The sequence below is a fragment of the Homo sapiens genome, chromosome 20, assembly GCF_000001405.40.
Source record: "Homo sapiens chromosome 20, GRCh38.p14 Primary Assembly".
Taxonomy (NCBI): Eukaryota; Metazoa; Chordata; class Mammalia; order Primates; family Hominidae; genus Homo; species Homo sapiens.
The window spans coordinates 48,455,090-48,594,886 of record NC_000020.11 but is presented as its reverse complement, the minus strand read 5'-3'; the positions used below and the strand labels follow the sequence as shown (position 1 = coordinate 48,594,886).

Sequence of the window (139,797 nt, the reverse complement as noted above, 5' to 3'; positions counted from 1 at the left end):
CTGCTCTGATTGGCCTGGCTTAGGCGACATGCCCACCCTGAAGTAGACTGTAGGAGTCATTCCCCTACAAAACACATGCACTGTGTGTGGGGGGGAGCTATCCAGTCGGGTTCTTTGGTTTCCAGCAACAGAAACTGGATCTGGCTCACTGAGGCCGATGGGGTTTACTGGATGCAGAAAGGAGGCTCAGATGATCAGCTAAGCCTGAGAAGCAGACTTGGGACAGGTGGGAACCAGGAGAGCTCCAGATGGCCCTGTGGCAGAGACTGCATAAGTGGTGACCTTGTGACCAACATACAATGAAATGATCCCAGTAACTATTTGTTTTGTGGGTTTTTTTTTGTCTGTTTTGGAGACTGGGTCTCACTCTGTCGCCCAGGCTGGAGTGCAGTGGTGCTATCTCAGCTCACGGCAACCTCCACGTCGAAGGCTCAAGTAATCCTCCCACCTTGGCCTCCCAAATAGCTGTGACTACAGGCACATACCACCATGCCCAGCTAATTTTTGTAGAGACAAGATTTCGCCATGTTCAACAGGATTCAAGTGATTCTGCTGTCTCAGCCTCCCAAGTAGCTAGGACTACAGGCACCCGCCACCACGCCCGGCTAATTTTTGTATTTTTAGTAGAGATGGGGCTTCACCATGTTGGCCAGGCTGGTCTTGAACTGCTGGACTCAAGTGATACACCCACCTTGGCCTCCCAAAGTGTTGGGATTACAGGCATGAACCACCACTCCAGGCCCAGTAAATATTTGCTGGCTGAAAGAATGCATAGATGAATGAACAAGTGAATGAATGAAAAGGATGGGGCTTAGAAACTGCTCAGACAAAAGCACAGATATCGATTTTATCTTTCTTTCCCCCAGAACCTTTCTCCACCACTCAGACCCTGGTAATAACCTCCAGCTTCCTGATGCCCATCATTCCCTTTGCTTTCAAGATCCTGAGGCCAGGATACACCTCCTTTCTTACCACCTGTGCTAACTGTCTCCCTCCTAGGGTCCTCAGTGGCTCATGTCCTGGGACCTCTGCCTCCTTGTCTCTCCTCAACTGCTTTCTTGCACAATCCCTCTTTGCTCACAGCTTCAGGTCATCTCATTTCTGGTCCTAATCTCTTTATCAAATTCTCTTCTGAGGTCTCCCAAATCTAATACCCAGACTCCATTTGTTAGACACCGTCTATATGCTGAACCCTTTGCTAAGCACATGTGATGCTTCGTGTAATCCCCATGACAATCCAGAAAAGATGCCAGTTATTCTGTCCATTGTATGGATGGGGAACAAGAGGTTCAGGGAGGTAAAGGGCCTTGCCCAAGGTCACTCTGGTGCTCACAGATCTAGGATCCAAACCCCAAAGGCTATAATCCTATCCTCGCCTTAGCACCTGCAACTAAGTTGGCTGAGACTCAGTTCTTCACCCATCCCCCTTCAGATGACCAAACCATCCTTTTAGGTGCCAGGATCCAAATTTGGGAAACTTCCTAATTGCCTCTCTCTGTCCACCATATCCAAGCAAATACCTAGGGCTACTGTGTCCATCTTCCTGGGCCCCTTCTTCCTAAAAAGAAATAAATTAAACTTATATTTTATGACTATGTTGGCATAAAAGCAAATATAATCCAGGCTAAAGTATAGTCACTTTTTCTTCTGATTTTCTTTTCCTTTTTTTAGGTGGAAGCTCGCTCTGTCACCCAGGCTGGAGTGCAGTGGTGCCACCTCGGCTCACTACAACCTCCGCCTCCAGGATTCAAGTGATTCTCTTGTCTCAGCCTCCCAAATAGCTGGGACTACAGGCACCCGCCACCATGCCCGGCTAATTTTTGTATTTTTAGTAGAGATGGGGCTTCACCATGTTGGTCAGGCTGGTCTCAAACTCCTGATCCGCTCGCCTTGGCCTCTCAAACTGCTGGGATTATTGGCATGAGCCACCGCACCTGGCCCTGATTTTCAAAGAAATGAAAATATTTGTGTGGGCTCCTACAAGTGCCATGAGCCCTAAGCACTGCTCCCTCTGGGCCTAACGGACAATTGCCCCCACCTTGTTCATTTCTTGACTGGCCAGTGACAATAGCTGACCTCTCACCTGCAGCCTGTCCTGAACACACTGGCAGAGTCCTTCCGGATCTGGGGTTGGTGCCCATTAAGCATCTGTCTCTCCTCTGTCTTCTGGTGACGGTAGCCCAGTTTCACTTGGAGAATCTTTTGTCCCCCACTTTCAGGCTGATCCTAATTCTGGTTCCATGGGAGGACACATGACCCAGGCCTAGTCAGTCAGAGCAGGGGTCCCCAGCCCCTGGGCCACGGGCCAGTACTGATCCGTGGTCTGCTGGGAACTGGGCCGCCCAGCAGGAGGTGAGTGGCCATCAGATCAGCAGCGGCATTAGATTCTTATAGGAGCGGGAACCCTATTGTGAACTCCACATGTGAGAGCTCCAGGTTTCATGCTCTTTATTAGAATCTAAGTAATGCCTGTTGATCTGAGGTTGAACAGTTCATCCCCAAACCATCCCTACCCCTGCCCCCTGGTCTGTGGAAAAATTGTCTTCTACCAAACCAGTGCCTGGTACCAAAAAGGTTAGGGAACTGCTGTTGGGGGAAGCTGGGCAAAGGGGATTCTACATGGGATTCTTTGTAATATGTTTTTTTTTTTATTTTGATGGTAATATTTTATTTTTTCAGAATATATTTTCCTGAGTAATATTAACACAGGTCTCAAAACCACATGGGGTTTTTAATGTTCTTAATCTCTGAATATGTGCTGTCAATTTTAATTAAAATTATTATGTTAAGCTCCTGTAAACCACAGAAATAACCAAATGTCTTTGTCTATTATGTTTCTAACCACCCTAGATATTTTGTGATTTACAGAGGTTTAAACTTCCTCAAGAAAAACAGCATATAACTAGCTGTAGAGCTTTACCAGGTGTTCTCAACTCTTACATTTTTTATAACAGAAAAAATTTTTTATAACAGAAAAAATGAACAGAACTTAGGAATAGCTAAAATGTTTATAAATATCAAGCAGGACAAATGTTAAAATAGACTAAACTAACAAAAGAAGGAAGCAATCTATTTATCTTTATTTTAGAATATTTATAATTCTTGTTTTGTTTTTTAAAGTCAGGTACACTTTATTTTAAACTAGCTACAGCTTTTAACACTGTCGATCAGTATACTCCTCTTAACAAAACTTGGAACATGTTTTTTTCCTCTGTGCCTGGTTCCTCTAAAATTCGGACACTATGTGTAATTATTCTTTTTTTTGTTTTGTTTTGTTTTGTTTTTTGTTTTTTAATTTTATTATTATTATACTTTAAGTTTTAGGGTAGATGCGTACAGTGTGCACGTTTGTTACATATGTATACATGTGCCATGTTGGTGTGCTGCACCCATTAACTCGTCATTTAGCATTAGGTATATCTCCTAATGCTATCCCTCCCCCCTCCCCCCACCCCACAACAGTCCCTGGAGTGTGATGTTCCGCTTCCTGTGTCCATATGTTCTCATTGTTCAATTCCCACCTATGAATGAGAACATGCGGTGTTTGTTTTTTTGTCCTTGTGATAGTTTGCTGAGAATGATGGTTTCCAGTTTCATCCACGTCCCTACAAAGGACGTGAACTCATCATTTTTTATGGCTGCATAGTATTCTATGGTGTATATGTGCCACATTTTCTTAATCCAGTCTATTGTTGTTGGACATTTGGGTTGGTTCCAAGTCTTGCTATTGTGAATAGTGCCGCAATAAACATACGTGTGCATGTGTCTTTATAGCAGCATAATTTATAATCCTTTGGGTATATACCCAGTAATGGGATGGCTGGGTCAAATGGTATTTCTAGTTCTAGATCCCTGAGGAATCACCACACTGACTTCCACAATGGTTGAACTAGTTTACAGTCCCACCAACAGTGTAAAAGTGTTCCTATTTCTCCACATCCTCTCCAGCACCTGTTGTTTCCTGACTTTTTAATGATCGCCATTCTAACTGGTGTGAGATGGTATCTCATTGTGGTTTTGATTTGCATTTCTCTGATGGCCAGTGATGATGAGCATTTTTTCATGTGTTTTTTGGCTGCATAAATGTCTTCTTTTGAGAAGTGTCTGTTCATATCCTTCCCCCACTTTTTGATGGGGTTGTTTGTTTTTTTCTTGTAAATTTGAGTTCATTGTAGACTCTGGATATTAGCCCTTTGTCAGATGAGTAGGTTGCGAAAATTTTCTCCCATTTTGTAGGTTGCCTGTTCACTCTGATGGTAGTTTCTTTTGCTGTGAAGAAGCTCTTTAGTTTAATTAGATCCCATTTGTCAACTTTGGCTTTTGTTGCCATTGCTTTTGGTGTTTTAGACATGAAGTCCTTGCCCATGCCTATGTCCTGAATGGTATTGCCTAGGTTTTCTTTTAGGGTTTTTATGGTTTTAGGTCTAACTTGTAAGTCTTTAATCCATCTTGAATTAATTTTTGTATAAGGTGTAAGGAAGGGATCCAGTTTCAGCTTTCTACATATGGCTAGCCAGTTTTCCCAGCACCATTTATTAAATAGGGAATCCTTTCCCCATTTCTTGTTTTTGTCACGTTTGTCAAAGATCAGATGGTTGTAGATATGTGGCATTATTTCTGAGGGCTCTGTTCTGTTCCATTGATCTATATCTCTGTTTTGGTATCAGTACCATGCTGTTTTGGTTACTGTAGCCTTGTAGTATAGTTTGAAGTCAGGTAGCATGATGCCTCCGGCTTTGTTCTTTTGGCTTAGGATTGACTTGGCGATGCGGGCTCTTTTTTGGTTCCATATGAACTTTAAAGTAGTTTTTTCCAATTCTGTGAAGAAAGTCATTGGTAGCTTGATGGGGATGGCATTGAATCTATAAATTACCTTGGGCAGTATGGCCATTTTCACGATATTGATTCTTCCTACCCGTGAGCATGGAATGTTCTTCCATTTGTTTGTATCCTCTTTTATTTCATTGAGCAGTGGTTTGTAGTTCTCCTTGAAGAGGTCCTTCACATCCCTTGTAAGTTGGATTCCTAGGTATTTTCTTCTCTTTGAAGCAATTGTGAATGGGAGTTCACTCATGATTTGGCTCTCTGTTTGTCTGTTATTGGTGTATAAGAATGCTTGTGATTTTTGTACATTGATTTTGTATTCTGAGACTTTGCTGAAGTTGCTTATCAGCTTAAGGAGATTTTGGACTGAGACGATGGGGTTTTCTAGATATACAATCATGTCATTTGCAAACAAGGACAATTTGACTTCCTCTTTTCCTAATTGAATACTCTTTATTTCTTTCTCCTGCCTGATTGCCCTGGCCAGAACTTCCAACACTATGTTGAATAGGAGTGGTGAGAGAGGGCATCACTGTCTTGTGCCAGTTTTCAAAGGGAATGCTTCCAGTTTTTGCCCATTCAGTATGATATTGGCTGTGGGTTTGTAATAAATAGTTCTTATTATTTTTAGATACGTCCCATCAATACCTAATTTATTGAAAGTTTTTAGCATGAAGGGCTGTTGAATTTTGTCAAAGGCCTTTTCTGCATCTATTGAGATAATCATGTGGTTTTTGTCTTTGGTTCTGTTTATATGCTGGATTACATTTATTGATTTGCATATGTTGAACCAGCCTTGCATCCCAGGGATGAAGCCCACTTGATCATGGTGGATAAGCTTTTTCATGTGCTGCTGAATTCGGTTTGCCAGTATTTTATTGAGGATTTTTGCATCAATGTTTATCAAGGATATTGGTCTAAAATTCTTTTTTGGTTGTGTCTCTGCCAGGCTTTGGTATCAGGATGATGCTGGCCTCATAAAATGAGTTATGGAGGATTCCCTCTTTTTCTATTGATTGGAATAGTTTCAGAAGGAATGGTACCAGCTCCTCCTTGTACCTCTGGTAGAATTCGGCTGTGAATCCATCTGGTCCTCGACTTTTTTTGGTTGGTAAGCTATTGATTACTGCCACAATTTCAGAGCCTGTTATTGGTCTATTCAGAGATTCAACTTCTTCCTGGTTTAGTCTTGGGAGGGTGTATGTGTCGAGGAATTTATCCATTTCTTCTAGATTTTCCAGTTTATTTGCGTAGAGGTGTTTGCTCTTCTCTAGGAGTATCTTTGTGGCGTTCTCTGTATTTCCTGAATCTGAATGTTGGCCTGCCTTGCTAGATTGGGGAAGTTCTCCTGGATAATATCCTGCGAGTGTTTTCCAACTTGGTTCCATTCTCCCCATCACTTTCAGGTACACCAATCAGACGTAGATTTGGTCTTTTCACATAGTCCCATATTTCTTGGAGGCTTTGTTCATTTCTTTTTATTCTTTTTTCTCTAAACTTCCCTTCTCGCTTCATTTCATTCATTTCGTCTTCCATCACTGATACCCTTTCTTCCAGTTGATCGCATCGGCTCCTGAGGCTTTTGCATTCTTCACATAGTTCTTGAGCCTTGGCTTTCAGCTCTGTCAGCTCCTTTAAGGACTTCTCTGCTTTGGTTATTCTAGTTATCCATTCGTCTAATTTTTTTTTCACAGTTTTTAACTTCTTTGCCATTGGTTTGAATTTCCTCCTGTAGCTCAGAGTAGTTTGATCATCTGAAGTCTTCTTCTCTCAACTTGTCAAAGTCATTCTCTGTCCAGCTTTGTTCTGTTGCTGGTGAGGAGCTGCGTTCCTTTGGAGGAGGAGAGGCGCTCTGCTTTTTAGAGTTTCCAGTTTTTCTGCTCTGTTTTTTCCCCATCTTTGTGGTTTTATCTACTTTTGGTCTTTGATGATGGTGATGTACAGAAGGGTTTTTGGTGTGGATGTCCTTTCTGTTTGTTAGTTTTCCTTCTAACAGACAGGACCCTCAGCTGCAGGTCTGTTGGAGCTTGCTAGAGGTCCACTCCAGACCCTGTTTGCCTGGGTATCAGCAGCAGTGGCTGCAGAACAGCGGTGGCTGTAGGACAGCGGATCTTGGTGAACCGCAAATGCTGCTGCCTGATCGTTCCTCTGGAAGTTTTGTCTCAGAGGAGTACCCGGCCCTGTGAGGTGTCAGTCTGCCCCTACTGGTGGGTGCCTCCCAGTTAGGCTGCTCGGGGGTCAGGGGTCAGGGACCCACTTGAGGAGGCAGTCTGCCCATTCTCAGATCTCCAGCTGCATGCTGGGAGAACCACTACTCTCTTCAAAGCTGTCAGACAGGGACATTTAAGTCTGCAGAGGTTACTGCTGTCTTTTTGTTTGTCTGTGCCCTGCCCCCAGAGGTGGAGCCTACAGAGGCAGGCAGGCCTCCTTGAGCTGTGGTGGGCTCCACCCAGTTCGAGCTTCCCGGCTGCTTTGTTTACCTAATCAAGCCTGGGCAATGGCAGGCACCTCTCCCTGAGCCTTGCTGCCGCCTTGCAGTTTGATCTCAGACTGCTATGCTAGCAATCAGCAAGACTCTGGGGGCGTAGGACCCTCCAAGCCATGTGCAGGATATAATCTCCTGGTGTTCCGTTTTTTAAGCCCATTGGAAAAGCGCAGTATTAGGGTGGGAGTGACCTGATTTTCCAGGTGCCGTCTGTCACCCCTTTCTTTGACTAGGAAAGGGAACTCCCTGACCCCTTGCGCTTCCCAAATGAGGCAATGCTTTGCCCTGCTTCGGCTCGCGCACGGTGCGCTGCACCCACTGTCCTGCACCCACTGTCTGGCACTCCCTAGTGAGATGAACCCGGTACCTCAGATGGAAATGCAGAAATCACCCATCTTCTGTGTCGCTCACGCTGGGAGCTATAGACTGGAGCTGTTCCTATTCGGCCATCTTGGCTCCACCCCTCTGTAATATGTTTTGTAGTTTCCTATGAGTCTATACTTGCTTTAAAATGGAAAGTTAAAAAATTCCAATGAAATATGGCCACTTCTCTAATTGGCTGAAGTCCAGCTGCTCCCTGTTCAGAGGCAGAAAATGCGAGAAGCGGTAGCGAGGTGTGGTGGAAGGAAGGCACTTTTATTGATCCAGTACAAGCAGCTGGAAGACGGCCAGGCTTCTGCTTCAAAGAAGTCATCTCTGCCTTTTGGGCTGAATGAGGAGTTTAAGAAGGAAAACTTGGGCCCGTCACGGTGGCTCATATCTGTAATCCCAACACTTTGGGAGGCCGAGGTGGGTGGATCACCTGAGGTCAGGAGTTTGAGACCAGCCTGGCCAACACGGTGAACCCCCTTCTCTACTAAAAATACAAAAATTAGCTGGGCATAGTGGCATGTGCCTGTAATCTCAGCTACTCAGGAGGCTGAAGCAGGAGAATTGCTTGAACCTGGGAGGCAGATGTTGCAGTGAGCTGAGATTGCGCCATTGCACTCCAGCCTGGGCAACAGAGCGAGACTCTGTCTCCAAAAAAAAAAAAAAAAAAAAAAGGAAAACTTAGTGCAGGAAGCCTGCAGGGGTGGAGCAGGAGTGGAGCAGGGGTGGAGCATGAGTGGAGCAGGAGGGTGCGGGGCTGTGGGTTTTGTTCTGATGGTCATCTCGAACAATCGCCCATCTCGAGGTCTGATTTGTGTCGTCCTGGCTCCTGCCTGGTAGTGGTGGGCTAACGGTTCATAACTCCGCCTAAGCGGGATGATTCTACAGCTTGGTCTCTCTGCCCAGTTTGTTTCAAAATGAGCCTCTGGAATTTCTTAGCAAGCACACAGTTAGATAAGCGAGCCCTGTGCCCGGGAGCGCCTGGTGGGAAAGGGATACCAGAGCATTTCAAAGAATGTTTCAAGGCTGAAAACAAGAAAGGAAAAAAGTTTCCAAATGCATTTTGAGGCTGGGATACTCAGTTACAGCCCCACTCCTCAAGCATACCCTTTCCTTTCCCAGGTTCTTGTCCCTCTGTGTGAGTTTACACCGCCTGGGAAAACCTCACCACTGCCTTCTATGCTTTCCCACCAAAGGGTAACTGTGTGGTTCAAAGCATGGATCTTACATAGGGTCAACAACAGTTCCTCTTAGCCTGGGATCTTCGCAGGTTTCCAGGTTGTGGGACTGTACGTTTTCAAACAGAGACGGTCCTAGACAAACCAGGGGGGGTTGGGCACCCTAGCTTTTGATCAGTCAGGGTGGACCTGGGTTTAAGTCTTTTTTTTTTTTTTGATACAGAGTTTCGCTTTTGTTGCCCAGGCTGGAGTGCAATGGCGCGATCTCAGTTCACTGCAACCTCCACCTCCAGGTTCATGTGATTCTCCTGCCTCAGCCTCCCGAGTAGCTGGAATTACAGGCATGTGCCACCACATGCCTAGCTAATTTTGTATTTTTAGTAGAGACGGGGTTTTTCCATGTTGATCAGGCTAGTGTCGAACTCCCAACCTCAGTTGATCCACCCGCCTTGGCCTCCCAAAGTGCTGGGATTACGGGCGTGAGCCACTGCACCCAGCTGGATTTAAGTCTTTACTCTGCAACTTGAGAACTGTGTGACCTTGGGAAAAACACTAGACCCCTCTGTTCTGCAGTGCTGTCATCTGTAAAATGGAATTAGTCCAGGACCGTCCCTCAAGCGCTGTCTGAGGATTCAATGAAACCACACACGTGAACGGCTGACACATGGCCTGGAAACTGCACATTAAATCAGAAGCCTTCATTGTCACTCTGCTACACGGCTGTCCCTCTCCCCCGCAGGGAGTCCCCTTGAGGCCCCAGGCTCTGCTGATCTCCTGGCACAGAGTCTCCGAGCTACACCTCCATCATAGTTAAGACAATGAACATACGCCCTGAGACTGAATAGCGCATATTGATTACACAAGTGGCCCCAGTGCGATAACACGTGTACACACAGCACTTTGCAATACGACTCTCTCTGGCCCATAAATTTGACCTACAGCTTACACATGAGCTGCAGGCAGACATCAAACATTTCATGAACGCACGTTTGTTTGCCCTCTTGGAATTTAGAACAAGGCCTGGGACGCATGTCACTTTCTGCTGGGTGATTCAGTTCCTGGCAGACACATCTGTTGTCCCCACTTGGATCTGTGTTTCTGGAATTTGGCATTTACTCCAGTCTCCAACCAACCCTGACCCTGACAAGGTGTTTTCCATCTGCTCAGGACTCGCGGGGATTCACCCATTTGATGGATATTTATGGAGCACCCACTCTGTGCCAAGCAAGGTCTTGGGCCCTGGAAATAGGGCAATAAGCAACGTAGATCCAAGTCACAGTCCTCATAGAAGTTAACAGTTTAATGACAAAAAAAGGAAGGCAGGAAAGTAGGAAGGAAGGAAGGAGGAAGGAAGGAAGGAGGAAGGAAGGAGGAAGGAGGGAAGGAAGAAGGAAGGAAGGAAAGAGTAAGGAAAGAATGAGGAAGAAGGAAGAAGAAGAAGGAAGGAAGGAGGAAAGAAAGGAGGAAGGAAGGGGACGTAGAAGAAGGAAGGGGAAGCAGAAGAAGGAAGCAGGAAAAAAGGAAGAAGGAAGTGGTACCGTTTGACCCCCATTGTTCATCTGAGACAACCTAAGCCCAGAGAAGTTAAGGTCTTTGGTCAAAGTCACCCAGCTAGGAAGTGGTGGAGCTGGCCATTGAACCCAACTTTATCTGTCTCCAAAACCTCTGCTAGGTCTGAAGTGAATGAATGAAAAAATGCAAGCAGAGAGCCCAAGAAAGCCCTTTGGAGCCCCCAGGGAAGAGTTAAAACCTCTCCTCTCCTCTGTTTCTCCGCTGTGCGATCCTTGAGAGTCATTCAGAATCAAAGATAAGAAACATGGCCCTCCTTCGGCAAACCTACTCCATAGTCATCACTGCTCCCGAACCAGTGCTTGTCTGGGCCCTGATGGTTGATATCCTCACAGAGGGGTTCTGTTTAGACCTCTTCTGCTCCAGACCTTCCCTCAGCTCCCACCTCACCCAGAGCAAAAGCCAGAGTCCAGCCGTAGCCTCCAGCCCCTGGCCTCCACCTCATCTCCCCTCCCCTACTCACTCTGCCCCGGCCACGGTGGCCTCCTCCACGCTCCTCAAACACAACAGGCATGGGCTGGCCCCAGGGCCTTTGCGCCTGCTTTTCCCTCTGCCCGGAGCACTCTTCCCCCAGACATCTGCACGGAGTCCCTCCTCCCGCTAAGGTCTTCACCTGTGTGTCACCTCTTCTGCGAAGCCCACCCTGACCACCCGGCTTCTAAGTACAGCCTTGCCTCCCTTCCCGTCTTCGTTTTCCTCATAGCGCTTTTCATTATTTGGCATCTTTTTTTGTCTTCTTTACCCAGCTGGCAGTTTTTGTACACTTCTCCCACCATCTGGACCAGGATATAACTCCATGAAACAGGGTTTTTGTCCATCTTATTTGTTGCCATATCCCCAGGGCCTTGAATGTGGCTGGAACACGAAAGGTGTTTACCAGGTGTCTGTGGATTGAAGGGATGTGAAGGGGATACATAGCAACCAAGGACAGTGACATTCGCCTGGGTGGGGGAGTCACGTTTGAATCAAGGCGAGAAAGATAAAACTGAGCAGCCAGGAAAAGATGTGGCAAACAGCACGTGCAAAGGGCCCAGGGCAGGAATGAGCAAGGCAACGTGAAGGAATAGCAAGGAGGCCCGCGTGGCTGCAATGGAGGGAGCCAGGGGAGAGGCTGGGAGGTCGGCAGAAGCCAGGCCACGTGGGTCCCTGAGTGCCGTGATGAGGAGTTTAGATTTTATTCTAACAGCAATGGTTTCAGCACTGGAGGGTGACATGATTTGATTTGTATTTTAAAAGCTCAGTCTGGCTGGGCGTGGTGGCTGGTATCTATAATCCCAGCACTTTGGGAGGCTGAGGTGGGAGGATCACTTGAGGTCAGGAGTTTGAGACCAGCCTGGCCAACATAGCAAAACCCCATCTCTACTAAAAATAACAAACATTAGTCAGGTGTGGTGGCAGGCATCTGTAGTCCCAGCTACTTGGGAGGCTGAGGCAGGAGAATTGCATGAACCCAGGAGGCAGAGGTTGCAGTGAAATGAGATTGCACCACTATATTCCAGCCTGGGCAACAGAGCAAGACTCTGTCTCAAAAATACATACATACATCATACATACATACATGAATGAAGATTTTAAAAAAATAAAAGCTCAATCTGACTGCAGTGTACATTGCATGAATGTGGGTGTGGGTTGAAGGCGGCCAGAGTGGAAGCCTGGAGAGAGAGAGGTGCTGTTATCATTACCCAGGGGGGCCATGATGGATGATGGGGCTCCGCTCAGGGAGGCAGTGGCGGTAGAGAAACGTGGGCTGACTCAGGACACACGTTGACAAGAAAGACTTTGCATTGGAGCTTGCTGTGGGGAGTCTTGTTGAAATTTGAGAACAGTGAAGCATGGCTTTACCTGTTAAGTCTCTTGATTCCAGGGACCTTGTGGGAGGGAGAGGGGACAAAATGCAATCCTGATACTGCGCCCAAAGCCTCGCTTCCTTCAGGAGGCTCCGGGGGTCCCTCCCAGGCTTCCCTCCTGGGCTTCCTGTCTCTGAGATCATTCTTCATTGCGAGTTTGCACAAAGCTCATTTTTGCTAATTGATATAAATGATTTGCTTTTCGCTTCCGCACATCAGCGCTGTGCACTTTCATATTAATTGGGTTGGAGGGGGAAAATTAAGTGCTCCAATTTGCCATCTTTCAAGATGACAAAATAGGAAGGGAGAAAATCACTCAGCTGAGAGAGAGGAGCTGTGAGTGCTGAAACTTTCTTTGAGGAGGGGGCAGAGGCTGCACTGGGGAGGGGAACAGACTCCTGTGGGGAGCAGCCCTGGGCAGAGGAAGGAGGTGATGAAGTCGGAGGCTGCCAGCATCCCCAGCAGCCCTTCATATGCCTCAAGTGTTTAAAAAGGACACGGTGCTTTTCAAGGGCAGGGTCTAATTTAGCTACATGGCTGTCCTGCAGGGTGTTGTTATCTCACTTCCTGGGTCAGACAAGGATCCTGTGGTTGTTAATGACAGAAACTCAACCCCAGCCAGTTTAGGCAAAAACAGAATGGATGGGCTCATAGCACTGAAAGTCCCGGGCCAGCCTGGTGGCTCATGCCTGTAATCCCAGCACTTTGGGAGGCTGAGGCAGGCAGATTATGAGGTTAGGAGTTCAAGACCAGCCTGACCAATATGGTGAAACCCTGTCTCTACTAAAAATACAAAATTTAGCCAGGTGTGATGGTGGGCACCTGTAATCCCAGCTACTCGGGAGGCTGAAGCAGGATAATTGCTTGAGCCCAGGAGGCGGAGGTTGCAGTGAGCCAAGATTGTGCCACTATACTCCAGCCTGGGTGATAGAGCAAGACTCTGTCTCAAAAAAAAAAAAAAAAAAAAAAAAAAAAAATCCCAGGAATGGTTCCAGCCTGGGGTAGGGCTGGATCCAGGGAGCCAGTTAGTTTCTCCCAGCCACGCAGTGGTGCTCCCGCCTCTTCCCTCGCTGGTGGGGGGATGCTACCTACAAGCACAGCAACCCTAGAAGAAAGACCTTCTCTTCCTGGTGGCCCCTGAGGACTTCACAGGATTCACCTGATTTAACATCCCTGCATGTGCCAACCTGGCCCCATGTCCGTCCCTGATTCAAACACTGCAGTCAAGGTGATGGGATTTGCTCGTGGTCAGGGCTATCCCTGGGTGCCTTGGTGTGAGTTAGAAAAAGGGTGCCCCTTCCTCTCAGGAGAAACAGCTCTGTGCCAGGACACAAGGCTTGGTGGGAAGGGTTTCAGTTCCTTGTGTGGGGGGACAGCTGCCCAGCTGTACCCAGTGGCCTCAAATATGCCAATTGCCAGGGCTAGATCTTGTCCTTGCGTGGAGCTGGGTGTGGGGTTCACCCATCCGCAGCACATGAACTGAGAGTAAAGGACGGAGGCTTCCCAAGGGGCAATCAGGGCACTGGGCCCAGAAGACAGAGCTCGTTCATTCATTTCCCATTTAGAAAATGCTCGTTATGAACAGAGGAGAAAGTGGACCAAGGTCCCTGCCCTCATGGCACTGAGAGCCTAATTTGGGGACATAAACAAAAAAATCAATGAGTGTATTACTTATATAATAATAGTGACTGACAGAGCCATGGAGAAAAAGAGAGCAGGAGGGGAGGATGGGGTGTGCAGTGTGGATGGGGTGGCTGGGGACAGCCTCACTAACAAGGTGACATTTGAGTAAAAATGGGAGGAAATGAGTAACGTGCATGTCTTAGGGTAGAGAATTCCTGTAAGATGGAAGGAAGTGCAAAGGCCCTGAGGTGAAAGCTGACAGGGCAGTGGGGTGAGACCAGTGGATTAAGGCCTCATGTGCCATTGCGAGGACTTTGGCTTTTTTTTTTTTTTTTTGAGACGGAGTTTCACTCTTGTCGCCCAGGCTGGAGTGCAATGGCATAATCTTGGCCCACTGAAACCTCTGCCTCCCGGGTTCAAGCGACTCTCCTGCCTCAGCCTCCTGAGTAGCTTGGATTACAGGCCTGCACCATGATGCCTGGCTAATATTTTGTATTATTAGTAGAGATGGGATTAGTATGTTGGCCAGGCTGGTCTCGAACTCCTGACCTCAGGTGATCCACCCACCTCAGCCTCCCAAAGTGCTGGGATTACAGGCGTGAGCCACTGTGCCTGGTCCCCGACTTTGGCTTTTGTTCTGAGTGAGTTGGGAGCCACTGCAGGGCTTGAGCAGAGGAGGGATAGGATCTGAGTTGGATTCTGGGAGGCCACGACCCTAGAAGGGGTGAACTGCAGGTGCACCAGCCCTACCTTTAGGAGCATCCAGGCCCGGGGAGGGGAGGGGGATGGACATTGGACAAATGACTCATATTCGACTTTTTTTTTTTTTTTTTTTTGAGACAGGGTCTCTCTCTGTTGTCCAGGCTGGAGTGCAGTGGCGCAATCATGGCTCACTGAAGCCTTGGCCTCCCAGGCTCAAGTGATCCTCCCACCTCAGCCTCCCATGTAGCTGGGACTGCAGGTCTGCACCACCACACCCTCATATTCCATTTTTTCAAGCATGGTATGTGCTCTGTATACCTCTCCCTTCCTTCATCTGGCTCAAGTCCTGCCCTCTCCAGGGAGCCACTGCCAATTGCAGACACATCTGACTGGGATCAGCTGAGTTCATTGGTCAGACCCTGCATGATCCTTGGGAAGAGGGGCTGAGAGCTCGGCACCGTGGCTCCCCATTGTGACCTGAGCCTGAGGCCATCCTGAAGGTGGGAGAGGGGACTCTGCACAGCCCTGCCCCTCCTGGAGAAACTGCTCAGCAGCCTCTGGTCCCCAGATAGACAGGACACGGCCTTTGTGAAGCAACAGTTTCTTCCATAGGTCTGCCTGGTCCCATCATTTAGGTGACCCCAAGAATAACCCCGAGCTCTGTTGGTCAAGATTCCTGTGGTTGGCCGGGAGCGGTGGCTCAGGCCTGTAATCCCAGCACTTTGGGAGGCCGAGGCGGGCGGATCACGAGGTCAGGAGATCGAGACCATCCTGGCTAACATGGTGAAACACCGTCTCTACTAAAAATACAAAAAATTAGCCAGGTGTGGTGGCGGGTGCCTGTAATCCCAGCTACTCGGGAGGCTGAGGCAGGAGAATGGCGTGAACCCTGGGGGGTGGAGCCTGCAGTGAGCTGAGATCGCGCCACTGCACTCCAGCCTGGGCGGCAGCGAGACTCCGTCTCAAAAAATAAATAAATAAATAAATAAATAAATAAATAAATAAATAAATAAATAAATAAGATTCCTCTGGTTGTAAGGGACAGAAGCTCAGTTCAAACAGAAATAAGTGAAACAAGAAAACCTCCCAGCCCATGTAATGAAGTCAGGCGTATTGGGCTTCTGACCCAGCTGGCTCCAGGGCTCCAACAATCTGGCCACGACGCAGTCCGTCTCCATCTCTGTGCTCTGCTGTCCTCTGTGTTGGCTTCACTCCCAAGTAGGTAGTTTCCATGGGGGACCATGACGACCACTGGCAGCTCCTGGCTTCCACCCCTCAGCTCAGCAGCCTCGGGGCACAGAGAACGTCTCTTTCCCGCAAAACCTGCAGAAGCCCCAGGGCAGGCTCCCATTGGCCTATTGTGGTCACATGTCTGTGAAAACCCACAGAACAGCCCCCAGGAAAGATGTCCACATCAAATACCTGGAACCTGCGGTGCCCACGTATTTGGAAAAGAGGTCTTTGCAGATGTGACTAAGGTAAGGATCCTGGGATGAGGAAATGATTCTGGATTATTTTGAGTGGACCCTAAATACTGTCACGGGTCCTTATGAGAGGGAAGAGAAGACAGAGGAGGAGGCAATGTGGCCATGGTGGCAGAGACTGGAGCGATGTGGCCACAGCCAAGGAATGCCGGCAGCCATCTGAAGCTGGAAAAGGCCAAGAACGAATTCTCCCCCCATGCCCTGAGCCTCCAGAGGGAGCCACAGCCACCCTGACTTCAGGCTTCCAGCCTTAGGGCCATGAGATGTGAATGTCTTTGTTGTGAGCCACCTTGTTTGTGGTGACTTGTTACAGTGGCCACAGGAAACAATGTCCCTCCCACTTCCAATCAGAGTCCAGGAGGATGGAGCATTCTGCATGGTCGCCCTGGGGTCACACATCCCCCCAGGCCAGTGCTGGGTCAGCCCCACCTGGTCCATACCATGGCTCAGCGTGAGGCGGACCAAGTCCACAAGGGAAGGTCAAAGGTGGGCAGGACGGACACATCCAGACAGAAATCACGGATGCCGCTGTGGCTTCTTCTCCCAGAGCAGGAAACCGAGTCTGAGAGGTGGGAGGCACCTCTCCAGGGTCACGGAGCTCAAACTGGCCAGGAAAACTTTCAGCCCAGGGCTTCGCGCCCAGCTCCAGGGCAGGGTGTCTCCAATCTTCCACCTGTAACACCCTGAGAAGTTCCCGGGAGGCGCTAGGTCATGAGTGAGGCCTGTCTTGGGGCCATACCCCTTGTCTCAGTAAGACCAGCCTCATATGTGTCCCCTAAAAGCAATCTGTGCAATAAGGAGCAGCCCAGGAGGCCCTTCTCTCCACATCCCTCATTCTCCAAGGGCGGCTGACACCCGTTAGTGCTCCATCCCCCGGTTTGGAAAACACAAATGTGCAGCGTGGAATGCAACTCACAGAGCAGGCTGCTCTCCTCCCAGAGAGCTTGGCTTCCCTCTGTTCTCTGCCAGGGCCCCGAGGTTCCCCTCTATCATGCTGGGGTGCAAATTCACACGTCCCCACCAATGTGCCTGTGCACATGCCCAAGCACCCACCCATGGGGACACTGGTAGATGCACACGTGTGAGCACAAACCTGCATGTGTGTGCAAAGCCTGTCTACAACACATGCCTGTACCTACACACACGTACACTCCACCATGTATGCACACACGCAGAACCTTTCCCGCCATCTCACACACAGGTGCACACCCCCTGAAACAGTTGAATGCAAACGCCCCGCTGTCTACACAGACCCCACAGACATGGGCCACATCACTCATTCTGAGACCAGACAGCCTGGGTCCAACCCCCAGCTTCACCACTTCTGAACCTGTCATTTGGGTCACATGGTTTAACCCTTGTGAGCCTCAGTTTCCTCAAACCTGAGAAACAATCTCAGATAAAGCCATCATGGGGGTTGCGTGAGTTAATGCATGGAAAGTGCTTAGAAGAATGGCTGGCAAGCAACAGGCATGAGATAAATGTGAGCCCCAAGCACACAGCCCCAGTGCACGTCCACACGCTCCCACATATGCACATGTGTGCACCCACATGCATGCACCTGCATGGATACCTGGCCCAGGCACCACACATGGAGATGAACATTCACATGTGTACAAACAGGTCAAGCCCCCACAGATCATGCTGTGCTGCGCCACACCTGTGTATAGTACTCAAGCATCAGCATCCCCACCCAATCACAGAATGTATATACAGCTGTGCACACACAAATGTGCATCCATGTGTATATGCCCCCCACCCCGCACACACATCCCTCCTCTTCTCAGCAGGGCCAACTGTTCTGTCCCCACTATCTCAGCCCCAACATGGTGCCCTACAGACCTGGGCCTCATCCGGAGCTCCAGGCAGAGGGAGATGGCTGCCCCTGGTTAAGCTCCATGGAACTTTCTTGGATTCTCTTTGTGGAATCACAGAATTATGGAACATTTGTGCTGGAAGGGCCTTAACCTGATCAGGTCTCAAATTGTAAAGATGGGGAGACTGAGGCCCAGGAAGGGGCACCCCCTTGTCCATAGTCACCCATGGAGCAAGGGCCCAGACCAGGAGCTAGTGCACAGAACCCACCTGGCAGCCACTGGACCAGGTCCACAGCAGGGAGAGGGGCATGGGTGATGCTGGGAGGGTGGCAGGGTGGGAAGCCGGGGCATTATGCTGAGATGCCCACACCACAGGGCCAGGGTGAGAGCCCCAAGGGGGCCTCAAACCCAGACCCAGGAGCCTGGATGAGAGCAGGGCTTCCCCAGGGCTGGGGTAGGGTGAAGGCGTCTGTATATATTCAACCAATGTTCACCAGGGGCACAAGGTAATTCAATGGGGAAAAGAAAGTCTTTTCAACAAATGGTTTAGAAGTAAATGAATACTCAAAAAGGGTAAAAATGAACTTCAACCTCTAACTCATACCATACAAAAATTAACGTTAAATAGATTGCAGACTTAAACATAGAAGCTGAAACTCTAAAACTTCTAGAAGGGAACACAGGCATTCCTTAGATAGGATGTAAATAGCACCAGCCATCAAAAAAGATGAATTGGGTTGCATCAAAATTAAAAACTGCTGCTTTTTCTTTTATTTATTTAAACATATGTTCGACAAAAGGCTTGCAGTGCAGAGGCTGGCAGAGCTGAGTTTCTCTTCCCAAGGCCGTGCTCATGCCGGGCAGTGGATCCTCTCCTGCACATGCAGCGCTTGCTGGCTTCCGCATCATCTTCTTCCTTGGCGGCTTCAGGCCTGGGGTCCTAACAGCTTCCCTTCCCTCTGATGCTAGTCCTGGGGGCCGTCACCATCTCTTTGGGGTCCTTTAACCTGCTATCTCCTTGTAAACACTCCCTCCATTGTACACTCCTCAGTTTCCCTCTGCAGATCTGCTATCTGCCTCCTGCTGGGATCCTGCCTGGGACAGAACTGTCGCAGTTGCAGATATGAAGTTTGTCTGGAAGCTCAAACACAGATATGTCAGCAGAATAAAGTTCAACTTCCTACACTGTGGGGGCAAGAGCAAGGGTCAAGGGGAAAGGGTTACCCTTGGAAGCACTGGCTTTCAGACCTTGGGCCTCCCTCCCTCCCTCCCCTCCTCCCCTCTGCTCCCTCCCTCCCTCCTTCACTCCCTCCCTCCCTTCCTTCCTTCTTTCCTTCCTTCCTTCCTTCTTTCCTCCTTCCCTCCCTCCCTCCTTCCTTCCCTTCCTCTATTTCTCTTTCTTTCTTTCTTCTAGGGTTTTGCTCTGTCACCCCGGCTGAAGTGCAGTGGCAAGATCATAGCTCACTACAGCCTTGAACTCCTGGGCTCAAGTGATCCTCTCACTTCAACCTCCTGAGTAGCTGGAACTATAGGTACGTGACAACATGCCTGGCTAATTTATTTTTAATTTTTTTTTTGTAGAGAGGGGGATCTCACCATGTTGCCCAGGCTGGTTTTGAACTCCTGGGCTCAAGTGATCTTCCCACCTTGGCCTCCCAAAGTGCTGGGATTACACGCATAAGCCACCATACCCAGCCCTCCTCTGCCTTTTTGTTCTATTCAGGTCCTCAAGGGATTGGAGGATGCCTACCAGTACTGCGGAGGCCCATCCATTTTTCTCAGTGTGCAGATTCAAATGCTCATCCTTCTGAGAAGCACCCTCACAGACACCCCCAGAAATCATGTTAGACATCTGGGCATCCCTTGGTCCAGTCAAGTTGACACATAAAGTCAACCATCACAGTCAGTGTCACACTAAAGCTTGCAACCCAGCTTAGTCGCATTAAATAAAGCAATATAGACAGTGAATGGCAAGTACTAGATGATTAACGTTGGCTCCTCCCCTTTTCCTGTCTTCTGCTTGGAGCCTTAGTTGTATCACCTGTCAAATGGGGCACTAGTCTTTGCCCTACAGTAGCTAGAGGTTACTTGTAACTACAAGTGGTGGGAGGCCCAACTTGCTGAAAGGGAACTTATTGGCTCATATAAAGCTCAGCTCAATCCTGATGCTGACACTGTTTTCTGGACTCTCATATTATCTCCATGGTGGCTATACTCTAAGGCAGATTTTCCCCTAGGAGCAACAGGGACAATCCCTCAGCAGCTCTGGATTAATATCCCAGCTCAGCCACCCCAGCAGATGGCAGGCACCTCTTTCCCAACAGAGATGAAAAGTCCTTGGTCCAGCTGCTTTTGGAGTGACTTGGTTCACATGCACAACCCTGAGAGCCAATCACCACAGCTGGGGAAATGGGATGCTCTGATTGGTCAGATCTTGATCCCATGATAACCTGGGTCCACTATTGACCCCTCCCCACTCCCAGGAGTCACCACTGCCAACCAGTAGGTTGCTTAGCAACCAGCCCCTGCCTCGTTTCTGTCATCTAGGACTGGAAACACCCTGCCAAGTTCCAAATATTGAATTTTAGGGCTGATTATCTGACTTCAGCCATGGCAGCTCCCTGGAGGAGGGGATGGCAGAGTGATTAAAACAGAGACTGTGAAGTTCAACAAACTATGGTTCAAATTCTGGCTGTTTCATTTATGCACTGGGTTGAATTTCTTAACTCTACGTGACTCAGTTTCCTTGTCAATGAAATGGGGTTAGTAATACTATGCACCACATGGAGTTGTAAAGATTAAATAACATGCTTTAAACAGATGGCTTAGGGCCGGGCATGGTGGCTCATGCCTGTAATCCCAGCACTTTGGGAGACTGAGGTGGGTGGATCACCTGAGGTTAGAAGTTCGAGACCAGCCTGACCAACATGGTGAAACCCCATCTCTACTAAAAATACAAAAATTAGCCAGGTGTGATGGCAAATGCCTGTAATCCCAGGTACTGGGGAGGCTGAGGCAAGAGAATCACTTGAACCCGGGAGGCAGTGGTTGCACGGAGCCAAGATCATGCCCTGGACTCCAGCCTAGGTGACAAAGTGAGTGAGACTCAGTCTTAAAAAAAAAAAAAAAAAAAGGGAAGAAAATATGGCTTAGAACCACACTTCACCCTCTGGGGGTGCCATGTGAGCTCACTAAAAGTGAGCTAAAAATCAGAAACTGGCTGGAGGAGGCAGCAGTCACACCAACTAGCCAGAGCCACCTCACCATCTCCACCCTACCCCTCCATCTCCCAGGGAGCAGCCTGCAGCCACGGGGTATTGTAGTTCATGTTATTTCTACGCCAAAAGCCCTTTGGTGTCTTGATGAAGTACAGTGCCTGGCACGTAGAAGGTGCAAATATTTGTTGAATGCGTGAATCCAGACCAGTCCAAGCAGAATCAATCCTTTGCCCGCTCTTCTCAAACCAGGATGAGGCAGTTGGTGATGAGAACCTGTCTTCAAACCAGGATGAGGCAGTTGGTGATGAGAACTTGTCTTCTCTGGGTCTGCAGATTCTGCCTTAGAAGCAAAAGGAGCAAAGCCTGGCAGTTTACCCGACCTGCCAGACTCTTCTCCGAGAATGCAGGGGAAGCTGTCACCTTGTGCATAATTCACCTGCTGTAGTCAGCAGCCCTGAATGCTGTGTTGGCAAAAAGCAAGCAGACTGTGGAATGGTGCCTTTTTTTTTTTTTTTTTTTTTTTGAGATGGAGTCTCACTCTGTTGCCAGGCTAGAGTGCAGTGGCACGATCTCGGCTCACTGTAACCTCTGTCTCCTGAGTTCAGGCAATTCTCCTGCCTCAGCCTCCCAAGTAGCTGGGACTACAGGCACCTGCCACCATGCCCAGCTAATTTTTGTATTTTTAGTAGGGACAGGGTTTCACCATGTTGGCCAGGCTGGTCTCCATCTCCTGACCTCATGATCTGCCTGCCTCGGCCTCCCAAAGTGCTGGGATTACACATGTGAGCCACTGTGCCTGGCCGGAATGGTGTCTTATTTTTACCGGGGATAAAACCACTGTCTTGAGTGCTTGTGTTTCCATGGCACTAACTTCAGAGGCGATTCGCTGGTGGGAGCTCGTGTCTGTAGCTCCCTTACACATCTACTTGTTGGGTGCATTCACCCCTGTCCAAATAAGCCATTGAAGATTTATATCAACTCACTATTAAAGTACAATTTTAACAATTCTTTTCAATGACAGCAGCATCTATGCATTAGCGGCATTACAAGTTAAGTCTCCCCTTGGGGACAGTAACCTGCTTCATTAAAACAGCCATAATAAAGAGGTTCTATAAATCAGCATCTTTTACACAAAAACAGGATCTATGCTCCTTCGGCAACTCAGCCCTAATGCAGACAGACAGCTCAGATGGGAGGTAAGAACCTGGGAGATATTGCTGTGAAGGGCAAAAGAAGCCAGTTTTAAATATTTTAAGCGAAGCTGGGCCAGCCAACCAAAACTTGTTTTCTCCAGATTAACCCCGGGGACATGTGGAGAAAAACAGATCCAATTTCTTTCCATGACTAAACCTTCCCACCCGCTCTGGGCCGGGGGTAAGGTCACCCTGACACCTCTTTCTGTGACTCTGATGGGCTGGAAGATCCTCTGCTCGCCTTGACCAAAGGAAATTAAATACCCGGGCCCAAACCACCCAGCTTGGCAGGAACTCCCCGTTTCTCAATGTCTTCCATTTGCACACCCCCTCATGAGTGCTGCTCAGGCCATCTCAGGGCACGCCCTGTACGACTATGGATTATTTCTCTTGAAATGGACTCGCTTTTCTAAATTCAACCTCAGCCCATGGAATTATGGCTGAGTCATCATGGATCTCATATCCTTGTTTTCTATTTTTTTTTAAAATAAGGTTGGTGCTAAAGTCATTGCGGTTTTTGTCGTTACCTTCAGTGGCAAAAACCATAATTACTTTTGCACCAACCTAGTAATATATATTGAAATAAATACAGAATGTAAAAGAGGGCCTTTGTCACATAAAAGAGGGCCTTTATCACATGGCATGTAATATTATCTCACCTGCTCTAGCGTCACTGCTCGCGGCCACTCATTTTTGGAAATGATGAGTTCACTCAGCATTGTAAAGGACCAGGTCCAAACCACCACTGTTTTGGGGGGACTTGGCATTTCCCAGATACTTTGAAGGTTTAGACCTAATTTGCCAGTCTGGAGACTTCTACCCAAGAGAAGTCTGAGTAGCAGATGCCCACAGCACCCTCTCCAGACCTGTTCCTGGGACACCTGACTTGGGTGACACAGGAGCACAGGGTGTGACAGATGACTAACATGGCTATGTTTTTAAATGATAGATATAGCCAGAGTACGTGAGGTCGGGAACTCTTTGGGAAGGTAGAGGGAGGGAGGGTGAGACAGGGAGAAGAATGAAGCTGGAGTCAGTCAAGCCAGGATCTTGACTTGTCTGTATCTCACCATTGTCATCTCTTGCCTGGACTAGTGTCCAAGTCTCCTAGTTGGGTTCCTGGCTCCGCCTCCGGCCACTGCCTTGTGTTCTCCATTCAGCAGCCAGGGTGGGCCTTTCATCCTATTAGGTCAGCTCATCAGATTCCATCACTCAGAGTCCTCTAGGGACCCACCCTCTCATGCAGAATAAAAGCCAAAATATTCCTCATGGCCTGCAAGGCCCTCCATGGCCTGACCCCTCATCCTCTCTTCAACCTCCGCCCCTGCCACTCCCCACCTCACTCCCCTGCTGCAGCCACATGGGCCTCTGTGCTGCTCCCCAACCCCCTTGAGAACCCTCCTGCCTCAGGGCCTTTGCACTTGCAGGTCCCTCTGCCAAGGCTGCTCTTCCCCAGATATCTGCCTGGCTTGTCCTCTCACTCCAGGCTCTGCAGATGTCACCTCGTCCGAGAGGCCCTCTCTGGAGTCACCCTCTAGAGAGCACCCTGTTGCTCTTTGCCTTGGCCCCAAAACCCATGTGTGTTTGTGTGTGTGTGTTTGTGTATTCTTAGAGGACACACATCACGTTGAATAGGATACTGGCCTGGGGTGATGAGTGTGAAAACTGGGAAATGAGGAACTACTTTTGCTTCGTGTTCTTTGAGTTTTAAAAATGACAGTTTATTATTTATGTAATAAAGATCACTTGGGGGGTTGTAGAAAGAAGAAAAGCACCTGGAAACCCCAGGCCAAGGTGTGCCCTTTGCAATTCCTTGGTCCACATTCCTAACTATATGGAAATTGGATCCAAGAGGGAACATGTCTGTCTTGTCTCAGGTTTGAAAATTGTCCAGAAGCAGAGTCAAGCGGGGAACTGAGCTGGGAGCCTCATATGGTCTTTGTCCTGTTCTCCTGAGGGACTCCTGCTTCCCCTGGGGGCTCTGGGAGTTGTAGACACACTCTTGCCTGTGGCTGAGTTAGTTGGCACCCTCAGGAATGGGCTCACAGCGCAGCCCTGTGCTTCAGCAATCACTCTTCTTCCCAGATGTCACAGAGATGTTGCAAAATCATGAGACTGTAGGCAGACGGCTGTTTTTCGGGGACCTGAGCTAGACAATTTGCTCCCCAAGTCAGAGACCACACTCATCAGGGTGCCCCAGTGCCTGGCTGAGCCCTGGCACCTAAAGAGGCTCATCAAAGGTCGTCTGAATTGAATTAAGCCAGTAACACCCTGGCAGGACCCACAACTGCCATGGCCTCCTTGACCAAAGGAAACCACACAAACAAGGTCTCAGCTTCTAAACTTTTCTCTTCTTTCTTAGCCTCCTGGTGACAAAAGCCTAAAGGTCTTTGAACATCACCCAAACAGATTTTCCTAATGGATTTGAAACTTTGATGACACTTTCGAGCACTTTCTGATCAGTAAGCTCACAAAACCAGTTCCGCTGAGCTTTCGATACTTCCAAGAGGCAGCTCAGGGAGGAGTGACCACTTCACGTAGGGAAAGGAAAAGCCATTCTCAGTAAAAACCTGCACACTCAACCCCCAAAATAGGAAACAGAATGAGCCCCTCATCTTGCGTGTCCGGCTTCATCCTCCTAACCGGACCCTAATGAGGATGGACGGCTGTTCTCTGCCCCGGAACTGGATGGAATGCTGGGATTATCTCAGTGGAGAAGTCTCTGGCCCTGAGGACTGTCAGAACTCCTGCATGGATGAGCAGAAAATAGCAAATGATAAATTTTTCAGGAGGCCGCCTGCTTGCTGGCTGAAGCCGGCCATGAGATAATGTGTTGGACTTTAGGGGATGAGCCTTGTTGACCTGGGTCTATTTAGAGGTTCAGAAGACGCATTCTCCCCCCACCCCTCACCTCCTGGAAGGAGCTTGGCCACCTTCCAAGGCCAGTTCAACAGTTGGGCAGGGGGCCCTGGCTCATTCGTAGAAAGGAGGACTTTCGGGCAAAGATGTGAGAGTGGAGGGCTGCCAGGTGGAAGCTGACAGACTCCACAGAACATGAGGGACCCTAAGACCGCTGTCTCCACTCCCTAGAGAGTTTATCTTCAGAAATACTTGCTCAAGGAGGCAAAGATGAATATATAAAGACATTCCCAGTCACACTGTGTATTACAATTAAAAATAAACTTTCAAATTGGAACAATTCAATATCCTCTACCTGAAGACTGGTTCAATAGTGCAGTGATTAAAAAACGTGGCTCTATGGCTGGGCATGGTGGCTCACACCTGTAATCCCAGAACTTTGGGAGGCCAAGATGGGAGGATCACTTGAGCCCAGGAGTTCAAGATCAGCCTGGGCAACTTAGGGAGACCCTCGTCTCTACAAAAAATACAAAAATTGAACAATGAGAACACTTGGACACAGGGCGGGGGACATCACACACCCAGGGCCTGTTGTGGGGTTGGGGGAGGGATAACATTAAGAGAAACACCTAATGTAAATGACCAGTTAATGGGTGCAGCACACCAACATGGTACATGTATACCTATGTAACAAACCTGCATGTTGTGCACATGTACCCTAGAACTTAAAGTATAATAATAAAAAAAAAAATTAGCTGGGTGTGGTGGCACTCTCCTGTAGTCCCAGCTACTTGGGAAGCTGAGGTGGGAGGATTGCTCGAGCTCAGGAGGTTGAGGCTCAAGAGGTTGAGGCTGCAGTGAGCTGTGATCACGCTACTGCACTCAAGCTTGGGTGACCAAGTGAGACCTTGTCTTAAAAAAAAAATTAAAAATAAGTAAATAAAAACATGGCACTAGGTTTAAATATTGGCTTTACTGCTTTCTGGCTGTGTGACCTGGAGCAAGTTTCTTAACCTTTCTGTGCCCTAGTTGCTCCACCTTTATAATGGCGAGAAAAAATAATACGTCTATGTTGAGGCTTCCATGGTTTCCTTTGTGCTGCTCTCCTGTGTCCCCATCAGACTTTCTTATGCCAGGATATTTTCTTGGTTTTCATCAAGAGTCGCTGACACAAAGTTATAATCTGAGCTTAATATTAAGCTTATTTGAATCACAGATCTTATAGCAAATGTTTATCGCTCCCAGGAGAGAAGAGCTGGGGCTCAATCATCAACCTAGTGGCTCAGCTTAAAATGCAGGTGTTGTTTTTCCTCTTCTCTTTGCCTCAACCCCACCTCCAGTCCCCCAGATACGTACAGGGTCTGACGGCGTTTCACTATCTGCACTATGCACTCCAGTCCAAGCATCACCAGCTCCTGCCTGACAATTACAGTGGCTTCGCTTCCACCCAGAGAGGATGGTCTCTCTGCTTCCACCCTCACCCTTGACAATCTGTTCTCCACACTCAGCCAGAAGGATGGTGTTAGAATACATGTCTGGTCATGTCCCTTCCCCATCTAAGCCCCCTAACCCATTTTCATTTTATGGGAATGTAATCCAAGCTCCTCACCATGGCCTTGGACAGTCTCCCCAGTTTGTCCATCTAAAGTAGCCCCACTACCACCCTTGCTGTCTGGCCCATTGCCTCCCTTTGTTCTCTTCTTATAATTTATTTCTCTTTGAAATGACTGCATGTATTCATTTGCTAACATCATCACCTCCACTTCCTGAGGGAAGGAATTGTGTCTGTCTTCATTACTGTAGCCCTAGGCTGTAGAATAGTGCCCGACATAGGGAGTACTCAAAAGATACTGGGTGGAAACATGATTTGGTCTGACCCTTTCTTCGTCTTTAGGCTTTGGGGGAAACCCTTTTCCTTGTGAATCCAACTCGAATCCCATTCTGTGTCTATGTGTGTCGTCTTGCACCAGGAACCCGAGGCTAGGCATGGCGACTCTGGGCAGACGCAGCTTGTGATGTGAGTGGAAGAAGCTGGATTCTCTGAGTCTTGTGCCTCTGTTTCCTCATTTGTCAAAAACAAATACAAAAATGGGTCTAAAAGAAGGCCTTTCCTTCAAAGGCCTTTCTGGCTCTGGGGTCTCTGATGTGAAGTTAAGGGGGTCTGGGAGCTGCAGCCTGTGTCTGGGGCCCTGAAGCAGGTGGGCTTTCCAGGAAGAGGGGTGCTGTGGACTCTGTCCTCGGTGGCCTGGCGCTCGTGCTGGTCCCTTGAGAGTGCTCCCAGGCGGTAATGATCCCTCTGCAGGTTTCTCTGGGGTCAGCTGGGTTTCTGCTCTGTGGGCAGCAGCTGGTACAGCAAGTGCAAAGGCCCTGGGGTCAGGTGGGATTTTAACTGGCTTCCCCAGAGTGTTGGGTGGAGAAATGTGATTGGCACAGACAATCATCAGCCCTTATCCACCAGGGGATACATTCCAGGACTCCCAGTGGACCCTGAAACCACAGCTAATACAGAACCTGACTGAACACGTTTCTGTTCATGTCTCCCATCCACAAATTTAATGGTTTTTTCCATCTTAACTAAGCACTTGTGCACTGTGGCCATATCTTTTGCAGTTTGAGGTGCAGCAGCAAAACTAGCATGAGTTTCTTTTTCCTTCTCAATTTCAAGGATAGAAGATTTATTCTTACTGAAGATCTTAGCAACCTCAGCATACAATTTTTATTTCTTAATTTAAAAACTTTCATCTCTTAAGGCTTAAAGGAAGCCCTTTATGGCTTCCCTTTGGCATATCCAAATGGTTGGCATCACTACTGTTGTGTTTGTTTTGCCAAGGTCTGTGAGAAGACACAGGACAAAAAGAAGGAGCCCATTGGTGTGACCATGAAATGTGCAAATGAGGACTGAAGGGTTTCCATGCCGTAAACAGGGTCAGGTCAACTAGGATATCAGAGACACTCTCAGCTCGCCCACTGTCAACCTTTTACTTAAAAGGAATTAAAAAAACAAAAGGACTGTGTGTCACTTACCCCAATATTTTATTTTAAACGTTTTTAAACAAAAAATTTTACAGTGAACACCTTATACTCACCACCTAGACTCCACCATTAACATTTTACTATTCTTGCTTTATAATATATCTATTTGTTTCATGTCCTTTCAATGATTTCTTCAGCATCTGGGGAGAACCGTAGCCCCAGCACAGAAGAAGACAGCGTTATCTTCAGACACTGGTCCATCCATGACTCCATTTGATGGACTGATTCACTCCTGTTTCCCTCCAGCTGCTGTCCACAGAGCAGAAACCCCAGCTGACCCCGGAGAAACCCACAGAGGGATCATTACTGCCTGGGAGTGCTCTCAAGGCACCAGCACGAGTGCCAGGGCAACGAGCACAGAGTCCACAGCGCCCCTCTTTCTGGCTTTATCCCACCTGCTTCAGCCCCCCGTGGATAAGGGCTGATGACTGTCTGTGCCAATCACGTTTCTCCACCCAACATCCAGGGGAAGCCAGTTAAAATCCCTCCTGACCTCAGGGCCTTTGCACTTGCTGTGCTCTGTGCCTGGATGGCTCTTTCACCAGATGTCTTTGTGGCTTCCTCCCTCAGCTACCTCAGCTCTCTCTTCAAATGTCACCTTCTCAGTAAGGCCCTCCTTGCCTGCTCCATTTGAAATTGCAGCCTCTTACGATTCCTGCCCGTTCTCTGTCCTCCTTGCCAACACCCACCACTATCTGACATGACACATATTTTGCATGTGCTTATTTATCTTACTTCACTAGAATGTCTGTTTCAGGAGCATTGTATGGGCTTCGTTCATGGCTGTATCCCATCACTGAAGCAATGTCTGGCGTACTAGTAGATGCTTGAATACATTTATTTGAAAAAATGCTTTCCCTCTGTTTTAAAGTACACTGGATTGATGGAAAATTCGAGGTATAATAAGTCAGGAAAGGACTGCCACTCAAAAGAGGGTTTGTTACAGGTCCCGACAGGAGGGGACACACCATACCATGGGGACCACCCAGGGAAGCGCTGGGGTTGGCAGAGGAAGAAGGAGAGGGAGTGAATGTGGGAAAGAGCCTTGATTGTGGCTTTGGAGGGACGAAATGAGGAAGGCGAGGTAAGCAGGTTTTGGGATTGGCTAGTTAGTTTCAATAATTTCAGGGGGCCCTGGGGCATAGGGACTGCCCCTAGCTGTCTGGCACCTGGCCCTGGCGTGACTAGGGAATGGAATAGGAGGGTCCAATAAAGGAGGGGGTTGGAGCATTGGCTCTGGGTTGGTTGGTTTGTATTTGAAAAGCATGCTTTATCAAGAATTGGCTAACCCTCAGAAAGGCAGGTCAGGGTCAGCATGGTCCCAGATACCAAAGTGTCGGAATACAGAAAATAAAACACGTGGTTAGTGCACCCTCCTCCTAGTTACAGCCTTTCGCCTCGATAAGGGAGGTAACGCCTTCTCCCTTATCCACCTTACATGTTTGGCTGTAGGATGGAGCATGTGACCCAGGCTAAGCCAGTCAGCACATCCCATTTCTCTAGCCAGCGATTGGCTCAGAGACAAACATGTGACCCAGGTCTGGCCAATAAGAGAGAGGAACTCAGGCTCAGCTAAGGATAAAGGGACGGGTTAATTAGAGGGTGGGCTGGAGGCTAAACCAAGTGTAATCATCCTAGTTCCCTTTGTCAATTATTGGTATATGGGTGGATGTATTAAATATTACTAGGGCCAGAGGAAGCACAGGATGCCTAGTTACATTCACCTTCCAGAAAAACAATGAATAATTGTTTAGCATAAACTTGTCCCAATTTAAATTTAGTACGTTTATTTGCTGAATATGGCAACCACATATATAACCCACACCTGGCAAAAAGACAAAGTGATGTCTGTTGTGTGGGTGGAGGGGCTGAGTTCCATGAAAGTTCCTGCTGAAGAGAGAGACAGCAAAGTGTCCTGCCATTTCTTCCTACCCTGTGGGTGGATATGATGTCTGGAACTCTGCAGCCATCTTGAGACCGTGAGGCATTAAGGTTGAAGACATGATAAGGATGGTGGAACACAAGGATGGAAAGATTCTGGCTCCTAATTCCACCATAGTGAGAGGTGACAGCATGTTGGCAGCCCTGCAGCCCTTGCTTGCTCTCGGTGCCTCCTGGGCCTTGGCGCCCACTCTGGCCGCGCTTGAGGAGCCCTTCAGCCCACCTCTGCACCGTGGGAGCCCCTTTCTGGGCTGGCCAAGGCCGGAGCCGGCTCCCTCAGCTTGCAGGGAGGTGTGGAGGGAGAGGCGCAGGCGGGAACCGGGGCTGCACACGGCGCTTGCCGGCCAGCGTGAGTTCCGGGTGGGCGTGGGCTCAGGGGGCCCGCACTCGGAGCGGCTGGCCGGCCTGCAAGCCCCAGGCAGTGAGGGGCTTACCACCTGGGCCAGCAGCTGCTGTGCTCGACTTCTTGCCGGGCCTTAGCTGCCTCCCTGCGGGGCAGGGCTCGGGACCCACAGCCCGCCATACCTGAGCCTACCCTCCGCGGTGGGTTCCTGCGCGGCCCCAGCCTCCCAGACGAGTGCTGCCCCCTGCTCCACGGCACCCAGTGCCATCAACCACCCAAGGGCTGAGGAGTGCAGGTGCATAGCACGGGACTGGCAGGCAGCTCCACCTGCGGCCCCAGTATGGGATCCACTGGGTGAAGCCAACTGGGCTCCTGAGTTTGGTGGGGACTTGGAGAACCTTTATGTCTAGCTAAGGGATTGTAAATACACCAATCAGCACTCTGTATCTAGCTCAAGGTTTGTAAACACACCAATCAGCACCCTGTGTCTAGCTCAGGGTTTGTGAATGCACCAATTGACGCTCTGTTTCTAGCTACTCTGCTGGGGACTTGGAGAACCTCTGTGTGGACACTCTGTATCTAGCTAATCTAGGGGGGAGGTGGAGAACTTTTACGTCTAGCTCAGGGATTGTAAATGGCACCAATCAGCACCCTGTCAAAATGGACCAATCAGCTCTCTGTAAAACAGACCAATCGGCTCTCTGTAAAATGGACCAATCAGCAGCATGTGGGCGGGGCCAGATAAGAGAATAAAAGCAGGCTGCCAGACCTAGCAGTGGCAATTCATTTGGGTCCCCTTGCCGTTCTGTGGGAGGTTTGTTCTTTTGCTCTTTGCAATAACTTGCTGCTGCTTACTTTTTGGGTCCACACTGCTTTTATGGGCTGTAACACTCACGACGAAGGTCTGCAGCTTCACTTCTGAAGCCAGCGAGACCACGAACCCACCGGGAGAGAACGAACAACTCCAGACGCACCGCCTTAAAAGCTGTAACACTCCCCGAGAGGGTCCGCGGCTTCATTCTTGAAGTCAGTGAGACCAAGAACCCACCAATTCCGGACACGATAGTGCTGCCAAACCAGCCTGGAAAACGCGGCCTTCTGGACTTCTTGTACCGTGCGGTAAGGAAAAGTCTCTATTGCTTAAGTCAGTGGTTCTTGTCTTAGCTGTGCACTAGAAGCACCTGGGGGGATTTAAAATTTGCCAATTCCCAGACCACACCCCATACCAATTAAATTGGAATTCTGGAGGATTCCAATTAAGTTGGAAGCTCCCTGGTAGTTGCAGTGTACACCCCTCTGCTACTCAAATTATGGTCCCTGGACTAGAAGCGTGGACTTTACTTAAGAGCTTATTATAGATGCCATTCCATGCCCAATGAATTAGAAGCTGCTGTTTAACAAGGAACCCAGGTGATTTGTATGCACACGAAAGTTTCAGAAGCACTGACTAAGCAACTGTTAATTTACTCTACTCCTTGCAGCTGAACAAATCCTGATTCACATTCAAATAGTCAGCACTCCAAGTCACTAAGAATCCCAGCCCATCAAGGGTTCCCTTTTTCAGAAAGAGCCAGATGATCTGCATTCAGAAGCGTGGTGTCTCCTGGCTACTGTCCATCTCTACAGCAGGTCACACACAATTTTTTGGATCATCTGATTTTCACCAGAGCATGAATCTCTTCGGGACTTCTGTGTAAACAGTTTTCTCAAACTTTTAGCCAAAAAGCTTCTCTCCTCCAGCCCCTGGGGTGGGTCACGTCACTCCTGAGGCCCTGAATGGGAGCCAGTGAGAAGGGCTGTTGGCAACTTTCTTCCCTTAACACGCTTGGCTTCCACTTGGTCAGACACTTCTTGGGTAGTGGTTATGGTACCCAGGGATGGACCTGTCCATCAATCCACATAAGAAAGCTGCGCAAAACGATCCTGGGGTTGGGATAGAAATTATCTAAGTCTCCATCAGGGCCCAGGTGTACAAAACTGGGGGCTAGGATTTTCATAAGATGAAGCTATGGGTCAGAGGCCAGGACCACTGGGCAACGCAGACTCAAAGTCATAAGATGTGGGTTTCAAAATCATAAGCGAGCATGAAGAGCTGCAGATGAAGCAGTCTCTGGGTGGAGAGAATTCCCTGCTTCTGAGGGAGATGATGTCTAAGAACTGGTAGTCTCTATTATGGGACAGGATGGGCTGGGAATATTCCCCATACAGCCTAAATCAGGAGACTAGAACCATCTCTGTGATGCAGGTCTCAACACTTCACCAATTCCAGAACAGTGGAGAGAAAAATCATCCCTCAATCAAAGGGGAATGAGCGCCAAATGCCAGCGGTGTTCTCTGTATGATTGTATTGCCTTTATAAATACATTAACCAGGTGTTCAAGATCATTGCATAGGAGCCATATTCTGGGCAACAGACACACGTAGGTTCATTTGGACACACGGGCGTGCACGCACACCCAGGGGCATATTGTCACTCTCCAACCCGGCGTTTTATAGTCAACTCATCACTCAGCTGATAAGTTTGGAAACTTAGCATGTTATTAATGCTTCAGGGGAAGTAATATATTTAAAAAACCCAAAAAACCCCCAAAAAAACAAGCCAGCAAGTATCACCAAAGCCTGAACCTCACACCCACCTTCTAAGCCATGGTGTGTACTTAAACTTGGCCCAGGGCAGGAAGGGTCTTCATGAACAAATGTCCTATGTGCCACCAGCCTAGCCCAGCACCATTACTCTTTGAGTTGCTTATGAGGACACTAAAGTTGCTTATGAGGACACCTTGTGGGCTGCCTTGAGTTTTCTCTCCTCCTCGATGCTGCACAAGCAAGAGGCCAGGGGTCTTCAGTCTGTCCTCTCCACCCCGTTTCTATATTTAATGAATGACTTTTTTTTTTTGGATACAGAGTCTCATTCTGTTGCCCAGGCTGGAGTGCAGTGGCACGATCTCTGCTCATTGTAACCTCTGCCTCCCGGCAGCTGGGATTACAGGTGCCCGCCACAGTGCCCTGCTAATTTTCTTATTTTTAGTAGAGAGAGGGTTTCACCATGTTGTCCAGGCTGGTCTTGAACTTCTGATCTCAAGTGATCTGCCCACCTTGGCCCCTCAAGTTCTGAGATTACAGGCATGAGCCACTGTGCCCAGCCATTAATGACTTTAAGTTAATTAGAACACTCTGGTGGCTCTGTAACAGGAGATGGAGATGCAGTAAGAAATCCCTTTCACAGTTCGCTACAAGGTGAACAAATCTGGGGGTGTCCTCTAGGGAAAGTCTGTCTCCCTGCTCTCTGTCTCCACTGAGAACCTGCTTTAGAGCAGCCTCCTCTTCTCTTCCCCAGTGACAGGGAGCCTGGTGGGAAAGAGACGGGTGACAAGAGGGGCGAGAGGGCAGTGTTCCAACACACACATGAGCAAATACCCAGATTCAAACATAAACCTAAGTTTATGGAAAAATTAATGCTCAAAGACGTAAAGGGTCTTGCTCAAGGTCACGAGGCTGGCAAGTGGGGTTTGAACCAGGTGGAACTGTACCTTGACGTGGAACGCATACCCTTTCCACCGCGCTGGTGCTTTTTTTTTTTTTTGAGACGGAGTTTTGCTCTTGTTGCCCAGTCTGGAGTGTAGTGGTGTGATCTCAGCTCACTGCAACCTCCGGCTCCTGGGTTCAAGCGATTCTCCTGCCTCAGCCTCCAGAATAGCTGGAATTACAGGCGTGCACCACCACACCCAGCTAATTTTTGTATATCTAGAGATGGACTTTCACTATGTTGGCCAGGCTAGTCTCGAACTCCTAACCTCAGGTGATCCACCCACCTCGGCCTCCTAAAGTACTGGGATTACAGGCATAAGCCACCATGCCCAACTGCACCAGTGATTTTCTAATTGGGCCCTTAGAGTCCAAGAAAGTGCCATCAGGGTCTAGGGGCTGGGGCAGGGAGGCCCAGGGGTAGGACCTGCTTTTTAGCTGCTTTTTATGTTGAGTCCTAGATAAGATGTGTGAGAGTGTGTGTGTGTGTGTGTTGCCAAATAAAATACAGGATTCTTGGTTAAATCTGAATTTTTGATAAATTAATTTTTTAGTATAACCATGTCCTATGTGATATTTGGTGCATACTTACATAAAAAATTATTCTTTGCTTTTCTGAAATACATTTTTTTGTGTGCTGAATCTGGTGAATCTGGTTGTGTGTATGTAGAGAGGAAAAATAGTTTTGGAAACCACTGTGTCACCGCATATTGCCTTCCCTCGGGCCTTGAGTTTTTGAGGCCTCTCTTCCCCACACTGGGCCCTGCCTATAATTTTCTACTCTATCCCTTTCCTGCCATCAAGGAAACACCATGAAGGGGACGTGGCAAATTGAATTTAGCATAGAAGAGGGGGCTGTGGCTGGGCTGGTGGTATCACTTGTTTACTTGGGTTTTCTTTCCATTGTCACTGTTCAAAGGTCCCGTGTGGTGATGTCTGCATTTTGCCCCTTCTCCTTTAGGGGAGAGGGGACAAATCTTGTTTGTGACTGTGTGTGTGTGTGTGTGTGTGTGTGTGTGTGTGTGTGTGTGTGTGTGTATATGTATGCATGTGTGTGTTTGCCTGTGAGTCCCGCTGTAAGTCTGTGCGTGTGTGTGTATGCATGTGTGTTTGCCTGTGAGTGCCTCTGTGTGTGCGTGTGTATGCATGTGTGTTTGCCTGTGAGTGCCTCTGTAAGTGTGTGCGTGTGTGTGTGTGTGTGTGTGTGTGTGTGTGTTCATTGTAGGCAGGTGCTGTAGGTCAGGTGTTTTAGGCTGATCTTAACTTACCAGCTCAGACACCCATGAGCTCAGGGAGTCTGCAAAGCTCCTTCAGCCACCTTTCTTCCCCATAATTCCCAGCAAACTACTTGGTCCTCTGGGTTCAAGGCCTCAGCCTGTTTTCCAGGTCCTTCCATGCAGGTGGGGACTGTTGGCCGCATTCTGGAGCTCGGTGTCTGCCTGGGAGACTTAGGGGCCTCAGGGTCTCAGATGTCCCTGGCGTGGGAAATCTCTCAGCCATGACTCAGCTGGGCCTGGGTGGGGCTCAGCAGAATCCTTGGGGCCCCCACAGCCTCCTGATGCTCCAGCCCCTGCTGCCTCCATCCACAGTGTCTGGCACAGCCTTTCCCCTCCCATGTCTCTCGCCCCTCATGACATCTCTCACTGGTATCATCCTGGATGGACAATTGGGCCTTTCAAGCTCTTCATGCCACCCCGACTCTTCCCAAACCCCCTTGAGGGGATCTTTCTTTTGATGTGTATAAGTCATGCTATTCCTTCTATGGCTTTCTTGGCAGCATTTTGTGAAGAATGCCTGACTTACGTTTAATGACAAAGAGAGAGAGAATTGCTCTTGCTTTGTGTGTCCTTCCATTGAGAGGCTGAAGTATAATCCGAACAGTTTGTCTGAGCATGTTCTGGCTGAGTTTGGATTGGAGCTTGGAGCAGATGGGATTTTATGAGGGTTGTAAAAGTCAGGCTTTTAATATGTGTCAACCAAATCAATGTGTAAAGGAGAAATGTTAAAAGTAGGGAAATGACTGGGGTCTGGAGCACAAGGACACTAAACTGGGGCACAGGTGGCTTTAATAGCTCACGAAATTTGGCTCAAACTCTTCCACGAGAGCAGAAGAGGCTGCAGAGTCACCCTCATGGGATTGGGATAAAGGTCTAAGCTCCTGAGTGGGGACAGTTGTGCATGGGGCTTTATAACAAAATTCTAGCATCATCCATACAATACACTCTTGTGGTTAATTCTGCCTGAGTTTTCATTTAAACCCAGGCTGTCTCATTGGTAGAACGCAATTACATTAGAGAGAAACTGTTTCTGTGTCTTGAGATATTATGATTATGAAAAATAGCAACATAAACAACTATTAAGTCAGAAGAAATTTAATTGTATTTTATGCCGCCTCTCTGGGCTGGCACGCCGGCATAGACATGATTCACATCAACAAAGCACGGCTAATTTTTGTAGCACAGTACACATTTTCTCCCTTAATTACAAATAATTGTGTAGTGTAGTTTATACTAATGCCCAAGGCCTCAAAGTGCACATTCAGGAATAAAGGGTTAGTTTGGGGGTGGATTCTAAACGGTGTAACTGTGGTCTCCTGGGGTGGCATGCGTTTAACCTTGGAAAGCAATGAGGTTTAATCAGAATTCTTACCAGTGAAAGACAGCAGGGCTGCCTCCAATTAGGAGGAAAATTTGCAGAGAGCAGTGACAGTTTGTCTAGCTGCTTAACCATCCACCCATAGTTCTTTTTTGGATAAGCAGGCAAGGAAGATTAAACTTGTAGATTTCACTGTGTGATGAAACTGAGGCACACAGGCCTTTGTTAAGCAGCATTAATCACATGTAAGTGAATATTAAAATAAGGTGTCCCCAGGCAGCACAGCTCCAGATCTCTGCGGAAAAGGTAGAGCTCATGGATCTTTGGTGGACAAAAGTTCTTGAAAGGGGGAAGCAGGATCTATTTGACCATAAATGCAATTCAGTTTAGGGCTCTCTCTAAGATAGCACACCTGGTTTTGCAATCCCCGTCCAGAAAAATCACTTATGAGCTGATATATTATGGTGGTGATTTAATAAAAGAGCAGTACAGCCCCAAGGCCAATGTTCTAACTAACCTGGGCTCTGCCTCCACTGGCTGGCCCCTCCTTCCTCCTTAGCTGACCTCCCTGGGCCTCAGTTTCCTCATCTTAAGAATGGGGTTACTATCAAGGACACTGCAAGCTGTCATGTGGATTAAGATTAATGAAGGTAAAATGCATACTCGGTGTCTGGTTTAGGGCGGTGCACAATGAGTATTCATGGAATCAGAAACGTGCTGTCATATGAGGCCCTGGGATGTTCTTCCATTGCCTGCAAAACTTGACTATGAAAATCCAGGGCAGTGGGTCCTCATGAATCCAGTTTCCACCATCAGCCCTCTAAAGGGTTCCCCTGTGGATAAAACAAATTTTATAGTCTGTTTGCAGCTGCATTCACTGAGATTCATAAAGAATCATAAGCTGGGCTATAGGAGTTATCAGCTGGTGTTGTCTGTTTAGACGATTAGTGAATTAAGGGCTTTTTTCTTTGACTTCGACAGGGACCATACTCCAGTGGGCCATTAACAGATGCTATTTGGGACTGATGGCCACAGGCTGTCTGTCTCAGCAGCGAGGAACCCCTCAAATAGGCACTGTTCTTGGATTACTCACAGGCTGAGTTCTGACCCTGCAGTGTCACTGCAGAGCAGGCAGCCAACCTTCCCTGGAGGAAGGGGAGGGAAAGGGAAGATATCCGAGCTGCTTTGCAGGGGATCTGCTGCCGTCATGGAGCCCAGGAAGCAGATGGCTGCTTTGTGTTTTGGAGGCTATCTGCATGGGCTCCAGGAAGGTATTTTGACCAAGGTGACCGGATTGTGCAGCAGCCTTGGACATCTTTGGTGAGATCCTCATTTTTTCATTCATTTGACAAATGTGTGTTAGGTTGTTAAGCCCTGGGCGACAGCAAACACTGGGGTATAGAGTCTGACCCTGTTCTAGGGTTGCCAGATCAAACACAGGACACCCAGTTAAGTGTGAATTTCAAATAAACAAGGAATAGTATTTTAGTATAAATACAAGTACAGGCCAGGCGCAGTGGCTCACACTTGTAATCCTAGCACTTTGGGAAGCAGAGGTGGGCAGATTGCCTGAGCTCAGGAGTTTGAGACCAGCCTGGGCAACACGGTGAAACCCCGTCTCTACTAAAATACAAAAAATTAGCCGGGCATGGTGGCGGGTGCCTGTAATCCCAGCTGCTCGGGAGGCTGAGGCAGGAGAATCACTTGAACCCAGGAGGTGGAATTTGCAGCGAGCCAAGATCGCGCCATGCACTCCAGTCTGGATGACAGAGCGAGATTCCGTCTCCCCCGCACCAAAAAAAATATGAATACACCTCTTGGTAAACCTGGCACCCCTATCCTGCTCCCAAGGGATTAGGTCAGAGTTTCTTAACCTCAGCACTGTTGACATTTGCAATCGGATCATTCTTCATTGTGGGGCTGTCATGTGCATTGTAGAATGCTTGACAGCGTCCCTGGCCTCTCTCTACCCACTAGATGCCAGTAGAAACATCCCCCATGATATGACTCCAAATATGTCTCCAAATACTGCCACATGTTCCTATGACATACAGTCGCCCCTGGCTGAGAACTGGGTTAAGCCTGGTAGGCTACCCCAAGTAAGCATACAAAGAGTTTGTGGCAGCGACTACTAGTTGCTTACCCAATATCTAGTCTCTCTTGTTAATAGAATTCTGCTTTTTTTTTTCGGTGCACATGATGAACTTTCAAAAACTCTCAGTGAGATTGACACTGCCAAGGAATGGCTGTTGCCACTCCCCTAAGGAAGTGTCTCCCAAAACCTGGGGAACAAGAGGGCTCAGAGGAGAAGGAACCAAAATGGGCAGAGTGCTAGCCACAAGTCTGGAGGCTCTGATGAGGCAGGTGTTGCAATCTTGCAGAAAGGAGCTTTCTTTGTGACTTGTCCAGTCTGTGTCCCTCATGTCCTATTGTCAGAATCTTGACACAAAGAAGCAATTTGGAGGGAGTGGGTTAATCTCTCAGGACCTGGGAACCTGGAAGAGAGCTCAGAGTAGAATGTTATACTCTCCCCTCAGGCAGGAACCTGTCCCTCAAGGGGGAGGAACCAACACTCTGCAGTCCCAGAGTGAGCCTATGATCAATTCTGGCCAATGAGATGTAAAAGGAAGTGTTCTGGGCTTTGCAGGAATCATTGTTCTCTTCATTAAATCCAGAGGTCTTGAGCATCTGGAGGCCCCTGACTTCTGTGCCCTTCATCCTGCTTAGACATTGTCCCGTGAGGTGCTGATGCTGGAGTTATGGCGGCCATACTATGATTGTGGGCAGAGACGTTACCAACCTGAAGGCTGAGCAAAAGGAGGGAGAGTCTGAGTGGCTGAATCAGCCCCAAGACCTCTTGTTAAGTCAGCAGGAAATGTCCTCACAGTATTGTTACTTACAGTCAAAGAGTCCCCCAAGGATCCAGGTTTATGTGGTCAATAATAATGTGAGTTCAGCTGTATTAGCTTTCTGTGGCTGCTGTAACTAATTGCTACAAACTTAGTGGTCTAAAAGAACACATATTGACACTCTTACAGCTCTGGAGGTCAGAAGTCAGAAATGAGTTTTATGGGGCTCACATCGAGGTGTCAGCAGTGGCTCCTCCTGGATCTCCGTGGAGAATGTGCTCCTTATCTCTTCCAGCTTCCAGGGGCTGCCTTCCTTGTCTTCATTGCGCCAATCTCTGCTTCTCTCACCACATCGTCTTCTCCTCTAACAGAACCCCTTGTGATTACGTTGAACCCACCTGGATTATCCTGAATCCGGGATAATCTCCCCAGCTCAAGATGCTTAATTTAATCACATCTGCAGAGCCCCCTTCTAGCAAGTAAGGTAACATCTTGGCAAGTTCCGGGGATTAGGATGTGGACATCTTTGGAGGGTCATTACTGAGCCCTCCACAATGACAATTGACATGTTCCAGGGATTAGGATGTGGAGACCTTTGGAGGGTTGTTACTGAGCCCACCACACTGACGATATTGTGCTGCTAGGCCACTGAGACTGTGAACCTTGTTAGATCTCTTTCCTGTTCTATGCCTTTGTTTCCTGGTCTGTAATTAAAGATTCTCTTCCTTCCTTTACCATCTCCAGGCTGGTGGTCTCTATAGCTCATGCCTCTCCTCTGAGTTCCAGAACCCTGTACCTACCTGGCTTCCTGGAATCTCCACCAGGATGTTTCAAAGGCACCCAAAACTAAGCGCATCTAAGAATGAAGCCAGGATCTCCCACCCCGGTCCTTTGCCTGCTCCCCTCCTATGCTTGTCTTCTCAGACAATGGTACCTTCACCTGTCTGCTTGCTAATTCCCACCATACGGTCCATTACCCAGGCCTGTGGATTTCACCTCCCATGTATCTCCCAGATCTGGTCCCTCCATCTGCACCACCACTACCCTTGTCTAAGCTGCCATCATCTCCTGCCTGAGTCTTTGCAATGACCTCCTGATCAGTGTTATGTGTCCTTGCTGACATTGCTCAAGTTCCTTCTCTACAGCAGCAGCCAGAGTGATCGTCTCTAATTGCAAATCTGATCAACTCCATTCCTGTTCATTTTTTCAGTAATCAATGCCATATGAAAATATTTCATAAACAGCAGCTGCCCCTCCCAGTGGAAATCTCTAGGCAGCCCCTTCCTGAGCTGACTCTACTCCTGGTTCTCAACAGTCAAGACGCCTCCAGGATTTTTCTGGACTGAATGTCATGGTCTGAGGTCTGTCATAGGGCATAGAGAGAAAAGCTGGGGAGACCTCTCAGCCTGTTTGTGAAAAAGTGCTCTTTTTGAGGACAGTGAGATTATGACCAGTTTCCTAATCCCACTCTGTAAAAGATGTGCTTTTCTAGACTTCACAAGGTAGATTTGAAAGTTCTGATCTCAGGAAAAAGCAGTGGATCAGACCAAGAACCTCCCCAGAAGAGGGAGGTCACGCAGGGCTCCTGGCTCCCCATATCTTATCATTAGAGGCGGCGCAGTCCCTCGCATGGGTTGCCGCCCATGGTGCCAGGTAACTTAGTTTGGACCCCCCAGAAGCAGACCCTGAGATAAGAAATTTTTAAAATCGAGGTGAAATTCACAAAACCTAAAATTAACCTTTTTTTAATTTTTTTTTTTTTTTGAGACAGAATCTCTTCTGCCCAGGCTGGAGTGCAGTGGTGCCATCTCGGCTCACTGCAACCTCCGCCTCCTGGGTTCAAGCCATTCTCCTGCCTCAGCTTGCCGAGTAGCTGAGATTACAGGCATGCACCACCACAGCTGGTTAATTTTTGTATTTTTAATAGAGATGGGGTTTTGCCATGTTGGCCAGGCTGGTCCTGAACTCCTAACCTCAAGTGATCTGCCCGCCTCGGCCTCCCAAAGTGCTGGCATTACAGGTGTGAGCCACCTTTCCTGGCCTAAAATTAACCATTTAAAGTGAACAAAATGGCATTTAGTACATTCACAATGTTGTACAACAACCACCTCTATCTAGTTTCAAAATATTTTGTATCACCTATAACCATGAAACCCAAACCCGTTGCTCCCATTTCCCATCCTCCAGCCCCTGAGCTGCGTTCTGTCTCTATGGATTTTACCTATTCTGAACCTTTTGCATGAATGGGATCATGTGAGCTTTTATGTGTGGCTCCTTTCAAGGACTTAGCATCGTGTTTTCAAGGTTCATCCATGTTGCAGCATGGATCAGAACCCCATTCATTTTTAGGGCTGAATAACATTTCATCCCGTGGATAGATCACAGTTTGGTTCTCCGTTCATCTGCTGATGGACGCCTGGGCTGTTTCTACTTTTTGGTTATTGTGAGTAATGCTGCTGTGAACATGTGTATACATGTATTTGTTTGAGTTCCCGAGACAAGGATTTGAGTGCAAATTATTCCTTTACCAGAAGTTGGGAAAGAGGGGAAATGCAACAGAAAGCAAAGAACCAAGAGGTTGTGAGAGGGTGCGTTACTAAGTGGGCTACTGCAGAGGGCCGTGGGAGCTTCATCCTACGGAGAGCTGCAGACAGCATGAGCCACAGGGCAGAGTTGCCCCGCCTGCAGGTCCGGAGGCCTGGGTTATTTATGCTCCAACTCTCAGGACTCATTGGTTGGAAGTTGCTGGTGGTGGTGATAGTGGTGGGTTTTTTTATTCCCTGTGATTTCCAGCTTGCTGTGTGTGTGTGTGTGTGTGTGTGTGCATATGTTTGTGTGTATGTGTGTGTGTGCGCGCATGTGTGTGCTGGAAGAATGGCCACCTTGTGTTCTGGAAGAAGCCCTCAAGCAAGAGATGCAGACATCAGCAGGCGTAAGGGGGCTTGAGCCCAGTGAAGTGTTTGAGGATGTGGGTAGGGCAGAAGGTTTTCCACGATCGAGGATGACACGGAACGTCACTCCAGCAAAATCACACAGACACTCACTGTGTAACGCGGAGACACATCGTGAGGAAGGTGGCCCTTCAAACCCCCCTTTCTTTTAACTCTCCTTCCTTGAGGGAAGTCTCAAGTTCACGCACTATGTCTTTAACATTTCTCCAAAACGCGATCTTTCTTTTTAACAGGCCTCTGGCTCAGGGCCTTCAGAAGAAAACAGCGCCTAGCAGGAATTTATAACATTATTTTATTTTCCAGTTTATATTCCAATTAAGTAGATGAGTTACTGTTAAAATAAGCATATATATAATTATAAATAATAACTTGATCTTTGAAGTGTTTAATGCCATCACAGGCTACGCTCTGTTATCAGGTGGCAGGTGCTGCCTAAATCAAGGGGACAGTCCACGCTCTGCTGAGGCGTCGGTGAGTCCTGGCAGTGCGGGAACTGGGTATTTGGGCAGGGATGGGGGCTTGGAGGAGGCCCAGTGTGGAGCTTGCAATGTTGGCTGGGATTCAGAACCTTAGTTTAGAGCTTTGGTTGCACGTACCCCAGAGGCTTCATGTGTGTGAGTCTGTGTGAGTGTGTATGTGTGTGTTTTTGACTATGTTCATGTGTGAGGGTGTGTAACTGTATACATTTGAATGAGTGAGTATGAGTGTGTGAGTCTGTACGTGTGAATGTGCATGATGTGTGTGAGCATGTGTGTGTGAGTGTGTGTGTGTGTGTGGGAGACAGGGTGTCTGGAGGAGGTGGGCAGTGGCATATGGAAGCAGAGAGAGCAAGGTCACCTCTGAGAAGAAATGGCATTCAAGTGGCCCCGTGAGTCTGAGATGTGGCCTGGGGGTTATCATGGACGGGAGGGAAGCAGGAGGGTCAGGATGACTCACGCTCTGGTCCTTGTCACTAAAAGCATCACTTACATCAGACATTGGCCTAAGCACTATACGTGTGTTCTCCATATTTTTATTTAACAAATACTTATATTGCGCTTGCTGTGTGGAGGCACTGCTCTGGTTGTTTTCCAAAACAAAACAAGAAGCATTGAAAGAAACCAGTGAAACATCACCATCAGTTCTCACAACTGCCTTGTGCCAGAGGTGCTGCCATTATTTCCATCTGCAAAGGGGTCGGGGGAGCCTCAGAGCCTGTGGGTGGAGGGGCGGGTGGGGTGGAACTGGCATCTGCCTCCAGGGCTGGGCTCCTCCCATTGGTGATGCCTGGGTTTCATTGTGCTCGTAAAAGCCACAGGTCAATTACGCTTATTACCAGTTCTATAGATGGAGAAACTGAGGCACACAGGGGTGAGCAATTTGCTCAGCTTGAAAGTGGCAGAGCCAGGACCTAGCCCAGGCCACGACTCAGGGCCCACACTGTAACCATCTTGCTGGGGCCCCACAGTAATTAGCTCTTTGAAGAAAGGTGAGTCACTGACCTTGGCTGTGCCTCAGCTTCTTTGTTTGCCAAGTGGGGCTCTGCTGCCCCTGTCTCTGCCCTGCTGACTTGCAAGAAGGGTGAGAGAATGGAATTGGGTAAAGACTCCTAGAATCTTCCATCGAGAAAGTGCTCTGCGGTGGGAGAAAGCTGGTCTTGCCGACTCTGCCTGCAACGCTCTCAGTGGCCAGTCATGTCCCTCCTCTGCCTGCAGGTTCCTCACTAGAGCGGGGGTGGCCTGAGATGAGCCCTCAGGATTCACCAAGCTCTACACCCTAATTGTCTAGCTCTGTCCTAATGGATAGGGGAGCTGCCTGGGGTGACTGTCCAGGAACTGGGTTGTTGGAGATGGGCAGATCCGAAGGTCTGAGGCTCGTTCTAGGAGAGCATGTTCACCGAGGCCAAGCTTGGTGACTGGCTTCTGCGATGGTTCCCATGGCCAGAAAATTGCAAAAAGGTCCTCTGGGCTGAGAAGAAAAACACAAATGCAACCTTAGCTCTTACCCTGAAGGAACACTGGACAAGGAGTCCAGCCGCTGGGTTCAGATACCCTGGGCCAGGCAGCTTGTGTCTGTCTCCCTGAGTTCTCCATGGAGGCAACACTTTCAGAAGAGTGTACCGTTCATTCATTCATCTGCTCTTTACAGAGCAGCTCCTACGTGTCAGGCACGCTCTAGGCACCAGCGATGCAGCTGTGGATGAAACAGACCAGGGCCGTTTTCCGGGAGCTGATGTTCCAGGGGAGTTCAGGGGCAGTGAACAATAGGCACAGCCTGCCCCACCACAGATACAGTCACATAGACATACATGTGCATGCACATATGCCACACAAACATGTACATACATATATGAGTATGTGTGCTATTCTAGGTAGTAATAGATGCCATAAAAAACAAGCAATAAAGCAGGGCTTTTCAATCAAGTGTCTAGGGCCTACTTTACTTTAGATCATGGGGGCGTGGAAGTCCTCTCTGAAGTGTGCCATTTGAGCACAGGCTTGGAGGAATCAAAGGAGTCTTTCAGGTGCACATCTGGGGGAAGCATGCTCCAGTTGGAGGGAACAGCCGGTGCAGAGGCCCTCCATGTGGTAGGAGTGTGCCTGGCATGTTCTAGAATGAACAAGAATGCCTGTGTGGCCACTGTAGTGGAGTGAGCAAGGGGGAGGATGGTCTGAGTTATGTGGGGGCCTTGAATGTTGTGATCCTGGGGTGACCAACCCTCCTGGTTTGCCTGGACTGAGGTTTGCCAGGACACAGGACTTTGAGTGATACAACTGGGGCAGTCTTCAGAAAGCTGGGACAAGTCGTTCACTCTACACGATACGGAATTTTGGATTGTGTTCTGATGAGATGGGACATGCCCAGGGGTTTTGGACAGAGGATTTGGTAGCGAGTACCTCTGGCTGTGTGTGAAGAATGAACTGCATGGAGAACAGGAGTGGAGTTGGGGAGATGAGAGAGGAGGCACTGCTGCGGTCTGGTGTGAGGTGATGGATGCCTGGGCTGTGGTATTCATGGTGGAGGTGAAAGAGGTGGCTAGACCACTGGAAGGGCTGAGTTGCCGTTTACTATTGAGGTAGGAGACAGGACTCAACTCGAGAGGCAGGGCTCAGACACCAGATCAAATTGGGGACTAGCTGAAACAGGGCCAGGGCAAAAGTAGCTTTCTATCAGACACACCCCCACCAGTGTGCCATGTCAACTTACTGTTGCCATAACACCTGAGAGTTACTGCCCCTTTCCATGGCAATGACTCGGTGATCCAAAGGTTACTACCCCTTCCCCCAAAATTTCTGCGTAAACTGCCCCTTAACTTGTGTGCAATTAAAGGTGGGTATGAATGTGACTGCAAAACTGTCCTGAGCTGCTACTCTCTGCCTATGGGGTAGCCCCGCTCTGCAGAAGCAGTCACAGAGCTGTAATACTTCAGCTGTAACACTGCTGCTACAATAAAGCTGTTTTCTTCTACCTCTGGCTTGCCCTTGAATTCTTTCCTGGGCAAAGCCAAGAACCCTCTCAGGCTAAGCTCCACTTTGGAGCTTCCCTGGCCTACATCACTATGGTAAGTAAGATGGTGAGAGGGGTAGGCTTTCGGGGAGATGAGATTTCAGAAACGTGCAGTGGTGTGCCATGGTCCCAAGCTGGATGTTGGGGGTTCCTGCTCTTGGTTTCCACAGCCTCCGTAAGATCAGGTCCACTCTGACCTTACAGCACGACCACCACTCCCCTTCCTGAAATCCTATTCTGAGGTCACCCAAGGGAGTCTGTATTTCCTCTTTGCAAGGCCCAGCCTGCGTCGTATCCTGGGATGTCAAGGTTTATTTGTGATAAGGATGGGTGGCCCTCACAGTTCATGGGGGGATGAATTGTTGAAAATCTCACTGGTGGCCCCGAGTCCCATTTTGGACCTATTTTGGAGAGTTATCTTGGTAACCACCTGTCCAGATGTGTTTGTTGGAATTTCTACATCTGTTAAAGAGAGTGTGAACTTTAAAGAGGGACATCATTTGCTGGAAGAAAGTTGCTGAGTCTTCAGATGCTGTTGACTGGGGGAAAAGAGGGATAGGGCGTTTATGGACATGCAGTTTATTACAACAAAACATCTTAACATTCATCTCTACTGACATAAAAATACTTCCATACAGTCTGAAAGAGCAGTTGAAGTAACAGTAATGTGTTTCTTTACATAAATCTAAAGTGGAGATACCTGGCTTCTAAATTATTCTTTCATTTGTGCCATGACATTTACAAAGCCCCTGTTAAGTGTAAGGCCCTGGGCTCAGGAGGAGAGAAATGACTTAGATCTTATTCTCCTTGGGCCCATGGCTCATGGGGGCGATACGACATAAATGGCACACACGATACAGCGGGTTAGTCTGGTGAGAAAAGTCCCTGAGGCTCCGAGAAGGGGGGAATTGCTGGTTGCTGGGGGGATCAGAGAAGGATTTTTGGAAAAGATGCTGTGTCGATTAGCTTGCTTTTTGCCTGCAAGTAACTGAAACCTCTAATGACTCTAACATGGTAAGGGAACTTGTTATCTCCCAGTTCAAAGACCAGCCAGGAGCTGGACCTCTGGGGAGGTTGATTCAGCAGCTTTACGATGTCCGCAGAGATCCAGGGTTAATTGGCCTCCGCTTTGCTGCTCACTCTATTGGCTATGTTCTGAGGTTGGTTCACCTCCTCGTCACAAGACCGCTGCCACCAGCGTGTGAGGCCACATGGCAGTATGTGCAGGCCCATTGGGTAAAGACAGGAGAAAAACTCCCCCAAAGCATGCACTACAAGTCCTTTCCTTTAGTGTATTTGGCCTATTTTGGCATACCTGCCCCCAGCCCTGGGCAAATACCAATCAGCAGGGGCATATGCCGTATGCGAACAGGCTCAGACTGAACAGAATCACCCTGGAGTGGAGGATCCTAGGCCACAGGGGTTGCATGGGAAGAGGTGAACCCCTTGACAACACTGAAGTTATCTTAGGAAAGGAGAATGTGAGCTTGTTCTCCCATTTTTGCCCTGTAAGGATGTAGCAAGAAGGTGCCATAAGTGAGCCAGGAAGCAGGCCCACACCAGACATTGAATTTGCTGGTGCCTCGATCTTGGGCTTCCCAGCCTCTAGAGCTGTGGGACATAAATTTTTGTTGTTTAAGCCACCTGGTCAATAATATTTTGTTATAGCAGCCCAAACTGATTTAAGACTCTGTCTTAGTCCATTTATGCTGCTATAAAGGAATACCTGAAGCTGGGTAATTGATAAAGAGGTTTGTTTGGCTCATGGTTCTACAGGCTATACAGGAAGCATGGTGCCAGCGTCTGCTTCTGGTGAGGCCTCAGGCTGCTTGCACTCATGGCATGGGAAGGGAGCTGGTGTATGCAGATCACGTGGTGAGAGGAGAGGGGTGCCAGGCTTTTTTAACTAGTCATTTCTCACAGGAACTCATAGACTAAGAAGCCATTACCATGGGGAGGGTATGAAGCTCTTCATGAGGCAGCTGCCCCATGACCCAAACACCTCCCTTTAGGCCCCAACTCCAACTTTGGGGACCCCACTTCAGCGTGGGATTTGGAGGGGTCCAATATCCAAACTCTTATCACACACCCTCCCAGGAATCACCTTTCCAATGTCTCTCTCTTGTTGGGGTGGAGGCCAGGGACTCTTGTGGATGTTTGCACACTCGCTTTGAAGCTGTAGAACTGCAGCCATGATTCTGAGAGCTCTGGAAAAGTCTGTTCACTGTCCTGTTATGCTGGATTCACTGTCTCAGAAGAGGACTGTTTCCTGGAAAGAGGCACTTGGAGCAATATTGGTATCTGGGGCTGTCGCTGAGGCCCCTCTTCCATCACAGAGCACCGTCAGTGGTCAGTGGTGTGGGCCTTGTGCTGGCCGGGGGTCCTGGAAGTGGCTCTGCTGTCCTGCAGCCATGGGCCCAGGGAGCATTGATTCTGCCCAGCCTGGCTCTGTTCATCTGTGAGCTGAATCCCAATAGCATCGTTGAGTTCAGGTGATGATTAAGTAAGTTCACACACCCGGAGAGCTCAGAACTGCACTCCCCGGTCTAAAGTAAGCACGGTGTGTGTCAGCCCATTGTCGTCTGCTGGTGCCAGTCAGGGTCCCAGATGAGTTGGGTCAAGAGGCAGCCCAGAATCAGGGCTTTGAGCTTAGGAAGTGAGATTTCTGTAGGAACGCTTTGATATTTAGCCTGTAATGGGCAGCTTTGCTTCTAATCACTCTTGAGAGACAAGCCATCAAACATTGGTTATCCCTAAACTGAGAGCAGAAAGGGCTGAAGGGAGGAATGGTGGCCCTGGCTCCCCCTGCCATGCACCCGCTCTGCCAGCTGATGACAGATGCAGATGGATGGAGGACATTCCAAAGTCGAGGCTCAGGGCTGCTGCCTTTTCTCCTTCTGCTTCTTAATTTAAAAGAATTTATCCCAGAGTCTTCGTTACTACAGATTCCCTGACACTCTGCTGTGGGCTAATTTTTGAATAAAGCATCATGTTTTTTGAGTGCTTTTCTCCTCTGGGTATCCTCTTTTATCTTGAAGCCAGGAAGAAACATATGCTCTCGCTCATTTTTAAACCTTTCCGTCTTCCCTTCATTTTCTGGCTAAACGTCTGGATTTGTGTTTATCTTTCTCTTTCAGGGATGGTGGGTGCTTAAGTTCTGCAGGTTGTGAAGCAGGCTGTAAACACAGGTGACATTATTATTACAACCCCCCATGCTGCCGAGGGGGCGCTGCTCCCACCTGCAGTCCCAGGCCACTTTGATTCATCACGTGCCCCACAAATGTCACTGAGTACCTACTGGGTCCTGGGCGCTGGGTGCTGGGGATGCAGCAGTGGCCAGCACTGCCAGCATCCCTGTCCTCTTGGGACTTACATTCCAGGAGGGGAGAGTGACCTAACAGATGGGAGGGGGTGGCTGATGTTGGACTGGGGTGTCGGGAGGGCTTTTGAGGTGGTGCCGCTTGATCTTCGTAACGAGGAGGAGCCAGTTGAGGGTGGGCATATTCAGGGACGGTCACTCTTGATAGAAGGACCTAAGGTGGGACAAGCTGAGGTGGAGAGTAGGACACTGCAGTGAGGCTGGAGTGACCGAGGGCAAGTGTGAGGGGAGCCTGGGCAGAGATGGGAACTGAGAGGAGGCAGGACCTGATCAGTCTGTCCTGTGATGGGGGCACTGGAGGGTTGTGGTCAGAGAGGTGCCTGGAGCTGATTCAGCATGAGAAGGATTCCTCTAACTGCTGTGTGGGGAAGGGGATGCTCATGAGCAGGAAGGGAGGCCAGGGCAAGGCTGGGCAGCCATCCAGGATTAGCAGATGCTGGAAGGTGGAATGGGAAGCACATGTTCTGTAGAGCGTAGAGTGCCACCTTCTGAGGGACGATGGGCCAGCACCTGCTCTGGGCTCTCAGGGACATCCGTGGCTGCTGATTGTGGTAAAGATGGGGGATAACCTCAGAGCTCCTTTCCCTGGCTGTGTTTCTGCAGGGAAAGGTCGGATGAAGGGAATGGAATTGATCCCAGCATGAAAAACACATGATGCTGTAGGGCCAGGAATGAAGAATGAAGGTCATGAGAATGTTATCAGATGCCATATAATACTCAATATAAAACCAATCAGTAATAATCAGAAGTAATCAATATAAAGCCAATAATCAATATAAAACATCAGTAATAATATAAAGCCAATAATCAACATGAAATTCAGTGCAACCAAATGAGGGTGATGATGCCTAACATTTTAAACCCTTGCCTCCCATAGGCAGATGGTGCACTGAGCACTTTGCTGATATTGTTTGCCTTAACTTGTCCAATAATCCTATGTAACAGGAACTATCATTATCCTCAGTTTACAGATGAGGACACTCAGGCACAGAGAGGTTAAGTAACCTGCCCAAGGTCACACAGCTAGTAAACAGTGGACTGGGATTTGAACCCAGAGAATCTGCCTCCGGAGGCTGTGCTCTAGAAAGCTCAGGGTTCTAACCTGTTCACATCCGTGGAAAACTGTTTGTGAAAATGTTCTCACTGTGTTACTGTGAGTAGAATTTCTTTGCATTCCAACATCTGGCTTCTGAAATGACAAAATGCAAATAGCTTCTCCCAGGTGTTTCCTCTCCCCAGATGCCATCTTCCCCTCGGTGACCTCCCACTCTCTTATTCCAGACTCCAGTCCCTGACCCCACCAGGAAAAGGCAGAGGCACCTGATTTCCCCGCACCTGTGGAGCTGCAGGGGGTGTCTGGGTCTCCAACTCCAGTGGGGAATGATGTTCAACTTCCTGTTACACTGGGATCCACCTGTGGGTGAGAATGAAGGGCTTGGAGCCTTGACCCTGGATGGAGACATGTCTTCCCTTTCACAGGAGATCATAAAACCAGAGCTGACAGCAAAGATGGTCCTTCCTGAGAGTAGGTATTAGTCGAATTCAAGCAAACATCCCGTGCTGTGGAGACGGATCCGTCCCAGCTGGGCTGGAGCAGCCTTCTGAGGCTATCACCTGACTGGCCCACCAGAGGTCAATGTCAGTGATATGAGAAACTCCACAGCAATTCTGCCCGTGAGCGATAAAGATAGAAACACCATTTCCAGGAGCAGGCAATTGAATATTCATGCCAGGTGAACTTTGCATTTGGTGACTTTGTGCAGCATCCTGCTGTGTGAACTTTTGCAGGTTGTGGGTGTGATGTCTATACAGCATGTCTGTCTCCACAGCAGCGTACCCCCTTCTGACCATATAGAACCCAGCAGCAGCCTCAATACTCAGCTTGCAGGGAAACGGCCCTCTTTGAAGCTTTGAGGAATTTATAACTGGGGGAACCCTCTTCTGACCCTCCATTTAGGGTGTCATCGATTCTAGGTCGGACCCTTCTAAAGCCTGAGTGCTGGCTGTGACCTTCCTCCTGTGGGCTCATTCACAGGTGATGCCCCAGGGGTCATTGCACATAGGGGCAGGGGCCAGTTTCTCTGGTCTGGGGCATCTCTGCAGGGGTAGGAGGAGCCAGTCTCAGGGGATGCAGGGGCCTCTGGCACCATGGACCCCTCTCAAGCTGCAGCCAATGTCGAGTTTCCTGGGGCAGGAAGACGGCTGTTCCTCCCACTCTTGGCCCATTTCTTAGCACTGGTGGACTCTGGCCTCCCTGGGCAGGGGGTGTTGTCCTTTGCACAGGATCACGGGAGTAGGCAGAGGAAATGTTGTGTTTGGAAGTTCAGGAGTGGGTGGAGGGGCGAGCCTGGGTGGTGAGTAGCAGGGGTAGTCCCACCTGGCCTGGCCACCTGCTCCACTGCCCTCCTTTCTTTGCTTCCTGAGTAGAGCCTGGATGTTAAAAATGGCATTTCCCAAAATCTCACGCAACTTGGGTCTGTATGTGAATTTGGCTCTGCCAACTGGATCCTCTTATCTAGATCCGGAAGGTGGAAGTGAGGTGAAGCTTCCCCTGCCGTCTGGCTTGCTTGGACCCTGTGGTCATGTCCCCAGAGTGAGGGGGAATATCAGGGCTGAGGGTGCTGGTTTGAACCTTCGAAGGGCACAAGAGAGAAACTGAGCAGCAGATGTGGCCAGGTGGGAAAGCCAATACCTCCTGGACCTGGAAGGCTGAACTGGAGACCCAGGGACAAGGATGGGAGGGTCCCATGGAAGTCCCCAGCTCTTGTCATCCTTTCCTTGTTGGTTTGTGATATGGTTTGGCTATGTCCCCACCCAAGTCTTATCTTGAATTGTAACTCCCACAATTCCCATGTGTTGTGGGAGGAACCTGGTGGGAGGTGACTGAATTATGGGGCAGGTCTTTCCTGCACTCTTCCTGTGATAGTGAATGGGTTTCATGAGCTTTGATGGTTTTAAAAATGGAAGTTTCCCTGCACAAGCTCTCTCTCTTTGCCTGCTGCCATCCATGTAATATGTGACTTGCTCCTCCTTGCCCTCTGCCATGATCGTGAGGCCTCCCCAGCCACGTGGAACTGGAAGTCCATGAGACCCTTTTTCTTGTTTAAATTACCCAGTCTAGGGTATGTCTTTATCAGCAGAGCGAAAACGGACATATACAATTTGTTCTTGGGAAAGGAACATCAGACTCTCCCTCCCTAATTAGAATTCAAGCTCCAAGAGGGAGGGGTTTTTCTTTACTGTGTGTCTCCAGTGCCTAGGTCAGTTCCTGACTCCATATATGTTGAAATATATTTTAATAAATGAGGGCAGCGACCTTATCTGTCACTTTAACCCAGAACTTAGCAGAGTGCCTGGTGCATAGTAGGACTCAATAAATATTTGTAGAATAAATGAATGAACAAATGATATCTCTCAATCCTTCCCCATACCTGCCTCCTCTACTGTCTTTGGGACCTTCTCCTCCCCATCTCATTCCAACATCCCTGTTTTCGGGCTTTCTTGGATGGATTGGGGGGCCCCATTGCACTCCCTCAGTGCCTGTTTTAACAGTCTCCCTCCTGCCGAGATGACGAATGTCTGTCAGCCCTGGAAGCTGAGGCTGCCTCCACTGCGAGCCTGAGCCTGGAAGACGCTTCCTCCCACAGTTAGCTCTGCTCTGTTGTGCCCCTGGGGTTGCAGCACTTCCTCTGCCTGGCCCTTCACATCGGTCACACTCCTGGAAACAAGTTCCCAGACAGACAGACGCTGTCCCCAAGAGTCTAGGATTCGGTTGTCTCCTTGTACTCATGCTAAAAACAGCATTATTTCCCCCAACTCGGCTGCACCTGCAGAGACTAGAATAAGACAGCGTATTTTTAGCAGGTAACAGACTGTACATGGAGGCTATAATTAGCATTTCATTCAAAGGTGGGAGTTTCCCATCCAATGCAAGAGTGACTGACCATGAGATCCTCTCACCGCAGCCTCTGTCTCAGATGTCTGGTGTGGGAAGAAGCCAGCAGCACCCAGGAAAGGTGTGGGGCCTTTGTGGATATTGCTCCCTTCATTGCTTACGCCTTTCCCCTCTGGCCTGTCCAGAGCCTTGGTTCTGCCCAGACCCCAGTGCTGTCCTCCTCTGGGGATGACCTGGCCAGGCTATGTGATGAAGATGTCCTGCCAGGTTGGTGTGAGGCTTGTGGGTCCTCTGTCCTGCACTCAAAGTTGCCCCATGGGGGACAGGGACAGGTGGGGGTTACCCAGCTATGGCAGAGACTGCTGGATGACCTCAGCATTCCTCCTGGTAGCAGGGAGCCTGGCTTCCTGGAATAAAGACTACATTTTCCAGGCCTCCTTGTGACAAAAACATGGCCAATGGGGTGTGAGCATTATCTCTTTTTCTCTTTGCTTTGGCTGGGAGAGAACAGAGGTGGGCAATCCAGGCGTGGCAGGGTGTAAGGTGGAAGTACCCTCAGTGTCTTTGTCTGTATAACGGGTGAGATGGAGCAGGGACCCCTTTTAGAGGTCTGCCAGGCTCCCCCCCACCCCCCCGCAACACCCACCCACATAAAGATAAAGGAAAAAATTTGAGTCCCTTCAAGGAAGATTCCAAGCACCTAACTAGTTCTGCAGCCAGCAATTAGGGAAGTAAATGAATAACCTGCTATATTAGTCCATTCTTGCACTGCTGTAGAGAAATACCTGAGACTGGGCAATTTATAAAGACAGGAGGTTTAGTTGGCTCATGCTTCCACAGACTGTACAGGAAGCATGGCAGCATCTGCTTCTGGGGAGGCCTTAGGGGGCTCACAATCATGGCGGAAGGCAAAGGGGGAGCCCGCACTTCACATGGTTGAGCAGGAGAAAGAGAAGGGGGAGTGGGTGCTACACATTTTTAAACAACCGGATTTCACGAGCTCTATCACGAGCAGCACCAAGAGGATGCTGTTAACCCATCCATGAGAAACCGCTCCCATGATCCAGTCGCCTCCCTTCAGGCCTCACCTCCAACATCGGGGATTACAATTCCACGTGAGATTTGGACAGGGACACAGATCCAAACCATGTCACCTGCTAAGCAAGAAGGTAATAATAAAAGCCACCCAAGTAAGCCAGAGTCACAAGATGTTAGGTTCCTGTATTAGGGTTCCCTAGAGGGAAAGAACTGATAGGATTGATGTATATACGAAAGGGAATTTATTAATGAGTATTGACTCACACAATCACAAGGTGAAGTCCCACAATAGGTCATCTGCAAGCTGAGGAGCAAGGAAGCCAGTCCAAGTCCCAAAACCTCAAAAGCAGGGAAGCCGACATTGCAGACTTCGGTCTGTGGCTGAAGGCCCTAGAGCCGTTGGCAAACTCTTGGTGTAAGTCCAAGAGTGCAAAAGCTGAAGAACTTGGAGTCTGATGTTTGAGTGCAGGAAGCATCCAGCGGAAAGATGAAGGCTGGAAGACTCAGCAAGCCTAGTCGGTCCGTGTTCTTCTGCCTGCTTACATTCTAGCTGCACTGGCAGCTGATTAGATGGTACCCAGCCAGATTGAGGGTGGGTCTGCCTTTCCTAGTCCACTGACTCAAATGTTAATCTCCTTTGGCAACACTCTCACAGACACACCCAGAAACAATACTTTGTATCCTTTAATCCAATCAAGTTGACACTCAACCATCCCAGTTCCCTATAGAAAGTAAAAGAGAACATCTTGACCCATGTCCTTGAGTGAGTTGTTTTTCAGGAGCTAGGACCCCACCAGATGGAAAATGCTGACTGTTTTCATGCAGACCTCAGATAAAGGGGAACTGGGACTGAACCTGACCCCCAATTTTGTTCTAAATCTCTTCCTGAGGGGCCTGTAGAGAGTCACACCTATAGGCCAAACCTTAACATTCCTTTCAGCTGACCCTAAGTATTTTAGACAAACCTTGTTTTTTAAATCCATTGCAAATCAAAGAATCTCTGAATCCACCTGTGACCTTCAAGCCCCCAATCCAAAATATCCTGCCTTTTTAAAGGTAGACCAATATGTAACATCCATGTATTGGTTTATGATTTTGCTGGCAACTTCTCCTTTCCTGAAACTTACCCCTGCCTTTAAAAACCCTTCCTTATAAGCCCCTAAGAAGTTTGCATCTCAAGCATCAGCTGCCTGATTCTCCTTGCTGGTGCCCTACCTTAAAGCCTTGTTTCTCTTGCTACAAACCTCAGTGTCAGTGCTTGGCTTTGCTGCACCAGGTGAGCAGACCCAGCTTTGGTTCAGTAACATTGGGAGGGTAATTGTACCTACCTTCTCTGGTTTCTATAAATTGGGAATTGTTCATTTGCTGAACGATGGAAAACCCAACCCCACAGTCTGAGGGGAAAAAAGGATTTATTGGTGCAGATAACTGGAGGGTTCCAGAAAGGGACTGCCTCAGGCATGACTCAGGAAGAAGTGGGGACCAAAGGGAGGAATTTGGTAACAAGGTAAATATTTACCCCAAACCCAAGTTCCAAATAATAGTCTTTGGCTTTTGTGGCATATCCAGGTCAAATGATGGTAACACTGACAAATACGGGCGTAATCTCACACAAGCTCAAGGAAAAAGCAGATTCGTGGAGAGATGAACAGCTGAGGTCAGAACCCCTGTGTTCATGGAATGCAGGACACATCCCCTGTCTGTGTATCTATGGCCTGAGGGTCCTGACTGGCTTACCTGTTCCTGTTATTTTCACAATAAATTTGTTCAGGTCACCAACAATTCCAGCTTGAAAGGACCACAGAATCTCATCATAACCTGGGTGTTTGAATCCCAAATGTAGACTGTCCAAATGTCCATAGCTATCCTCAAGATTTCCGCAGCATGAAGCTGACATTTTTTCCTGCTCCTCCCAGCTCTCGTTTCTGGCCTCTGCTGAGCTCTTAACTCTCCACATTGTTTCTTGTAGCTGCCCGTCTTGTTTCTGCAGGAGTCCATTCATCTTGGGAAAAAAAATAGCCCAGAGAAATCTGAGCTATGTTAGGTATGCAGAAGGTATCAGGTCCAGGGAGACATGAGTATGAAACTTCAGTCACCCCTCTGGCCCCATGCCCAGGAGCAAGAGTTTAAAGGCGTTTTAGTCATGACTAGCTGCCTTCCCGATTATCTTGATGTTCCTGGAGTTTGTGATACAAAGAACAATGTGTAGCCAGTCAATGGTCTGTGTTATTTTAATGCAAATTCTTGGTGAACAACTTAGAAAGTGCCTCTTCTTTTTTCCTTAAAAACCCACTTGTAACTCTGGCTAATTATCTTGCATGTTCAGGGCAAATTGGATCTATGCTTCCGGGTGGTCATCCTCAAGCTTCGAGCTCAAACACTATAGTTAGTCATAATTTCTGAAACTCATTATTTAAGGTTGACACATCCAAGCATGGTGTGGGCTCCTCCTTGTATTTTTTTTTTTTGTTTTTGTTTCCTTAGAGTCAGGGTCTTGCCGTCACCCAGGCTGGAGTGCAGTGGTGCAATCATAGCTTGCTGCAGCCTTGAACTCCTGGGCTCAAGCGATCCTCTCGCTTCAGCCTCCTGAGTAGCTGAGACTACAGGTGTGTGCCACCATGCCCTGCTAATTTTTAAAAAATTTTTTTTGTAGAGACAGATTCTCACTGTGTTGCCCAGACTGGTGTAAACCAAAAAATAAAATTCTGAGGCCCTCAACCAAGTGAATGGATCCCTCCTCTCAGCAAAGGGCATTCCAAAGTAAACCTGGAACGAGAGTGCAGGGCACGATGGGAATGGCTTATGCCTTCCTCTTGTTGGAATTGAGGCACAGCTGACCAGCATTAACATTAAGGCAGAGACCTAAAGGCTGACAAATGACTCTTTGTAGCATTGTGACACATCACAAAATGACAGCAGGTTCTGAAAGAAATCCAAGTATTTTACCCTAAAATATATTAATTGGACCTATTTTGAAATGGCCCTGCAAAGCTGTCTCTGGTGGGAAAAATCTACATTCTGTAGAGAATCTCTTTCCCTTTCCAGGCCTAATTCCTGACCTGGGAGAGAATTAACTAAGAGTCTAAAAAAGAGACCTTTTTAGGCCTGATTAGAGCTCTGAAGGCTGCTCCTGGAGGCTTCATCTGTATGATAAAACCTTGGTCTCCATAACCCCTTATCTTAACCCAGACACTCCCTTCTATTGATTCCAGGACTTTAGGTAATAAGTTAGCACTTTCAACCAATTGCCAATCAGAAAATCTTTGAATCCACCTATGACCTGGAAGCCCCACCCCTCGCACCCTTCGAGTTGTCCCACCTTTCCTGACCAAACCAATATATATCTTACCTGTATTGATTGATGTCTTATGTCTCCCTTAAACATATAAAACCAAGCCATAGCCCAACACCTTGGGCACATGTTCTAGGATCTCCTGGGGCTGTGTCATGAGCCCCTAATATGGTCACTCATATTTGGCTCAGAATAAATCTCTTCAAATATTTTACAGAGTTTCAATCTTTTTGTTGGCACTGGTCTTGAACTCCTGGCCTCAAGCAATCATCCCACCTTGGCCTCTTGAAGCTCTATAGGCATGAGCCACCAGTCCTGGCCTTTCCTTGTTATTAGTCTTCTCAAATTCCATGTTCCTGGCAGCTGTGACGGACAGATTTTACTGGTGACGTTGGAGCAACACAGGTGGGTAATTTTATCTGTGCCCTGGTCCCTTGGCCACTTCTGCCACCTCCAGCATCTGGATGTGTTGCTTAGCAACCCCATCCCTTTCTACCTCCTGCCTTTGACCTCAACTTCACATCCCTACTCAAGTCTGAATAGTTCTTCTCTGGGCAACTCTTATCTCAGCTGGTGATAAATGGATTTTCTCACCTCCTGCCCTGGTAATACTCAAGGTGGCCACTTACTGGCTGTCTACCTTGCGGCAGGCACAGACCTATGCCTTGCACGCAGTATCTCACCAGTCTGCACAAGAGCCTCATGTGGGGCCTGTTCTCCCACTTTACAGATGAGGGAGCCTAGGATCCTCCACGAGAAGGGACTCAATGGTCTATAGGGGAGTTGGGGTTCACCTTGTGCTGTCTCACCCTGGGGTCCAAGCTCCTAACCAGGGTTCCCTATTTACTCAATTTAAATCATTCACCTGCCACTGTCTCCACTTTCCCCAGGATGATCCTTTGCTCCTGGGGTGGCCAAACATTTTCTGGCAAGTGCCAGAGAGTGAATATTTTGGGCTTTGTGGGACACATGGCCTCTGTTGCAAGTGCCCTGCTTTGCTGTCATAATGCCAGGCAGCCATAGCCAGAGACGATTTATACACAGATCAGCACTGCGGTGTCCCAGGAAAACTTGATTTACAAAAATAGGCAGTTGGCCTCAGGGCTGTAGTTTGCTGATCTCTGATAGCTTTCTTTAAATAAACCCATTTTTTTTTCACTAAAAAACTTTTATTTGAAAGAAACACTTAAATCATCCAGAGTAAATGTGAAACCAGCATCTCTTGCTGGGAAGGAAGGTAACTGTAAAAATAAAAACAGTAAACTTAAGCAGAGGTGCCATATTCTGCAGTAAGCCTGGGGGCTTCTCTTTCTTTGTTGGAAAGGATGAAAAGCTGGGCTTGGAGAGGTGGGAGAGGCACATCAGCACCAAATCAAGATGTTTTCTTTGAGGTAATTGGAAGAACCAAGAGAGACTGTATAGGATGTAATGTTACCGAGTGCCATGTTTGGTTTGTGCAAAGATTTCACACTCTGGGATTCGTGAAGCTCTGAGTAGAAGAGAGCAGGCAGTGGTGTTGGAATGTATTGCGCTCACCCTGGAGTGGGGATTTGGGGACATCTGTGCAGGCAGTGAGGATGTAGGATTCACAGGACAAAGAATGGGCAATGCGGCCTTGGCCCTGGCTCCCTGACAGCTCTAAGGGGCTGCTGTGGTTCCTGCAAAGCCTGGGACCTGGAAGTGTGAGGTAGGAGGCGGGACTCAACTCCAGAGGTGGGGCTCAGACACTGGACCAAAATCTGTGCTTGCTAAAACAGAGCTTGGGTGGAAGCAGCTTTTCATCAGACATGCCCACCAGTGTGCCATGTCAGTTTACCATTGCCATGGCAACACCCGGGAGTTAATACCCCTTTCCATGGCAATGACGTGAATACCCAAAAGTTACTCTCCTTTCCCTAGAAGAATGTTTTTAAAAGTAGGTATAAGGCCGGGCATGGTGGCTCACACCTGTAATCACAGCCCTTTGGGAGGCCGAGGGAGGTGGATCACTTGAGGCCAGGACTCCAAGACTAGCCTGGCCAACGTGGCAAAACCCCATCTCTACTAAAAATATAAAAATTAGCTGAGTGTGGTGGTGCACACCTGTAATCCCAGCTACTCAGGTGGCTGAGGCAGGAGAATCACTTGAACCCAGGAGGCAGAGGTTGCAGTGAGCTGAGATGGCCTACTGAACTGCAGCCTGGGCAACAGAGCGAGACTCTGTCTCAAACAAAAACAAAAACAAAAACAAAAGTGGGTATAAATATGACTGCAAAACTGCTCTGAGCTGCTCCTCTCTGCCTATGCGGTAGCCCTGCTCTGCAGGAGCGGTCACAGAGCAGTAATACTGGCTCTCTAATAAAGCTGTTTTCTTCTGCCTCCGGTTTGCCCTTGAATTCTTTCTTGCACAAAGCCAAGAACCCTCCTGAACTAAGCCCCACTGTGGGGCTTACCTGCCCTGCATGAGGTAAGTATCAACTATGGCTCAAAAGGCAGGTCAAAGGCAGCTTTTCAAGTATATTTGTGTCACAGAAACTCCCACTGTAACATCAAAAAATGAATGATTTTTTCAATTCCCTTTATTAGGGTTTCTTTCCCTGCCCCCCTCATTTCTCCACTTCTTTCTCTTCTCTCCGTAGGTATATAGTTATACTCCCCCCTCACACACTCATTTTGTGTATGTTCAAAAATATTTTGGTTATCTTTTATTTCTGGTAACTGCTTTTTCATCCTGCATGAGCAGCCAAGAAAAGAATTAATTTAGACTTTCTGCAATGTCAGGGCCTCTCATTCAATTACTCTCCTTGTCTCTTGGAAGCTCTGGTAACTTAGTTTAATGACCTCTCACACCTTACATCCTTAAAAAATGCCCCGTGTGTCTCCTGGCTCGGGCAGTCTTAATTATGTTGGCAGCTTTAGGTTTCCTTATTACCCGCACTCCAGGACCTCATCCCCACCCTGTCCCCATCTTCATCTTCACCCAGAGCTTCCCATCTCCCCACCTCCCTTATCGCCAATTTCTGTCTGCACTTTATCCACGATATTCCCATGTTTTCTGCTCTTACTAGAAACATTATTTTACCCAGCACTGCATTTTTAAACTGAAAGAAGATGGTGATTATTATGCCCTTATCGAAATCCATTACTTGAAAAGCTCGAGGTGAGGTTTGGGGAGGACTGTGGACTTCCATGCAGTTGGAGCAACAGATATGCAGCCGTTTAATTCCCTAAGTCAGGTGCGGAGGGAAGGGACGTTATCTCCTTAGTATGGGCGCTTGATTAACTGTGACGGAGATAAGAATTACACACATCCCCACAGCAGGCTGGGAAATAAAATTGAAGGAAGGGGTTTAAATCCCTTCACATCAAGCTGGAAGAAGCTCTATATGAACAATTCCATGTGATTAAGCCTTGGGAATGTTGCCTCTGCAAATCCCCAAGGGCTCTTATGTACATTTCCATTTTGTTTCCATAAGACTTTGGCTCCCAGGTGTCTGAGACTGCAGGAAAGTTAACCAGCAATAGCGTTGGGGCTAGGGAAGGGCAAAGCTCTCGGAGACCTTGAGAGTGAAGCTTGGAAGTCCCCACCTTCATTCGAGCCTCTGGCTCAGGCTGGGAGAGAAGATGGAGTCGGTCCTGGAAGGTTCGGTGGTGAAAGAGGATGACAGGACATTTCCAAATCATCATAGGAAAGTGGTAAGTGCTCTACCATGGCTCAGCATGCTGTGTGCCAGGGTTACACCCTGAGGAGCAGGAGTGCTCATGGAGGGCTGGATGTTATTCTTTCATCCAAAAAGTATCTCTTGAGCCCCTACCATGAGCCAAACATTGGGATGCAACAGGGAAGAAATCAGACAACCTCCCTGCCCTCAGGGAGCTTACACTCCTGGGGAGGAGGTAGACAAAAAACACAATTCATAATATATTTTGTTGATTTGGAAATACACCATTTGTTGCACATTTTAATATTTAAAATTGGAGTGCATCTTAATAGTGTCATTGTGTTGCAGTTTGTCAGTGTTTTTCCCTTCTCAGCAGTGTGTAAAATAATGGTGCATCTTATAGTTGCTGGCATCTTAGATTTGATGACATTCTCCAGTACTTCAGGTCATAATAATGACTATGAAAGGAAACAAATAGCCAGGTGTACCTGTCAGAGAACAAATGGCAGGACACAAATGGCTCAATCACCAAGGTGTGGTTGAAGAGTTTATTTGTATAAATCAAAGGGGCAGGAGTACGGTTTTGTTAATGTGGATATGCCACATAGTGCTGAAGCTTGGGCTTTTAGTGTCATCATCGCTCCACTAATGTACATTGTACCCATTAAGGAATTTCTCATCCGTAACCCTGCTGTAGCCCTCCCACCCTTTGGAGTCTCCAATGTCTATTATTCCACACTCTATATCCACATGCACACATAATTTAGGTCCCACTTATAAGTGAGAACATGCAGTTTTGACTTTCTGAGTTATTTAACTTAAGGTAAATGGCCTCTGGTTCCATCCATGTTGCTGCAAAAGACATAATTTCATTCTTTTTTTTTTTTTTTTTGAGATGGAGTCTCGCCCTTTCACCCAAGCTGGAGTGCAATGGTGCTATCTCAGCTCACTGCAACCTCTGCCTCCCAGGTTCAAGCGATTCTTCTGCCTCAGCCTCCTGAGTAACTGGGATTACAGGTGTGTGCCACCATGCCTGGCTTATTTTTTGTATCTTTAGTAGAGACGGGGTTTCACCATGTTGGTCAGGCTGGTCTCAAACTCCTGACCTTGTGATCTGCCCACCTCGGCCTCCCAAAGTGCTGGGATTACAGGTGTCAGCCACCGCGCCTGGCCAATTTCATTCTTTTTTATGTCAGAATAGTATTCCTATTCTATTGAATGCTATTCCTATTCATAGAATGTAGTATTCCTACCCTATGTTCTATTCTGTGAATATATATATGTGTATATTTTTCACATTTAGGAATACTATGGCAGAAAGTATATATGCCACATTTTCTTTATCCAATCATCTGTTGATGGATGCTCTCCATCTATTTATTTTTATAATAGAGAGGTGGGTAGAAAGATTTGTTTTCATGAATGGAAATAAAGGCCAGCAGCATGAGAGGTAATAAGTAGTGATGACTCTCGCCTTCTCTGTTGAGGGACAGCAGGTGGTGAGCACTGTGGCAAGTCTAGGCTCACTGGCCGGTGCAATGAGGTGGCTGTGACATCCTCAGGCCATGAGTCACCCAGTAAAAAGGGCACAAGTTTGCTGTGTCTTTGATTTTTCAGAGGAAGATGGAAATCTATATTTTAATATAAAATTTTTTTTTGAGACAAGGTCTCACTCTCACCCAGGCTGGAGTACAGTGATGTGATCACCACTCACTGCAGCCTTGACCTTCCAGGCTCAAGCGATCCTCCCACCTCAGCATCCTGAGTAGCAGCTGGGACTACAGAAACACGCCACGATTCCCAGATCATTTTTAATTTTTTTTTTTTTGTAGAGACAGGATCTCACCATGTTGCCCAGGCTGGTCTCAAACTCCTGGGCTCAAGTGTTCCTCCTGCCTTGGCCTCCCAAAGTATTGAGATTATGGCATGAGCCACTGCACCTGGCCTCATTTTTAAATGTTGAAAACAAACTGTACAGACCCGAGTGCTGTGGGCTGATCACATCCTCTAGCCAGATGTGGCCTGTGGTCCTTCACTTTGTGTTTGGGATAGACCATTAATATGCAAATTGTAGGAAACATGCTTCTAATTTTGGTGAGTAATTCATTCCATCTGTTTAGGACTCATTTTTTCCACCCACAAAATCAGCTCCTTCTATTTCTGGCCCAGTTTATGTTTAACGGCTCTAAAACCTGCATATTTATCCTCAATTGAGTTTGATTGTGTAGAAAATACCCAGAGAAACCCAGTCTCCACAGACCAGATCAGAATATCCATAGGTCATCACTTGGTGTCTCTGGGCTCTGGATCCATTGGGATTTAGCTTTGGCTACTGTGGTAGAGACAGTGGCTTATACAAGCTGGAAGTGCATTTCTCACTCATGTCAACAGCTGAGCTGGTGTGCCAGTTCCAGTTTGTGAAGTTTTGAGGGACCCCGTTTCCCTCTGTCTTTTTGCTCTGCTATCCCTAGGCCATTGGCTTCCTTCACTTGGTCCAGATGCCCCACCCCTGTCTGCATTTCAGCCAGTGAGAAGTGAGAAAAGAGCTGGGCACACCCTTTCCTCCTTGGGCACAACTTGGCAGGGGCGCCACTCTTGCACTCACATTCCACTGGGCAGCACTTACTCACCTGACCACACATCGCTGCAAGAAAGGCTGGAAACGGCCGTCCTTCTTCTGGGCTGCCATGCACCAGCTAAACTGCTAATTAACAGGGGTTCTATTACTAAGGGAAAGCTGTACAGATAATGGGAGACACCCAGTCATTGTAAGCACATAAGGTGGACAATTCCAAGTAAAGCACACAAACAAAATTCCAAGATCTCAACTGGGATTCTCAATTAGCTTTCAGTTTCACTCCTGACAGATAGAATATTTTTTTAACCTCTTTAACCAGTTTTGAAGTAAAATGGCTTTTCCAACTAATGCCACAATATCAAGTTACAAACCTCAATAACTTCTGTTTTTCTTTTGTAAAGACAGGGTCTCACCATGTTGCCCAGGCTGGTTTCGAACTCCCGGGCTCAAGCGATCCTCTCACCTTCGCTATGGAGGGAGGATCTTTTGGCTAAATTTGTGCACCAGTTGAACTATGGTTTGCTTCATATTTTGTTCTAAATCATTCCAGTGTTTAGTCCAAATGAACTTAAGAGGGAATTTTGCCAAATGATAAGATACAACATCAAAATTTGGGGGCCACAGCTAAAGCGGTGCAGAGGGAAAGAATTATATCTTTAAAGGTAATGTAATGTAATATAACAAAAAAGAAAGGTAAAAAATCAGTGACCTAAGATTCTACCTCAAGACACTAGAAAAAAAAGTAAACCAGAAGTATGTAGAATTAATACGTAGATATGTACAATGAATACGTCGATACGTATCTATGAAATATGTAGGTAAAGGGAAGAGCAGAAGTAAACGAAATAGTACATGAAAGGCAATAGATAAGATTAACAAAGATAAAAGTTAGCTCCTTAAAGAGATCACCAGGATTGACAGACCCATAACTAACATTTTTCTACATCTTGATTTTATCACTTAACTCCTTGTTGATATACCTTCAAGACATCTTATATGGCTCTAAATTAAAGTTGTTCTTTACAATAGCTGTGGAAATTCCATTGGGTGGCTATACATGCAAAATGCTCAGCCATTTTTCTCATAATGGGAATGTGTTTTGTTTCCAGTTCTGGGAAGCTATAAACAACACTTGCAGTAAACATCTGTGCATTTTAGGATAAGGTTTGGGTACTTTTATTTTTACAGTTTGCATTTCTAGCAGTTCAAGAGCAGAGAGATGCTTTTCTGTGAATTACCTCTTTATAGCTATCACCTCCTTTTCTTGTCAATTTGTAAGAATTTGTATATTACAGAAATTAGCTCCTTGTCTAGTATTCACTTACAAATACAGGTTTATATAGCTTGTTTAATCATTTTATGTACAAAATTTTCAAATTTTTTTATTTTCGGTTTTTTAAATATCAAGATTATCCATCTTGGTTTGTAAAGTCTTATCAACCTCCCTAGATTATAATTGTAATATCTTAGATTTTCTTGCAATTTTTTTTTATATATATAAGGGATAAAGCTATAGAGAGCCCTCCTGTCCATGGTCATGACCTTTCCAGGACAGCTCACTCCTGGTGGCTGGGGAAGTCAGGGAATAAAAGCCTGGTAATTTGGGCCCAACATGGGTTGACTCCTACAAGCAATATTTGTTTCAGAACCTCTGCAAATTTGTGGAGGCCACGTCAGGCCTGCCTTGAAGATCAACTTCTCCCCTGCCCAGCGTGCCTTTCCCCACCAAGTACCTTTCACAAGTGTTGGTCCTTAGAAGTATTTTGAACTGAAAACTCCATCTCAGTTTCTGCTTCTGGAGACCCCAGCCCGGGGCAAGAGCAATGGGTTGGTGTGGGGCTATGGTGGGGGATCCATGTAGTCCAGCTCCAACAGCATAGGTCCTCATCTGGCTCCTAGTTTGCATCACAAGTCTATGTATTCCACAGATGGGGGGTCCAAGATTGAAAAGGATCATGTGACATATTTTGGGGATTTTGACCTGATTTGATTTTTATTTTTAAATGTTTACTTCTCTGTCCAGCCCAGACCTTTAGCTGATGTCCAGGTTCATGCATTCAGCTGTGGTTGGGCTCTCTCCAACTCAAATAGTCATGGGTTTTCCTCTCCACCTCCTCAATTCACCCCCACCACCTCCGTGATGGTGGCTATTCCTGCCCAGGTGCTCAGGCCGACATGGCCAGCTCCTCTCCCCTCCTGGCACCCACCCTCTGACCGCTCAGCACCTCCATCCCTCTGCTGTCCACATGGACTGATTCCTGCACTCCGCCCACCTGCCTGCTCCTGCCTGGCTGCTCTCGAAGGATGATCACACCATGGGCCTCCCTGGTCTCCCTGCCTAGCCTCCACCACAGTCTATTCTATTCAATGATTCAGATTAGCCATGCCCTGCACCGAGCCCAGGTCTGCAGCCTCACTCTGTCAGCCACAGCCTTTCCCTGGTCAACAGGGCCCTGAGCCTCTGGTGCCTTCCACCTGCTGGTCTCTTTCCTGCTTCTCTCCTGTGTCCCCTTGCTCTGGTCACATGGCCTCTTGGTCTTCCTAGGACAGGCCAGGAGCTCCCCACCTCGGGATCTTACCCTTAGTCCTGGCCGCCCTGGGATGCTCCTCTCCGGGACATCCACCCGCTGAGCCCTCACCGCCTGGGCAGCTGCTGCAAGGCCCCCTTCTTGGGGGGCTCCTCAGATGTCCATGAGCAATCACAGCCCCCCAACCACCACCCCCTCCCTTCCCAGCTTTGTCTTTTTCCAGTGCACTTCCCACCATCTGACATAGTTTGCGTGTCACACATGGCCTTCGGTTGGATTCTTCTGGAAGCTGACTCTGAGAGTGGGCATGACTCAGTTCACCTGGAGAAGTCCCCAGGAAGCTCGGGCAAGACGGTGGGGAGGGAAATGGGAAGGAAAAAATGCCCTTTCTGGTGGGATAAGTAGGAGGTGCCCACGGTGGGCTGCTGGTGCTCAGCTGCACTGGAGACCTCATGGAGACGCTTAGGAGCAGCATCAGAGGACTGCACTGGAGAGGCGGGGAAGCCAGGTCTGCTCCCCGCCAGCTTCCGTTCACCCAGGGCAGCTTCCCAGGACTCCACTCCCAGGCCACACAGGCTCCTGCAGCCTGAGGAGGAGCCGCAGGAGAGCAGGGGCAGCAAGAAGCCATCGCAGGGCAAAGACTCTGAGGCCTGCGGGACCCAGGCGGCACCACCAGCTTCTGCTTTGTGCACTGTCTTGGGCTGTCACCTGCTTGTCCTCTGTCCCTCTGTGGGTCGTGAGCTCCCTGAAGCCAGGGGTCTTTGTTTTGTTCTTTGCTGTGGCCAGAGACTACAATCGTTCCTGGTGCACAGTCGGCCCTGCTTAAATATGCACTGAGTGAGTGACGCCTCCTGGGTCCACCTCTGCAGCCTTCTGAAGTGAATATTTGGCATCTCTAAAGAACCCAGATCCCAGGCAAAGTCACCCCTAATTTGGCTGTTGCAGACTCCACCTCCTGCTGCTTCTGGGCTGACTCTGAAGCCTGTTGCTACTGTCTGCAGCCAAGTTGGCTTTTCCAACAGCAGCAGCAATGGAGAGGGGCTCAGACTACTGATAAAAGCTCCCTTTACACCAGGTGCTTTTCCAATGCTTCTACAGCGCCTTTTGATGTTGCAGTCACGAATCCTGATGGCAGAGTGACGATAGTGGTCCCTATTTCGTCCGATGTCTCACTTGATAGGACGACCAAGAGTCCACAAATCGTTCCTGAGTATACCTCTAACAACAGATTTTTTCCTAAACGGTTCCACCTGGTTTGATCAGGAAGAAGAAACAACAGATACGTGTATTTTCATTTCTTCCTTCAGTGGAGGAGTCACAGTTGTTTTGGAAGCTGTCCAAGTGCCAGAGACCCCGGACACAGATTCCTGAGCATCCTTCCCATCCTTCCCATCCTTGAAGGCAAATCATCCATCTCTGTATCTGTAACTCCAGCACAGGTCTGGACGGGGCAGAGCTCAAAGCAAGGAGTGTCTGTGGACCAGTGTCTGTACCACCCAGGTGAAGTGAGACGAGCCTGTGTCGCTGGCCTGCAGAAGGGCCACAGTCTGCCCGAGTCTGCTTCTTCCCTGGGGAGGTGCAGGCCGAATGCCGTGGCCAGGATTGCTACAGAGGGAGGCTCTGCCCAGCTCATTACAGCCGGAGTGAGGCTTGAGATGTCTGTTCACTGCTCGTGTTGAGCTTGAGCACTTGGTTAAAGTGCTGGCCATCAGATTTCTCTATTGCAAAGGATCATTTTTCCCTTGTGTAATTGCCAAGCAACATATGCGGTGATGCTTTGGGACCTTATGGATATCCTGTTCTTCAAAATCTGTCCCCCAATGGTTTTGGCATCCACAGATGGTCCTCAAATGAGTCAATTGTAACATTTTCAAATTCCGTCATTCTTCATATATATCAGCTGCTGTTATTCTGTAAAGAATTCTTCCTGGCTCCAATCAGCTTTTTTTAGTATCACTATGAACTCATAGATCCTTTTTTAAAAAATTCAGTGTGTTCATTCTTGCTCCCATATATTTTTGATGCTCAAATACTTCTACATTTGTCCATTGAAAGTCCTCTGACTATAGCTTCTGTTTCCTTTTGACCAATTTCCATCATCTTTTGAGCACTTCTTGGCTTTCTGGTACAATACGACTGGCTGGAATCTTCAAAGAAGTCAACATCCCAAGAGATGAAATGATGGACTCGCTGCTTGACATTGCAGGGAATGAAAGAATCATGTCAAGCCATGCAGTGTGGTCCTAGATTGGATGCTAAATTGAAAATAAAAGCTCTCACTTTGGACTGTATTTTAGATTATATCACTGCATCAACATGAAATGTTTGGGTGTGAAAATGGCATTGAGATTATGTAAGAAATTATTTTTTTCTTTAGGAGATATACACTGAAGTGTTTAGGGGTGAACTATCATGACCCCTGCACCATACTTTCAAATAGTTTTGCCAGAAAAGGAAACACACACGCACAATTGTGTGCACACATGCATGCACACACACACAGTCACATGCGCACACACAATTTTCTTTAAATAATGCTCGTGGAGATAGGTGACCCACACACATGGTGTTATCAGTTGATGAAGCTATTTGAAGGGTATGTGATCACTGTACTACTCTGTATGTTTCTGAATAGTTGACATTTTTTAAAGCTAAGAAATTGGGGAAAAAATGAAAAAAAAAAAATCAGAAGGGACAGGTATTGTGGTCAGGACTGTGGGCAGCTGGGCTTAGCCTGCCCTGAGAAAGCTCATCCTTTTACTGCAATTAATGCTATTGTTACCAGATGGAAAGTCCTGACTGTGAGTTGTCCAGGTTCTTGGCAAAGACTTGAACAAAATGCACAGACAAAGCAACAGAAAAACAAAGCAACGAAAGAAAGTGCAGATTTACTGATGTGAAAGTACACTTCACAGAGTGGGAGTGGGCTCAAGCAAGTTGCTCAAGAGCCCCAATTACAATGTTCTTTAGGGATTTTTATTAAGCTAAAAGAATTTGGTAACACCTCTAGGTGCTCTTTTAGAGGCATCTGATTGGATACGCCCTATGAAGGATTGGTCCATGACCAATCAGAGGCTGAAGTGGAACCTTGTGTCTCATTATTGCAGAAGTGAGGGTGTGGACTGTGTGCTGCCTAATCTTGCCTAAAATTGGCTGCACCTGCTGTTCTTTATGTCTTAACCTTTGGTTACCCCAATTCCCTATTCTCCTGCCTCACTATGACATGGGTAACTGGCCAATGTTTTTGAACTTCCAAAGGCTAAAATCTAGACAGCTTTGAAGAAAAGTTGTCTCTTTTATACTACAGAAAGAGATAATGCAGAAAACAGAGAGGAGGACAGACTGGAGGCAGGTAGCTGCTGATAGAATGTCTGAGCCAGGCACTGTGCTAGGTACTTTCGTGCTACATTGTCGATCTATTTCCAATGGTGACCTTTAAGAGACAAGGAAGGCAAGGCTCATTGAAGTCACAAACCTGCCCCAGTAAAAAATTGCTCATCTCAGATAATGACTTCCAGTAAAGAAATATGATTAAACAAATTCACCAAAGATTGGCCAAAAGCTACCTGAATGTAAAGATTTTAGAAGTCCTGGCCAGGGTTTATCTGCTTGTAAAAGGAAGCTTTGTAGCAGGAAGGGTTTTATCCCCTGAGCTGAAACATGGGTAGGGATAGCCGGGCCCTCTCACCTAAGCTGAACCTTGGCCCATTGGGCAGGCCTTGGAAAGCAGGTGCTGTCTCCTTTGCTTACACAGTTTGTGGGACATGACCCTGGCAGGGCCATTCCCCATCAGGGTGCTCCACTTCTTGCTTCACAGTGAGTACTGGGGACCCCTGGGGGACTTGGGGTGAGCCCTGAGTGGAGGGTGGGGCACAGCCTCCCCACCCCTGGCCAGCCCTTTGCAGGGTTCAGAGCTCCACGGGCATAAACTCAGGGGCTTCCGCCACAATTTGAAGACGCTCCTGAGGAAGAATGTTAGGCACAGGAATGTTTTGCCCAGTGCTCTGTTACAATGGAGTCAGCGGCTGGGTGTGGAAATTAGGGTGAGTGGGTGGGAATATATTGCCCCTTCCCCAGGTCCAGCTGCCCAGGACATCTGTGGCTGTGGAAGGGAAGGACACTTTTGCAAACTTAAACAGCACCTACAAGGACTCTTTCTGATTGCTCTCCAGTGAGACATGAGTAAATTAGCTAATTAAGGCAGCTCCACTGAATACATTCTACATGCAGGCAATTTGCTGTTTACTTCCCACATGGACAAAGAAACGAAAATAGGAACTAAACATCTCAGAAAGAAAAAATACCCTTGAATAAATTACAATTAAGTATTTCTTGATTATTGAAAGTGTGTGTGAAATGGTTCTCACCCTAAGGTCAAAAAGTTAATAGCCCCCGTCCAAACCAAAGTGTTCATCATTTGTTCAGGAAAGTATTTGTTTAGCGCCTGCAACGTGCCAAGCCTGTGGCTGGGCCTGATGATGAAATGGTGGGGAAGGCAGAGCAAGGGAGGATATTAATCAAATAGTCAAACAGATGAGACAGATCAGAGCCCCTCTGTCCACATTTCCTGGGGTCTGGCATCTCTTGAGATTCTGATAACAACAAGCCAGGAAGGAGGCAGATGCTGTTTGTGCAAAGAAGACAGAATCTGTGGATGGGACTTGCTGGCAGTTGAAGCTTCACAAGGCGATGCCTCCGATGTGTTTTAGATGCTCTTTTTCTGAGGCCAGGTCATCCTGGAGGGTCCTGTCCTCCCCCTGCTCTCTCACCCTCATGGACATTTCTGGACTAGGGAGGAATGGCTGACAGTCACGACACAGTGGGGGCAGAAGAGAGAAGGTCTGGGGCTGAGTGGACAGTCCAGGGAGTTGAGGAGTGTCAGTGGAGGAGGGGAGAAAGTGAGGGGGTGAATGGGGAAGAGGGTGGGGCAAGCTTCCTGCCGGCTGAGGGGGGTTTTGTGGTTCTCCCTGACAGCTTGGGAGCAAGATGCTTTCCCATGGATGAGCTTGGGAGGCAAGTGGCTAGAGAACTCCTCTCCCACCCCGTTCCTGTGTCACAGGGAGGATACCACATAGGTCGGGATGTGTTGCTTGAATCTGGGTGAAGTACTGACTGTTCACTGTTGCTTCTTTGTGTGTGTCCCTGGATGGCAAATGAGGGGCCTATTTTATTGCAAACTGTTGCACTTCTTTCCTGCTCCAATAAGGGCATTCAGCCAGGGTCAAATGTCTGAGATTCCTGGACTAGGCAGCCTCTGATTGCTCCTGATGAAATCATTTCAGCACCTAGGACAGCTCAGTGCTCAGTGCACATCTATGTAACTGCTGAATCCCTGTCTTAGAACAAAGGCCAGTGTGCTGTTAGTGAATGGTGCTGATGCCTAGAAGTGGTTTCAGCACAGTGGTTTTGAGGCTCCCAATCCAAAGTGGGTGAAGAGAGAAAGAGAAAGCTGGGGTCTTGGACATGGGAGCCACTGGGAAGCGACCCCAAATAGGATAACGGTAGTTTCCATCCAAAAGTCAGGGCTGTGCGTGAGGTATAACTTCAGTGCTGGGCCGATAAACCAGCACTTTAGGGTCAAGAAAAGCCCAGTTTTCCTGGTATAAATACTCCCAACATGGCTGATTTCAAACTACCAGAGGTTTAACACCAATTAACAAAATTTCTGAACATTTCACAGTTGGTTCTCAGAGCTGGCTGCCTGCACTCCACTGGGTGTGAATGATTGGTCTGGTCCTTACTAGGGGTTTCACAGCGGATGTGGGGTGGGTTCACCATGGGGCTGTGGGTGAGCCTGTATATCCCACCATGCAATAGGAAGTATTCCTTGCGTCACCCACAGAGTCCAACAGTGAGGACCTGGAACATGTAGACTGATGAACACTGAAAGAAGTGGAACCAGCAGGAATGAGGATCTCCTCAAATCCAGCAGAATATCCCAAAGGGAATAGAGACAATGCCAGGAGGAAGAGGGGCCCCTGTGGAGGCTCTGGAGCCCCTGGGGGTTTTTGAAAATGACTCTTTTGATCAGGCTGCAAAACTCAAACCTGGGGGAAAGAGGTTGACTGTGGCTACAGTTTTATCAGAAAAAAATATGCAAAAAAATTAGTACTTGATTCATTCTTTGATTACTTAAGAATGGGGGTACATCTGCCACTATAACCCAAATGTTAGACAGGAAATAAAAACTTATTTTCATCACATTTAGCTTTACTTTTCTAGAGAAGACCCTCATTAGACCTTTTTTGATTGTTTGTTTTGTTTTTTAGAAGAAGTGGCAAGTACATGGCTGAGAGCAGGGGGTCTGGTGCAGGGTGACCTAATCCAGTCCTGATGATGCCGATTTCTACACAAGCAACCACCTTTCTGTGCCTCTGTGTTTTCATCTGCAAAATGGGGACGGTGATGTAGTAGTGCCTGTTTTGGAGAGTACATGATTTAATACACATGGAGTATGGGGAACAGCGCCTGGCCTAAAGTGAATCCAAGGTAAATGTTTGTTAACTAAATCACAAAGCATTTGTTGTGAAACTTTGGTACTCAATTTAATTGAATTTACCTTGAATGGGCTTTTTAGTTGTATGGGTTGTCCTCAGATAACAATGGCCTTGTTTCATTACACGTGGTCCTGGCTGGGAAGAAAAGACACTACAGTGTGATAAGAGGGGCCTTGGGGGACCTGACCTGGGCCCTGGGCCTGGGCGAGGAGGTGATGAGGACACAGGAGAATCCCCCCAAGGAGGTGACATTCATCTGAGACCTAACAGGTGACGAGGTTCCTGGAGGTAACTGGGTGAGGATCAGGGTGGGGGTGGGGAACATACCAGGAGGAAGGGCCAGCACGTGCCAAGGCCCTGAGGTTCCTGGAAGCCTGGTCTGTCCAAGGCCAGCGGAGAGACCAGTGTGGCCATGACCAAGTGGACACAGGAGTGAGTGGTGGGAGGTGGGACTGGACGGGGGCAGGGACCTGTGGGGGTTTGGATGCCATCCTGAGGTCCAAGGGCAGCCTCTGAGGTTTGATGGGTCCGATCTTTCTCTTTGGACGTCCCCATGGGAGGGCCTCCTTGTCTGGGGCTGAACCTTTCCTCCCCATTCCCACCATGTCCTGTTTCACAGGTAAGAACCTGTGTGGGAGGGAGACTCTGTTTCAGGGCCTTGGCCACATCTCAGAAGAAAATCTGAGAAGACCGTTTTCAGGAAATGCTTGGCTGGGAAGTCTGCCATGGGAAGCAGTGGTCTGAGATCCAGGTCAGGATCCTCCTGAAACATGCGGGTCTATGCAGGGAATTGCCAGGGGTCAGAATGAAGGCGTCTGGCTTCAGGAGCATACAGTGGGAAGCAGCCCAGGCTGGAAAGTGCAGATTTTACCGGAGCTGTAGGTTTTCATGAGGAACCTGGGGGTCCCTCAGGCATCTCCCTGCAAACAGCTGCCTACCCATGGTGAACATCCAGAGGCCGGGTCCCAGGGCTTCTCCTGGCTTCCCTGCCTCCAGTTCAGTCCCAAGAACAAGATGGTGTCACTGACCTTGCTCTCAGACACCCGCTTCCCATGGCAGAGTTCCCGGCCTGCCTGGGTTCCTCTGCCTCCTGGGTTCAAGTGATTCTTGTGCCTCACACCCAGCTGATTTGTGTATATTTAGAAGAGACAAAGGTTTCTCCTTGTAGACCAGGCTGGCCTTGAACTCCTGACCTCAGGTGATCTGCCCACTTCAGCCTCCCAAAGTGCTGGGATTACAGGAGTGAGCCACTGTGCCCAGTCTTGTCTGTTTTCTCTTAACAAGTGCACAATATCAATGGGAGAAGCAACCCTGGCCTGAGCCCCTAAGTCAAACATCTGGGTGCACCTGGGGACAGTCAACATGGACCCGGTTACTGTGGCCCTGATGGTAGATTGTGGTCCTGGTTGGCACAGGTGGGTCATCACAGTCTTACCTGTAGCTGGTTTATGGAAGGTCTGAACTAGATACGAGCAGGAAATGGATTCATTTTTCTCCAACCGCTGCCTTCGAGCAGCTTCTGTGAGGCAGGGTTGGGTTAGGGTGAGTAAGTGAGGCCAAATCATGCAAATGCAGGGTTGGATTGTATCTTAGTTGAAATGTTGATAACTTTTCCCACTAGGGTTTTTTTTTTTTTTTTGCATTAAATTTGATTTTTTTTAAACCTGCATTAAAATATTATTTTATTTATATTAAATACTTATTTTATTTATATTAAATAATATTTATTATTTATTTATCAGTGAATTTTTTGTTTGTTTATTTGTTTGTTTTTGAGATGGAGTCTTGCTCTGTCATCCAGGCTGGAGTGCAGTGGCGCGATCTCGGCTCACTGGAGCCTCTGCTTCCCAGGTTCAAGCGATTCTCCTGCCTCAGCCTCCCGAGTAGCTGGGACTACAGGTGCACACCACCGCGCCCGGCTAATTTTTTGTATTTTTAGTAGAGACGGGGTTTCAACATGTTAGCCAGGATGGTCTCGATCTCCTGACCTCATAATCCGCCTGCCTCAGCCTCCCAAAGTGCTGGGATTACAGGCGTGAGCCACCACGCCCGGCCTGATCAGTAAATTTTTTGGTGCCCCCTTAAACTTTATACCTCCCTTGCTGGACCCTGATAATCCAGAGATGAGCGCCTCCCTCCCCTGCCTCGCCCTAGTCCCCATCCTGCTGATAGGTCTCTGGTCTCTGCTTCTTGATGACATCTGGGGAAGTTTCCCTAGGATTTTGGTCACTTTGATTTATCATAACAGACTTCTTAATAATGAATGGAATATGTCAGGGCCTGGTGGCTCATGCCTGTAATCCCAGCACTTTGGGAGGCTGAGGTGGGCAGATTACTTGAGGTGAGGAGTTCAAGACCAGCCTGGTCAACATAGAGAAACCCCTTCTCTACTGAAAATAGAAAAACTACCTGGGCGTGGTAACATGTGCCTATAATCCCAGCTACTCAGGAGGCTGAGGCAGGAGAAACACTTGAACCTGGGAGGCGGAGGTTGCAGTGAGCTGAGATCACACCACTGCACTCCAGTCTAGGAGACAGAGCAAGACTCTGTCTCAAAAAAACAAAAACAAAAATGAATGGAATAACTCGTGTTTAGGTGTTACAAAATCCAGGCCAGACAAATCTAAACTTTTATCTCACACCCAGTTCCTACATTAGTCCTTTCTCCAGCTCAAGTTCAGCCTAAGCCTCGAGGGTCCTTAGTTGCGGGGGGAACCACCTGCTCTTTTCCCCACCTTTGTTCCTGTTTTTTCTCTGCTGGCTCCTGTGGGGTTGGGTGCATTCAGAAGTAGGGACAGGCTAAAGGTCTTTGGCTTTTTGGTTCTGTTGATGGGTGAGTTCCAAATACTAGCTTTCTCTTGTAGGATATTTCATTTATTTATTTGTTAAAAATATTTATTAAGAACACACCATTCATGTGCTGGAGACTGTTCCAGCCACTGGGGATAGGGTGATAAATGAGACAAACAAAAGTACCTGCCCATATTAAGCTCCTATTCTAGGGAAGAGAAAAAAGAAAGAAAATACACGTCTACTTAGTACATTAGAACGTTCCAGGTACTGTAAAGAAAAATAAAGCAGGCTGGACTCAGTGATTCATGTCTGTAATCCCTGCCCTTTGGGAGGTCGAGGTGGACAGATTGCTTGAGCTCAGGAGTTCTACACCAGCCTGGGCAAGGCAAAATCCTGTGTCTACAAAAAAAAAAAAAAAAAAAAAAAAAAAAATTAGCTGGGTGTGATGGCATGCACCTGTGGTCTCAGCCACTGGGGAGGCTGAGGTGGGAGGATTGCTTGAGCCTGGGAGGCGGAGGTTGGAGTAAGCCAAGATCGCAACATTGCACTCCAGCCTGGGTGACAGAGTCAGACCCTGTCTCAAGAAAAAAAAAAAAAGGAAAAAAAAGAAAGCGGAGATGGGACAAGAGGGGGAGGGAGGGGACTGGGGATGGGAAGCTCCCTGAGCTCCCACAGTTCTTCCTGCCCCTCTCCTGTCTCAATGGGCACGGGCCACCTGGGGCTTGTGGTTGTTTTATGCCAACCTAATATCTTGTTCTTGCCAACAGTCGGAGGCCAATTGAGGCTTCTCTGTCCTTCACAGGGAACAGCATTGGCCTAAACCTGCAGGCACCATTGCAAAGGGGAGTCGGTTCAGGTAAACCCGCTGGTGAAGCATGATTCCAGCGTGGGGACACAGAGGCTGACATATCTTGCTGTAGGTGATTTAACGTTGGGCCTCAATATTTCACTACCCCTGTAAGAGTATGACACATCCACATCCTTACCAGGGCCCGAGGGAGGGTGGACAGACTTATCTATCCCATAGGTATTGCTCGTGGCTGGGTAACTTGCTTATGCCAACAAGATTTTCATAGACACGGCACAGGCAGAAGCCTGGAATGTGTTGGCACTGCCAGGCCTGCCCTCTAATGCTCTTGATTTTTCCCACGAGACGAGCGTGCCCCAGGGAACTTTGACTCCAGCTGCAGGATGAGAGGCGTGTGGAGCACGCAGGGTTCCAACCCTCAGCCTGGAGTCAAGCCCAGACTAGATCAGCCTAAGCCCAGCCAAGCCACAGGTGCAGGAGTGAAAAGCAAATGCTAACTGTCCATGACATTGACTTTCAAAGGGGCGTGTCATGTTATGTGGCTCATCCCAGCAACAATGAAGATATTTCTCTATCAGTCAGTCGGTAAATAATTATTGACAATGTGCTAGGAAGCTGGAGTGGTTGGAGTAGATTTGGTCCCTATTCTCATGGAGCTTACTTTCTAGAGGGCAAGACAGATGATAGGTGAATAAATATAAATTATTCTATTAGGTCGATGCAGCAGTAATTCCGGCTTTTGCCAGTAAAGGTAATGGCAAACAAAAGCGGGGAGGAGCTGGCGCTGCCGTTCATTAAGAGTAATGACAAAAACTGCGATGACTTTTGCACCAACCTAATAGAATAAATTACGAGTGCGCAAAACGTTGTAATGGGAAAGTTCCAAGTGCCAGGATAGCATCTAGCTTCCTGGAGTCAGGAGATGGGGGTTTTCAACCTAAGCAAGGTTAAGTCCAAGTGGTGGGGGCAGGCGGGGGGCGATATTTCAGGGGAGACTCCAAGGATGAATGGAAATTAGAAAAGTGAACGCAGATGGTGAGGGGGGACGGGTTTCAGGCACAGAGAACAGCATGTGCAAAGGCCTGGGGGGAGGACATCGTGTGTTCATGGACTGAGAGGCGGCCAGCAGGCTGGAGCTGAGCGGGTTGAGGAGGATGGGGAGCCGGGGAAAGGCGCTCCACGCAGGGGGCACAGCAGGGGCAAAGGCCCGGAGTCAGGCCTGAGCCTGTGTGGTTTGAGGAAGTGACAGAGGCCTGTCTGGGAGGAAAGTAACAGCAGAGGGGAGACCATAAGGTCAGGGCAGAGGGCAGGGCCGTGCTGGGCACTGTGGGCTGTGGATAGGAAACTGGCATTTATGCTCGGGTGAGGGGAACTTGTTAGAAGATTTTAAGGAGGGCAGGAACATCTGGGGATAATGTGTATTCTAGGAATCTCAACCAAGTAAATTCATAGTTTGAATGTTCACAAGACTTCTGCACAGGCAAAGTGAAAGATCGTTTCTAGAGCTGTGAGATAAGATCATAGTAAAAAAGAACTACTAAGTTTTTAAAGGTTATTTCAAATGATGGATTTCCATCTTACAATTGAATGCAAGTAGGTTGCAAGGTTGATGGAAAGTAGAAAAGTTTCCTGACTTGCGTGAACAGAAAAGAAACATCAATTTGAAAGGAAACCATTTATTTATTTACTTCCTCTACAGTTTTCCTGACTGCTACATTTCATAAGAAGGGATTGTTTATGAGGGTCAAGGAGCTGGAGGCCTGGGGAGGAGCTGGTGTTTCTGTTCAAGTTTGAGGGTCCTGGAGCTGGAGCCCAGGGGAGGAGCCAGTGCTGCCACTGATGTCTTAGGGTCGTGGAGCTGAAGATCCCAGAGGAGCCGGTGCTGCTATTCTAGCTTGAGTTTCGTGGAGCTGGAGACCCAGGGAGAAGATGGTGCTGCTGTTCTAATTTAAGGATCGTGAAACAGAAGACCCAGAAAGGAGCTGGTGCTGCCGCTGCTCAGATCTGAGGGTGTTGGAGCTGGAGCCTGGGGGTGGAGCCATTGCTGCCATTGAAGTGTGAGAGTCATTGAGCTGGAAGTCCAGGAAGCAGCTGGTGCTGCTGTTCTAGTTTGAGGGTTGTGGAGTGCAGACCCAGGCAGGAGCAACATTGCTGTAGTTCGAGGGTCAGAAAGCTGGCGACCCAGGGAGGAGAGGTCTTGTTCTAGTTTGATTTTCGTGGAGCTGCAGACCCAGGCAGGAGCAATGTTGCTGTAGTTCGAGGGTCCGGTAGCTGGCAACCCGGGGAGGAGAAGTCTTGTTCGAGTTTGAGGGTCGTGGAGCTGCCGACCCAGGGAGGAGCAATTTGGTTGTAATTTGAGGGTCCAGAAGCTGGAGACCCAGGGAGGAGAGAGATCTTGTTCTGGTCTGAGGGTTGTGGAGCCACAGACCCAGGGAGGAGCAATTTTGTTGTAATTTGAGGGTCAGGAAGCTGGCGACCCAGGGAGGAGAGGTCTTGTTCTAGTTTGAGGGTCGTGGAGCTGCCGACCCAGGGAGGAGCAATTTTGTTGTAATTCGAGGATCAGGAAGCTGGCGACCCAGTGGAGGAGAGGTCTTGTTCTGGTCTGAGGGTCATGGAGCTGCAGACCCAGGGAGGAGCAATGTTGTTGTAATTCGAGGGTGTGGTAGCTGGCAACCTGGGGAGGAGAAGTCTTGTTCGAGTTTGAGGCTCGTGGAGCTGCCGACCAGGGAGGAGCAATTTTGTTGCAGTTCGAGGGTCAGGAAGCTGGCGACCCAGGGAGGAGAGGTCTTGTTCTAGTTTGAGGGTCGTGGAGCTGCAGACCCATGGAGGAGCAATTTTGTTGTAATTCGAGGGTCTGGAAGCTGGAGACCCAGGGAGGAGAGGTCTTGTTCTAGTTTGAGGGTCGTGGAGCTGCCGAACCAGGGAGGAGCAATGTTGTTGTAATTGGAGGGTCCGGAAGCTGGCGACCCAGGGAGGAGAGGTCTTGTTCTGGTGTGAAGGTCGTGGAGCTGCAGACCCAGGGAGGAGCAATTTTGTTGTAATTCAAGGGTCCGGTAGCTGGCAACCCAGGGAAGAGAAGTGTTGTTGGAGTTTGAGGGTCGTGGAGCTGCCGACCCAGGGAGGAGCAGTTTGGTTGTAATTCGAGGGTCAGGAAGCTGGCGACCCAGGGGAGGAGAGGTCTTCTTCTGGTCTGAGGGTCGTGGAGCTGCAGACCCAGGGAGGAGCAATGTTGTTGTAATTCGAGGGTCTGGTAGCTGGCAACCTGGGGAGGAGAAGTCTTGTTCGAGTTTGAGGCTGGTGGAGCTGCTGATCAGGGAGGAGCAATTTTGTTGTAGTTCGAGGGTCAGGAAGCTGGTGACCCAGGGAGGAGAGGTCTTGTTTTAGTTTGAGGGTGGTGGAGCTGCAGACCCAGGGAGGAGCAATTTGGTTGTAATTCGAGGGTCTGGAAGCTGGAGACCCAGGGAGGAGAGGTCTTGTTCTAGTTTGAGGGTCGTGGAGCTGCCGAACCAGGGAGGAGAAGTCTTGTTTTAGTTTGAGGGTCGTGGAGCTGCCGAACCAGGGAGGCGCAATTTGGTTGTAATTGGAGGGTCCGGAAGCTGGTGACCCACGGAGGAGATGTCTTGTTCTGGTCTGAGGGTCGTGGAGCTACATACCCAGGGAGGAGCAATGTTGTTGTAATTCGAGGGTGTGGTAGCTGGCAACCTGGGGAGGAGAAGTCTTGTTCGAGTTTGAGGCTCGTGGAGCTGCCGACCAGGGAGGAGCAATTTTGTTGTAGTTCGTGGGTCAGGAATCTGGCGACCCAGGGAGGAGAGGTCTTTAGTTTGAGGGTTGTGGAACTGCAGACCCAGGCAGGAGCAATGTTGTTGTAATTCAAGGGTCCGGAAGCTGGTGACCCAGGGAGGAGAGGTCTTGTTCTAGTTTGAGGGTCGTGGAGCTGCCGACCCAGGGAGGAGCAATTTGGTTGTAATTGGAGAGTCCGGAAGCTGGAGACCCAGGGAGGAGAGGTCTTGTTCTAGTTTGAGGGTCGTAGAGCTGCAGACCCAGGGAGGAGCAATTCTGTTGTAATTCGAGGGTCTGGAAGCTGGAGACCGAGGGAGGAGAGGTCTTGTTGTAGTTTGAGGGTCGTGGAGCTGCCGAACCAGGGAGGAGCAATGTTGTTTTAATTGGAGGGTCCGAAAGCTGGCGACCCAGGGAGGAGAGGCCTTGTTCTGGTGTGAGGGTCGTGGAGCTGCAGACCCAGGGAGGAGCAATTTTGTTGTAATTCAAGGGTCCGGTAGCTGGCAACCCAGGGAAGAGAAGTGTTGTTGGAGTTTGAGGGTCGTGGAGCTGCCGACCCAGGGAGGAGCAATTTGGTTGTAATTCGAGGGTCAGGAAGCTGGCGACCCAGGTGAGGAGAGGTCTTCTTCTGGTCTGAGGGTCGTGGAGCTGCAGACCCAGGGAGGAGCAATGTTGTTGTAATTCGAGGGTCTGGTAGCTGGCAACCTGGGAAGGAGAAGTCTTGTTCGAGTTTGAGGCTGCTGGAGCTGCTGATCAGGGAGGAGCAATTTTGTTGTAGTTCGAGGGTCAGGAAGCTGGTGACCCAGGGAGGAGAGGTCTTGTTTTAGTTTGAGGGTGGTGGAGCTGCAGACCCAGGGAGGAGCAATTTGGTTGTAATTCGAGGGTCTGGAAGCTGGAGACCCAGGGAGGAGAGGTCTTGTTCTGGTTTGAGGGTCATGGAGCTGCCGAACCAGGGAGGAGCAATTTGGTTGTAATTGGAGGGTCCGGAAGCTGGTGACCCAGGGAGGAGAGGTCTTGTTTTAGTTTGAGGGTTGCGGAACTGCAGACCCAGGCAGGAGCTATGTTGTTGTAATTCAAGGGTCTGGAAGCTGGCGACCCAGGGAGGAGAGGTCTTGTTCTAGTTTGAGGGTCGTGGAGCTGCCGACCCAGGGAGGAGCAATTTGGTTGTAATTCGAGGGTCAGGAAGCTGGCGACCCAGGGAGGAGAGGTCTTCTTCTGGTCTGAGGGTCATGGAGCTGCAGACCCAGGGAGGAGCAATATTGTTGTAATTCGAGGGTCTGGAAGCTGGAGACCGAGGGAGGAGAGGTCTTGTTCTAGTTTGAGGGTCGTGGAGCTGCCGAACCAGGGAGGAGCAATGTTGTTGTAATTGGAGGGTCGGAAAGCTGGCGACCCAGGGAGGAGAGGTCTTGTTCTGGTGTGAGGGTCGTGGAGCTGCAGACCCAGGGAGGAGCAATTTTGTTGTAATTCAAGGGTCCGGTAGCTGGCAAACCAGGGAAGAGAAGTGTTGTTGGAGTTTGAGGGTCATGGAGCTGCCGACCCAGGGAGGAGCAATTTGGTTGTAATTCGAGGGTCAGGAAGCTGGCGACCCAGGGGAGGAGAGGTCTTCTTCTGGTCTGAGGGTCGTGGAGCTGCAGACCCAGGGAGGAGCAATGTTGTTGTAATTCGAGGGTCTGGTAGCTGGCAACCTGGGAAGTAGAAGTCTTGTTCGAGTTTGAGGCTGGTGGAGCTGCTGATCAGGGAGGAGCAATTTTGTTGTAGTTCGAGGGTCAGGAAGCTGGTGACCCAGGAAGGAGAGGTCTTGTCTTAGTTTGAGGGTGGTGGAGCTGCAGACCCAGGGAGGAGCAATTTGGTTGTAATTCGAGGGTCTGGAAGCTGGAGACCCAGGGAGGAGAGGTCTTGTTCTAGTTTGAGGGTCGTGGAGCTGCCGAACCAGGGAGGAGCAATGCTGTTGTAATTCGAGGGTCCGGAAGCTGGCGACCGAGGGAGGAGAGGTCTTGTTCTAGTTTGAGGGTCGTGGAGCTGCCGAACCAGGGAGGCGCAATTTGGTTGTAATTGGAGGGTCCGGAAGCTGGTGACCCAGGGAGGAGATGTCTTGTTCTGGTCTGAGTGTCGTGGAGCTACATACCCAGGGAGGAGCAATGTTGTTGTAATTCGAGGGTGTGGTAGCTGGCAACCTGGGGAGGAGAAGTCTTGTTCGAGTTTGAGGCTCGTGGAGCTGCCGACCAGGGAGGAGCAATTTTGTTGTAGTTTGTGGGTCAGGAATCTGGCGACCCAGGGAGGAGAGGTCTTGCTTTAGTTTGAGGGTTGTGGAACTGCAGACCCAGGCAGGAGCAATGTTGTTGTAATTCAAGGGTCCGGAAGCTGGTGACCCAGGGAGGAGAGGTCTTGTTCTAGTTTGAGGGTCGTGGAGCTGCCGACCCAGGGAGGAGCAATTTGGTTGTAATTGGAGGGTCCGGAAGCTGGAGACCCAGGGAGGAGAGGTCTTGTTCTAGTTTTAGGGTCGTAGAGCTGAAGACCCAGGGAGGAGCAATTCTGTTGTAATTCGAGGGTCTGGAAGCTGGAGACCCAGGGAGGAGAGGTCTTGTTGTAGTTTGAGGGTCGTGGAGCTGCCGAACCAGGGAGGAGCAATGTTGTTGTAATTGGAGGGTCCGAAAGCTGGCGACCCAGGGAGGAGAGGTCTTGTTCTGGTGTGAGGGTCGTGGAGCTGCAGACCCAGGGAGGAGCAATTTTGTTGTAATTCAAGGGTCCGGTAGCTGGCAACCCAGGGAAGAGAAGTGTTCTTGGAGTTTGAGGGTCGTGGAGCTGCCGACCCAGGGAGGAGCAATTTGGTTCTAATTCGAGGGTCAGGAAGCTGGCGACCCAGGTGAGGAGAGGTCTTCTTCTGGTATGAGGGTCGTGGAGCTGCAGACCCAGGGAGGAGCAATTTTGTTGTAATTCAAGGGTCCGGTAGCTGGCAACCCGGGTAGGAGAAGTCTTGTTCGAGTTTGAGGGTCGTGGATCTGCCGACCCAGGGAGGAGCAGTTTGGTTGTAATTTGAGGGTCCGGAAGCTGGAGACCCAGGGAGGAGAGAGGTCTTGTTCTCGTCTGAGGGTCGTGGAGCTGCAGACCCAGGGAGGAGCAATTTGGTTGTAATTCGAGGGTCAGGAAGCTGGCGACCCAGGGAGGAGAGGTCTTGTTCTGGTCTGAGGGTCATGGAGCTACATACCCAGGGAGGAGCAATGTTGTTGTAATTCGAGGGTGTGGTAGCTGGCAACCTGGGGAGGAGAAGTCTTCTTCGAGTTTGAGGCTCGTGGAGTTGCCGACCAGGGACGAGCAATTTTGTTGTAGTTCGTGGGTCAGGAATCTGGCGACCCAGGGAGGAGAGGTCTTGTTTTAGTTTGAGGGTTGTGGAACTGCAGACCCAGGCAGGAGCAATGTTGTTGTAATTCAAGGGTCCGGAAGCTGGAGACCCCGGGAGGAGAGGTCTTGTTCTAATTTGAGGGTCGTAGAGCTGCGGAACCAGGGAGGAGCAATGTTGTTGTAATTGGAGGGTCCGAAAGCTGGCGACCCAGGGAGGAGAGGTCTTGTTCTGGTGTGAGGGTCGTGGAGCTGCAGACCCAGGGAGGAGCAATTTTGTTGTAATTCAAGGGTCCAGTAGCTGGCAACCCAGGGAAGAGAAGTGTTGTTGGAGTTTGAGGGTCGTGGAGCTGCCGACCCAGGGAGGAGCAATTTGGTTGTAATTCGAGGGTCAGGAAGCTGGCGACCCAGGGGAGGAGAGGTCTTCTTCTGGTCTGAGGGTCGTGGAGCTGCAGACCCAGGGAGGAGCAATGTTGTTGTAATTCGAGGGTCTGGTAGCTGGCAACCTGGGGAGGAGAAGTCTTGTTCGAGTTTTAGGCTGGTGGAGCTGCTGATCAGGGAGGAGCAATTTTGTTGTAGTTCGAGGGTCAGGAAGCTGGTGACCCAGGGAGGAGAGGTCTTGTTTTAGTTTGAGGTTGTTGGAGGTGCAGACCCAGGGAGGAGCAATATTGTTGTAATTCGAGGGTCTGGAAGCTGGAGACCCAGGGAGGAGAGGTCTTGTTCTAGTTTGAGGGTCGTGGAGCTGCCGAACCAGGGAGGAGCAATGCTGTTGTAATTGGAGGGTCCGGAAGCTGGCGACCCAGGGAGGAGAGGTCTTGTTCTAGTTTGAGGGTCGTGGAGCTGCCGAACCAGAGAGGCGCAATTTGGTTGTAATTGGAGGGTCCGGAAGCTGGTGACCCAGGGAGGAGATGTCTTGTTCTGGTCTGAGGGTCGTGGAGCTACATATCCAGGGAGGAGCAATGTTGTTGTAATTCGAGGGTGTGGTAGCTGGCAACCTGGGGAGGAGAAGTCTTGTTCGAGTTTGTGGCTCGTGGAGCTGCCGACCAGGGAGGAGCAATTTTGTTGTAGTTCGTGGGTCAGGAATCTGGCGACCCAGGGAGGAGAGGTCTTGTTTTAGTTTGAGGGTTGTGGAACTGCAGACCCAGGCAGGAGCAATGTTGTTGTAATTCAAGGGTCCGGAAGCTGGTGACCCAGGGAGGAGAGGTCTTGTTCTAGTTTGAGGGTCGTGGAGCTGCCGACCCAGGGAGGAGCAATTTGGTTGTAATTGGAGAGTCCGGAAGCTGGAGACCCAGGGAGGAGAGGTCTTGTTCTAGTTTGAGGGTCGTAGAGCTGCAGACCCAGGGAGGAGCAATTCTGTTGTAATTCGAGGGTCTGGAAGCTGGAGACCGAGGGAGGAGAGGTCTTGTTGTAGTTTGAGGGTCGTGGAGCTGCCGAACCAGGGAGGAGCAATGTTGTTGTAATTGGAGGGTCCGAAAGCTGGCGACCCAGGGAGGAGAGGTCTTGTTCTGGTGTGAGGGTCGTGGAGCTGCAGACCCAGGGAGGAGCAATTTTGTTGTAATTCAAGGGTCCGGTAGCTGGCAACCCAGGGAAGAGAAGTGTTGTTGGAGTTTGAGGGTCGTGGAGCTGCCGACCCAGGGAGGAGCAATTTGGTTGTAATTCGAGGGTCAGGAAGCTGGCGACCCAGGTGAGGAGAGGTCTTCTTCTGGTCTGAGGGTCGTGGAGCTGCAGACCCAGGGAGGAGCAATGTTGTTGTAATTCGAGGGTCTGGTAGCTGGCAACCTGGGGAGGAGAAGTCTTGTTCGAGTTTGAGGCTGGTGGAGCTGCTGATCAGGGAGGAGCAATTTTTTTGTAGTTCGAGGGTCAGGAAGCTGGTGACCCAGGGAGGAGAGGTCTTGTTTTAGTTTGAGGGTGGTGGAGCTGCAGACCCAGGGAGGAGCAATTTGGTTGTAATTCGAGGGTCTGGAAGCTGGAGACCCAGGGAGGAGAGGTCTTGTTCTGGTTTGAGGGTCATGGAGCTGCCGAACCAGGGAGGAGCAATTTGGTTGTAATTGGAGGGTCCGGAAGCTGGTGACCCAGGGAGGAGAGGTCTTGTTTTAGTTTGAGGGTTGCGGAACTGCAGACCCAGGCAGGAGCTATGTTGTTGTAATTCAAGGGTCCGGAAGCTGGCGACCCAGGGAGGAGAGGTCTTGTTCTAGTTTGAGGGTCGTAGAGCTGCCGACCCATGGAGGAGCAATTTGGTTGTAATTCGAGGGTCAGGAAGCTGGCGACGCAGGGAGGAGAGGTCTTGTTCTGGTATGAGGGTCGTGGAGCTGCAGACCCAGGGAGGAGCAATTTTGTTGTAATTCAAGGGTCCGGTAGCTGGCAACCCGGGTAGGAGAAGTCTTGTTCGAGTTTGAGGGTCGTGGAGCTGCCGAACCAGGGAGGCGCAATTTGGTTGTAATTGGAGGGTCCGGAAGCTGGTGACCCAGGGAGGAGATGTCTTCTTCTGGTCTGATGGTCGTGGAGCTACATACCCAGGGAGGAGCAATGTTGTTGTAATTCGAGGGTGTGGTAGCTGGCAACCTGGGGAGGAGAAGTCTTGTTGGAGTCTGAGGCTCGTGGAGCTGCCGACCAGGGAGGAGCAATTTTGTTGTAGTTCGTGGGTCAGGAATCTGGCGACCCAGGGAGGAGAGGTCTTGTTTTAGTTTGAGGGTTGTGGAACTGCAGACCCAGGCAGGAGCAATGTTGTTGTAATTCAAAGGTCCGGAAGCTGGAGACACAGGGAGGAGAGGTCTTGTTCTAGTTTGAGGGTCGTAGAGCTGCAGACCCAGGGAGGAGCAATTCTGTTGTAATCCGAGGGTCTGGAAGCTGGAGACCCAGGGAGGAGAGGTCTTGTTGTAGTTTGAGGGTCGTGGAGCTGCCGAACCAGGGAGGAGCAATGTTGTTGTAATTGGAGGGTCCGAAATCTGGCGACCCAGGGAGGAGAGGTCTTGTTCTGGTGTGAGGGTCATGGAGCTGCAGACCCAGGGAGGAGCAATTTTGTTGTAATTCAAGGGTCCGGTAGCTGGCAACCCAGGGAAGAGAAGTGTTGTTGGAGTTTGAGGGTCGTGGAGCTGCCGACCCAGAGAGGAGCAATTTGGTTGTAATTCGAGGGTCAGGAAGCTGGCGACCAAGGGGAGGAGAGGTCTTCTTCTGGTCTGAGGGTCGTGGAGCTGCAGACCCAGGGAGGAGCAATGTTGTTGTAATTCGAGGGTCTGGTAGCTGGCAACCTGGGGAGGAGAAGTCTTGTTCGAGTTTGAGGCTGGTGGAGCTGCTGATCAGGGAGGAGCAATTTTGTTGTAGTTCGAGGGTCAGGAAGCTGGTGACCCAGGAAGGAGAGGTCTTGTTTTAGTTTGAGGGTGGTGGAGCTGCAGACCCAGGGAGGAGCAATTTGGTTGTAATTCGAGGGTCTGGAAGCTGGAGACCCAGGGAGGAGAGGTCTTGTTCTAGTTTGAGGGTCGTGGAGCTGCCGAACCAGGGAGGAGCAATGCTGTTGTAATTCGAGGGTCCGGAAGCTGGCGACCCAGGGAGGAGAGGTCTTGTTCTGGTGTGAGGGTCGTGGAGCTGCAGACCCAGGGAGGAGCAATTTTGTTGTAATTCAAGGGTCCGGTAGCTGGCAACCCAGGGAAGAGAAGTGTTGTTGGAGTTTGAGGGTCGTGGAGCTGCCGACCCAGGGAGGAGCAATTTGGTTGTAATTTGAGGGTCCGGAAGCTGGAGACCCAGGGAGGAGAGAGGTCTTGTTCTCGTCTGAGGGTCGTGGAGCTGCCGACCCAGGGAGGAGCAATTTGGTTGTAATTCGAGGGTCAGGAAGCTGGCGACCCAGGGAGGAGAGGTCTTGTTCTGGTCTGAGGGTCGTGGAGCTACATACCCAGGGAGGAGCAATGTTGTTGTAATTCGAGGGTGTGGTAGCTGGCAACCTGGGGAGGAGAAGTCTTCTTCGAGTTTGAGGCTCGTGGAGCTGCCGACCAGGGACGAGCAATTTTGTTGTAGTTCGTGGGTCAGGAATCTGGCGACCCAGGGAGGAGAGGTCTTGTTTTAGTTTGAGGGTTGTGGAACTGCAGACCCAGGCAGGAGCAATGTTGTTGTAATTCAAGGGTCCGGAAGCTGGAGACCCCGGGAGGAGAGGTCTTGTTCTAGTTTGAGGGTCGTAGAGCTGCAGACCCAGGGAGGAGCAATTCTGTTGTAATTCGAGGGTCTGGAAGCTGGAGACCCAGGGAGGAGAGGTCTTGTTGTAGTTTGAGGGTCGTGGAGCTGCCGAACCAGGGAGGAGCAATTTGGTTCTAATTCGAGGGTCAGGAAGCTGGCGACCCAGGGGAGGAGAGGTCTTGTTCTGGTATGAGGGTCGTGGAGCTGCAGACCCAGGGAGGAGCAATTTTGTTGTAATTCAAGGGTCCGGTAGCTGGCAACCCGGGTAGGAGAAGTCTTGTTCGAGTTTGAGGGTCGTGAAGCTGCCGACCCAGGGAGGAGCAATTTGGTTGTAATTTGAGGGTCCGGAAGCTGGAGACCCAGGGAGGAGAGAGGTCTTGTTCTGGTCTGAGGGTCGTGGAGCTGCAGACCCAGGGAGGAGCAATTTGGTTGTAATTCGAGGGTCAGGAAGCTGGCGACCCAGGGAGGAGAGGTCTTGTTCTGGTCTGAGGGTCGTGGAGCTGCAGACCCAGGGAGGAGCAATTTTGTTGTAATTCAAGGGTCCAGTAGCTGGCAACCCAGGGAAGAGAAGTGTTGTTGGAGTTTGAGGGTCGTGGAGCTGCCGACCCAGGGAGGAGCAATTTGGTTGTAATTCGAGGGTCAGGAAGCTGGCGACCCAGGGGAGGAGAGGTCTTCTTCTGGTCTGAGGGTCGTGGAGCTGCAGACCCACTGAGGAGCAATGTTGTTGTAATTCGAGGGTCTGGTAGCTGGCAACCTCGGGAGGAGAAGTCTTGTTCGAGTTTGAGGCTGCTGGAGCTGCTGATCAGGGAGGAGCAATTTGGTTGTAATTCGAGGGACAGGAAGCTGGCGACCCAGGGGAGGAGAGGTCTTGTTCTGGTATGAGGGTCGTGGAGCTGCAGACCCAGGGAGGAGCAATGTTGTTGTAATTCGAGGGTCTGGTAGCTGGCAACCTGGGAAGGAGAAGTCTTGTTCGAGTTTGAGGCTGGTGGAGCTGCTGATCAGGGAGGAGCAATTTTGTTGTAGTTCGAGGGTCAGGAAGCTGGTGACCCAGGGAGGAGAGGTCTTGTTTTAGTTTGAGGGTGGTGGAGCTGCAGACCCAGGGAGGAGGAATTTGGTTGTAATTCGAGGGTCTGGAAGCTGGAGACCCAGGGAGGAGAGGTCTTGTTCTGGTTTGAGGGTCATGGAGCTGCCGAACCAGGGAGGAGCAATTTGGTTGTAATTGGAGGGTCCGGAAGCTGGTGTCCCAGGGAGGAGAGGTCTTGTTTTAGTTTGAGGGTTGCGGAACTGCAGACCCAGGCAGGAGCTATGTTGTTGTAATTCAAGGGTCCGGAAGCTGGCGACCCAGGGAGGAGAGGTCTTGTTCTAGTTTGAGGGTCGTAGAGCTGCCGACCCAGGGAGGAGCAATTTGGTTGTAATTCGAGGGTCAGGAAGCTGGCGACGCAGGGAGGAGAGGTCTTGTTCTGGTATGAGGGTCGTGGAGCTGCAGACCCAGGGAGGAGCAATTTTGTTGTAATTCAAGGGTCCGGTAGCTGGCAACCCGGGTAGGAGAAGTCTTGTTCGAGTTTGAGGGTCGTGGAGCTGCCGACCCAGGGAGGAGCAATTTGGTTGTAATTCGAGGGTCAGGAAGCTGGCGACCCAGGGAGGAGAGGTCTTCTTCTGGTCTGAGGGTCATGGAGCTGCAGACCCAGGGAGGAGCAATATTGTTGTAATTCGAGGGTCTGGTAGCTGGCAACCTGGGAAGGAGAAGTCTTGTTCGAGTTTGAGGCTGGTGGAGCTGCTGATCAGGGAGGAGCAATTTTGTTGTAGTTCGAGGGTCAGGAAGCTGGTGACCCAGGGAGGAGAGGTCTTCTTTTAGTTTGAGGGTGGTGGAGCTGCAGACCCAGGGAGGAGCAATTTGGTTGTAATTCGAGGGTCTGGAAGCTGGAGACCCAGGGAGGAGAGGTCTTGTTCTAGTTTGAGGGTCGTGGAGCTGCCGAACTAGGGAGGAGCAATGCTGTTGTAATTCGAGGGTCCGGAAGCTGGCTACCCAGGGAGGAGAGGTCTTGTTCTAGTTTGAGGGTCGTGGAGCTGCCGAACCAGGGAGGCGCAATTTGGTTGTAATTGGGGGGTCCGGAAGCTGGTGACCAAGGGAAGAGATGTCTTCTTCTGGTCTGAGGGTCGTGGAGCTACATACCCAGGGAGGAGCAATGTTGTTGTAATTCGAGGGTGTGGTAGCTGGCAACCTGGGGAGGAGAAGTCTTGTTCGAGTTTGAGGCTCGTGGAGGTGCCGACCAGGGAGGAGCAATTTTGTTGTAATTCGTGCGTCAGGAATCTGGCGACCCAGGGAGGAGAGGTCTTGTTTTAGTTTGAGGGTTGTGGAACTGCAGACCCAGGCAGGAGCAATGTTGTTGTAATTCTGGGGTCCGGAAGCTGGTGACCCAGGGAGGAGAGGTCTTGTTCTAGTTTGAGGGTCGTAGAGCTGCAGACCCAGGGAGGAGCAATTCTGTTGTAATTCGAGGGTCTGGAAGCTGGAGACCCAGGGAGGAGAGGTCTTGTTGTAGTTTGAGGGTCGTGGAGCTGCCGAACCAGAGAGGAGCAATGTTGTTGTAATTGGAGGGTCCGAAAGCTGGCGACCCAGGGAGGAGAGGTCTTGTTCTGGTGTGAGGGTCGTGGAGCTGCAGACCCAGGGAGGAGCAATTTTGTTGTAATTCAAGGGTCCGGTAGCTGGCAACCCAGGGAAGAGAAGTGTTGTTGGAGTTTGAGGGTCGTGGAGCTGCCGACCCAGGGAGGAGCAATTTGGTTGTAATTCGAGGGTCAGGAAGCTGGCGACCCAGGGGAGGAGAGGTCTTCTTCTGGTCTGAGGGTCGTGGAGCTGCAGACCCAGGGAGGAGCAATGTTGTTGTAATTCGAGGGTCTGGTAGCTGGCAACCTGGGAAGGAGAAGTCTTGTTCGAGTTTGAGGCTGTTGGAGCTGCTGATCAGGGAGGAGCAATTTTGTTGTAGTTCGAGGGTCAGGAAGCTGGTGACCCAGGGAGGAGAGGTCTTGTTTTAGTTTGAGGGTGGTGGAGCTGCAGACCCAGGGAGGAGCAATTTGGTTGTCATTCGAGGGTCTGGAAGCTGGAGACCCAGGGAGGAGAGGTCTTGTTCTAGTTTGAGGGTTGTGGAGCTGCCGAACCAGGGAGGAGCAATTTGGTTGTAATTGGTGGGTCCGGAAACTGGCGACCCAGGGAGGAGAGGTCTTGTTCTAGTTTGAAGATCGTGGAGCTGCCGGACCAGGGAGGAGCAATTTTGTTGTAATTCAAGGGTCCGGTAGCAGGCAACCCGGGGAGGAGAAGTCTTGTTCGAGTTTGAGGGTCGTGGAGCTGTCGACCCAGGGAGGAGCAATTTGGTTGTAATTCGAGGGTCAGGAAGCTGGCGACCCAGGGGAGGCGAGGTCTTGTTCTGGTCTGAGGGTCGTGGAGCTGCAGACCCACGGAGGAGCAATTTTGGTATAATTCAAGGTTCCGGTAACTGGCAACCGGGGGAAGAGAAGTCTTGTTCGAATTTCAGGGTCGTGGAGCTTCCGAACCAGGGAGGAGCCATTTGGTTGTAGTTTGAGGGTGAGGAAGCTGGCGACCCAGGGAGGAGAGGTCTTGTTTTCGTTTGAGGGTCATGGAGCTGCAGACCCAGGCAGGAGCACTGTTGTTTTAGTTTGAGTGTCAGAAGGCTGGCGACCCAGGGAGGAGAAGTCTTGTTCTAGTTTGATGTTCATGGAGCTGCAGACCCAGGCAGGAGCAATGTTGCTGTAGTTCGTGGGTTAGGAAGCTGGTGACTCAGGGTGGAGAAGTCTTGTTCTAGTTTCAGGGTCGTGGAGCTGCAGACCCAGGCAGGAGCATTGTTGTTTTAGTTCGAGGGTCACGAAGCTGGTGACCCAGGGAGGAGAGATCTTGTTTTAATTTGAGGGTTGTGGAGATGCAGACCCAGGCAGGAGCAATGTTGTTGTAATTCAAGGGTCCGGAAGCTGGAGACTCAGGGAGGAGAGGTCTTGTTCTGGTCTGAGGGTCCTGGAGCTACAGACCCAGGGAGGAGCAATGTTGTTGTAATTTGAGGGTTCGGTAGCTGGCACCCTGGGGAGGAGAAGTCTTGTTCTAGTTTGAGGGTGGTGGAGCTGCAGAGCCAGGGAGGAGCAGTGTTGTTGTAGTTTGAGGGTCATGGAGGTACAGACCCAGGGAGGAGCCGTGTTGTTTTGAGTGTCGTGGAGCCGGAGATCCACGGAGGAGCTGGTGCTGCCTTTCCAGTCTGAGAGTCATTTAGCTGGAGATCCAGGGAGGAACCGGTTTTGCTGTACTAGTCTGAGGGTAGTGAATCTTGAGCCGGAAGGAGGAGTGGGTGCTGCTGTTCATGCCTGAGTGTTATGGAACTGGAGAACCAGAAAGGAGCTGGTGCTGCTGTTTTAGTTTGAGGGTAGTGGCGCTGGAGATCCTGGGAAGAGCCGGTGCCATCGTTTACATCTGTGGGTTCTGCAGCTGGAGCCCTAGGCAGGAGCTGGTGTTGTTGTTGTTCAAATCCGAGGTCATGGGGCTTGAGGTACAGGAAGGAGCTGCTGCTGGTGTTCAAGTCTGAGGGTCGTGTAGCTGGAGAGAGGGGCAGAGGTAGTCTTGGTGTCTAGTGTGATGGTGGTGGAGCTGGAGACCTGTGGAGGAGCCAGTGCTGCTGTGTAATTTGAGGATCATGGAACTGGAGATCTAGGGAGGAACCAGTGCTACCGCCATTTAAGTCAGAAGGTTGTGGATCTGGAGTTTTGGGGAACAGCCCATGCTGCTGTTTAACTGTGGGGAGGATCCTGTGTGTCAGTTGAAGTTTGAGGGTTTGGGAGCTGGAGAGCCAGGGAGGAGCTGATGCTGCTGTTCTAGTTTGAGGGGAGTGGAGCTGGAGATCCTGGGAAGAGCCGGTGCTGTCATTTAAATCTATAGGTCCCGAAGCTGGAACCCTGGTGGGGAGCCAGTTCTGCCATTCGTGTCTTAAGGTCGTGGAGCTGGAAACCCAGGGAGGCAGCGGTGCTGCTGTTCTAGTTTAAGGATCATGAAGCTGGAGACCTGGTCAGGAGGTCGTGCTACGGTTGTTCAAATCTGAGGGTGGTGGAGCTGGAGCCTTGGGGAGTTGCCGGTGCTGCCTCTCAAGTCTGAGAGTTGTTGAGCTGGAGATTCAGGGAGGAGCCTGTGTTGCTGTTGTAGTTTGAGGGTCATGGAACTGGAGACCTGGGGAGGAGCTGGTGCTACCGCCATTTAAGTCAGAGGGATCTGGAGTTTTGGGGAACAGCCCATGCTGCTGTTTAACTGTGGGGAGGATCTGCTGTGTCAGTTGAAGTTTGAGGGTTTGGGAGCTGGAGACCCAGGGAGGAGCTGGTGATGCCATTCTATTTTGAGGGTCGTGGATCTGGAGACCTGGGTAGAGGCTGGTACTGCTGTTGTAGTTTGAGGGTCATGGAACGGGAGACAGGGGGAGGAGCCGGTGCTGCTGTTCATGTCTGAGGGTTGTAGAGCTGGAGACCCAGGGAGAAGCCCGTACTACGGCTTTTTAAGTCTGAGGGTCGTGGAGCCTGAGACCTGGGGAGGGGCCAGTGCTGCTGTTCAAATGACTCCTTCCCGGGTCTCCAGCTCCATGACCCTCACACTAGAACAGCAGCAGCAGCTCCTCCCGGGGTCTTCCAGCTCCATGACCCTCAAACTAGAACAGCAGCACCGGCTCCACCCTGGGTCTCCAGATCCACGACCCTCAAACTAGAACAGCAGCACTGACTCCTCCCTGCGTCTCCAGCTCTACAACACTCAGACTTGAGGAGCTGGAGAGGCAGGGAGGAGCCAGGGCTGCTTTTCTACTTTGAGGGTTGTGGAGCTGGAGACCCAAGATGCAGCAGCTGCTGCTATTCTAGTTTGAGGGCCTTGGAGCCAGAAACTTTGTGAGGAGCCGGTGCTGCCTTTCAAATCTGAGAGTCGTTGAGCTGGAGACCCAGGGAGGAACCGGTGTTGCTGTTCCAGCCTGACAGTAGTGAAGCTGGAGACCCAAAGAGGAGCCGGTGCTGCTATTCTAGTTTGAGGTTAGTGGAGCTGGAGATCACAGGAAGAGCCGGTGCTGCTGTTTAAATCTGTAGGTCCCCGAGCTGGAGCCCTGGGGGGAGATGGTGTTGTTCTTGTTCAAGTCTGAGGGTCGTGGGGCTTGAGGTACAGAGAGGAGCTGCTGCTGTTCAAGACTGAGGGTCGTGTAGCTGGAGAGCAGGGAGGAGGTAGTCTTGGTGTCTAGTATGAGGGTGGTGGAGCTGTGGACCTGGGGAGGAGCCGGTGCTGCTGTGTAGTTTGAGGGTTGTGGAACTGGAGACCTGGGGAGGAGCCGGTGCTACCGCCATTTAAGTCAGAGGATCATGGATCTGGAGCTTTTGGGAACAGCCTGTGCTGCTGTTTAACTGTGGGGAGGATCCGGTGTGTCAATTGAAGTTTGAGGGTTTGGGAGCTGGAGACCCAGGAGGGATCCGATGATGCCATTCTATTTTGAGGGTCATGGATGTGGAGACCTGGGGAGAGGCCGGTACTGCTGTTGTAGTTTGAGGGTCGTGGAAGTGGAGACAAGGGTAGGAGCCGGTGGTGCTGCTGTTTATGTCTGAGGATTGTAGAGCTGGAGACCCAGGGAGGAACCAGTGTTGCTGTTCTAGTCTGAGGGTAGTGAAGCTGGAGACCCAGGGAGGAGCCGGTGCTATTGTTCATGTCTGAGGATTGTGTAGCTGGAGACCCAGGGAGGAGCCGGTGCTGCTGATCTAGTTTGAAGGCTGTGGAGCTGCAGATCCCAGGAAGAGCCGGTGCTGCCGTTCAAATCTGTGGGTCTTGGAGTTGGAGCCCTGGGGTGACCCAGTTCTTTCATTCATGTCTTAGGGTCATGGAGCTGGAAACCCAGGGAGGCGGCAGTGCTGCTGTTCTAGTTTAAGGATCATGAAGCTGGAGACCTGGACAGGAGCTGGTGCTACCGCTGTTCAAATCTGAGGGTCATGGAGCTGGAGCCTTGGGGAAGGTGTCGGTGCTACCTCTCAAGTCTGAGGGTTGTTGCGCTGGAGATTCAGGGAGGAGCCGGTGTTGCTGTTGTTGTTGGAGGATTGTGGAGCTGGAGGCCGAAGAGGAGCTGGTGTTGCAGTTCAAGTTTGACGGTCGTGTAGCTGGAGACCTAGGGAGGAGCTGGTGCTACCACTGTGTAAGTTGAGGGTTGTGGAGCTGGTGGCTCGGGGAAGAGCCAGTGCTATAGTTGAATTTTGAGGGAGCTGGAGACCCAGGGGGTAGCCGGTGCTGCTGTTCTAGTTTGAAGGTTGTGGAGCTGGAGGCTTGGTGGGGAGCCGGTGCCGCCTCCCAAGTCTGAGAGTCATTGAGCTGGAGATCCACAGGGGAGCTGGTGCTGCTGTTGTAGTTTGAGGATTGTGGAGCTGGAGACCCGGGGCGGAGCTGGTGCTGCAGTTGGAGTTTGAGGGTCAGGGAGCTGGAGATCTGGGGAGGGGCCAGTACTGCTGTTTAAGCCTGAGGGTCGTGGAGCTAAACATGGAGCCAAAGTTGGGGAAGTAGAGAGAGTTACAGGATGACCCTGGAAATGGTAGATGTAGCTGTACCCCAAGCAAGCTAAACTTGGGAACTTCTCAATGCTAGTGATGAGTGCATTCTTTTTCCTCTTACACAGTTTGGATTTGTTTTCTGTGTCTCATGAGACAGAAAGATCTTGATTAATACCCTTAGGAATTGAAAAGCTTAAAAAAACGAAAGGATGTTGGTAATAAAAATAATAAGAATTAAACTATGATTATCCTGGCTGACAGAGACAAAATCACACACATACAATATATATCTTTCCATCAGTTAGTAAAACAAAAAATAAATGGAAAAATAGACCCAAGGAAAGCTATAAAAAGTTGTTCCATGGAGAAGTGATGGAGGAGAGATTAATCTGAGAGTTGCTATTAATGGAGAAACTGAGAACTTACCATTTTTCCCATGAGGTTTTGGTGTAGAATGATATTGTGTGAGTTCTGGCAGCTGAGTCACTTCACACAGCCCGGTGATGCAGTAGGTGTCACAGAAGGACCCTCTCCCAGTTGGTCCTGCCTCTCTGCTACGATGAGTGTGGCCTCTGATCCCCAACAGCTGACTGTGTCTTGAGACCACGCCCATGAGCACAAGGGTTTCCACGGTGAAGGTTCCTGGATGGAACACTGTGGATGTTCCTAATGTTCCTTCCTGATGTTCATCTGCCATCTTGCTATTTAATGTAATGTCTTCTAAATATTGAATAGAAAAAAGTATTTGTACAATATGGGCAAGGTATAAATAATAGCCACACACTGGACACACAGACAGGGAGGGGCACCCACAGCAAACTCCCTTTGCCTGGGAGCAGGTGTGGTCCTTGAGTCCTATGTTGCCTGTTTCTTCCTCCGCCTTGGCCTACAGGCCCCATGTGATCTGACCTCTGCCTGCCTCTCCGACTCCATCCCCCCTCCCGCTCCTGTTCTTTCTAACAATTATGTTACAGCCTCAGTGAATGTGACAAGGACCCTGAATCACGGTGGCTTTACTAAGACAGAGGTTCATTCCTTTCACATGAAAGTTCAAGCCAGTCAGGTGATTCTTCTCTGTGCATTTTTCAGGGTCTTAGGGTACTTCCATCTTGCTGCTTTGACTTCCTTAGGGTGTAGCTTCCCCCACAGTGTCCATCCTATCTACTGCCAGCCAGCAGGGAGGGGAGAAGAGAACAAGAGGACACAAATCTTCCTTCCTCTAATGGCAGTTGCTGTGCACTGGCCTCATGTGCATTGGCCACTGCCTGGTCACGTGGCCACTGCTTGCTGCAAGGGATGCTGGGAAGTTTTCATCCTGGATGTCAGTGCCCACCTGGGTGACTCCTGAGGTTGAGGGGAGAGAGGACATGAAAGAGAGTCACTGGCTCTTCCCACCGTCATGCACGTTGCTCCAGTCTAGGGCAATCCACTGTCTCAGCTTGCTCAGGACTGAGGGGGGTCGTGGGGCACAGACCTCTCAGTTTTATAACAGGGGCAGTTCCAGGCAAATCATCCCAGCTTGGCTGAGACTCAGAAGTTTTCTAGGACATGGGATTTCTAGTGTTAAAACTGGGAAAGTTCTGGGCAAACCTGTATGAGTTGGTGCCTGCCATGGGGCCTTTGCATCTACTGTTACCCCTGTCTGGGATTCCCTTTCTGCAGCTCTCTGTGGTGCTCACTCCTTTTCTGTTGAGGAAAGGCTGCTCTCTGGGTGTCCCCAGGTGCCTGGGCCGCTGTACTCAGCACTACATGCTCTGTGAATATCCCTCCATGCACTTCGTAGAATGAGATCTGTTCTTTCCACCCTGCCCTGCCCACTTCAGTTTCAAAGTCTCTGATGATTATTAATTTTTATTCTCTTCAGCACTGAAAGATACATCTCTTTCCCTAAGGCTGTGGCTGGGTTCACGCATAGTTAGATAAATCTGATATTAATAATAACCTGAATGAAAAACATGTATTAAATCCCAAGATTATGTTGTAGGAAGCAGGGATTCTGAAGAGATGTCTAAGCCTAATAAAGGCCAAAGGGTGTGGATTAAAAGGAAATGTGGGGTGGAGAAACATTTCATGAAATAGAACCCCACCTCTTGGGTGAGTTCGTTGGTACAACTTTTCTAGAGGGCAATTTTGCAACTGGCCAATGAAAGTGCGTAACTTTTGGTCCCAAATTTCATTTATAGGCATTGATCCCTAGGAAATAGTCAGAAAAACATGCAAAGATGAATCTCAAGGATTTTTATAAGAAGAAAGAAGTAGGAAGCATAAATGCCCGCTGGTGGTCCCGCACCCTGGCAAAAGTGCTCCCCTCTCCTGGTGGGTGGGCACAGGCTACATTTTCCCAGGCTTCCTTGCAGTGAGTTGTGGCCATGTGACCAGGTTCTGGCCAATGGGAGGCAATAAAAGTGTTGGGTGGTATTTTTGGAGACCCCTTTCTATAACTTCTGTCTTGTTATGGTTTGGATGTTGGTCCCCTCCAAATCTCATGTTGAAATGTGATCCCTGATGTTGGAGGTGGGGCCTGGTGGGAGGTGTTTTGGTGATGTGGGCAGATCCCTTTGACAATGGCTTGGTGCCGTCCCGATGGCAATGACTGAATTCTTGCTCTGAGTTTATGGGAGATCTGGTTGTTTAAAGGGGTTGGCACATCCTCCTCCCTCTCTTGCTCTTTCTCTCACCATGTGATGTACCTGCTTCCCTTTCACCTTCTGCCATGATTGGAAGCTTCCTGAGGCCTCCCCAGGAGCAGATGCTGGTGCCATGCTTGTACAGCCTGCAGAACTGTGAGCCAATTAAACCTCTCTTCTATAAATAACCAGCCTCAGGTATTCCTTTATAGCAACGCAGATGGACTGACACATATCTTTAATGTCATTTCTTAGTTGTTCCATCCTTTGACCTGCTTCCTGGAATAAGCGTATGATGGTTGGAGCTATTCTTGTCACCTTGAACCTTGAGGATTAGGCTTCTACCCTGTGGATAGCAGAATGTCCTCTGGAAGGAAATGAAAGTCCCTAACGCCACCCTAGACTGACAACCTCCAGTTTTGTTTTTACTTTTTTATTTTTTGAGACAGAGTCTTGTCCTGTTGCCCAGGCTGGAATGCAATGGCGTGATCTCAGCTCACTGCAACTTCCGCTTCCTGGATTCAAGTGATTCTCATGCCTCAGCCTCCCGAATAGCTGGGATTACAGGTGCGTGCCACCATATTCAGCTAATTTTTTAAATTTTTAGTAGAGACAGGGTTTCACCACGTTGAGCAGGCTAGTGTCGAACTCATGACCTCAAGTGAAACACTCACCTCAGCCTCGCAAAGTGCTGGGATTACAGGCGTGAGCCTCTGTGCCCGGCCCAGTCTTGGTTATTATGAGATAAACTTCTGTCTTGGCTGAAGTTAAATCACTGATAGGTGATATAACCATAACTGGATAAAAAGTAGGAAATTCATGTAATACTTATATCTACATATGCCCATACCAAAAATGATAGTGATCTGTTGTTATCTATGTGTAAATATGGACACAAAATATTGTTTAGTGTAAACAAAGCTCTTCTTTTTTTTTTTTTTTTGAGACAGAGTCTCACTCTGTTATGCAGGCTGGAGTGCAATGGTGAGATCTCGGCTCACTGCACCCTCCGCCTCCTGGGTTCAAACAATTCTCCTGCCTCAGCCTTCCGAGTAGCTGAGATTACAGGCACATGCACCACATCCAGCTATTTTTTGTATTTTTAGTAGAGCTGGGGTTTCACCATGTTGTCCAAGCTGGTCTCAAACTCCTGACCTTCAGTGATCCGCCTGTCTTGGCTGCCAAAATGCTGTGATTACAGGCATGAACCACTGCACCTGGCCCATAAAGCTTTATTCTATTTTAATGAAGCAAAAATGCATAAGTGTGTAAGTGTGATCATATGTGTGTGTATGTCTAACAGGAGCACTCCATAGCAAAATGCGAATACTGCTTATCTTTGGTGTTGGAATCAATCACGCGTGATTTAAAATCTTGTTTTCTTCTATTTTTAAAAACTTTCAAAATGAATCATGACTTTGATTATTAGAAAAGAAATCTATAATAATTGAGAGGAAAGAAAACCCCACCTGTTGTTGAAACTGGCTGGAGCTGGGAGAAATGAGAGGTTCCTTTGCAGGTGTCACCTCCCTACCAGAAAAGTGGCCTTGCAGGACTGTCCCACAAGCCAGACTTGCCTCTTTCCCCTGGTCCCTGTACCTGGTGTGAGGTCGCACAGACAGTGAGCGTCCTTCACAGAGTCTGATCTGCCAAGGTGGGGGGAAGTGGGGGTTTAGTGACATTCAAAACCCGGGGGAGCCGAACAGGTGTGACTGTACATTTGCAGGGTGACCTCTCCCCTCAAAGAGCAAGAAATAACTCTAGTGCAATTTCCAAACATTTACAAGAGAGGATTTTTAAACTTTTCACTTCTTTATTCCAACTAGCACATTTGGAAGCACAAAATGCACAAAGAAGACCTGCTATTTACAATCACTTTTACTAAGTCAGCGTTATATTCAAAAACAGCAGATAAAGCTCATGGCTTTGATGAAAGGGGCAGTCTTTTCATTGGAAACAATTAATACTGTTCCCCGTTCTGGGGAGAATTTAAAGAAAATAATTTGGAAGGGGATATGGCTTGATACAATCAAATGATTTCAGATCACAAATGTAATCATTTGATCTTGCTTTAAAACCAAACATTTCAGAACAATCTAGCATCACATTCTCTTCTGAGTCTGTGAAACTCTGAATTCTGGGTGAGTCTGAATTCCCAAGGCAGGACTGAGGATAGAAAAGATTTGATGGCAGAAACCTGGTACTGTGGTTATCACGTGGGTTAAAGATGTAGGCTTGGTTAACCCACTGAACCTGCTTATGTATGAGGCTCACCTGAGAAGGTGATATGGACAAGCCCATCTTATGGGTCTGAGGGCTCTTCACCAGGAGTGGAGCAAGGAGGATGGCCCCAGCGTCCCCGTCTCTGAACACGTTTAGCGGGAGGGCTGTAGAGCCTGGACAGATCACCACTGGCTCCATGGGGAACTTTCAGCAGCACTCATTGCCTGTGTCTGTTCTGTGCCAGGCACTGCGCTCAGGGCAGGGATTTGGGATTCACCAGGGCACAAGGCGACGTGCGTCTGTCCTCACGGAGCCTAAGTGCTGGTGGAGACGGACAGTGCAGATGCCAACCGCAAATGACGAGGCACTTGCAGGTAGGGGTCAGCGCCAAGAAGGAAATGAAGGGTGCGTGTCGCTGACTGAGGCTCTGGTGGGGGCTACTTAAATAGGGCCAAGGGGGAGGGCTTCTCTGAGGAGGTGACATTTGAGCTGAGGCCTCACCAATCAGAAGGAAAAAGCTGTAAAGGGTCTGGGATTAACTCAACCTGGGGACTTTTAAAATAATGTAAGGTGTTACAGCTCTTTCAGAATTTGTCTAGCACGTTTTCCGGTTGTCACTCCCAGGTAGGCTGGGGAAGAGGCATCTGTGCCCAGCTCGTGGCCTGTTCTTTGCACTTGGTGGGGGGGTTCCTATCTCCCACAGCTTTTCCCCCCGGGGCCTGCTCCCAGGTGGGGTCAGGTTTTCACCAGAAAGCCTCCATGAAAAAAAAAAATTAATTTGAACTAGTTGCCAACATTTGCATTTTAATTCTAAAAATCTGTATTTTCGACTTCGTTGGAAAGTCAGACTATCTGGCCACGGTGGGCTGGGATCTGGTGGATTTCGGTAGTTTGGTTTCTGGTTAGGGAGGGTATTTGGGGTTTGCCCCTCCAGCATCTGTTCCAGTGTGGAGTGGGGATGGGGGCAGGCTCAGTGGGGGGAACTGCAGTGGCCAAGGGTCTCGGCTATCTCCAGACGGCCGGATGGACTCTGCCACCTCCTGCTTGGGGTGGGCTGGGGTTCTTTGCTGCCCCTCCTCCCAGCCCACATCCTCTTGAACTCCACGGAGACCACCTCCATGTGAGGCTGGGAAGGGAAACCTGCCTTTGTAAGTGGAATCAGGTGAAATGGGGCTGTGACTGTGTCAGTCAGAAACTAAAAGGCCCTGTCACACCCGTGGCCAGGAAGACTGTCACCACGGTGGCATGCAAATGACAGAGATGCGTGGGACAGCGTCTGCCAAGAGACGAGCCAGGTAAGGGCAGGTCGTCATGAAGGAGGGAGGTGGGGTCCTCCCCACAGAGCAGCGCCATCCCACAGAGAAACGGCCCCTGGGGAGGGACGCGTTCCAAGGAGGCCCCGTGCAGTGCAGAGTGGGTGGCTCGAGGCCTGAATGCCGGGCACTCGGAGCGGTCAGTGTCCCCGTGGGAGCAGGGCTGCTCGCAGCCAGGTGATTGGGGTCCTTGGATGGTCAGCCCCTGTGTGCGTGTGAGGGGGTGGCCCTCTCCTCTGTCTCTTCTGAAGGCAGCAGTAAAGGAGGGAGGCCAAAGAGCTCAGTGTCAGACGAGCCTGGGTGCAGGTCCCACTGCCTGCCAGGCCAGTGCCTCTGAGCCTCAGTTTCCTCATCTGTATAGTGGGGTTAATCCCAACCATGTATACTGTCTGCCTGCCATGTGCCAAGCCCTTCTAACACACCTTTGATTGCTTGAGGGCAGGGACTTTATTATCCACCTTTAGAGTTGAGAAAGAAGAGGCACAGAAAGGTTAAACCGCTTACCGGGGGTCACACAGCTGCTATGGCAGAGTAAAGACTCCAGACTCAAATGGAGCACTAAGCCCCGCCCTGGGTGCCAACAGGTGCTCCAGGAATGTCCAGTGCCATTTATCACCCTCATCACCTGCTGGGAGCGCTCCTCCCATCGTGCAAACCCCATGAGCGTGAAGTGAGGGGACACGTGCAGGATCGAGTGTACTGGCGTGTAACTTAAGTAAAGTAATAACCACAGGATGATATTCACAACCCATATTAGTGCTACCAACAGCCGCATCTGCCTGCTTCTCTGGGCCCAGGATTGTCCGCAAGCTCCCAGGAGCTGGTCCTAGGTGGGTGAGAAGAAGGGTCTGAGGTTATGGGAAGGAGCAGCTTGCCCAGCTCATGGCCTGTTCCGTGCATTGGGAGTCCCTGCCCCCAACAGCTGTCCCCCAGGGCCTGCTCCCAGGTGGGCTCAAGAGGCCACAGGCCTAAGCAGCTTCAGGCCAGGGTTCTGCCGGGTGCTGTGTGCCTGTGGGAGTGACACCCCCACCCCCAATCTTCCTGCCCTGCCAGCTGCTGGACACACAGCAGCCACAGGGCACTAACCCTGAGACCAGGACCTCTGCAGGTCCCATGGCACAGAGCCCCCTCCTCCCTGCCTGACTGAGAAGGAGGAGGCGCGCCTCAGGGTGAATCCTGTCCCCCTGCTCACTGCAGGATAAATGGCCTTTGGGTCGAACACCTCACAACGGGATGTGTCTTAGCGTGGAGTTTATCAAGTCACAGGCTGTGATGCATTAGTGGGTCTTGAAATCAATTTAGAGTGTCAAGCCCGGCATTGAAAATCTGCAATAGACCAGAATAGACTAGGTCAGGAGGCATCAGAGTGCGTTGTGTGCAGCGAGGGTGAGTGCCGTTTGGGGAAACGTGCTGCGTTTCTGTATAAATGGATGTGCGTGTGTGTGCTGGGTGGCAGTTTGCAATGGGTTTCTTACGGTGGGTTGCACTAAAAACATTAGAGAATCTCTGTCTCACCGCCTTACGGTAACACAGAGGGGAATCACCTAGTTGTGATCATTTTCCTCAGAACCTTACATTTCCCTGATTTGAGACCGTTTATAAGACTGAGAAACAGGTCTAAGCTGGTGCCAAGAGTTTTGGTTACGTCAGGGATAAGGCTGTGGCTCTCTCATCCCACAGTCCATGCTGAGGGGTGGAGGGGAATTGAACTGCAGGACGAAGAAGTGATGAACATGCAAGAAATGAGACTGGGAAAGGGAGAGGCACAGAAGGCAAACAGAGGGAGAGGAAGGGACGTGGGGAGGGGTCTGTGACTGGGAGGGAGAGAAAGTGGGGGTCATTCCTGGAACTCCAGGAGCTGCTTTCCTGCATTGCTGAGTCAGTGCCACCTGGACTCAGAAACACTCATTGTGCATTCAGTGACCCTTTCAAGCTTAAGAGCTCTGTTAGGATCTGAAATGTGTCCAGTAGATCTTTAGAGCTATTCAATTTTCATCCCATGTGGGACCTGGACACCTGTGCATGCAAACTAACATGCTTACACATATACACACACAGATACACATGCCCACACACACTCATGCATCCATTTGCTCATCATACATATACACACATGCACATGTGTACAAACACATGCCCACGCACATATGTACACTCGTACATACACACACAGACACACTCATATGCACACACATAGACACACTTATATGTACACTCACACACATGCTCACTCCTACATGCACTCTCCCACACCCACACACGCCCACACACTCACAGACACAGTGAGTCAGGTGTATTTAATACGCAGTTCGTGCCTGTGCCTCCCTCTAAATCCCCATGTGACCTGCTCATCAGAGGAGGCCTGGAGTCCTGGGGGGAACCCTAGTGTCCCTCCACCTGATCTCTATGACAGCCCAGCCTGACGCCGGTTTGTGAGTGTGAAAGCTTCAGGGCCCACATGACCTCACACGTTAATTCATGCAGATCAGCTGTTCACTACTCAATGCTCCCATGTTATGTGAGGCAGCGAGGCACAAAATTGGCATCTCTTGTGGAGTATGTGTGTGTCTGTGTGTGTATGTGGTGAGCTTGGCACACAGGTAGGATGAGGTTTGGGGCAAAAGAGCATGAAAGATACAGCCAATAGTAATTGGATTACAGTTGTTGATTGCTTTCAAAGGACTTAACATAGAATATTCATCCCAAAGATATATTACATCTGGTGAATTCTAGAGCATCTCACAGATAGAATGGGGGTAAAAGGAGAAACAACACACTTGCAAATTTGATGAAATTTCCCACACGGTACTGAAATCACTGGTGGAATGGGGGATTGCAGTCCGGGTATGAGGCATTCGAGAGAATCTGAATGTGTCCCCCAAAGTGCTCCCCAGAGACTAGCACTGATCAGGCCGTGGAAAGCCCAAGGCCCCACACAACAGGTTCTGGGCTCTGCCTTCCTTGAACATGGCGGGTGGAGGGGCTGGGGAGAGAGGCAGAGGCTGAGAATGGCTGAAGACAAATGGTCGGATTCGGTTCTTTTATCCGTAGCAGGGACTCAAACCCAGGGTGTCCTGGCTGCTGGAAGGTTGAGCAATGCTGAGCTGTATTTCCACACATGGCTTCACTGGCTGAAGCAGGGCTGTCCTGTGGCTGAGAACCCCTCTTCCAGCCCTGCACAGGTCCCCTGATCCCCAGGCCTGCAGGCATTCACATACCCCCCTGCAAAGCCCCCAACCCTCCTTGGGCAAGGACAGGCACAGCTTCAGGACATCGTCCTCCTGCCCTATGTGGGCAGAGTTGAGCCCCCAGAGCTGAGAGGGAGGCTCCCCAATACCCATCTCCCCGATAATGGTCAGTGCTCCTCAAAGAGTCACTTCCAAAGAATGCCAGGTGGCAGGCACCAGGTTTTGGCATCTGATATGCTCCCATCCGCTCCCTGGGTCCAAAGCATTCATCCTTTGTAATCTCTGACAGGGAACAACTGGCTGCTGTCCTTTAATTAGCAGGGGACACACTAAGCTATGGTCTCCTGCAGGCTCCATAAACATCCATGAAATCAGCCTGGTGACTCCAAGCTCGGTGCAGACTGCAGGGACCCATAGTGGCCAAGGGGCCCCCACCCCCGGTCTGGCTCTCAGAACAGCCTCCAGGAGAAAATGCCAAGCCATCCGGACTCGTGGCAGCTGCTCAACCTGGCAAGTTCTTTCTTGCAAATTGAGATCCAGGCTGTGATCTGGGCTGGCTCTGCACATTCTGGTGCCTGTTATCTGCTGGTTGGAGCTGCCTGGACGCCTCTGAGGGCTGCTTGTGCGTGGGTGGGGGCTGCTTTTGAACACATGGCGGCCCCATCAGCCTCGCCTTCTCCACTTCTGGCCTTATTAAATGATGGTTATTGTAGGGAGGATGCAGGGCCAAGCATCCTCTTATGCAGCACCGTGAGATGCGGGGTGTCCAGTGTGCCAGGAGAAATTCAAGCCTCATTTCCCTCTGAGACACTGGGATGAGGCCACGTGCAGAGTCTCAGCGCCCGGATCGCAGGTGCGTTGTCTGAGTCTGTGCATGAGGTGCCAAGGCCTGGCCCTGGGCTGTGTGGGATGAGATTGAAGTGTGTCTGATGGGAGGGCCCAGGTCACACCCACTAGGGGCCAAGAGTACACAGATGTAGACGCCAGTGCCTGCCCAAGTCACCCAAAACGGAGAAAGGGAGGCTCTGGGAAGCCCTCGGGCCAGAGGCTGATGACGTGGCATCTTCGAGGGGACTGCCCGCTGCTCAGGGCAGAAGGGGACATCCTGATGCGGCACCTGTGATAGCCCCCCCACCGTTCCTGCCCCTCAGACCCACTGTCCCTGGAGACCTGCAGAGGGAATCCCCGCAGACGAGAAGGCATCTCTGTCACTTGCTTTGTCTCCCCTTGGTCACGGCAAACACATGCTCACAGCCCTCAGGTGACAAGCCTCTGTTTCTGCCCCCTTCTGATTCCTCTGCTCCACGGGTGTGGCCACTGCTCCTGGCTTGCAGTGTCTGTGCGGCTATGACAGCCCAGGTTCCTCTCAGGGCGGGTGTCCCTCCTGCAGAAAGCTCACCCTGTCTCCTGGGCCCCGGCCCTGCTCCTGAACAGAGGAGGGAAGGATTGGGGTGGTGGCTGATGAGTTCTCATGTGAAGGACTGGGGTGGTGGCTAATGGATTCTCATGTCACCTCTTTCCCATATTCCCCTGGGCTCTTCCTTCAGAGCCTCCACCCTGCACCCTGATGACTCACTGCGTCTCATGTAGGAAGTCCCCAATGACATCTCATGCCCTGTACACAGGTCCCTGCAGCCTGGGCCCCTCCCCAGCTCTGCTACCTCTGGCGGAAACCCCACTTTCACCCCTCCCTCCTTACATCTGGTGGGGATTGCAGGGGGCTTGTTGGAGGGAAGCTACATGTGAGACCCACATGATGCACCAACCCTCACTGTGCAGACCCCACCCCATCTATTTTCTTCTATCCCTTCTGCAGTCAACACAGCCCTGGCTGTGCATTTGGCCCTCTCTTCACGGGGCTGTGTCTGGGCAGATGGGGCTGGAAAACAACTCGCTGGGCCCAGCTGGGGTGTGTTGTGAATGTCACAGCCCGGCCTGTGCAACAGGAGGCTCCAGGATCCCTTTAGGGATAGGGCAGGGGGCGGGAGAGTGCAGGTTAAATGGGATGGGCAGGGGCAGGAAGGCAGCAGGGGTGATTAATTTTTCTCGAATCGTTGCCAGGCTACCTTTCAATTCCTTGTCTATGGCCCAGGCACAAAGAAAGCTGATGTTCTGCTGCCAACCTGGCTTGTCTTTTAATCATACCCTTTGCTTGTCAGTTTAGACACCTTGGTATACTCTCATTGCTTTTTAGCAATCTTTGCAACTTGCTGGACTTTTCCACCCAAATAGGAAGAGCAGATCATGTGTACTGTGTGTCAGGCACTGTGCTAAATGCATTAGCTATTTCAATCCTCACAATAGCCCTATGAGATGGGCACTATCATTATCCTTATTCTGTAGATGTGGAAATTAGCACAGAGAGGTTAATTAACTAGCCCAGAGTCACTCAGCTACTGAGTGGCAGAGCTGAGATTTGAACCTAGGCAGCCTGGCTTCAGGGCCTATGCTCTTAATCTCTCACTGTAGGGGCTCTTAAGTGAGTTTCCAGCTTCCATGGCTTCAGTTGAAGGGACTTCTCTGTGGAGGCAGGGCTAGGAGGAAGTTTATCCATGGGTCCTACAGCAGCCATCTAGAAGGATGGGATTGGTTGTGACTCAGACTCTACCCTTGCTTCTGCCTCTGCCGGGAGCTCTGTCCCCTGGCTCATCCCAGTATCTGCTCCTCCTCCCTCCTCAGGACTCAGGTACAGCATTGCAGAGGATGTTTGCTGAGCACTTGCTATCTGCCAGGCACTGTGCTAGGTGCAGGGGATCTTGCAACAAACAAAATTCCTGCTTTTATGAAGCAGACATTCAGTAAGTGGAGAAGGAGAAACAAATCAGTGAAAGGTACACATGTCAGCTGCTAATCCATGCTACAGGGAGACATTCAGCAGGCTTGGGGATAGGAAGCTCCAGGTATGTGGGAGGGTGTGTTAGCTTCCTGTGGTTGCTGTGACAAATCACCACCAACTTGATAGCTTCAAACAGCACAGATGGACTCTGTCCTAGCTCTGGAGGTCAGGAGTCTGCCGTCGGTTTTACTGGGCTAAGTCAAGGCGTCAGTAGGGCTGGCTCCTGCTAGAAGCGCTGAGGGCAGGATTCTTTGCGTTTTCAGTGTCTGTATTTTCTTTCTTTCTATTTCTTTCTTTCTTTCTTTCTTTTTTCTCTTTCTTTCTTTCTTTCTTTCTTTCTTTCTTTCTTTCTTTCTTTCTTTCTTTCTTTCTTTCTTTCTTTCTTTCTTTCCTTCTTTCTCCTCTCCTCTCCTTTCCTTTCCCTTCCTCCTGTCCTTCCTTCCTTCCTTCCTTCCTTCTTTTCTCTCTCTCTCTCTCTCTCCCCAACACCCCGCCCTGCCATCTTTCTTTGTCTCTTTCTTTTTTTTAGAGGCAGAATCTCACTCTATTGCCCAGGCTGCAGTGCAGTGGTCCAATCTTGGCTCACTGCAGCCTCTGCCTCCTGGGTTCAAGATATTCTTCTGCCTCAACTTCCCAAGTAGCTGGGACTACATGTGTGTGCACCATGTCCGGCTAATTTTTTTTGTGTTAGTAGAGATGGTATTTCACCATGTTGGCCTGGCTGGTCTCGAACTCCTGACCTCAAGTGATCCACCTGCCTCTGCCTCCCAAAGTGCTGGTCTGGCCTGTGTTTTCCTTTAAGCCCCTTGTATTCCTGGGCTCGCGGCCCCTTCCTCCATATTCAAGCACATGATTCCAGTCTCTGCCCTGTCACTATAGCTCCTCTGACTCAGACTCTCCTGCCTCCCTCTTATAAGGACCCCTGTGATTACACTGGGCCCAGCCAGGTCATCTAGAGTCATCTTTCTATCTCAAGATCCTTTACTTAATTACATCAGCAAAACCTCTTTGCAATGGACATATACACAGGTCCCAGGGGTTTGAATGTAGACATGTATGGGGGGCCCTTGTTCAACCCCCTATGGGGGGTGGTTGTTGATTTTCAGTAGGATGGTCAGGGAAGACCCCGCTGAGAAGCCACCATTTGAGCAAAGACCGGAGGAGCTGAGGCTGTGGGCCAGGATGACAAGGGTGGAGCCTTCCAGGCAAAAGAATAGTGAGTACAAAGCCAGCAACAGGTGTGCTGGCATGTTCCAGGAAAATCAGGGAGGGAGCCACAGCTGCGGCCGAGTGAGGAGAGGAGCAGCGGGAGGTGAGGTCAGAGAAGCCTTGGGGGCAGAAGCTGCGGGCCTCATGGTTATCATGAAGCTCGGGGTTTTACTCTGAGTATGTGGAAACCATGGAGAGTTCTGAGCAGAGGAAGCACAGGACCTGACCTGGGTTTCACAGGCTTCCTCTGGCTGCTGTGTGGAAAATAGGGAAAGCAAGAGTGGAAGAAGGGAGGCCTGTCAGGAAGCTTTTGCACAATGGCCTTGGTGAGAAAGATTCATGGCTTGGAGCAGATGCTGGGATGTGTCCCCCACATCCCCTTTCAGGAGCAGGCATGCATGCCCCACTGCCCAGGGGGTTGCCTGCTGAGAGCTCACAGCTGAGACCCTCCCCAGAAAATGCCCCTGGCTGACAGGAGCTGCTTTGCCCAGTCACCCTTCCTGGGGTCCCTCCATCTCCAAAGACTAGTAGTAAACACAGGGGTCTAAAGGTCCAGCCCCTTGACTCGATTCATCACAGCTCTGAAGGGCCGTCTTTGCTGCAGACTTCCTCAAAGGATGGATTGCAAAGTCATGCGTAGAGTGTGCAGGGCTCAGGTGACTATCTATATGTCTGTCTATATTTTAGGATCCCTGTCTATATGAGCAATTTGTTAAAATATATATTTCAAAATTCCTGAGCCCACATGAAATCTATTGATGTATCCACAAAGGTGTAGAATAATGGATAGAGAAGGGGTACTTATGTGGTTTATTGTCCAACAGATTGTGTGAAAGTTTTTTGTCATGTCCAAGCAGCACCTCCTTCTGGTCAGGCCCACGTTATATACGAGAACAATGGAACAAGTCGAAGACAAAGCAACACGTCCCCCTGTAAAAACTGTCAGTGTAACTGTCCACTTCCGTATCTGTCCAGTCACTTAACAAATATTGACAGACCATCTTTAAACACAGGCTGCTGTGCTGGTGTCTGGGACACAGCGGTGAGTAAGAGCCGTAAGAGCCATCTGATCTCATGACACTCTCAGGAAGTTCCAGTCTATGAGGATGGACAGCATGCAGGTCAACACATAAACATCATTCAGACTGTGAAAGATACAATAAAGGACACAGATTGGGAGATGGGATAAAGAGTCATGGGGGTGGAGCTACTGTCTCATTTTGGGTGGTCTGGGAAGGCCTCTCTGAGGAGGTGACATGTGGGCTGAGTCCTGAAGGATAAGAAGGGGCTGCCATGGGTGATTTGAGGGAACAGCACACTAGGTGGAAGGAACAGCAAGTGCAAAGGCCAGAGATCAGGAGGATCAGAGATGGGGACAGAGTATCTAAGAAATTGGGAGAGTGGTAAGAGATGGGGATGTAGAGACACTGTCAGGTGAGATAGGGAAGGGAGCCAGGTGTGGTGGCTGACACCTGTAATCCACCAGCCTGGGCAATGTGGCGAGACTTCATGTCTTAAAAAAAAAAAAAAGCCAGATGTGGTGGCACATGCCTGTGGTCCCAGCTACTGAGGAGGCAGGAGGATCATCTGAGCCTGGAAGGTTGAGGCTGCAGTGAGTCAAGATCATGCCCCTGTAATCCAGCCTGGGTGGGTGACAGAACAAGAACCTGTGTCCAAAAAAAAAAAAAAAAAAGGAAAAAAAAGGGAAGAGAATGTCACATTGCAATGACAGTGTTTTGTTTCATTTAAACAATTTTCTCTCCCTTTTGAGTCCAGCCTGACACTCAGGAGACGGAGAGAGCCTTCCGCTCATTCTGCCTCAGGAGGAGCTCGAACCTGCTCCCTTAAATCTCCATCAGCTCCGGCAAGCCCTTGGGCTCTGCTGGCTGTAACGCTGCTCCCTGTTTACCAGAGGCTTTTGCTGGCACATTAAATGTATCACTCATACCCTGAACTAGATCGAGCCACAGAAAGCTTTGATTCATGGAGCTGCTGGTCCCCGTTACCACAAGATATGCATTCTTTCTCTTTGTTAAGGAATTAAGGTGCCATATTGAAACTTTAATCTTTAAATACAGGTAAATAAAACATGATTATAGAAATCATTTTCAGTAAGAAATTCATCATGAGCTAAAGTTTCTGCCTTACTGAATTCATCTTTTGGCAGTGGGTGGTTGTCCCTGCTGCAGATAATTGTGATCCTGAATAGCTGGACCTGTCTGTGTTCACTGTGAACCAACGGTTTCCTTCGAGGGCCCCAAAGACCCCGAGTGTGAATTGCCTAAGTGGGTGGGGTCTCTTACCCTGTGAGTCCTCCCACCAGGGGCCCCATCCTTCCACCCATCTTTCCTCAGGCCTGTTTCCCTTGAGGTCTGAGCTGGGGTGCCCAGTGAGGGGTCATCCCTGCTGTGAGATAAAACCAACGGGTGATTCCCCACCCCCATGCAGGGCCCTAGAGGGTGTGCGCGACTTCAGCCATCTGATCAAGGATGGATTCGACTCCCTGCTCAGGGCAGCAGCTCGTGGTTCATTCAGCCCCAGTGGCGTCTAGATGGGACACACAGAACTGAGGTTTGGGTCTGATGTGATTAAGCCGCCAACTGGTGTCCCTGTGTCTTCTCTTTCCTGACACCAGACACCAAAAAAGAAACAGCTCCAGACACACCAGTTAGTGAATTCCGAGGGTGAATTTGGAGCCAGGTGGCCTTTGAAGGCTCCACCTGGGTTTTGAGCTTTTGTTTTCTGCAGCAGCAGCAAACCCACTGCTCTGGGCTGCGAATTGTTGTTTACTAAATGCACAGGTGGTCTGGAGTGATGTTTTCCTTCTTTAGCAAAGTAGCACATGTTCCTTATGACAGTTAGACATGCAAAGAGGCAGGCATGTTTTTTAAGGATAAGTTAAACATTCAACAGGTCCACAGGGACTGAGTAAAAGATCTCCCCGCAGGTCAGCCCCTCAGCCTCCCAGTTTCTTCTTGGTGAAGCCAGTGCAGGGACCCACAGTGGGGCTGGTGGGTGGGAGGCTATCTCAAGACACCAGGAAGCAAATGAAGGGTCCCAGTCCATTTTGACCCCTATGCACGGATGTCGCTGGCTTGGACCAGCCTTCTGCAGGCCCCCAGTGAGAAGGGGACAAACCAGGCTGTGACCCTGGCCATTTTCTCCTACGTTATTACCATTCCCTCGCTGCATACCCTCTTTCTGGCCCATCCACAGAATACAGACCTGTCCTTGTAAGCTGGCCGTTCTTGCTCCTTGGGGCTGATCTGGGAGAAACCTGAGCATGTTGATGGGCAGCCTGTACTTTCCCCTCCAAATAGAACCCTATTGACTGCTGCTCTTTTATTACAGAAGTGACAGGCTCATGGCCAGAGATGACACAACAGAGAAAATGAATCAAGATGAAAACAAGAATAAGAATAATTTCCCTTCCTGGCCGGGCGCGGTAGCTCACTTTGGGAGACCAAGGTGGGTGGATCACGAGGTCAGGAGGTTGAGACCATCCTGGCTAACACAGTGAAACCCCGTCTCTACTAGCCGGGCGTGGTGGCAGGTGCCTGTAGTCCCAGCTACTCGGGAGGCTGAGGCAGGAGAATGGCGTGAACCTGGGAGGCGGAGCTTGCAGTGAGCGGAGCTCACACCACTGCACTCCAGCCTGGGTGACAGAGCGAGACTCTGTCTCAAAAAAAAAAAAAAAAAAAAGAATCATTCCCTTTCCTACCCCTACACGGAGCTGCATTTTAAATAAATAAACTCCTTGATTGCATCCCTTGGGAAGATCTGACTTCCTATAACTGAGACTTACTTCTCTTAACAAGTTCTCAATGTCAATGAGAGAAGCAACCCTGGCCTGAGGCTTTAAGTCAAAGTGTCTGAGCGCAGCTGGGAACGGGCAACACAGACCCGGTTATCGTGGTCCTGATGGTAGATTTCAGCCCTGTTTGGCACAGGTGGGTCATCACTGTCTCTCCTGTAGCTGGTTTACGGAAGGTCTGAACTAAATACAAGTGGGAAACGGCTTCACTTTTCTCCAGCAGCTGCCTTCCAGTAGCTTCTGTGAGGCAGGGCTGGGTTAGGGTGAGCAAGTGAGGCCAAATTGTGCAAGTGCTGCCTTGAATCCTGTCTCCTTTCCTCCTCATCCCCCTCCTCCTCCTTCCCCCTGCTCCTCCTCCTCTTCCTCCGTCTTTCTTCTTCCTCCTCCTCCTCCTTCCTCACAAAGGATCCTGTCTTTAAATTTTTAATATTTTGTTAATCGGTTTTTTTGCATGAAGTTTGAGTTTTAAAAAGTACTGTGTTATGATGTTATTTATGATGATTATTGAATTTTTTGGTACCCATTTAGATTTTATGCCTGGGGTGAGTGTCTCCCTTGCCTCATCCTAATCCTTGCCCTATTATTAGGTCTCAGGCCCCTGCTTCTGGATGACATTTTGGGAAGATCCCTTGGGCTTTTGTTCACTTTTTTTTTTTTTTTTTTTTTTTTCGTGACAGAGTCTCGCTCTGTCGCCCAGGCTGGAGTGCAGTGGCGCGATCTCGGCTCACTGCAAGCTCCACCTCCTGGGTTTATGCCATTCTCCTGCCTCAGCCTCCCGAGTAGCTGGGACTACAGGCACCCGCCACCATGCCCGGCTAATTTTTTTTGTATTTTTTTTAGTAGAGACGGGGTTTCACTGTGTTAGCCAGGATGGTCTCGATCTCCTGACCTTGTGATCCGCCTGCCTCAGCCTCCCAAAGTGCTGGGATTACAGGCGTGACCCACCACACCTGGCCCACTTCTATTTATAAGAACAAGCTCATCAATCATTCTCACTCTCATCCAGGTAGTAAAAGCCTAGGCTGGTCCAAATCTAAATTTTAATCTCACATTTAATTCCAAGCTTTTCCTCTCCCCCTACTCACTTCTAACTAAGGCTTGGGGTCCCCTTCTCCGCTGTTCCTTCTGGTGGTTCCAGGGCTGGGACAGGTACAGGGATGGATGTCATACAGGAGAAAGGGTCTTTTCCTTTTGGATGCCATTAATGACTGATGTGTAGCAGGTGAACAGATACTGGTGCTCTTGTGTGGTGTGTTTCATTCCTTCATGGATCCATCTAGTCTTGTTCCCCCATTCCCATCCCAGCATAGGGAGGCAGCTGGAGGCTTCTCTGTCCTCCACAGGGACTGTCATTTCACTAAACCTGCAGGTAGTATGACAAAGGAAATTCCACTCAGGTAAAGTGGCTTAATATACAAGCACAGAATGATTCCAGCACAGGGCACAAAAGCCTAAATGCTGTGCAAATCTACCAGTCATTCAATTAATCTTTGTTAACAGGCAACCTGCTGGGGTGAGTGCATGACTTTCATTCTCTGCCCTCATGGAGTTTCCAGACCAGACGGGAAGCCAACTATTCAAAGACTCAATGAAAATACCATCCAGTAACTGAATGTGCAAAATGCTGCAAAGGAAACATTTGGGGGATTATAGAGTTTGATCCTGGGTCGGGGACAGGAGCTTGGGGCATAGGGTTTGAGAATGGAGGGAAAGTCTATCAAAGGGAAGCAGGAATTAGCCAGGTAACTGCAGGTGGTGGGAGGGGAAGAATGTTTTAGCAAAGGGAACAGCGTGTGCAAAGGACTGGGGGTGAGGAGGATGCCGTGCCTTCTTGGAACTAAGGAACATCCCACAGGGTGGAGCTGAGTGGGGCAAGAACTGGATGGGAGCTCTGCGAAGCACAGCAAGTGCCAAGGTGCTGGGTTGGGCTGAGCCTGTTCAGTTTGAGGAACTGTGATAAGGCCAGGGGTAGCAGAGAGGGCAAGACGGCCAGATGCTGCTGGGAATGTAAGCTGGTGAGGAATCAGGGCGTCCTAGAGCAAAGGGATGATATTAAAGGACTTTAGGGAGGGTAGTAATGTTTGGGGATTATGCATATCTTGGGAATCTCAGTAAAGTGAACTCATCACTTGAATGTTAATAAGTCATTTGCATGTGCAGAGACAAATGGGACTGTTTCTATTGCTGTGATCAAATCATGTAAAAGCACTCAATACTGATTTTCACAAAGGTTATTCAAATGATAGATTTATTTCAGAAATTTGTGGTAATTAAGCACTTTAAGGTTGTCAGGGAGCAGATAGGTTACTGAAGTCACATGAAGGTGTTAGAGGTAGCAATTTAAAATGAAACCACCAATTTTTACACTTTCCAAAGTAATTTGACTGCTCTGTATCTTTCTCAAACATGAGTACAAGATCAAAATGAATACTTTGAATGTTTCTTTCCTTATTTTACATCAGAATTTTTATTGAAAAATTGAACATATCAATTATTAAAGGACCTGTATATTTTATGAAGGATCCTATAGTTTGCAGAAATTGCTAGAGAATATTGTGGTTTTCACCTGGTAGCAATTGGTGCTCTTGCTTCTGATTTTCCTTCTGATTTTCAAAGACCTGATCATTTTTGAAACATACCAACAACTATGAAAAAGAAAATGAAAACCATCTATAATGTTACCACTGACATGTTACTACTGTTGGTACCTTGCTCTGTCTCTTATTTAACTATTTCCTCTGAATATGGGTGTGTGTGTGATAAAAGTGTAAAATCCACGTTTTTGTATCCATTTTTTTCACTTCACATGAAATCACGAGCACTTTCCACACTATTGAAAATTTCAGGCAAGCATATGATCAAATCATCCTTCAATATTTCCCTGTCTGGAAAACCCGTGCACTCTTCTCCATTCCTATGTTGCTGGACATTTGTACTGCTTCCAACTTTTGCTGTTGCAGTTTATGTGGCAATGATCATATTACTACATAATCTTGGTTTGCATTTATAAACAGCTCCTTAAGATAATATCTTATGTGTGTGATAACTGCATCAGGGATTAAGTGCTTTTTAAATTTAAGCTCTTGATACATCCAGCAAGTTGCTTTTGGAGACATTGGGCCCTGGTGGCCCCCCACTGATGGGCATCCTGTGCTCATGTTTCTGTTGCCTCACAGGCACTGTGTTGAAAAGTGTTTGTGTTAATCCTATTTGATATGCTTTGTTATTCTTCTAATTTTCAGAGAATTCATGGCTGGGACCAGCTAGTCCTTGGCTCCACCTTCTTGGGAGCAGATTAAATACGACTTCAAGCCAGTGAGGTGATTTGAGTCCCAGCAGCCTCATCTGCCAAGTCAACCCCAGCACTGCATTGAGAAAGGTCAGAGATTCGGAGTGCAGACAAGAGCTGTCCCATGCCAGAGCCCAAACTTGTCCCCTGGTTGGGAAGCTGAGGAGTGATTCTTTGGTTCTCAGATGCTCCGAGGGTGCCTCAGGTGGCATGCAGTCAGTGCACACATCCCAGGTATGTTAGCTGCACCCCGGCCAGCCTCCCGAGTTTGGGGTGCTGCCGACACAGGATGCGTCTACTGCGCATCATGATAGGCCTCCCCAAGTACCCTGTCCTGCTGGTGCCCTGTCTTCTGACCCCTCATCAGATCTTGGTGCCAAGCCCTGACAACCACTTCACTCTGGAGGCCGTTCTCAGAGCCTATTTCACAGCTCATTCAGAAGGAAAATGAGGGGGCCTTTTCCATTTCCAGTATTAAATGATTTAATTCACAAGGGACTTGGTCAACACAAGTATCCCAACAGAGCCCAGGCCCTGTATCATTTGCAATTTACCATTCTGATTAAAACCAACCCAACCCCATCAAGCTCTGCATGGGGTGAACCAGCCGAAACTGCACCACAGGCCCCAGCAGGACATCCGGCCCAGGGAACTGAGGCCGGGGAGGGGAGGGGGAGCCGGGAGTGCCTCTGCCTCATTTCAGGAGACTGATATGAATGGTAGGAAATCCGGTCCCCCCTTAAGATGGATGTTTCTGTAGAAATACATCTGATAAATGTTTAATTACATTTTAAGAGGGACCATTATTCATGGAACAGTCATTAGCCCCAGAGGACTTCAAGCCCCTCACCTGGTTAAGAGCCACGTTCATATGCAGATCAGCCCCCCACTTCCAACACTCCCTGCTCCAAGAGGAGAGCAGCTGGGAGAGCCTGGTGAGCTCTCCATCAAAACAGGGTGACACAGGGCAGCAGTGGGGTGGCCAGTGGCTTGGCTGTGGGTGGGAGATTTCAGACAGGTCGACATAAGCCAGGAACCTGAATCAAGGCGTCGAGACCTCAGCCCCACCCCGACCCACCTGTTCTAAGGGTCCCTGCAGGGCTCCGTAATCCCCACCTGTGACAGACTCCCCTCCTGAAGCTCTTGATGCTTCCCAGGCCCCCTCGAAGTCCTGTGGTTCCCTGGAGATGCTGTCAGCCCACAAGGTGCCAGGAAGGACCTTCTTGGGATGAAAGACTTGGGTGAACCTGTCCTGGGTGACATGCAGTGGGTGTGTCGCTCAGAGTTCTGAGGTGGCAGGTGACAGAATCCACGTAAGGTCCTGAAGCAAGGAAAAGCAGAACCGACCAGAAGGTCCCAGGAGCAGGAGTCCCAGGTCTTTGAGGGGCAGGAACTAGGGCATCCTGGAGCTCTGGGTGGCAGGGGCAAGTGAGAAGAGCTTGCTGAGGGCTGCTCAGTATAAGCCCAGGTGACTTAAGTCCCAGAAAAAAAACCGGTGGGCCCTTACCCATAGAAGGCAGCAGAGCCAGACCATTGCCGTGCACTCCAGGAGGTGCAGGCACCATTCTGCCTCTCAGCCCTGCCAGGAAACTTCTCCCTTCCTCTTTCCCCTCGCCCTCCTCTACCAGGTGGAATTAATTAGCAAAAAAACACAAACACAAAAACAAACTCTCAATGCCTAAATAGCATTGTTTATTTGTCACTGACTTCACCTTGTATTTGCCTGTCTTTGTGCCTCAGTCTCTAAAATGAGCACAAAATGAACATTCAAGGGAGATAAGTGTGCACTGGCCTGGGGAGTGGGGGGAGACAGCTTCAATCTGTCAAACAGCCTATTCCATGTGAGAAATGTCAGCAGATAGAAATGGATTAAGTCTGCCACTGAGTTGGTTACAATCCAGAGGTGAGGGTCTTTGGAGTGACCTTTATTTAAGAAATATCACAGCAAAGTCTGTTGGAAAGACGCTCTGGTGAATGATGGAGCCTGATGCACGGTGTGTTCACTGGGCTCTCCGGAAAAAGAGCCAGCAGGAGGTGTCCATATCCTACATACAGAGAAAGAGGTTGAGTTTAAGGAATTGGCTAATGTGATCCTGAAGGCTAGCAAGTCCAAAATCTGCAGGCTGGGCAGGTTCGAGACCCAGGGAGGAGCCGGCGCTGCCGTTCAAGTCTGAAGGTCATGGAGCTGGAGAGGGGAGGAGCCAGTGCTGCCGTTCAAGTCTGAAGGTCATGGAGCTGAAGACCCAGGGAAAAGTTGGTGCTGCCATTCAAGTCTGAATATCGTGGAGCTGGAGACCCAGAAAGGAACCGGTGCTGCTGTTCTAGTTTGAGGGTCATGGAGCTGGAGACCAGGGGAAGAGCCGGATTGCTGTCGAAGTCTGAGGGTCGTGGAGCTGGAGACGTGGGGAGAAGCTGGTGTTGCCATTCAAGTCTGAAGATAGGAGAGCTGGAGACCCAGAAAGGAGCTGGTGCTGCTGTTCAAGTCTGAGGGTCATGGAGCTGGAGACCCAGAAAGGAAATGGTGCTACTCTTCGAGTTTGAGGGTCATGGAGCTAGAGACTGGGGGAGGAGCTACCGTTCGAGTGGCGGCTCCCTGGGTCTCCAGCTCCAAGATGCTCAAACTTGAACAGCGGTAGCACCAGCTCCTCCCCGGGTCTCCAGTTCCATGACCCTCAGACTTGAAGAGTAGCACCATTGCCTTTCTGGGTCTCCAGCTCCATGATCCTCAGACTTGAGGAGCTGGAGACCCAGGGAGGAGCCGGTGCTGCTGTTCCTGTTTGAGGGTCATGGAGCTGGAGACCTGGGGAGAAGCTGGTGCTGCTGTTCAAGTCTGAAGATAGTGGAGCTGGAGACCCAGAAAGGAGTTGGCACTGCTGTTCAAGTCTGAGGGTCGTGGAGCTGGAGACCCAGAAAGGAAATGGTGCTAGTCTTCAAGTTTGATGGTCATGGAGCTGGAGATATGGGGAGGAGTCAGTGCTGCTGTTCTAGTTTGAGGGTCTGGGATCTGGTGACCCGGGGAGGAGCCAGTGCTGCAGTTCAGGTTTGAGGGTCATGGAGGTGCTGACCCAGGGAGGAGCTGGTGCTGCTTTTTAAATTTGAGGGTCGTGGAGCTGGGGATCTGGGGAAAAGCCAGTGCTGCTGTTTTATTTTCAGGGTCACGGAGCTAAAGACCCGGGAAGGAGCTGGTACTGCAGTTCAAGTTTGAGGTTCGTGGAGCTGGATATCTGGGCAGGAGTCAGTGCTCCTGTTCTAGTTTGAGGGTCTGTAGCTGGGGACCTCTGGAGGAGCCGGTGCTGTTGTTTAAGGTTTGTGGAGCTGGAGACCTGGGTGGAGCTGTTGCTGCGGTTCAAGCTTGAGGGTCATGGAGCTGGAGACCTGGCAAGAAGTCAGTGCTGCTGTTCTAGTTTGAGAGTCTTGGAGCTGGTGACCTGGGTAGGAGCCGGTCTGCTGTTCTAGTTTTAGGGTCTTGGAGTTGGTGACCTGGGGAGGAGCAGGTGTTGCTGTAATAGTTAGGGTCGTGAAACTGAACACCTGGGGAGGAGCCAGTGCTGCTGTTCACATTTGAGGGTCATGGGAGCTGGAGACTTTGTGGCGAGCTAGTGCTGCCATTCAAGTTTGATGATGGTGGAGCTGGAGACCTGGGTTGGAGCCAGTTCTGCTTTTTAAATTTGAAGGTCATGAGGCTGGAGACCTGGGCAGGAATTGGTGCTGCTGTTCAAGTATAAGGGTCATGGAGCTGGAGACTCAGGAAGGATCAAGTGCTGCAGTTCACGTGTCGTGGAGCTGGAGACCCGGGGAGGAACGGGTGCCCCAGTTCAAGTTTGAGGGTCATGAAGCTGGAGACACAGGGAGGAGCAACAGTTTGAGGGATGAGTGGCTGGAGACCTGGAGAGGAGCCAGTGTTGCAATTCAAGTTTGAGTTTCATGGAGCTGGAAACCTGGACAGGAGTCAGTGTGGCTATTCTAGTTTGAAAGTCTTGGAGCTGGTGACCTGGACAGGAGTCAGTGTGGCTATTCTAGTTTGAGAGTCTTGGAGCTGGTGACCTGGGCAGGAGTCAGTGCTGCTGTTCTGGTTTGAGGGTCTTGGAGCTGGTGACCTGGGCAGGAGTCAGTGCTGCTGTTCTGGTTTGAGGATCTTGGAGCTGGTGAGCCAGGGAGGAGCTGGTGCTGCTGTTGTAGTTAGTGTCGGGGAGCTGGAGACTTTGGGTTGAGCCGCTGTTGTAGTTCAAGTTTGATGTTCCTGGAGATGGAGATTGGTGGTGGGGGGGAGTCAGTGTTTCTTTTCTAGTTTCAAGGTCGTGGAGCTGGAGAACTGGAGAGGAGATGGTGCTGCTATTCTAGTTTGAGGGTCTGTAGCTGGGGACCTGCAGAGGAGCTGGTGCTGCTATTTTAGTTTAAGGTCCCTGGAGCTGGAGACCTGGGCGGAGCTGTTGCTGTAGTTCCAGTGTGAGGGTCGTGGAGCTGGAGACCTGGTGAGAAATCAGTGCTGCTGTTCTAGTTTAACAGTCTTGGAGCTGGTGTCCTGAGTAGGAGCCGGTCTGCTGTTCTAGTTTTAGGGTCTTGGAGCTGGCAACCTGGGGAGGAGCGGGTGTTGCTGTAAGAGTTAGGGTTGTGAAGCTGAAGACCTGGGGAGGAGCCAATGCTGCTCTTCATGTTTTAGGGTCGTGGGGCTGGAGACTTTGGGAGGAGCTAGTGCTGCCGTTCAAGTTTGACGATGGTGGAGCTGGAGACCTGGGTTAGAGCCAGGGCTGCTTTTTAAATTTGAGGTTCGTGGAGCTGGAGACCTAGAGAGGAGCTGGTGCTGCTGTTTTATTTTCAGGGTCATGGATCATGAGACCCAGGAAGGAGCTGGTGCTGGAGTTCAAGTTGGAGGCGTGGAGATGGAGACTTTGGTTGGAGCTGGTGCTGCTGTTCTAGTTTGAGGGTCGTGAAGCTGGAGAACCAGGGAGGAGGTGGTGCTGCAGTTCAAGTTTGAGGTTCATGGAGCTGGAAACCTGGGCAGGCGTCAGTGCTGCTGTACTAGTTTGAGAGTCTTGGAGCTGGTGACCTGCAGAGGAGCTGGTGCTGCTATTACAGTTAGCATCCTGGAGCTGGAGAATTTGGGTGGAGCCAGTGTTGCAACTCAAGTTTGATGGTCGTGGAGATGGAGACCTGGGATTGGGGAGCCAGTGTTGCTATTGTAGTTTGAGGGTCGTGGAGCTGGAGACGCGGGAAGGAGTTGGTACTGAAGTTTAACTTTGAGGTTCGTGGAGCTGGATATGTGGGCAGAAGTCAGTGCTCCTGTTTAGTTTGAGGGTCTGTAGCTGGGGACCTGGGGAGGAGCAAGTGCTGCAGTTCAAGTTTAAGGGTCGTGGAGTTGGAGATTTGGCGAGAAGTTAAGGCTGCTGTTCTAGTTTGAGAGTCTCGGAGCTGGTGACCTGGGTAGAAGCTGGTCTGCTGTTCTAGTTTTAGAGTCTTGGAGCTGTTGACCCCGGAAGAGCGGGTGGTGCTGTTATAGTTAGGGTCGTGAAGCTGAAGACCAGGGGAGGAGCCGGTGCTGCTGTTTGAGAGTGGCGGATATTGAGACTCGGGGAGGAGCGGGTGCTGGAGTTCTAGTTTGAGGTGGGGAGCTGGAGACTTTGGGTGGAGCTGGTGCTGCTGTAGTTTGAGGGTCTGTAGATGGGGACCTCGGGAGGAGCTGGTGCTGCTGTTTTAGTTTAAGGTCCATGGAGCTGGAGACCCAGAGAGGAGATGGTGCTGCTGTTCTAGTTTGAGGGTCATGGGGCTGGAGACTTCAGCCAGTGCTGAAGTTCAAGTTTGAGGTTTGTAAACCTGGGCAGGAGTCAGGGCTGCTGTTGTAGTTTGAGGGTCTTAAAGCTGTTGTCCCAAGGAGGAGCTGGTGCTGCTGTTCTAGTTTTAGGGTCCTGGAGCTGGAGACCAGGAGAGGAGCTGGTGCTGCTGTTCTAGTTTAAGGTCCATGGAGCTGGAGACCCAGAGAGGAGATGGTGCTGCTGTTGCAGTTTGAGGGTCTGCAGCTGGGGACCTGGGGAGGAGCGAGTACTGCTGTTTTAGTTTAAGGTCCGTGGAGCTGGAGATCCAGGGAGGAGCAGGTGCTGCAGTTCAAGTTTGAGGTTCGTGGAGCTGGAGACCCAGAGAGGAGATGGTGCTGCTGTTCTAGTTTGAGGGTCAGGGAGCTGGAGACTTCAGCTAGTGCTGAAGTTCAAGTTTGACGTTTGTGGAGCTGTAAACCTGGGCAGGAGTCAGGGCTGCTGTTGTAGTTTGAGGGTCTTGGAGCTGTTGTCCCAAGGAGGAGCTGGTGCTGCTGTTCTAGTTTAAGGTCCATGGAGCTGGAGACCTGGAGAGGAGATGGTGCTGCTGTTGCAGCTTGAGGGTCTGCAGCTGGGGATCTGGGGAGGAGTGAGTACTGCTGTTTTAGTTTAAGGTTCGTGGAGCTGGAGACCCGGGGAGGAGCAGGTGCTGCAGTTCAAGTTTGAGGTTCGCAGAGCTGGAGACCTTGGGAGGAGCGAGTGCTGCTGTTCAAGTTTGAGGTTCGTGGAGCTGGAGACCCGGGGAGGAGCGGGTACTGCTGTTCAAGTTTGAGGTTCATGGAGCTGGAGACGCTGGGAGGAGCGGGTGCTGCTGTTCAAGTTTGAGGTTCGTGGAGCTGGAGACCCGGGGAGGAGCGGGTGCTGCCGTTCAAGTTTCAGGATCGTGGAGCTGGAGACCTGGTGAGAGAAGTCAGTGCTGCTGTTCTTGTTTGAGAGTCTCGGAGCTGGTGTTTTAGGTAGAAGCTGGTCTGCTGTTCTAGTTTTAGCGTCGGAGCTGTTGACCCCGGAGGAGCGGGTGGTGCTGTTACAGTTAAGGTCGTGAAGCTGAAGACCAGAGGAGGAGCTGGTCCTGCTGTTTTATTTTGAGGGTCACAGATATTGAGACTCGGGGAGGAGCGGGTGCTGAAGTTCTAGTTTGAGGTGTGGAGCTGGAGACTTTAGGTGGAGCTGGTGCTGCTGTTCTTCTTGTTTGAGGGTCTGTAGCTGGGGACCTGGGGAGGAGCCAGTGCTGCTGTTTTCGTTTAAGGTCTGTGGAGCCGGAGACCCAGGAAGGAGCTGGTGGCTGTAGTTCAAGTTAGAGGTGTAGAGCTGGAGACTGGGTGTAGCCAGTGCTGCTGTTCTAATTTGAGGTTTGTGGAGCTGGAGACCCAGGGAGGAGCTGGTGCCGCTGCTGTTGTTTAAGTCTGAGGGTTGTGTAGCTGGAGACCTGGGAGGAGCCTGTTGTGCTGTTTAAGTCTGAGGTTCGTGATGCTAAATATGGTGCCGGTGTTGGGTAAGGAGAGAGAGAAGAGAGGAGGAGAGAGAGAATGAATCACAGGATGCCACTTGAAACCATTGGTGTAACTGTTTCTCAAGCAGATTAAACCTGGGAACTTGTGAGTCCTAGTGATCAATGCATTCGTTTTTCTCTTGCACAGTTTGGATTTGTTTTCTGTCTCAGGAGGCAGAAAGAACTTGATTACCCTTAGGAATTGAAAAGCTTAAAAAAACTAAAGGATGTTGGTAATAATAATAATAGGAATTAAACCATGATTATCCTGGCTGATAGAGACAAAATCACACACGTACAGTATATATCTTTCAATCAGTTAGTAAAATAAAAAATAAATGGAAAAATAGACCCAAGCAAAGGTATAAAACGTTGTTTCATGGAGAAGCGATGGAGGACAGAGATTAATCTGAGAGTTGCTACTAATGGAGAAACTTCAAACTTACCATTTTTCCCGTGAGGTTTTGGTGCAGAATATTGTGTGAGTTCTGGCAGCTGAGTCACTTCACAGAGCCCAGTGATGCAGTAGATGTCACAGAAGGACCCTCGCCCAGCTGTTCCTGCCTCTCTGCTACGATGAGTGTGGCCTCTGATCCCCAACTGACTGTGTCTTGAGACCAGGCCCATGAGCACAGGGGTTTCCATGGTGAAGGTTCCTGGATGGAACACCATGGATGTTCCTAATGTTCCTTCCTGATGTTCATCTGCCATCTTGCTATTTAATGCATCTTGTGTATAACTGTCTTCTAAATATTAAATAGAAAAAAGCATTTGTACAATATGGGCAAGGTATAAAGAACATCGACACACTGGACACACAGGACCTCCACCAAGTTTAGGGAACAGAATCTGAAGAGACATAACTGTGGATGTTCCCTGGCGGCCCCTCCCGAATCCCAGTCCCTTCCCTTCTGCAGAGGGAATCACTTTCCACTTTAGTCTTTATTAATCCCGTACTTTTCTTCATAGCACGTTTCTTTCACCACGTATGTGTACATCCCTAAACAATATGCCATTTAGTGTTTGAACTTTCTGTTGTCTTTTTGAGACAGGGTCTTGCTCTGTTGCCTCGGCTGTAGTTTTGAACTTGGATGTGAAGAAATTCTCCTGTGTGGCTGCTCCTATGCTGCATTGGGTCTGAGCATTTGCATTTGCTCGATGTCTATTTTTGTCCTGCATTCTCTTCCTGAGACCCATCCACACTGACATGGTTCATTTTCATTGCTGCGTGATCGCCCGTGGTATGAGGGGAACGTGGGAAATGTCTTCATTTTCCTGTGGATGAGGGTTTGGGCAGGTTGGGCCCTTAGGACTGTGTTGCTAGAACGTTCTTGGGCATTTCTTTTGTACACAAATGCAAGTTTCTTCTGGTCAGTAGCTTTCAATTTTTAAAATTTCATCCCAGTTAAGAAATGTAATTTTCCTCATAACCCACAACACACAGCCTTTCATATGGAAGCATAACAACAACAACAAAAGTTCACAACCTTTCTTAGCAGTGGCTGAGTGTTCTTGTTGCTCTCCATTCTCCCCAACCCTTGCATTTCTTGGGTTGTGGGATTTTTGCCAGTCTGGTGGGTGTCACGTGGTACCTCATCCTGTTAGGCTGAGACCCTCTTCATGTGTTTGTTGGCCATTCCTTCACATTTCCCCTTCTGTGAAGGGCTGGTTCAACTCTTTTGTCCAGTTTCTGTTTAGCTGTTTGAATTTTTGCCTTTTTCTTTTTTCTTTTATTTTTTTTGAGATGGAGTCTCGCTGTCACCCAGGCTGGAGTGTAGTGGTGCCATCTCGGCTTACTGCAGGCTCTGCCCCGCCGGGTTCATGCCATTCTCCTGCCTCAGCCTCCCGAGTAGCTTGGACTACAGGCGCCCGCCACCTTGCCTGGCTAATTTTTTGTATTTTTAGTAGAGACAGGGTTTCACCGTGTTAGCCAGGATGGTCTCGATCTCCTGACCTTGTGATCCGCCCACCTCGGCCTCCCAAAGTGCTGGGATTACAGGCATGAGCCACCGTGCCCGGCCATAATTTTTGCCTTTTTCTTTTTAAATTATTATTATTTTTTGAGACAGAGTGTCGCTCTGTCACCCAGGTTGGAGTGAAGTGGCATGATCTCTACTCCTTCAACCTCCACCTTCCGTGTTCAAGCGATTCTCCTGCCTCAGCCTCCAGAGTAGCTGGGACTACAGGTGCATGCCACCAATGCCCAGCTAATTTTCATGGTTTTAGTAGAGAAGGGGTTCTACCATGTCGGCCAGGCTGGTCTCAGACTCCTGACCTCAGGTGATCCACCCTCCTCGGCCTCCCAAAGTGCTGGGATTACAGGCATGAGCCACTGAGCCCGGCCTGCCTTTCTCTTTTTCAAGAGGGCTGTTTATGGTTTATGCACATTCATTTGGTGACTGTGTAACAAAGATGGGTTTTGAATCCACCAGGATGAACCTGTAGGATCCCCTCTCTGTGGTGGGAGAGGAGACAGAGAAGGGTAGAGGGGCACGGAGAATCTGAGCTGAGAGGAGGCCGAGTCAGGTGGGACTTGCAAGCTATTATGAGGACTTGGTTCCTCCTCTGAGCCAGGTGGAATTAGCAGGGGATTTAACCAGAGGAGCCATCGTCTCCCCTATGTATTTCTGCCACGGTTGGCTCAGTTGAACTCACCTGTTGAATAAGACTTGGCCTTGGCCACCCAGAGGCCCATGGCTGAGGGCTTAACTCCTGGCATGGCCACTGACACATCCATGTTTGGCACACACATGGCTGGGCAGCCCTGAGACCTGCTCTGCCTGGGGCTCTCATTGGTGGCATTTCTCGTGTTTGTCCCCTCTCAAGTCTGGCCTATTTATGAGCCTCATTACACCTTGGCATGAAGAAGGAGGTTTGGCAAATGACTCATAAAGCATCTTTTTAAAGGTTAATGGTCACTATTGGGGGGAGAAAGGGCCACTGAACATGGATGCTCTCTTTGCTGGTGTGGTTTTTTCAGTTAAGTGAAAATAGAGTCATGCCTCTTTGCACATACCTGGTCTGATTACCAAGCAGCCAAGGAAGCCTTGGGGTGTCTTGGAAGCTGGAACCGTCAGCCCTGTGTGAACTACATGTGTTGTTACATAAGTTGCTCCCAGGTGAGGGCAAGTGGGTCAGGCGATCCCAAGCTCTGCTTCCTGCTTGGCATGAGTGAGCTGTGTGTGAGGAGGTGGTTGTGGAGGAATCTCACAGTCTGAGCAGACCAGACAGTTACCTGCAGGAGGGCAGGGATGATGCCGTTCTCGCATTCATCATCCACAGTGCCTGGCACCTGCTCCAGGCCATGCAGGTGTACAGGTGTCCAACTGATCTTAGATAATGTGGGTCCTGCTCAGCGGCCCTGGGGATAGAAGGGAAGTCAGCTTGAGAGCTTTCCTGGGTCATGCCTCACCTAACTTACATGGCGTTTCCAGGAGAGAGGGCTACCAGCGGTGTCTGTGTATCAGTCAGGATGAGTAACAGCAGCCGCTACAACCACACCTCCCAGTGCTCAGAGGGGATGCACACAAGGGTTCTTTCCTGCTCTAGTCACAGTCTCACTGTTGGGGCAGCTCACCTGAAAGGACCCTTAGGAGACAAGCACCTGTGACTGATGTGCATCTTGCAAAGTCCTAAGGGAAGTGGGTAAAATTTGCTTATTCCAGCAGACAGGGAGGGGCACCCAGGGCAAACTCCCTTTGCCTGGGAGCAGGTGCAGTCCTTGAGTCCTGGGTCACCTGTTTCTTCCTCTGCCTTGGCCTACAGGCCAGATGTGATCTGACCTCTGCCTGCCTCTCTGACTCCATCTCCCCTCCCCTTCCTTTCTTTCTACCAATTAGATTATGGCCTCAGTGAATGTGACCAAGGACCCTGGATCACAGTGGCTTAGCCAAGGTGGAGGTTCATTCCTGTTTCACAAGAAAGTCAAAGCTAATCAAGTGATTCTTCTCTGCAGTTTTCAGGGTCTCAGCCTCCTTCTATCTTGTTAGTCTGACTTCCTTAGAGTGTGGCTTCCCCCGCCCAGTGTCCATCCTGTCTCCTGCCAGCCAGCAGGGAGGGGAGAAGAGAACAAGAGGGCACAAACCTTCCTTCCTCTAAAGGCAGCCACTGTGCACAGGCCTAACCTCCCAGTGACCACAGCCTGGTCACATGACCTCTGTTTGCTGCAAGGGATGCTGGGAAATGTAGTCTTCATCCTGGATGTCGGTACCCAGATTTGTCACTCCTGTGGCTAAGGGGAGAGAGGACATGGGAGAGAGTCACTTGTTCTGCCCACCCTTGCACACATTTCTCCAGCATAAGGTGACCTACTGCCTCAGCTTGCTCAGGACTGAGGGGGTTTGTGGGACACAGACCTTTCCATTTTAAAACAGGGGCAGTTCTGGACAAATCATCCCAGCTTGGCTGTAACTCAGAAGTTTCCTGGGACATAAGATTTCTAGTGTTAAAACCAAGAGAGTTCTGGGCAAACCTGGACAAGTTGGTCCCCTCTACTCCAGACACACTGGCTTCCTTTCTGCTCCTCCAGCAGGCCAAGTCAGTGCCTGCTGTAGTGTCTTTGTATCTGCTGTTACCCCTGTCTGGGATTCCCTTTCTGCAACTCTGTGTGGTGCTCACTCCTCTTCTGTTGAGGAAAGGCTGCTCTCTGGGTGTCCCCGGGTGCTTGGTCTGCTGTACTCAGCACTACATGCTCTGTGAAAATCCCTCCATGCTCTTCATAGAATGAGATCTGTTCTTTCCACCCTTCCCTGCCCACTTCAGTTTCAAATCTCTGAGGATTTTTGATTTTTATTCTCTTCACCACTGAAAGATACATCTCTTTCCCTAAAGCTGTGGCTGGGCTCACACACAGCCAGATAAATCTGATATTAATAATAACCTGAACGAAAAACATGTATTAAATCCCAAGATTATGATGTAGGAAGCAAGGATTCTGAAGAGATGTGTAAGCCTAATAAAGGCCAAAGGGTGTGGATTAAAAGGAAATGTGGGGTGGAGAAACATTTCATGAAATAGAACCCCACCTCTTGGGTGAGTTCATTGGTACAACCTTTCTAGAGGGCAATTGGCAATTGGCCAGTGAAAGTGCCGCATATCTTTTAGTCCTGAATTCCATTTATAGGCATTTATCCCTAGGAAATAGTCAGAAAAATATGCAAAGATGAATCTCTAAAGATGTTTATAAGAAGAAAGTAGGAAGCCTAAATGCTTGCTGGTAGCCTCCTGCCCTTCCTCCGGTGCTCCTCTCTCCCCAGTGGCTGGACACTTGCTACGTTTTCCCAGCCTCCCTTGCAGCAAGCTGTGACCATGTGACCAGATTCTGACCAATGCAAAGTAATGAAAGTGTTGTGTGGCATTTTTTGAAACCTTACATCTATCTTCTGCCTCATTTCTTATTTTTTTGTTTCCTCTCTCCTCCTTGGCCTATGGATGTGATGGTTGGTGCTCTTCCCATCAATTTGTTCTGTGAAGGTGAGATTCACATCCTAGGAAGTGCAGAACAGTTCACTGGAAAAAAAACAGGGTCCCTCAAATTTTGTATACACACTAGACTGTCAAGCTCCAGCTTTGGTTTCTGTGAAAAATACACTTTTGTCTTAGTTGAAGTTAGAGCTCTGCTAGATGAAGCTGACTCACATCCTAACTTGATTAAAACACAAAATTCATTGAATACATTGTGGTACATCCATAAATGCCAGTGCTAAAAAACAATAATGTTGATATGCAGAGTTCTCATTGTCAAGTTGATAAAATATTGTTGAGTGTACACGAGGCGGGTTTACATCTGTATGTATTAAAACCACTATTCCATTTTCATAAGACAAAAAGCACATGTGTGTCTTGTGTGATATGTTTTTATTAGGTTGCTCTATCTAACCATCCATCCATCCACCTATCCATCCATCCATCCATCCATCCATCCATCCAACCATCCATCCATCCACCCATCCGTCCATCCTTCCATTTGGCCATCCATCAATCCATTCATCCACCCATCTATCCATCCATCCAGGTAAGCCATACACCAAAATAACATTGCTCATCTTTAGTTGATTGTGTCAGTGGTGATGTTAAAATTTTTTCTTCAAGTTTTACTTTATATTTGAACCTCTAAGATACCCCCCAAAGTCTCCCTCTCCTGGTATTCATGCCTGTGTGTGACCCCTTCCCCTTGAGTGTAGATGAGGCCTGTGACTTGATCCTAAGCAATAGAATATGGAAAATCAAATGGGATGCCACTCCTGTGGTTATGTCACAGAAGGTCGTGACTTCTGTCTTGCTGCTAGCTGACTCCTTTGCTTCGATGAAGAAGTTGTCATATTGGAAAAATGCTTGTGGCCAGGAACTGAGGGTGACCTCTGGCCAACAGCCTGCAAGGGACTAAAGCCCCCATTCTGAGGCCTACCAGGACCTGACTCCTGCCCAGAGCCATGTGAGCCTGGGAGCAGAACCTTCCCTGGTGGCTTCGTCCGCTGAGCCTCCACCCTTGGCCAACACCTTGATGATCACCTGCAAGACCCCCTGGGGTAGAGGACCCAGTTGAGCCATGCCCAGACTCCTGACCCCTAGAAACTGTGAAATAATAAACATGTGTTGCTCTAAGCTGCTAAGTTTGTGGTAATCTGTGAGGCAGCAGTAAGAAAACTTAACACCTACTTAATCCCAGACACTGAGCTGGGCCTTATAAAAAGGTTCCACTAAAGAGAATAGCTTTGGAAATGCTCTGACATTTGTCACACACAGGCAATTTCAATCGAACACCTCTTATAACCTCTTTTCATGTTTGGGTGGAAAAACAGTGATTAACAAATCCTAGGAAAGTGCGAGGCATTTAAATGGATGTACAATTTCAAGCCTTTCAGAGCCGGCTGAGAGCTGCTGCACTGATGAAAGGGCTGATGATAACTTCTCAGCAGAAAGGTTAACGGGTGTGTGCGATTTTATCTGCAGCAGAGACTGTGAGGAGGTGGAGGGGAGGGGGCTTCAGAATGGTCTTCGGGTTGATGATGGATTGTTCAAAACTGCTCTAGGTGGCTGGGCGCGGTGGCTCATGCCTGTAATCCCAGTACTTTGGGAGGCCGAGGCGGGCGGATTACGAGGTCAGGAGATCAAGACCATCCTGGCTAACACAGTGAAAGCCCGTCTCTACTAAAAATACAAAAAATCAGCCGGGCATGGTGGCGGGTGCCTGTTAGTCCCAGCTACTTGGGAGGCTGAGGCAGGAGAATGGCATGAACCCGGGAGGCAGAGCTTGCAGTGAGCCGAGATCGTGCCACTGCACTCCAGCCTGGGTGACAGAGTGAGACTCCGTCTCATAAATAAATAAATAAAATGCTCTAGGTGTAGAACAAGAGAAGGAATGAGAAGGGGCTCAGAGGAGGCAAATTAGTCACTAGAAAGCCCCAAAGATCAGCCTTCTCTGTCTGCCATTCCCATGTGGTCACCTGGTCTGGCCTCTCTTCTGGTGGATGCCAACAGCCTCCTCAAGGGGCCTCTGGATTCCTCTCTCATACCCTGTTGTAAATTCTCAGTACCGTAGCTAAATGGATGTTTAAAATTTCTCAAGCTACAAATCCTCCCATTACGCTTTGGATGAAATCCCAGACCTGACCATGGGCACTGTGGCCCAGGGTCATGGGGTCCTGCTGGCTCCTCGGGCCCCATCATGACCCGCTTTCTGCTGGGCTTGCTGCAGTGTCCACACGGCCTGCTCTTTATCCACAGACATGGCACTGTCATACCAGTTCCAGCCTGAGTCGCTTTCCCTTTTTCCCCTTCTCATCTTTCACGTCTCTGCTCCAAACCCCCACCCTCAGGAGCCTTTCCCAATTGCTCACACTGACACATGCAACCCCATGACACTTTGGATCACATGAGTCTGCTTCATTCTGCTGCTGTTGGAAATGACTTCTCTGCTTTCTGTCGTCACTTGCTTAGCAACAGTCTTCCCCAGTGACCTGCTGAGCTCAGGGGTGCAAGGAGCTTGTTTTGTTTCCACATCCCCCCTATGCTGAGGGTGCAGCCTGGCACAGAGTAGGCACCAGTCAGCATTTGCCAGATTAATTGTCTGTCTTCAGGATGGGTGGTGGAAGAAGTGAAGGAATCTTTTAAGACGACATTTATACCTAATGAGAGATTCCTGGCGTCGAGGCTGGTTTCAACATGGGGTTTCAACATGGGGTCTGCAGAAGGTGACATGAAGGCCTGCAGGACCCCTTCAGGCCCCCTCAGGCTGATTCTTGGATTAGGAGTGATTGCTGGTTTCCAGACTCGCTGACATCTGACAAGTCGCCATCCCTGGGAGGTTTGCTTGCTCTTTGCCAAAGGATTCCCTTCAAATCTCCGCCTGGCTCTGACCCAGATGAAGGGCACCAGCTGCCCAGCTCGTTCCCTTCTACAGTGATTCACAGCCATGAACACCTCCCAGAGGGGCCTCCTCAGACATCCCTGTCCTGTGGGTCTGGGATCTGATGACCAGGAGGGGAGCAGTTAGGATGACTCCAGTGTCTCTGTCTCTGAATGTCACACATTTGGGTGGGGAGGGAAGGGTAGAGAACCTGGAAAGACCACCGCTGGCCCCATTCCCTGAGGTGCATATGTAAGAAGCACTGCCTAAGTGCCTCCTCCGTGCCAGGCATGGTGCCCGTGCTGGGCTTCATCAGGGCACAGACGTGTTCCCATCTCATGGCACCGGTGGAGGGTGACAGTGAAGACACAAACTCGCAGATGAATTAGACTCTGACCTGCAGCGGTAGGTGCTGTAAAGGAGATAAATGGAGCCTGGGGCTGACAGTGACTCAGCTGGGGGCCACATTAATGAAGTGACCAGGAGGATCTCTCTGAAGAGGTGGCATTTGAGGCCTGGAGGATCAGAAAAAGACAGCTGTGTAAAACTCTGGGGCAGTGTTCCTGGCAGAGGGAAGAGACAGTGCAAACGCCCTGAGGTGGAAAAGGGTTCAGCAAGTTCAAAGGTCAGAGAGAAGGTCTGTTTGGGGTGCCCTGAGGTTGGAGCAGGACAGAGAGGCTGGCAGGGAGCAGTCTTGAGTGCCATGATGAGGAAGGAGGGTTTCGTGCAATGTCATGAGCATCATAGATGTCTGAGCAGGGGGCACTGTGACCTTCACACTCCACAATGAGCTCTCTGGCTGCCACATGGACAACAGGCTGGAAAGGGCAGGAGTGGACCCGGGAGAAAGGATGAGGCTGGTGCAGTAGCAATTATGCCCATCAGGATGGTCAGGGGAAAGAAAAGTAGTGCAAAAACGTCTCTCCTTCTCCTGTAGCCCATGGTTATCTCCTAAACAACTATGCAAAAGATAAACACCCAAACGCTCCAGCAAAACCCAAAACCAAAACCAAAGCAACATCCCCATGGCTTCTGAAGGTAAAGGGTAGAGATGAATATCTATGAAGCATTTACCACCATGTGTTTGAGGAGGAAAAGATAAAAATCTTATGATTTTGTTCCCTTGAGGACCTTAAATATCAAATTGAAAATATACTGTATTTCAAAATGGTGTTTCCCCAAAGAGTGGAGGGGTGCCCACCAAAGATACGTGAGATAGGCCAGGCGTTGTGGCTCTCAGCTGTAATCCTAGCGCTCTGGGAGTCTGAGGCAGGTGGATCACCTGAGGTTAGGAGTTCAAGACCAGCCTGGCCAACGTGGCAAAACTCCGTCTCTACTAAAAATACAAAAATTAGTTGGGCATGGTGGCGGACATCTATAACACCAGCTACCCAGGAGGCTGAGGCAGGAGGATCGCTTGAACCCGGGAGATGGAGGTTGCAGTGAGCCGAGATCGCGCCACTGTACTCCAGCCTGGGTGAAAGAGCGAAACACCGTCTCAAAAAAAAAAAAAAAATGATATGTGAATATGTGAGATGATTTTGGGTGGTTCCTGAACCAGCATGAAACGCTGTGGAATCCCACAGTGTGAAATGTATTCCCTTGCCCAGTGTCTTTCAGTCTCTCTGAGATAGTCATGGAGATAGTTTCAGTTCAATGCTCATGTGACTTCAATACCTCTCTACTGCTTGAGAGAGACAAAGGTGAAACTGCCTTCACACAAATTATAACTGAGGAAATTATGACAGTCAAAGACATCACACCTAACTGACTCTATCTTGCTTCTAACCTTTAAACTGCCCTTGTTCCTTGCTGGGCACAGGCCAAACTAACTTTGAGAAAGAATTCAGTTCATGATTTGACTCAAACAAAATTGGTTATAGCCTTTTCTTGCCTGGGGAGCCGTCTGCCTTTGCAGGACTAACAAATTACAGCCTCTGGCTGCAAGAGTCTGAACCTCCCCAAATTGCTCCTGGGAATAACATCACTGTTGTAAAACCTAAGATCAGCGCTTGAGATATTTTGCAGCCCCTGCACTTGATGGATCAGCTGACACCACCCAGACCGGTCATCTGCCTCAACCAGTTCCGCCGTCCCACCCAGGAACAGAAGACAGCATGAAAACCTCACTTCTACCCCCATGATTCCATCTCCAACCTGACCAATCAGCTCTCCCCACTTTCTGAGCGCCTACTTACCAAATTATCTTTAAGAACTCTGATCCCCGAATGCTCAGGGAGACTGATTTGAGTAACAATAAAGCTCCAGTCTCCCGCACAGCCGGCTCTGCATGGGTTACTTTCTCCATTGCAATTTCCCCTGTCTTGATAAGTCGGCTCAGTCTAGGCAGTGGGCAAGGTGAACCCCTTGGGTGGTTACAAAGGGAGCACAGGTTTCAGGTGCATCGTCTTTAGCAGCCTCTGGCTAGAAAGTAATAACACGGCTCTGTTTTTGTTGTGTGTTTTCATGGATACTCTTCTATTCATGGAAGTGATACTGATTTTTCATTTGCAGTAGTGGAATATCAAAGTTCCTTTAAAAAATTCTAAAAATGTAACTGATTTAGAGATAAATTTTGACTAGATCAGAATATAGATGAGATGCAGCTATTTCGAAAGTCATGACGGAGGCAGATGCAAATCAGATCATGTCACTCACATCTCGGCTCACTGCCCTGAACCTTCCAATGGCTTCTTCCCTCACTCAGAAGCAGATCCACACTCCTGGCTGTGGCCTGGAGAGCCCCACATGATCTGGGCCTCAGGTAGCTCTCAGACCTCCTCTCCTCCCTCTCTGTCACTCCACTGTGGTCACACTGACCTTTCCCAGCGCAGGGACTCTGCACTTGCTGTTTTCTCTGCCTGCACTCTCTTCCTCTAGAAATGTGTATTGCTCATCACTCAGTCCATCCAGCTCTCTACACATTTCTCCTCCTCCTAGCAGCCCTCCAAGACCACCACATCTAATATAATTCCTCCCGTGACTTTCAGGCCCATGGTGTGGTCTCATCCAGGGGTCCCCAACTTCATCCAGAGCATGAAGTGAGGGGATGTGTGCAGGATCAAGTGGCTGGGGTAAAGTAAGTAAAGTAATAATAACTACCAGGTGATATTCACAACCCATATTAGTGCTACCAACAGCCACATCTGCCTGCTTCTCTGGGCCCAGGATTGTCTGCAAGCTCCCGGTCCTAGGTGGGTCAGCAGAAGGGTCTGACATTATGAGAAGGAGCAGCTTGTCCAGCTCATGGCCTGTTCTGTGCACTGGGAGTCCCTGTCCCCCATAGCTGTTCCCCAGGGCCTGATCCCAGGTGGGCTCGGGAGGTCCCAGGGCTGAGCGGCTTCCAGCCAGGGTTCTGCCCTGTGCTGTGTGTCTGTGGGAGTGACACCCCCACCCCCAACCCACCCGCCCTGCCAGCTGCTGGACACACAGCAGCTACAGGGCACGAACTCTGAGACCGGGACCTCTGCGGGTCCCATGGCACAGAGCCCCCTCCTCCCAGCCCGACTGAGAAGGAGGAGACGCGCCTCAGGGTGAATCCTGCCCCCCCCACCCGGCTCACTGCAGGATAAATGGCCTCTGGGTCGAACACCTCACAACGGGATGTGTCTTAGCGTGGAGTTTATCAAATCGCAGGCTGTGACGCATTAGCGGGTCTTGAAATCAATTTAGAGTGTCGAGCCCGGCATTGAAAATCTGCAATAGACCAGAACAGACTAGGTCAGGAGACATCAGCGCATTGTGTGCAGCGGGGGTGAGTGCCGTTTGGGGAAACATGCTGCATTTCTGTGTAAATGGATGTGCGTGTGTGTGCTGGGTGGCAGTTTGCAACGGGTTTCATGCAAGGGGCCGCACTAAAAACGTTAAGAGAATCTCTGTCTCACGGCCTTAGGGTAACACCAAGAAAAATCACCTGGGGGCCGGGCAGGTCTGTGCTCTGTTATTTTGGGGATGAGATTGTAAAGCCTGAAAAACAAAGGCGAAGAGAGCAAGATGGCAGATTAGAGGTCCGGTGACATTTTACCACGACTGGTACGTGGACAGCTCCCCGGGCCTCTCCCCTCATTTCCTCCCTGGTCAACCTGCTCTGGCGTCCACTGTCACTCTGTTTATCCCACGTGCCTGCTCTACCCTGTTCATAGCTGGTCACCATCTGACGTTACCTTCGTGATTTTGGATTTCTCTGCCTCTCGCCTGCCTGCCCTACTGTTATGTCTGCCTTGCCAAGGGAAGGAGCCTTTTCTCTTGATCCCTGATGTGCCCTCGTGCAAGGAGAGTGCTGGCATAGATCTGTGCTCAAGGGCTGAGGAACCCAGACTTACCCCTGGGAAATGGAGCCCGAGCCATTTGTGGGAAAGTCCAGAGTTGCTGGTGGGTGGGGACGGGTCCAAGGCAGGAAGTGAGCAACAGCGAGGTTTCCCCAGAGAGGGGGTCTCCCTCAGTTGAGCTGAGACATGTGGCAGACCCTGTCGAGGTCCCCCTGTCCCCTGGCCCTTCCCCTGCTGTGCTCCTGCCCCCCAACTTGGGCTGCCAGCACCTGTGTCTCCTGCTGCCAGGGTCGGGGCTGCATGGGAGAGACGGAGGTGCTGGGAAATTAATGCTTCCAGGGGATCCCATAGCAGCGCCTGATGGAGTTGGGGGTGGGCCCCAGCCCCTGTGGCCCTTAGATCGATACCTCTGAGGTACGTGTTCTATGCTGTAGGGCCCTGAAAGGCTGTGCTTTGTTTACCACATTGGTAACTTGCTTGTGGTAGGCATGGCCGCCCCTGCCCCAGGCCCATCTCCTGGCTGGCACTGCAAGGCCAGGCTCTATGGGCTTGCAGACCATGCCTGGGCCATTTCCCAGAGAAGGCAGAATGCCATATTGGCTTCCACCTTGCTGACCTCCCTGCCCCGCACCCCAACTGGTATTGCTTGTGATGACCTCCCAGATAAACTACTTGAACTTGAAAGCTTGCCTCAGGGTCTGCTTTGGGGGAAACCAAAACTAAACACTGGATGGAGGGCTTGATTGCGGCCTGTTTGAACATTCCTTGTATATGATTCATGTATTATGTCCAAATGTATGTATGCACGTGAATATTTTCCCTGAGTTGGGGTGGGCTCCCAAGACTGAGAAATGGGTACAAACCAGTGTCAAGCATTTTCCGCGGCCAGGTTGCAAGGCTGCGGCTGTCTCATCCCACAGTCCACGCTGAGGAGTGGAGGGGAATTACACCGCAGGACGAAGAGGTGATGAATGTGCGAGAAATGAGACCAGGAAGGGGAGACGCATGGAAGGCAAACAGAGAGAGGGAGAGGAAGGGACGTGGGGAGGGGTCTGTGACTGTGAGGGAGAGAAAGGGGGTGGGGGGGTTATTTGTGAAGCTCCAAGAGCTGCCTTCCTGCATTGCTGAGTCAGCGCTGCCTAGACTCAGAAACCCTCATTGTCCGTCCATTCAGTGACCCCTTGGAGCTTAAGAGCTCTGTTAGGATCTGAAATGTGTCCAGCAGATCTTTAGAGCCATTCAGTTTTCATCCCATGTAGGACCTGGACACATGTGCATGCAAACGAACATCCTTACACATAGGCACACACATACATACACATGCCCCCATGCACACCACACACATGCATACATGCACTCACACAGGCATTCTCATATGTGTACACACTCACACACATGCACATGCATATGTACACATGCCCATGCAAATATGCATACTCATACATACACAGACACACTCATAGACACATGCTCACACACATAGACACACTCATACATACACTCATACACATGCCCACACACTCATGCATACACACGCTCACACACAGATATACGCTTACATATACACACATGCCCCTGCATACATACATATGCTCTTATACTGACACACTCTTGCACACACACTGACACACGCAGACACCCTCATACATATACTCTTGCACACACATACTACACACAGTCATACAGACACTTACATGTACACTCACACACATGCTCACTCCTATATGCACTCTCCCACACCCACACACGCCCACACACTCACAGACACAGTGAGTCAGGTGTATTTAATATGCAGTTCGTGCCTGTGCCTCCCCCCAGATCCCCATGTGACCTGCTCATCAGAGGAGGCCCAGAGTCTTGGGGGGAACCCTAGTGTCCTCCCACCTGATCTCTATGACAACCCATCCTGACACCGGTTTGTAAGTGTGAAAGCTTCAGGGCCCACACGACCTCCCACGTTAATTCATGCAGATCAGCTGTTCACTACTCAATGCTCCCATGTTATGTGAGGCAACGAGGCACAAAATTGGCATCTGCTGTGGGGTGTGTGTGTGTGTGTGTGTTTGTGTGTATGTGTATAGTGAGCTTGGCTTGAGGTTTGGGGCAAAATAGCGTGAAAGATACAGCCAATAGTAATTGGATTACAGTTGTTGATTGCTTTCAAAGGATTTAACATGGAATATTAATCCCAAAGGTATATTACATCTGGTGAATTATAAAGCATCTCACAGATAGAATGTTGGGTAAAAAGAGAAACAAACACACTTGCAAATTTGATGAACCCTCCCCCGCAGTCCTGAAATTGCTGGTGGATGGCAGATTGCAGTCTGGGTATGAGATAATTGTGAGAATCTGAATGTGTCCCCCAAAGGGCTCCCCAGAGACTGGCACTCATCAGGCCGTGGAAAGCCCAAGGCCTCACACAACAGGTTCTGGGCTCTGCCTTCCTTGAACACAGGGGTGGAGGGGCTGGGGAGAGAGGCAGAGGCTGAGAATGGCTGGAGACAAATGGTTGGATTTGGTTCTTTTTATCTGTAGCAGGGACTCAGACCCAGGCTGTCCTGGCTGCCAGGGAAGTCAAGCAATGCTGGGCGGTACTTCCACACATGGCTACACTGGCTGAAGCAGGGCTGGTCCTGAGGCCAAGACCCCCTCTTCCAGCCCTACATGGGTCCCCTGACCCCCAGGCATTCACATCCCACCATGCAAAGACCCCAATCTCTCTTGTGTGAGGACAGGCATAGTTTCAGGCATCATCCTCCTGCCCTGTGTGGGCGGAGCTGAGCCCCTGAGAGCCAGGAGGGCGGCCCCCTGATACCCGTCTCTCCCACAATGGCTGATGCTCCTCGAAGGGTCACTTCCAAAGAATGCCAGGTGTCAGGCATCAGGTTTTGGCATCTGACGCTCTCCCATCTGCTCCCTGGGACACTCCAGATTACAAAGCAATCATCCTTTGTAAACTCTGACCGAGAACAACTGGCCACTGTCCTTTAATTAGCAGGGGACATGCTAAGCTATGGTCTCCTGCAGGCTCCGTAAATGTCCGTGAAATCAGCCTGGTGACTCCAAGCCTGGTGCAGACTGCAGGGGCCCACAGAGGCCAAGGGGGAGCCCCGCCCCCAGTCTGGCTCTAAAAACAGCCTCCAGGAGAAAATGCCAGGCCGCTGGGACTCATGGCAGCTCCTCAATCCAACAAGTTCTTTCTTGCAAATCACTTATCCCTGCTGAGATCTGGGCTGGCTCTGCACATTCCGGACACCCATTATCTGCTGGTTGGAGCTGCCTGGACACCTCTGAGGGGTGCTCCCATGCAGGAAGGGGCTGCTTCTGAACAACTGGCTACCCCGTTAATGGCACCTTCTCCTCCACTTCTCCTGGCCCTATTAGATGATGGTTATTGCAAGGAGGTCGCAGCGCCAAGCATCCTCTTACACAGCACGTGAGACACCGGGTGTCTGGTGTCTCATGAGAAATTCAAGCCCCATTTCCTCCCGAGACACCGGGATAGGGCCACATCCCTGAGCCCGGGCTATGTGGGACAGGACTGAAATGTGTCTAAGGGGAGGGCCTACTTTACGTCACTCAGGGGTCAGGAGTGCACAGATGGAGATGCCAGTACCCGCCCAAATCCCCCAAAACAGAGAAAGGGAGAGGCTGGGAAGCCCTTCAACCAGAGGCTGAGGACATGGAATCCCCAGGGAGTGCCTGCTGCTCATGGTAGAAGTGGCCAGATCTCGATGCGGCACCTGTAAGAGCCCCCTGCTGCTTCCTGCCCCCAGACCCACTGTCCCCAGAGACCTCTCAGGCTTGCTGAGGAGCATGCATCTCTGTCACTTGCTTTGGGTCCCCTCGGTCACCTCAAAGATAGATGCTTACAGCCCGTGGGTGACCTGCTGTTTCCACCCCCTCCCGATGCCCCTGCCCCACTGGTGTGACCACTGCTCCTGGCTTGCAATGTCTGTGCAGCTATGACAGCCTGAGTTCCTCTCAGGGTGGGTGTCCCTCCTGCAGAAAGCCCGCCCTGTCTCCCAGGCCCCAGCTCTGGTCCTGGGCAGAGGAGGGAAGGACTGGGGTGGTGGCTGATGGATTCTCATGTTGCCTCTTTCCCGTATTCCCCTGGGCTCTTCTCTCAGAACATGCCCCCTGAATCCTGACGGCTCACTGTGTCTCATGTAGGAAGCCCCCAGTGACATCTCGTGCCCTGCACACAAGTCCCTGCAACCTGGGC

At 49.7% G+C, this 139,797-nt stretch overlaps 4 long non-coding RNA genes and 1 pseudogene across 4 annotated transcripts, besides 11 other annotated features; 3 read left to right on the top strand and 2 right to left on the bottom strand.

Moving 5' to 3' along the window:
• The first annotated feature begins 31,262 nt into the window (after nucleotides 1-31,262).
• LOC105372646 (uncharacterized) lies at nucleotides 31,263-68,533 on the top strand. The gene is made up of 4 exons (XR_936817.4): nucleotides 31,263-31,604; nucleotides 50,552-50,795; nucleotides 60,951-61,170; nucleotides 66,450-68,533. It is a non-coding gene; the product is annotated as an uncharacterized LOC105372646 (long non-coding RNA).
• Nucleotides 53,266-53,345: an enhancer, noted in NCBI's record as "active region_18022". NCBI's record gives its function as "activates an Ori minimal core promoter by ATAC-STARR-seq in GM12878 lymphoblastoid cells {active_cell/tissue: GM12878}" and the evidence as "EXISTENCE:reporter gene assay evidence [ECO:0000049][PMID:35858748]".
• Nucleotides 71,317-71,818: an enhancer, noted in NCBI's record as "NANOG hESC enhancer chr20:47139607-47140108 (GRCh37/hg19 assembly coordinates)". NCBI's record gives its function as "activates a minimal SCP1, AML or CMV promoter by ChIP-STARR-seq in naive H9 embryonic stem cells {active_cell/tissue: H9 hESC(naive)}" and the evidence as "EXISTENCE:reporter gene assay evidence [ECO:0000049][PMID:30033119]".
• Nucleotides 71,402-71,696: a silencer, noted in NCBI's record as "tiled region #11669; HepG2 Repressive DNase matched - State 19:H4K20, and K562 Repressive non-DNase unmatched - State 23:Low". NCBI's record gives its function as "represses a minimal TATA promoter and a strong SV40 promoter by Sharpr-MPRA in HepG2 and K562 cells {active_cell/tissue: HepG2 | K562}" and the evidence as "EXISTENCE:reporter gene assay evidence [ECO:0000049][PMID:27701403]".
• Nucleotides 71,439-71,639: a silencer, noted in NCBI's record as "peak4240 fragment used in MPRA reporter construct". NCBI's record gives its function as "represses an SCP1 promoter by STARR-seq MPRAs in K562 erythroleukemia cells {active_cell/tissue: K562}" and the evidence as "EXISTENCE:reporter gene assay evidence [ECO:0000049][PMID:32103011]".
• Nucleotides 94,914-96,822, bottom strand: LOC105372647 (uncharacterized). The gene is made up of 2 exons (XR_001754658.2): nucleotides 95,586-96,822; nucleotides 94,914-95,142 (listed from the first exon to the last, which is right to left on the bottom strand). It is a non-coding gene; the product is annotated as an uncharacterized LOC105372647 (long non-coding RNA).
• On the top strand, nucleotides 100,578-100,653 carry RNU7-144P (RNA, U7 small nuclear 144 pseudogene; annotated as a pseudogene).
• Nucleotides 104,031-104,716: an enhancer, noted in NCBI's record as "H3K4me1 hESC enhancer chr20:47118417-47119102 (GRCh37/hg19 assembly coordinates)". NCBI's record gives its function as "activates a minimal SCP1, AML or CMV promoter by ChIP-STARR-seq in naive H9 embryonic stem cells {active_cell/tissue: H9 hESC(naive)}" and the evidence as "EXISTENCE:reporter gene assay evidence [ECO:0000049][PMID:30033119]".
• Nucleotides 105,337-105,537: a silencer, noted in NCBI's record as "peak4239 fragment used in MPRA reporter construct". NCBI's record gives its function as "represses an SCP1 promoter by STARR-seq MPRAs in K562 erythroleukemia cells {active_cell/tissue: K562}" and the evidence as "EXISTENCE:reporter gene assay evidence [ECO:0000049][PMID:32103011]".
• Nucleotides 105,548-105,647: an enhancer, noted in NCBI's record as "active region_18021". NCBI's record gives its function as "activates an Ori minimal core promoter by ATAC-STARR-seq in GM12878 lymphoblastoid cells {active_cell/tissue: GM12878}" and the evidence as "EXISTENCE:reporter gene assay evidence [ECO:0000049][PMID:35858748]".
• Nucleotides 106,048-106,177: an enhancer, noted in NCBI's record as "active region_18020". NCBI's record gives its function as "activates an Ori minimal core promoter by ATAC-STARR-seq in GM12878 lymphoblastoid cells {active_cell/tissue: GM12878}" and the evidence as "EXISTENCE:reporter gene assay evidence [ECO:0000049][PMID:35858748]".
• On the top strand, nucleotides 111,922-118,936 carry LOC107985439 (uncharacterized). The gene is made up of 2 exons (XR_001754657.1): nucleotides 111,922-112,023; nucleotides 115,612-118,936. It is a non-coding gene; the product is annotated as an uncharacterized LOC107985439 (long non-coding RNA).
• Nucleotides 112,171-112,240: an enhancer, noted in NCBI's record as "active region_18019". NCBI's record gives its function as "activates an Ori minimal core promoter by ATAC-STARR-seq in GM12878 lymphoblastoid cells {active_cell/tissue: GM12878}" and the evidence as "EXISTENCE:reporter gene assay evidence [ECO:0000049][PMID:35858748]".
• Nucleotides 118,937-121,556: 2,620 nt separating the features above from the next.
• Nucleotides 121,557-123,545, bottom strand: LOC105372645 (uncharacterized). Its single transcript, XR_936815.3, has 2 exons — nucleotides 123,401-123,545; nucleotides 121,557-122,935 (listed from the first exon to the last, which is right to left on the bottom strand). It is a non-coding gene; the product is annotated as an uncharacterized LOC105372645 (long non-coding RNA).
• Nucleotides 134,006-134,145: an enhancer, noted in NCBI's record as "active region_18018". NCBI's record gives its function as "activates an Ori minimal core promoter by ATAC-STARR-seq in GM12878 lymphoblastoid cells {active_cell/tissue: GM12878}" and the evidence as "EXISTENCE:reporter gene assay evidence [ECO:0000049][PMID:35858748]".
• Nucleotides 139,443-139,797: part of an enhancer, noted in NCBI's record as "H3K4me1 hESC enhancer chr20:47083129-47083690 (GRCh37/hg19 assembly coordinates)", that runs on past the window's edge. NCBI's record gives its function as "activates a minimal SCP1, AML or CMV promoter by ChIP-STARR-seq in naive H9 embryonic stem cells {active_cell/tissue: H9 hESC(naive)}" and the evidence as "EXISTENCE:reporter gene assay evidence [ECO:0000049][PMID:30033119]".